This window comes from Rhinolophus sinicus, chromosome X (assembly GCF_036562045.2).
Source record: "Rhinolophus sinicus isolate RSC01 chromosome X, ASM3656204v1, whole genome shotgun sequence".
Classification (NCBI taxonomy): Eukaryota; Metazoa; Chordata; class Mammalia; order Chiroptera; family Rhinolophidae; genus Rhinolophus; species Rhinolophus sinicus.
Genome location: NC_133768.1, coordinates 97,747,982 through 97,892,160, shown reverse-complemented (window position 1 = coordinate 97,892,160; position 144,179 = coordinate 97,747,982). Strand labels below are relative to the sequence as shown.

Below are 144,179 nucleotides of genomic sequence, written 5' to 3'. Positions count from 1 at the left end.
CATAGAGAGTGTTCAATCAATATTTGATAAATGAATGGCTATGACTTTCTCCCCTATTAAAGCGTGCACTTACTGAAGACAGGGAAACTCATCTCTGTTCTCCTCGTGCCCTGCCCCAGGAGTTAACACAATGCCTGGCATGCAGTAAGTGCTAAGTGAATATTTGCTGAATAGAAAAAGAATATAGAGGAAAATATATTCATATGTAGGTGGATACATTAAGAAAATCTTCTAAATAAGTCAGACAGAAAAAGTAGAGAACCATATGATTTCACTGATATGTGGTATATAAAACTGAAAACAACAAAAGAACAAGACAAAAAAAATGAAGGAACAAAAACTCACAGACACAGACAATAGTTTAGGGGTTACCAGAGGGTAAGGGGGGAAGGGGATTGTAGAAGAGGGTAAACGGGGTCAAATATATGGTGATGGAAGGAGAACTGACTCTGGGTGGTGAACACACAATGGGATTTATAGATGATGTAATACAGACTTGTACACCTGAAATCTATGTAACTTTACTAATAATTGTCACTCCAATAAACTTTAATTTTTTAAAAAAAGGAAGATCTTCTGGAATGAGACCCTGGTGAGAATAGCTCATTTGAGAAAAAGAGACTGAGAGGTCTTGGATGGGAAGGAAACTTACTTTTCTCTGCATATGCTTTTGTACTGTTCGAATTTTAATTATCTGCATGTGTTACTTTTTCAAAGAAAAGCACTGTGTTTATTTTTTTAAATCCAATGTAGTACGAATAATTGGAAAATGAAACGTGCAGAAAAATGAAGAGGTTGGAATTCTGGTCAGGAAAAAATACCACCTGAAGAGTGAGGGCTTCAATGGGTATCTTCCATTCTCTGAAAGGTCATAAGGAGAATGTTGACCATCTGTTCTCCATATCTACAGAGTAATAGGAAATGGACTGAAATTGCAATGAGAGATGTGAGTTAAACATAAATAAGTCATTATTGACGATAGGAGCTGGTAAACACCAGAAAAGGCTATCACGGGATGTTATGAGCCATCCAGCCCTGGAAACTCAAAGGTCTAGATAGCCATATGGCTCTGCTGATTGATGTGTCCTCCCACAGAGAGAGAGGGGGCAGAACTTGTTGAGATTCTGTCCTGCTTTCTGACACTAGAAGAAACCCTTAACCTGGTGACAGTCCAGGTTATCACCGTTCCTTCTTCTCTTTCCTGGTGTGAGCATCCCACCAGGCCAAATGGGAGTCTGATGACTTCCACACAACATGGCCTCCAACTGCAAGCCCACTATTGAATGCAGAGATCAATGTGAATTCAGTGAAAGGATCTGATACTAGAGGGAAATTCATCTGTGTTGGTGACTTCCTAAGAGCTCTTCAAGGACAATTTTGATTATATTTGATTGCCACCCTAAACTCTACCAACCATCCAATTTCTTGCTGGTTGTCATTACCATGCATAATTTCATACCCTTGCTGCATATGTGGGCATCCCTTAACAATATTTTGTATAATAATACTACATGTTCTTAAATATCACACAAGTGTGCATGCTTTTAAATGTGATATAAAAGATATCATACTACAAGAGAGGCAGCACGGCATAGTAGCTAATAAGATAGACTCTGAAGCCAGACTGTTTGTGTTCCTTCATGGCTCAATGTCTCAGCTTCTTCATCTGCAAAATGGGCGTGATGATGATGATGATGACGATGATGATGATGATGATGATAAAGGTATCCACCTATAGTGCTGTTATGGTACAAATAAGATAATATATGTAAAGCGCTTAGAACATTGCATGGTGCATAATAAATGTATAAGTATTAGCTATTAATAGGTGTTCTTTTGCAACTTATTTAGTCAGAAATATTTGATAATTCTAAGATGCTGGGGATTCAGCAGTGAACAAAACAGATAACGCTCTCTCCTCATAAAGTTTATGTTCTGATGGAAGAAGACAAACAGCAAGCAAGAAAAATAAAACATATATTAGAAGGTGATAAATGCCATAGAGAAAAATGGAGTTGGAAAGGATTTCTGGAAGAAGGGTGGAGAAAGCAACTGCAAATAAGATGATCAAGGATGTCCTCACTGATAAAATAACTTTTTTTTTAAATACACTTGAATAGAACCTTCTCCAGATGAGACGTACAAGTGGTCAACAAGCACAGTAAGATGTTCCCCATCCTCAGTCCTGATGCAAATGAAAGGAAAACCACAGTGTGATCCCCCCTCACACACACTACCCTCACTATAAATCCAGAAAACTAAAACTAACAAGGGGAAGCAACAATGTAGAGAGATTGGAACCCTAAAGCATTGCTTGAAAAAAATTAAAATGGTGTGGCCTCTGCATACAATACTTTGAAATTTCCACCGCACCAAAAAAAAAAAGCACCCAATGTGGTGCAATAAATCCACTTCTAGGAATATGCCCCCCAGACACAGATTGAAAATGGGTGAAAAGCTAATTCCTGAATCTGCAGCAACGCTGTCCACAGCAGCAAAGACACGGAAACAATCCAGATGTCCATCTTAATCTGTAGTGAAAACTAAGCAAGCAATTGTGTGGTTACACCGGGGATTCTTTACATTGATATAATTATGACCATATTTAATAATTTCTAGAAATATATTTCCCCATAGCACACAAAAAAATTGAAATGCGGCAGAAGACATGTTTACTAATACACCCAAATGTATTTAGCTCCTCTACAATAGCAAAAAGTTGATAAATTTATGTTCAGTAATTAGTGTTTCATTATTCTCCTAGATAAAATAACATTTAAACAGAGACCTGAAGGAAACGAGAGAGTGAGCCAGGGGGACACCTGACGAAAGAACATTCCAGACAGGGAGAAATACCCAGAGTACTACAGACAGAGCACGTGAAACCTTTCTGGAAACAGTACTGACGTCAATGTGCCAGGAGCAGACTGAGCTAAGGAGAAGACAGTGAGAGAGGAGGTACGAGACTTCATGAAGGGCCAAATCACACGGGGTCTGGTGGACCATTTTAAGAAACATGGCATACTCTGGAGAAATGGGGAGCCATTGCAGGGTTTTAAAAAACTCTTTTAATTTTGAAATATCATCAAACTTACAGAAGAGTTATAAGAAAAGTCCAAAGAACTCTCACCACATCGGGACACACATGATGTCAGTTTGTCCCATTATTGCAAATGTTAACTTTGATTACTTGGTTAAGGTGAAGTCCACCAGAATTTTTCACTGTAAAGATACAATTTTTCCATTTGTAATTCATAAGTGATCTGTGGGAAAATAATTAAAGTCTGTGTAAATAACCTCTTCCTCCTTGTTTTAGTTCATTTGAGCTGCTATAACAAATTACCATAGACCTGGTGGCTTAAACAACAAACATTTATTTCTCACAGTTCTGGAGGCTGGACAGTCTAAGATCAAGGTACCGGGCAATTCGGTGTCTGGTGAGGACCAGCTTCCTGGTTTATGGCTGTCTTCTCTCCGTGTCCTCACATGACAGAAGCGGTGAGAAAGCTCTCCAAGGGCACTACTCCACTGATGAGGGCTCCATTCCCATGACATAAGCACCTCCCCAAAACCTCACCTCCAAATACCATCACATTGGAGACTAGGTTTCAACATATAAATTTTGCGTGTACACAAATATTCAGTGTATAGCACTCCTCAAACCTTGAACTAATAATAGTTTTAGTAGTCACTGCCAAACTTTGCCTGATGGTTAGTTATCTGTTTCTATCAGTTTTCCTACATTTATTAGTCAGCTTTCTACAAAAAAGAGTTTTCCCTTCTCCCACATTTGTTAGTTCATGCATTTTTGTCAGTATGGACATCTGGATTCTTATTTTATTCAGTGGGTTACAATCTATTATTATTATTACTTTTAAGCTCCAACTGTCTGAGATGTAACAAATTGTCCAACAGGAACCCTTTCAAGCTGGCTTTCGTGTCCTTTTGTCACATCCCCATGATTCTTTGAGTACTTCCTTACTTTCTTGCACAAGACAGCCCAGGTTTATCTTGAATTTTCCATTCCTCATACCTAGAATCCACTATTTCTCCTAGGACCCCTGGTTCTATTTAGTGGATAATGGTGTCTGGAAACCAAGATCTGGGTCATGACAGAGTTTTGAGCATAAGAATAACGTGATCTGACATGTTTTAAAAGGCTCACTCAGGCTGCCGTGCTAAAAATCGACTCTAAAAGGACTGAGGAGAAAGTAGGAAGATGCATCAGTGCTGACAGAGTTCTTTCTCTGCAAATCTAACCATGTGGTTCTTCCACCAAAACTTTTAAACAGATAGTGTCATTTATAGTTAAAACCCTGTTGCCTTGCAAAGAAAGCTCTTCCACGGCCTGGTCCCTGCAGACTTCTTTTTCATCCCCCACTGATCAAAATGTCCTTTGGTAGATGAATGAATAAAGAAATTGTGGTATATGTACACAATGGAATACTATTTGGCGGTAAGAAAAGATGAAATAGGAACATTTGTGACAATGTGGATGGATCTTGAGAGTATAATGCTAAGCGAAATAAGTCAGAAAGAAGAAGCAGGGAACCATATGATTTCACTGATATGTGGTATATAAACCAAAAACAACAAAAGAACAAGACAAACAAATGAGAAACAAAAACTCATAGACACAGACAATAGTTTAGTGGTTGTCAGAGGGTAATGGGGGAGAGGGAAGATAGATGAGGGTAAAGGGGATAAGTTTATGGTGATGGAAGGAGAACTGACTCTGGGTGGTGAACACACAATGGGATTTATAGATGATGTAATACAGAATTGTACACCTGAAATCTATGCAACTTTACTAACAGTTGTCACCCCAATAAACTAATTTTTTTTAAAAAATTCGTGAACTCAACCTAGAAAAAAAAAATCCTATATTTTGCCCATAGTGAACCATTTCAAGTTCCCAAAATGCACCATTCTGTTTCATCCTTCGGTGCTTTTGCAAATGTTCTTCCTTTTCCCTAAAATATTCTTTCCACAGACTGCCCCTCATCCCTTGACTATCTCACAATTTTCTACTCATCGTTCAAGACTCAACACAGCTACTTTTTTTTCCTCTGTGAAGACTTCCCTGAGCAATTCCTTCCACTTACATTCCATCCCAGGTATAAGTCATCATTCAAGCCATTGTAGGAAGATATCACCTCTCCTTCATCGTGGGAACATAATACCTCTCCTTCAGTCACCTTTCTGGATTCCTAAGAGCGATAAAATCACCTTTCAGTTTCCTTTTGTCCTAATGTGTCAAGGGTAATGATTGGCCCTGTTGGTATGAGGCCCTAGGAAGCTCAGGTTCCCTAAGGCCTGTCCCCATCACACAAGGAAGCCCCAAGGTTGAGGTACCAGAGTCCTTGAGACTAAACAGGGGTAGTAGAACTTCCGGGAGAGCAGAGGCCCCCAGACAACCCTGGGGATATGGGTAGGCCAGAATTCAAAGAACCTGGGGCAAGGGAAGAGAGAAGTAGGCTTGGCTAACTAGAAGACACAACTAAGTTGAATTTTGAGGCTTCTATAAGAATGTGCCCCTTCCCTTAGTGCCCTCCAAATCTTATTGAAGCCCACAATAATCTCTTTTTTCTTATCTGACAGTGAGCTAAGGTAGTCCAAGTAGGTCATACCCTTTAAGCTGGAAAATTGTATAAGATACCTTAACTTAGTCCTCCTGCAAAGGTCTAGCTTTCTGAAACATTTCCTTCAGGGTCTTGGAGATGAGTCTCATGAGCAACTCTTGGGTCCCATTGAAGTTCTCTAGTGTCAACACCCTCCAGTCAAAGAGCACCAGGAATACATTTATAGTTGAACAAGTTGAGTTTATTATTTGCTACAACAAAAGAGAACACACAGCATGGGAAACCATGAGGTATCTCAGAAAGAGGAAATTATTACTTATGACTGGATTTGGGCTTTGACTGGGTAATTTGGAGAGGGTTTAAGGAAGCAAGGGTTTGCTTTAGATTAGGTGCTGGCAAAAAGCAGGGCAATTTTATCATTGGGCATCTCAGTAAATCTTATCTATAGGGAGAACAGACTAGAAGGAGGATAAAGCTGTAACTGGTAAAAAAGCAGCAGTCACTCATATTAGCCAGGAGAGGGAGATGTTTGGCATTCTGTGGGCTGCACGATGACCTTGTATTTGTCTGCACTTAACAAAATTATGAAGTGACCTTGTTTTGCCTTACTTTATCATGGTCTTGGAGTAATCTTGTCTGACACTGGTGTTCTGTAACACTGTTTATGTCTAACAGGGACATAACATGATCTAGCTGTGAGTACCAAGCCAGCTTTTACCAACACTGAGACCTATCTGTGAGCATCAGACCACTTCCTGGATGTCAGGGCTGCTTCTTTTCAGTTTCTTTTGGCCAGGGACAGATAAAGTCAGACTGCAAGACATTACTCCATGATATTCAAGTTTCCCCATTGCTGTTTAGAAAACAGTCTGGGAGTGACCAGTTAGCTCACTTGGTTAGAGCGCGATGCTCGGAACACCAGGGTTGCCGGTTCGTTCCCCACATGGGCCACCGTGAGCTGCGCCCTCCTAAAAAAGAAGGAATCAGTTATCCCTTTCGGAAGTTCTCTTGAATAACCTGTGTTTACCTCATCTTGGAGGCTTCTCAAGGTATAAGGCTGATGTCCACATAAGAAATAGTACCCTTAGAGCACAGATTATGTTAGAAATATAACTATTATTTACTACAATAGCAGCGAGTTAATTTGTGTCTCTCAGGATGGACAAATCCCATTAGTGGAGTTCCTGTGAACAGTTCCTGTGAAGCAGGTTGAAGAGAACAAACAGACCATTGCAACCAGGATATCCCCAATATCAGTGTCTACTCCTGATTGACTCGGCCTTGCTGATAGTATTATAATGACTTCAGCAAAAGCATTTTGTTGATGTGAGGTCAAGGTCCAATTTTTACAAGACTAAAGGTTGAGGTTAACACTGTGAGGGAAACGAGTACCAGAAGGGACCTGTAAAAGGGAATCTGCCTCCTGAAGTGTTTAAACGAACAGCTATTAAATTTTTGTCAGCAAGATTAGGTAAGGGGTAACAGCTGCAGCAGTCAGTTAAATTCAAAGCAGTGGTTACACGAAAAACACATAAGAGAATTTTGCTTTTTCTTAAGTGGTAGAAGGAAACACAGGGAGACAAAAATAATTGGAAGGAGATATGGGATGTCACATTAGTATTCTAGAGGGCTTCAAAGTAGAAAAATAGGCAAGATTAGTGGAAGAGTAAAGGAACAGAAAAGAGTGTTGAACAATCAGAAAATTAATCTTGTTCTGTCGTCTTGGGCAGAAGTCATTCACTTTTGAGGTCAGTGGCTTTTTCTGTCACCTTGAGCAGAAGCTGTTCACCTCTGACATCAGCAGCCTCTGGAGGATTCCTAACAATCCGAAGTTTAAAGTCCCCAAAGATGTCAGTAATCAAGTGAAGTGGCATATATCTTTTGAGTTGGGAACTATGAATCCACGGATATGTACCTTGGCGCTATACTGCTCTGACAGTTATCAGTACCTGATACAGTCCTTTCCGTTGGGGCTCAAGAGCAGTTCTCTAGTGTCTTTCCAGAAGATAAAATCTCAAGAGTGCAGCATGCACAGGCTATTTAAGTAGATATTTTAGAAATGCGGCTGGTACCTGTTGATGATAAACCCGGAGATATTATATGAGTCTCTTGTATTAACTAATCATATCTGTTTGTGATAGGGTAGAATCTAAGGCTGAGGGTGAAATTCCCAACCACAAAAGAACACATAGGTTTATTTTGTCAACCCTTATTAATACATAAGATGACTTGTGTGTCCCAGAGGGGATTGATTTTACAGACATTAAAACTAATGGCAATCCTTTGGGCCATAGAAGTTTTAGGGTTTCTAGGAGCATTGGTAGTTTTACTTTTAGAATTCCATTAATTCTCTCTACTTTTTATGAAACCTCTGGATGATAAGGACAGTGGGATTTCTGGGTAAAAGGGAGAAGCTTCCAGAGCTTGTTAATAACAGTGCTGGTAAAGTGAGTTACCCTGTCAGTAGAGATATAAGTTGGAATTCCCAAGAAAGAGGGTAAAAAAAATCAAGATTTTATTTTTGCCAGAGTTAGCACCTATTATATGTTGAATTACGTACCCCCAAAATTCATATGTTGAAGTCCTAACCCCCAGTACCTCTTTTTTGGAGACAGGGTCTTTGCAGATGTAATTAGTTAAGTTAAAATGAGGTCATTAGAGTGATCCCTAATCCACTATGACTAGTGTCCTTATAAAAAGGAGAAATTTGGACACAGAAAGGGAAATTGATGTGAAGAAACACAGGAAGAAGATGGCCATCTACAAGCCAAGGAGAAAGGCCTTGAACAGATCCTTCCCTCACAACTTTCAGAAAAGAAGCAACCCTGCTCACACCTTGATTTTGGACTTCTAGCCTCCAGAACTGTGAGACAATCAATTTCTGTTGTTTAAGCCCCCTTGTTTGTGGTACTTTACTACAGCAATCCTAGCAAACAAATGCAGGGTTGTAGCCCTCTGACAGGAAAAGCTTTAACCCGCTCTGAAAACAAACAATAACCAGACATATTTATAGCTTATTGAGGAGACATTTGTACTGAAGAGTTTCAGAACAAGCCTCCCCAAGATGTGCCACTTTGGCACGTGAATTATTTTGAGCTGAAGGCAACTGAGACCTTGTGGGTTCATGAAAAACTGTCACCTCTCCCTTAAAGAATTTAAATTAGAGGTCTTGCCGACAAAAAGAGCTATCACCAGAAATAACTTTTTATGAGCTATCTATAGGGTAGGGCAAACCTCTAATTACTGAACATCTGCTCTTCTTATCATCCTGCAAATGACCTGTCTCTCCTCTGAAGCCTCGATGTGCCTTATCTCATCCTTAGCTCAGAATATTATATACACCTCATTTTCCCTCTCTGTCTCTGAACCTCTCTCATGTATGTGGGGTCTCTACTCTCTCATTACATGGGGTTCCCATACATATGTATGTAATTAAATTTGGTGATTTTGTCTTATTAATCTAATCTGTCTCATGTAGATATAATTATTAGACCAGCCGAAAGAACTGAGGTAAGTAGAAGAAAGTTTCTTCCTCCCCCACATTTTCAAGTCTATTTGGAGGTGTTCAAAGGGTCCTCCAGGCTTTGATTCTGTCCATGACCCATCTTGATAGTTTAACCAGGATTGTGTCATTAGCAGGTAAGCCAGGTTTTAGAAACATCTTTGACAATACTTCTAAAATTACTGCAATAATGTTAGTGTAATATCATAGCCAATTTATCTTCCCTGTTGTGGATAATATCATGAGGAATTCTTGCTAAAATCCATTTTAAAAGATTTGGCACTACCAATTAGCCATACTGAGAGTGCTAAATATTATTTTTATGCCTTCAAATTTTCCCCAGATATCTATTTTCCAAATTAGGGCCTTATCTCTGACAGTTAACAACAATCATGGACAGTTAATAACAGTCTTAGAAGAATCTATCAATTCCCCTGAGAGTTCTCCTTTCTGAGTGATTACAAGAGCAATTATCTTGGCGAAAGTTGCTTGTTCAACATAGTGGTCAGCTAAGGTTTTATCATGAGATTCTGGGTCCTTGTGCTTTGAATGATGCTCCAGCTTTATTATAGCTATTTCCTTAAGGTAAAAACATCTAAAAGTTCTTTAATTTATCCATTTTTACAAGTGTTTGAATCAAGGTCAGAAAGTCTCTTTGTTTCAAAGCACTTTGATTAAACTAAAGCTGTGTACTTACTATCAATATAAATATTTATTCTATCTTTTGTCAGTTGGTAAGCTCAGGCAAAGGCAATCAATTAAGTCATCTAAACTGATTTAATTTCTGTGAGTTTGTATTTTAAGAGTAAATTTAAATTTGTGATAGCATATCCTGTTTGTCAATTTTTGGTTTTACTTTTTATGTATGAACAATTAACAAGCATAAGCACAATTAAATTAGCATTACTCAAGGTAGTCTCTAGAAGGTCTGTGCAGTGTATGGATTTTTTAAAGAGGTAAGCAAATTATGGAGTTTTTCAGGCAAAAGAAAGAGGTTGGGTTTACAGTGTTGCAGCAATGGACGGTGATGTTCAAAAGAAAATACTTTATAGGAGGTAGTTAACAAGCTAACAAGTGATAAGCATTGTTTGTTAAATACAAGAGGTTTGACAGCATGAAGAACTGTTAACTTTAGTTACAACGAAACTAACTAAAGTTTTCACATGTTTTGTTACTGCTGTTATACAGCTCTTAAATAAAGGGGGTATGTTTTGGCTACTGGGTCTAATGAAAGACTGAAATAAGCAATAGGTCTCTGATGATTTTCACATAACTAAGGCAGGATTCCTAGTGCCTGTTCACACATTATGAACAAAAGGGGATGTGACCTTGTGAATCTAGAATTCTGGAAAAATTTTGTGGTAAACAGTTACTGTACCAGTCTTTGTACTTGTACATAAATATGTTTCTTCTACCTTGAATAGTCATCAATCATTGAAATATATTAATGCATAACCTAGTCCTAGTGCATTTATGTCATAATTCATGCCACATCATAGTAGGTTGATTAACACACAGTAGTGCAACTTGGGTGAGGCCAGGGTATAAATACAGAGGCACTCCCTGGAATAGCTCAGACACTGGAGAAGAACCTAGATAAAGACATCAGAAACCCACCTCCCGTGGCAAGGCTCACATCCAGAGAATTACCAACAGTCATCCACCCACCAGGTCAGTGCTTTCACCTGATATCAATCAAGTCCCATCAGAAGTAACAGGCTTGACTAAAAAGAGAAAAAGAACAAGGTAATGGGAGGTGCAGTGGATGGGGTACATAGAACAAGTAGTAGAGTGGCCACCAAGCTAGGGCTTAGAGGTGAAACTCTTTGAGAGAGACTATTTATTTATTTATTTGTTTGTTTGTTTATTTATTTAATTTTATTTGCTCCAACAAGAATTAGAGACAGTATATAAGGATCCACTCAATATAACAATCTAAACAAATTTTAAATAAAGTAAGAAATAGAGGGCAAAGGGATAAGAGTAGGTAATCTAATCCAGGAACAAGGTAAAGGTCCAGTTTTGATACAGGGTCCTAATTCAAACTAGCAACAAAGGGAAAGCATTAAGCTAGGAGGGAAAAGGATTCAAAGGAGAAAACGAACTGGGACTTTGAAAGATAAGTATGGGTGGGGGTGACAGATCACACATTTTGGCCAAGGGCGAGCATTCATGCCTATGCTAGGCCTGGGTAAAGTAGCTAGAGTGGAGACTATGGAGAGGAGCCATGGGAAATGGGTGGGAAGATGGGGGTCCTTTAAAATCATCCTTTGCAATCACCCTTCAGGTTTCAAAGGTTCTGGCATGTGAAAAACTTAAAATATATCTTAGAAACTATGTTGGGTAAAAAGACAAGTATTGTGATTCAGTGGAACTGTACATAAATCCCTATGTATGGGAATAACAAGGACGAGTGTCTTTAACAAGGGTTACCTGGTTACTGCAATGTAAGGAGGTGATGACACCACAAAATAGCAGCAGACAGACTGGGTGGAGATACAAGGGGACAAGGATGAGGAAATGGGATCAACAGAGACACCAGGGACCATCTAGCTAAAAACAGATTTCTGTATTTGCATTTCTGCCAAGGGGAGGAGTTCAGAGGGAAAGGAACATTCCGTGACATGGAAGGAAGGAGCCATGATGCTGCCATTGTGTGGTATTGTTGCCCTGGCAAATGAAGATCTTTCATTTCTGGGAGATGGCCAATGGCTGCCTCCTACTTAATGAAGACTTCTATATCAGCAGCCAATGGGCTTGTTTCCAATAGCAGCACCCCATTTCATAGTCAGGCCATTAGGAGCAATAGAGGTGACCTGGGAAGAAGATGGTTCCCATGACACATCCATTTCCATTTACTAGACCTTGTCTTAGAAGAAAGACCTGGGAGGGTAGAAATAGTCATCTTTGACATCACTATTCACATGTCAGAACAAGGTGCCCCATGAGTGGCTGAGGGACCAACAGGGTGGGGGTTTAATGGGAGAGGAGGAGAAAGGAGAGAGGAGCCATGATGCCTCCATTATGATGCGTTCATGGCCTGTGGCAAACTAAGGTCCCCCATTGGTGGGAGCTGGCCAATGGCTGCCTTTCTACTTAATCACATAATCTATCAGCTGCCAATGTGCTCATTTTCTACACAAGCACCCCAAATCATAGGATCTGACCATTAGGAGAAATAAGAGTAGCTTTGGAAGCAGGCAGCTCCCCATGACACATCCACTCCCATTCACTAGAATATGTCTTAGGAGAAAGACCTGAGAGGGTAGCAATAGTAATCTCTGAGATCACTATTCACATGTCAGCACAAGATGCTTCCTGAGTGTCTGAGGGACCCAAATGGTGGGTGTTTAAATGGGGAGTGAGAAGAAAGAAGCCCTGATGCCTCCATTGTGAGGCGTTCATGGTCTGGCCAACTAAGGTCTCCCATTGATGGGAGCTGGCCCAGTGGTGCATCCTACTTAATCAAGGCCTCTATATCAGTAGCCAGTGTGCTTGATTCCAATCTCAATACCTCATTTAATATGCCATTAGGAGCAATAGGGGTGACCTTGGAAGCTAGTATTCCCCCATGATATATCTAATTCCATTCAACAGACTTGTCCTAGGAAAAGGACCCGAGAGGGTAACATTAGTCATCCCTGACATCACTATTCACATGTCAGCACAAGGTGCCCCCTGAGTGGCTGAGGGACCCTCAGAGGGGCTTAAGGGGGGAGGAGGGAGAAGAGAGGAGCCATGATGCCTCCATTGTGAGGCGCTCATGGCCTGGCAAACCAAGGTCTCCCATTGGTGGGAGCTAGCCAATGGCTGCCTCCTACTTAATCACACCCTCTTTATCAGCATTCAACGTACTTCATTCACACCTCAGCATCCATATCATAAGATGTGGCAGTTAAGAGGAGTAGGGATGGCCCTAGAAGGTAGTGCTGGTCCCTATCACTTCTGTATTTGCATACTGCACCCTGACTTAGGGAAAGGAATAGAGGGAGGCATAAAACATCCCCTGACATCACTATTCACATGTCAGCATAAGGTGTTCTCTGAGTCACTGATGGACCCATGATTGGGTGATAAGAGAGAAAGGAGGAGCCATGACTCCTCCACTGTGAAGAGTTCACGGCCTGGCAAACTAAGGTCTCTCATTGGTGGGAACTGATCAGTGGCTGCCTCCCACTTAATCACATTCACAATATCAGAAGCCAAGGTGTTTGTTTACTACCACAGCACCCCAAATCATCAGATCTCACCATTAAAACAATTAGAGGTGGTGTTGAAAAGTAGTATTCCCCTATGACACCTCCACCTTGGGCAATCCACCCTGGGGAAGTGGTTCAGAGTATTCCAGAAGTCATCCCTGACATTACTATTCACATATCTGACCAAGGTGTTCTCTAATTGCCTGAAGTGGCCCATGGGCAGAAGAGCCATGATGCCTCCATTCTGAGGTATTAACTGTCCTCTGAAGCTCCATATTCCCATTGGTGGAAGCTGAGCCAATAGCTACCCTTCTACTTAATAATAGTCTTTCTCTGCCAACCACAGTGGGGGTTCGTGTTAGATCTAAAGGTGAAAAGGTCTCTTCCCCATTACCACTCTCTTGAGTATGTGAAAAGCATAAGCAAGTTTTAATGAAGGGATTATTATGTCTTGAGACATTAAGTGATAAATGTCGCTGAGAGTTTATGGAATAGGGTAGACAGTATTACACAAAGAAAGGAATTTTTAAATCTTTCTGAGTAATTGTATGTAAATATATACATGATCTATATAATGTACATACTATATAAAAATGGAATGTAAAAACATTGCCTATCAGAAAATGTATGGGCCTTTTCCTGACCCCAGTTGAATCTTTTTAAACTCATTTTAATTTGCTTTTGGGATATATATATGAATTGGGCCATGGTTGCTATGGAGATCTCAAAGCTCATCCTAACTTCTCTGTGGTTATGTCTGAAATGATGTCTTTGGGGAGATTTAAATTATGAGAATGAGGGCTGTGGGTGTCTGCCTCTCAAGATGCCACTTGCTATCAGCTACCATCATCTACTAAACTAGAAAGACTCATAGATTCCCAATCTTAATAGATGATTACATTTCATCGTAGATCTTTTATCCTGTCAACCTTCCTGAATAACACACCAAATTAATTTGGGGGCATAAATGGATGTGCTTTTTAGGAGAGTTTGACTCTATTTTCAGCTATGAATTATGCATTAGCAAGAATTATTTGGACAGCATTCATCATCATTTCCGAAGTTAATGAAATTCCATTACACTTCAGTGCATTTTCATTTCACCCAGTGGTAAATTAATTCTCCTTCATTCTTTCTGTCTCTGTCTCTCACTTCTCTTTTGCATCATATACAGTAGTTACAGAATGAGAACACGGAAAGGGTACATAACTAGAACAAGTAAAGTAAGGGCCAGGAAAAGCAAATGTTGCTGGTTCCCTCTGCAACGATGATGTGCTCTATAATTCAATAACAAGGTGAGAAGGGCTGCTTGTTTCTACAGCTCTCACTGCTTTTTTCTGCTGCTCAAGAACTCGGGGCAGGGTCCCAGTTCCGGGTTTAGCTGGGCTATACAAGAAGTCTGGCATGCATCTCATCTTAACACACAGCTCCCACTTGCGAGCTGCATGCAGCAGCAGCATATGCCACCCAGTCACATCGCTGAATAGATTGCTTGACCTGGGAAAGTTCCTTGGAAAAATGAGAGGGTCAATACCATTGCCAGGTCCAGCTTTGCTCCACTGAGGAGAAGCAAACCTGGAGCTCTCCTAGGTGCTGGATATTTCCCTTTATTATTGGCCTTGTCCTTCCCTGGTGCCACCCTTCTTACAATCCTAGTCACGACTCAAGCCAAATCCAGCTTCCACAGGTCCCCTGCCCAGTGGGCATGAGATCTCTCTCGCCTGTCTGGTTCTTTAGCAACTGACCAAAGTGCACCCTAGAAGCTACTTTGCCCCCCACTCACAAGAGATTCCGCATGTTTTCAGTCTCTTCATCCAGTAGTGGTTAAAAAGGAGTTCTGGCTCTGAATTCAGAAAGACCAGCATTAGACTGCCTTGGACTTCTGTGGGAACACTGCCAAATTCTGTGCCAACTTGAGTCCTAGTTTCCACAGCATGAAACAGAGATAATACCCCTCTCACCGACACATTATGAGGAAGACATGAGATAATATATGGGAAAGTATTGAGCACAGGGCCTGAAACTTGGTAAATGGAAGTTATTATGATTATTACTAGCTCATTATAATGATGCTCACTGACTGCTTTCCAATTTCCCTGCACCTTTTCCCTTCTATTTGCTGTTGTGCATAGCCTTCTTCCCATCCCCCATGAGGCTTAGAGGGATAATGATAGCACTAAAGTGTGACGGGTCCAGCCCCACTCATGCTAATACACCTGGCTTCCTAGTCTAGGCTAATCTAGGCCAGCCTAAGCATACTATTTGCTTCCTTCCCCATACCCCCATTCTCATAAATATGTCCATACACTTTTGTTTACATCGACTATTTTGATGTTGGTATTCTGCCTATAGAAAGTTTGGAAAGGGTAGGGCTTCTCAGCTTAGCATTGAGTCCCATCAGGCACTGTACTAGGCAAAGAACTATTCACTGAGAGCCTGTTCTAGTCCAGGCACCACACTAAATACTAAAGATTTAATAATGAGCAAAATTAGACATGGTCCCTGTTCTCATGGAACTTAGTCTACTAGGGGAGGAAGATATTAATAAAATAGATACATTAATTATTTCATTACTCAAAAAACTAAGATAGGTGCCCTGTAGAGAGAGTTTTACTATAAAGCTAAAGAAGCTAGTGAAGCTTCGGGTAAACCTCAGGGCCCCTCATTTGAACAGGCCCCTATAAATTCTGGAAGTTGTTGGGAGTCATAGAGTGTTCTTGATGGGGAATGAGATAGATATTAAAGTCACCCCCAAGATCATGCAGGACTTTAAAGGAAGATCATTTTCAGAGTGTTTAGTGATTTGATTATACAAATAACATGTGACATATTATAAACTTTCAGCTTTCAGGCAGATGTGTGTTTTATTTAAGGAAAAGAATGGAACTTTTGAATCGTTTATCAAGGGAAAGGGATCCAAATTCCCAAATATCAAAACCATACAAAAACAAGTCTGTTTCCACGGCTGAGAAAGTCCTCAATCAATTCTGTCAGAAAAATTAGAAATGACCACAGTCGGCTGGATTGTTTTCTGGTGGATGGTATTCAGTCTAACTAACCGGAATAAAATCAACCAGATGGCAGTCCCATTGATTATACAATCATCGGTCATTTTCTAGTCCAAAAAATGACCTCCACATGAGCAATTCCGGCATGTAATAACAACACGGACTCTTGCTTACACATAGTAGTCATCACTTTAGATTAGTCTGTAGGTTGATTTAGTTGCCTGTGTAACATGATGTATATTTATTCTAAATTATTTGATACTCTCTGTTTCAATTAACTCCAGACAGGTCCTCTCCAGAAGTAAAAGGCAAAGAGCAGAAGTTTATTTGCCTACATTAACCAAATTGGTGGGTAGTCTGGCAAACATAAACATAGCAATATCTGTCTGGTAAGCTGCCCAGAGCTCCCAAGCCAGGAGGGTGATTTGAGTCAGGTGGAGATAAGAGGGTAACCATGGTTGTAACTCATAATTGTCAGGGAAATGACAGAACTGGGGAGGTACACTACTCTTGCTGAAAGCAGAAGCCATTAATGAAGAAAAGTAATCAGTATCAATTGTGAAAGGTACAGTAAATCCTGTGAGCACATGCATCCCCTTATCAGATGTTCTGCAGGAGTCACCAATCCTGGGACTCTCAGGTTGCTAGGACTAATTTGGAACACAGCAAATCTGTACACAAACCTGAGGACTAAAAGGCAGCATGATGCAGTCATTAGCGGAAGTTCTGAATGAGACTGGGCTCCCAGAGGCCCAGGAGCTGGTCCTGCCCCCACCACAGTGTAACCTTAGGCAAGACCTTTCTCCTCTCCTCTGGGCCTCACTACTGTGTTTCCCCAAAAATAAGACAGGGTCTTATATTAAGTTTTGCTCCAAAAGGTGCATTAGGGCTTATGTTCAGAGGATGTCATCCTGGAAAAATCATGCTAGGACTTATTTTCTGGTTAGGTCTTATTTTCGGGGAAGCACAGTAGGTCCGTCTACGAAAGTTACACCACAAAATCACCAAAGATTCTCTCTCTCTCTCTCTCTCTCTCTCTCTCTCTCTCTCTCTCTCTCTCTCTCTCTCTCTCTCTCTCTCTCCAAACTCCTCTCTACTAGGAAAGATCTAGAGAGGTGATCAGTTTCTTAAAATTGAAAGATGTATATTCTCTCAGTGGTGGAAAGTAGGTTTCCAGAAGTATGTAATTTTAATAGAAAGAATGCCAAACAAACCCTCCTCTTTGGACCAGGCTTCCAGCTGAGATGAAGGTCTTAGCCTTTCTCCAGGGTTCTCCATTTTACTCTGGAGTGATTTAGTCACCATCTAACATGTGGTCACTACTGGTTTTAGCTACTGCCCCTGTCAGGACCTGCTTATAACAATACTTTATTTCAGTGCCTGACAAGAAAACTCCGTTCTAGACAAGAGACCAAATTATTACACATTTTCACCTTGCTTTCCTTGAAGAGTTCTCATTTCAGCAGCAATATGTGAGAGGTCCAAACACTCAGCATCTTTGCTAGCATTTGAAAGCATATGGTTTGGTTTGGTTTGGTTTGGTTTGGTTTGGTTTGGTTTGGTTTGGTTTGGTTTGGTTTGGTTTTTGGTTTGGTTTGGTTTGGTTTGGTTTGGTTTGGTTTTGGTTTTAGCCATCCTAATGGGTATGCAGGGGTGTCTCACTGTGGCTTTCATTTGCATTTCCCTAGCAACTAATGAAGTTGAGCATCTTTTCATGTGCATCTTTGCCTGACATATAACAACTGCTCCCTTCCAAGTTTTCAGGTGGTTTCTTCTCCCTTCTTCCCAAATATAACAAAGGACATTGAGACACAAAACCTTACCTCCCCTCTCAGAATTTTTTTTAACTTTTATTTATTTTAAGTGTGTTTTTCCAGGACCCATCAGCTCCAAGTCAAGTAGTTGTTTCAATCTAGTTGTGGAGGGTGCAGCTCACAGGGGCCCATGTGGGGATCGAACTGGCAACCTTGTTGTTAAGAGCACCGTGCTCTAACCAACTGAACTAACCGGCCGCCCCCCCTCCCAGGGATTTTAAGTAGCAGTCACACACTTGAGGTTAAAGGCACGGGGGTAGTGAGCTACACAGAAACAAAGGGGGTGTCTGTGGGAACTTCTCACACACCACAGCATGTAAGTGACCACAGACTTCTTTTTTTTTTTTTTTTTTTTTGTATTCGATTTGCTAGAATTTTATTTAGGATTTTTGCATCTGTATTCATCAGAGATATTGGTCTGCAGTTTTCTTTTTTTGTGCTGTCCTTACCAGGTTTTGGTATCAGGGTAATGTTGGCCTCATAGAATGAGTTAGGGAGTACTGTCTCTTCTTCAATTTTTTGGAAGAGTTTGTGCAGGATTGGTATTAGATCCTCTTTGAAGGTTTGGTAGAATTCACTAGTGAAGCCATCTGGTCCCGGACTTTTGCTTTTGGGAAGGTTTTGGATGACTGATTCAATTTCGTTACTGGTGATCGGTCTGTTTAGATTTTCCAGTTCTTCATGGTTCAGCCTTGGAAGGCTATATGTTTCTAAGAACTTGTCCATTTCTTCTAGGTTGTTGAATTTGGTGGCATATAGTCCTTCATAGTATTCTTGGATGATCCTTTGTATTTCTGTGGTGTCCGTGATAACTTCCCCTTTTACGTTTCTGATTTTGTTAATCAGTGTCTTCTCTCTTTTATCTTAGTAAGTCTAGCCAAGGGTTTGTCAATTTTGTTAATCTTTTCAAAGAACCAGCTCTTTGTCACATTAATTTTTTCTATTGTCTTTTTGTTCTCTATTTCATTTAGTTCTGCTCTAATTTTTGTTATTTCCTTTCTTCTGCTGACCTTGGGTTTTACTTGTTCTTCTTTTCTAGTTCTTTAAGGTGTAACATGAGGTTATTTATTTGGGAGTTTTCTTGTTTCTTGAGATAGGCCTGTAATGAGATAAATTTCCCTCTTAAAACTGCTTTCGCTGCATCCCAAAAATTTTGGTAGGATGTATTTTCATTGTCATTTGTTTCTATGTATCTTTTGATCTCTCCTCTAATTTCTTCTTTGACCCAGTCCTTCTTTAAAAGTATGTTGTTTAATCTCCATGTATTTGTGTTTTTTCCCGCTTTCTTTTTACAGTTGATAATCAATTTCAAAGCCTTGTGATCAGAGAATATGCATGGTATGATTTCAATCTTCTTAAATTTGTTGAGACTGATTTTATGTCCCAATATATGGTCTATCCTTGAGAATGTTCCATGTACACTAGAAAAGAATGTATAGTCTGATGTTTTAGGATGAAGTGCTCTATAAATGTCAATTATGTCCATTTCATCTAATGTGTCATTTAGGGCTACTATTTCGTTATTTATTTTCTGTTTGGATGATCTATCCATAGCTGTCAATGATGTATTTAAGTCCCCTAGTATAATTGTGTTTTGGTCAATTTCTCCCTTTAGTTCTGTTAGTAGTTGCTTGGTGTATTTCGGTGCTCCCTGATTGGGGGCATAAATATTGATGACTGTTATGTCTTCTTGTTGTACAGTCCCCTTCACCATTATGAAATGTCCATCTTTGTCTCTTGTTATCTTTTTCACCTTGAAGTCTCTTTCATCTGATATCATTATGGCTACACCTGATTTTCTCTGGGTACCATTTGCTTGGAGTGTCAATTTCCACCCTTTCACTTTGAGTCTATGCTTGTCCTTGTAGCTGAGATGTGTCTCTTGGAGACAGCATATGGTTGGGTTTAGTTTTTGATCCAATCTGCTACTCTGTGCCTTTTTATTGGTGAGTTCAGTCCATTTACATTTAGGGTGATTATTGATATGTGAGGATTTCCTGTCATTCTATCTTTAGTTTTCTGGTAAGGCTGTGTCTCCATTGTTTCTTTGCCTTTTTGTTGTTGTCTATTATTTCTGTGTGGTGGTATTCTATGATGTTTCCCTCTGTTTCTTCTTTTATTTCAGTATATATTTCAATTCTGGATTTATTTTGAGTGGTTACCCTTAAGTTTATGTAAAAGAAAGTTTGATATTTAGAGTATTCCATTTTCTTCAGCACGCTTACTTTCTCCATTCCCATATTGCGGTTCAGGCCTTTACTCTGCCCCTTTTTGAGTTTTGGTTGCCACAAATTGTCCCTGTTGATGGTGGTCGAATAGCCTCCTTTAGTATTTCTTGTAGTGCAGGTCGTGTATTAGAAAATTCCCTCAGCTTCTGTATGTCTGGAAAGGTCTTTATTCCTCCTTCATATCTAAAGGATATCTTTGCTGGATATATTATTCTTGGCTCATGGTTTCTCTCTTTCAATAGTTTGAATATTTGGTTCCACTCCCTCCTGGCTTGTAGAGTTTCTGCTGAAAAATCTGATGATAATCTAATGGGCTTTCCTTTGTAAGTTACCGTCTTCTTTTTCCTGGCTGCCTTGAGGATTCTTTCTTTGTCGTTGATTTTAGACAGCTTCAATACAATGTGCCTTGGAGAAGGCCTGTTGGGATTGAGGTAACTAGGTGTTCTATTTGCTTCTTGGATTCGAGGGTCCAGTTCTGTCCACAAATTTGGGAAGTTCTCATCGACAATTTGTTTGAATATATTCTCTGTTCCTTCTCTCTTTCTTCTCCTTCTGGTATGCCCATTATTCTTATATTGCTCTTTCTGATGGAGTCAGAAAGTTCTTGTAAGTTCTTTCATTTCTTTTAAGTCTCAAGTCTCTTTCTTCTTCTATTTGTGTCATTTCCAGGTTTCTATCTTCGATGTCACTGATTCTTTCCTCCATCTGGTCAACTCTACTACCTAAGCTGGTTATTTCATTCTTAATTTCTTCTATTGAGTTCTTAATCTCCAGAAATTCTATTTGGTTCTTTTTAAGATTTCAATCTCTTTCGTAAAATGCTCATGCTGTTCTTTGATTGAGTTTCTGAGTTCATTTAACTGCCTATCTGTGTTTTCTTGTATCTCGTTGAGTTTTTCAGAACTGCAATCTTGAATTCTCTGTCATTTAAGTCACATATTTCTGTATCTTTAAGTGCCTTCTCTGGAGATTTTTCACTTTCTTTCTGAGCTATCTTGTTGCCTTGGTTATTCATGGCGATTACTGGTTTACTATTTCTCTTCCTAGACATCTACAGGAGTGACTTCTGCAACAGGTTGATAGGGAGCGGTCTTTCTTTTGTTTTCCAGTACTTGTTGGTAGAATGTTTTATTTTTTCTCTGACTGCAGCCTATTTTTCTTCTCCCACACAGTAGTGCTGTGTTTTCTCTGGATTATCCCAGCTTCTCACACAATGGGGGGATTCCCTAGGAGCCAGGCTTCTCCTCTGTTAATAGTTCATCTAGGTCACAGGGCGCAGTGTCCCGGTGGGTATGCGGAGAGCTTTTGATGTTCCAAAGCTCTTCCAGCTCCTGATTCAGAGCCCGTATGTTTCAGCAGTTCTGTTTACTCCTGCAGGGATCCGCCCAGATAGGTGGGGTCAGGGGCGGGGTGAGTTGTGAGAGGTGGCCCAGAGCAATGGCGGCGACCACCACCACAGCCGGTCCTGCTTCCACAGCTCTCCCCTTTGCTGGAACTAGTTGGGCTGTGAATTTGTGTTTGCAGTCCACAATTCTCAAAACAGCAAATTTTCTGTTGTTTTGATCTGACACTGCTACTGTTTCGCTTCTAGCACCGGGCAGGTGGGGGCGGGGCGAGCTCTGGGAGGGGTGGGAGGGGGCGGCTAGTCTCAGTGCCTAAGGCTCCGTTCTCTGCTCGGCAGTGAGGGCTTAAACCACCGTTTTCAGCCTTTTTCCCTCAGTCTTTTCTCCGAGGTCTCTGCCGTGAGCGTTGGGTTCAGCCGTGTTATATGCTGTCCCCTCAGCCCTGTGGAGCCCTGGCGGAGCCCTAGCAGTCCGATCTCCCGCAGCTGCGGTGGTTCCGGGAAGCAGCAAGCTCGGCGCACTGAGCCAGGTCTGCGTCCTGCGCCCGGCGGCTCCGTCTCCGCGCGCTTCTCCCTTTCCTCCTCCCTCCACTCGCGCGAATCTCCCACCTGTAGGTGATTTCAGTCAGTAGTGGGCCTCTTCGTCTTGCCTGTCTGCTGTGCAGGGAGTCCTTTTTCAAAATTTCTTATGTTTTTATTTATTGTCACATCAGTGGGAGTGAAGAGTCTTCATAGTGTCCAGGCACCATCTCTCTTCCTGTTCAGATCCAGGGACGATTTTTTGTGTGTTCTTTTCCACAGACTTCTGATAGTAAGAATTGCCCTGATTCTAAAAATTCTTTTCAATACCAGCTTCTCTGGGTTACACACACACACACACACACACACACACACACACACGCACAGAGTTTACTTTTTTTGATTAAAAAATTGTTTCGGTAAATTGTACAGGAAAGGTAGACAGCTAGATTAGAAGGTGGCTGCACCAAGTCTCTGAAGAACTGCCTATATGTACTGCTGGTTGCATTATTACAGTTATGATTCATATAAAATGAGACGAGAACATTTACTATCTTTATAGTCTCCCCTTCACATTCTGAAATAGTTTCCATCGCCTCACATTTCTGTTGCTGTTTAACAACGACAAAAACAACAACAAAAGGCTTGATTCTTAAAGCCTGGAACCTGTTTACAACGTCCATTTGACTCACTAAATATTAAGTATCTAAAACATGGGGGGATTTAATGATATATAAGATAGAATCTCAAGCCATAGATTGAAACTTATGGTCTCCTGTGCCTTGGGATTATTTCGGGACACAGCTGAAAAAGCTGCCTATAGTCCAGACTTGGTGCCTGGAGTCTAGGCATGAGGTGAGGCTTTTTTTTCATTTTTTTTTATAAATAGGCCTTTTCCTTTTTGATGACTCTCGGAACAGAAAACTTCCTGTAGTCCCCGACTCACTTCCGCTTGTTTAGCAGCATTCTTGGCTTGTATTCAACTATTTCCTGTTCACATTTTCTAAATGTCCTTGTTTATTATTCTCTATCTTTAAAAAAAAACTATAAAGAGACAGCATAAAATTTTATATAAGCCTTACCATGTATTCTTAGGCTCAGAAACCAAAAGAAAAGTCAAAAGTGGAGAGGGTTGGGGCAAGAGTAAAATTACTGTTGTGTATATTCTGTTCCTATTACATAGATATATATGTAATAGATGCTAGGAGATAGATAGATAGATAGATAGATAGATAGATAGATAGATAGATATAGATTCTTGTTTAAGGAAGCTCTTCACTTAATTGATAATTTAATGGAAAGAAAAGGAGATCATATTTGACAACAAACACTGTTAAGAGGCTCATACCTTTCAGTGAATAATTCCGCACATGCTTGTTTATTACTGAAGAGAGTTTTGTGTGTGAGAGGAAACTTTGAATCACTTAACTACATAGTCAATTCTCAATTATCCATGTTAATAGAGAGAAGCAATTGCTCTGATAAGCTGAAACAGCACATAATCAACAATTCTTCCCCTTAATTAGTCACCTGTCCTCCTACAGTCTGTCTCCCCCTCCACCCCAGCCCAGCAAACAATTTATTGTAAATTAGGGAAAATGTTTTCCTGAGGTAATCTCTCCCCCTACAGGCAACAAGCCTACCAAGCTGGTAGATGAGTTCCCCAAGGAGAGGTGAGATTACTAGAATGCCTCTGTACCCATTAACAATGGGATCTGTGGTGACGAGGCAGAAATCCTTTCCTAGAGATAGAAATATACCTGTCCACTAGCAGGGGTGTACACACGCACCACCTGCTCCCCAATATTAGAATATTTGGGAGGCCAAGCTTTCAGGGAGGAGGTGGTACATGGTAGTGATTAAGGGCTGAGATAGTCGGGGGGAGCTGTGGGACTCTGGGTAAACTGATCTCCAAGCCTCAGCTGTAAAATGCCCTCATTTTACACAATCACAATAATGATTCCCTCATTGGGCTTTTGTCAGATGTAAATCAGATAATGAATGTAAAGCCCCTGACTCAATGGATGCCCTGGGTGATGTCAACCATTATTATTATAAAAGGTTGTTGACTTACAAAGAATCATTAAAGAATAAGTGGATCATCTCAACTACACGCTGTGAGTTTGCTGCAAGTGATTTATTGTAATACCGTGTTTCCCCGAAAATAAGACCGGGTCTTATACCAATTTTTGCTCCAAAGGACACATTAGGGCGTATTTTCAGGGGATGTCTTATTTTTTCATGTACAACAATCTACATTTATTCAAATACAGTCATGTCATCTTCTTCTGGAACATCGTCATAACATACTAAATGTGTCCGTCTGGCTGACCGTCTTAACTGGGGTTTATTTTCAGGGCAGGACTTATTTTCAGGGAAACACGGTAGTAAAAGCTTTTGATTTTTAAAAATACATTCTAGCAGATGCAAACTAGCCCGCAATAACCTTTGCTTTCACTCTCACTTCTGATATTCTTTCCTGCTGGTAGAGGAACATGTAAGATGACACCTGGTGCACTGGGAGCCCTGGACACTCCCCAGGGGTGGGCATGTCTTTCAGGAAGATTATGATTCCCTGGCTGGGGGCCTCCAGGAGCCCCTGTGAGTGAGCCCTTTCCTCATCCCACCACAGAGCGCCTTCTAGTGCTTACAGCTCCCAAGAGCAATTCCTCAAGGTTTCTGGACAGACCAGCCATTCCTTCCCCCACCGGAAAGACTAAGGTTTCCTTTAAATATGAAAATATCAGGGGCAGTTGGTTAGCTCAGTTGGTTAGAGCGCAGTGCTCTTAACAACAAGGTTGCTGGTTGGATCCCCACATGGGCCACTGTGAGCTGCGCCCTCCACAACTAGATTGAAACAACTACTTGACTTGGACCTGATGGGTCCTGGAAAAACACACTTAAATAAATAAAAGTTAAAACAACTTAAATATGGAAATATTGTTGATTACGGCTCCTTGGGCAGAAGCAAGGAGCTCTTATTTGCTTCTGAAGGTGATTTTGCAAAGCACTAATCTCATCCATTCTGGGTGAGCTTTCAGATTTCTGGGACCCATCTACTGTCACCCCTGCCCGTGTTAACTACCTGTGTGACGTTGGTCAAAAGACTTTTCCTCTGTACTGTGAAATGGGTTGCCCTAGAAATTCTCTGCGAATGGTATCTTCCTCCTCAGACCTTCTAGGGTTTGGGGATTCCAGCAGGGAGAGGGAGAGGACCATGGGAAAGGACATAGCACATACACATTTAGAGGAGGCCAAAGAGGGGTCAGGTCTACTTAGTAATAACACCCAGAGAAGCTCTTCTTGTCAGAGGGAAGGAAACTGGCTTGCAAAAAACACTATAAGATTTAACATATCTATGAAATCCCATAAATTATCTGGTCAAGAGGATGGTTTTTGATAGTTACTCCCTAAGCTGCCACAGAAGAATCAGATCTTGCATGGAAGCCATGCTCCTTTTCCTCACTAGGTGGCAGCAACACTTAGCTTTGCCAAGTAGAAAAATGACCTGTCTATTGTCATTTCTATGACCATCTCCATCATCTATTTGTTTGATTTGGGAGCACCTGAATCCTTTTTGTTTCTATTTTCCTGAACAACTGAACAAGTTTCACTCCAATTACAAGTAACCACAAATAATGGTACAGATTTCAGAAAAAAGCATAGAATGTAAAGTCAGGAAAGAACTAAAACAATAACTGAGTAGGACCCTTTAATTTGTAGAGAATGAAACAAAACTGGAGTGACTTGCCCAAGGTCATACACATAGCTAGTGGCAGAATGGGAACTAGAACTCAAGTCTCTTAACTCTCAATCTCAATCACTTCCCCTTTCCTTCTTTTGGGAGGTAATGTTCAATAGTTTCATTTACTAACTGTGTACCTTGGGGCAGATTACTTAGCCTCTCTGGACCTCAAGTTCCTCATCTGTAATATGGGCATAATAATAGTATCCACCTCATAGGGTTTTACTAGAATTAGAGGCCATGTATGTAAGGGACAGGAAGACACATCACACTCAGGGGGACGAGCCGTAGGCGAGCAGGTGCCTCACACGCAGGCATGCCTTAAGACATTTTGCTCCCCAATTTCCCATAATAGAGTCTAATACAACACACTACATGCACAGTTTTCCTTCTTTTTAACCCAAACAGGACAACATATGCATTTTTGAACAAAACAATAAAGCTATATTCAGGAAATAAGAAATGGGAGGTGTCAGTGTCCAATGAGAGAATATCTAAGGCCCCTTTCAATGCTACCAGTTTCCCAACATTCTTTGATTCAGTTATTGAGGTGAACTGTGTCTAACTCCAGGTTTCTCCCTTAGGAAAAGCAGTGAGAGGCAGTGAGAGACAGTAGCTTTTTCAGTTTTTATCCTCGCCTTCGTCACTCACCCACAACAATGAGACTGGAGGTAGAAGAGTTGGACTTGGCCCAAAGACATGCCTTCTGCGCACCATGCCCAGTCTAGTTCATTTGACTCCTTTTGAAACATGCGTAAGAACACCAACGTCATCACAGGTGAGTCTCATCTTTCTCTTTACGGCTCTATTGTGGGGAAGCACTGCATTTGCAAATATCATAGTGTAATTATTATCGAGGACCCCCTTCTCAGAAATCGTTTGTAGGATAGAAACTACTGAATCTCTCCGGAAAGCCTAGGGCTGGACCACATTTTGGGATTTTTTAATCTCATTTGATCCTTGAAACAACACTGGAGTCAGTGTGGCAGGTATGAGACGGAGTCACCATCTCATAAATGAGAGTAGAGAAGACAGGATAAGTTCAAGCATAAAGGACTTTGAATAAAACAGACCTGGCACTTCCTAGCTGTGTGACTCTGGGCAAGTGAAATAATCTTTCTAAGTCTCAGTTTCCTCATCTGTAAAATGGGCATGATATAATAGTGTCTACTCCAAGGGTTGTTTTGAGAATTAAATAAGATGATGCATGGAAAAAAAGGGCCTTAACACTCAAAAATATTACTTATTATTATTAAATCATTGACAATTTCTAAGTGACAGAAGTCAGAATAGGCAACCCAAGTCCAGTGGGCCAAATATTCAAATTCAAGCACATAGACATATAGACCCACAGTTACACTTTTCTTTCTGAAATGGCAGGCTTTTCTTATCAGATGCACTTGATGAAACACTTGGGATAGTCACACTTCCATGTGTTGCTTTTGTTAGATTTTGCCTCGTATTGATACAGACTTTTCATCCTGTTCTGTATTAGCGTGGTCACTTCTGCTCCAAGACTGAGCAGAAGGCGAAAGTTAGAAAAAGGCCGGGAAAGCACTAACACTGCCAAGGGTACAGGGGTGGGGTGAGCGGGGATGGGGGAGGAAGTTTCAGCCAAGAATCTCCAAGTTTCTTTTCTACACCTAGAGAGAAGAGTTAAACCACACTTTTCCCCAATGATATAGTCTCCCATCACTAGTGACACACAAACACAGTAAATGGGTGGTATTTCTCTGGAGAGCATTCTGGTTTGAAAGTTCTTTCTATGTTTCATTCCATTTTTGAGAACATATTCCAAAGAAACAACCCCAAAAGGAGCACAGGGGGTGGGAAGGTGGAAGGCTATGTAAGGCTGTTCCAAGCTCCCCTATTTATAACGGTGGAAAAAACTAGAAACAACCCAAATGTTCAATAATGGTAGAGTGTCTTTAAAAAGTAGAGCTTAAAGCCAGATAAAATGTTGTTTAGGCATTAAAATGGTAAGTACTCAGGCTGTGTTAAGTGATAAAAGGGGATCACAATGTGGTATGATGTCACCCTTTGTGAATGACCGGGGGTTAATTCCACACCGCGACAGTATAGACACAAATATTATAACTCTGTAAACCTAAAATACATGTGAACATGAATATAAAGAAAATGTGTAATGAATAGGACATTTTGATTTAGTTCTATTTAGCTACTGCCCATGCCACTTTACAGATGTTATCTCATTTAATCCTCATGACAACTAATCATTTTGTCAATTCCTACATGATAAAAGTGCCCCTGCTGGGATTGTAATTTGGATTGTGTATAACAGCATTCTGAAAATGGGACTTTAAAATATATGGCGCTGCCATTAGCTAGCTGTGTGACTTTGAACAAGTCACTCCCTCTAAGTTGCTTTCTTTGTAAAATGAAGAGGAAACTAAATTTTAAATCTCTAGCTCTCAAAATTGAGTGTCTTTGAGTTAAATAAGTCATAATTTGAATTTTTCCGTCTCTGGTGCTTCTGGGAACCCCTGCTTAGAATGCCTACTCTGAAGTGTCCTTAACATGTTGTTTTGAAAAGTATGGCGCAAAATGCCCCTGGGGAAAAATATAACCGACTTGCCTATTTTAAAACAATACGCGATTCAAAATATTACATTACTGTCATTCGTATTTCCATGAATTTTGGAGACCAGACTGAAAGTACTTCCTTTCTACCACACCCAGAGAACTGGCAGAGACGGCAGGGAGGGGGAAACCACTCAGAAAGAATTTGGAATCATGCACAGATAGTATAAGTGAAAAAATGTCGAAGTTTGTACTGTGGCATCCCCGAGGCCAAAAGAAAACTTGAATTCAGTTTGCAGTAAAATAACCTCAAGGAGGAGGCACTGTTTCCCCCGCAAGTGCAGCTGTCCTTCAGAGGTGGGTGGAGCAGTGATTTTGGCCACGTGACCTGGATTAACCCCCTCCTAGACCTGGTGCTCTTCAAAGCCCTTGAGCTTCTCTCTTTGCCTAAACTGCTGAGGCTGACTGTGGTCTTCTGGTCTGGATTCTTATTTGGTGGGGCTTCAGCTTCTGCCTTACTCCTCAGAGAGACATTCTCTTGCAAGATCTATCTTCCCATAAGCCCACTTCCATTTGTAAGAAATCAGAGTACAAGCATCGCAGTGGCGGCATCTATGGTATCAGTTCAGACCTTGTCTGCTCTTACCTTCTGGTTTCCCCACAGGCACAGATGTGCCTGGTGTTCGGGGTGGGTGGGTCGGTGCCTGCAGGACATGCTTTGCTGCCACCTAGAGGGAATAGACCCTACCTTTTCCCCTTCTGAAACAGGCCTTCTCCTCCCCCAGCAGCTGAAGGAAGTGGAGAAGGAAGGGGAGGAGGAATAGAAACACAAAGAGAAATGACACCGGGTGAAGCTCCATATTATGGTTTTAAAAGATTTCAAGTATGTGAACAACTCCTTGTGTTTCCCCCAAAACAAGCCTCTTTGTTAGATAGTTAGACACTATGATTATTCTTCACATGAAAACTTGGTCTCTTCTGTCTCTCTGTAAGCCCCGCTTCCAGCATTTGAGTTGCAAATGCTTGTTTTCTTGGACTCCTTGTCTTGATTCTCATATCACCTGGTGAAACTTCTCCAGCCCTATGGCCACAAATCTCGGCGTGGGGAAAGGTGTGGGAGCGAAATGAGGGAGAAAAAGCAGGCTTAAGAAGCTTGGAATTATCTATTCCAATCTGAGCTGTGTGGCATATTATTAATAGTATGAGGCGCTTTAGGAGGATAATTCTACTCACCTCGTAGCATTATTATAAGGACTAAGTGAGACAATGTAACAAAAGTGCATAACTCACTGTCTGGCTTATAGTGCGTGCCTCTGAAATGTTAGCTATTGTTATTACTGCTAACTTTTATATTGAGCTCATACTGCATATTGAGCAATGTACCTGACACTTCATATCAACGGATTCAAAGATCAATACAACAGTTTTAAGCTATTGTTATTAGCCCCATTTTACTGATGAGGACAGTGAGACTCAAGGGTCAAATAATCTTTCTTTTATTAGTTTCAGGTGTACAAAACAGCCTAGTGATTAGACATTTCTATACCTCACAAAGTGATCACCCCAGTAAGTCTATTACCCATCTGACACCATACATAGTTATTACAGTATTATTGACTATATTCCTTGTGCTGTACTTTATATCCCCATGACTATTTTTTTAATTATAGTTGACATTCAGTATTATTTTATATTTCAAATAGTGTTTAAGTGGCAGGACTGGGACCCAGGTCCACATGTATTGAACTCCAAAGCCCACTCTCTTTTCACCACACTGCAATAGGTAAAGGGCATGTTGGGGTCCTTCACAAGTTAGCCAATCTGTTACTCTCTAGCCAGTCAGTTACTAAATTCTGAATGTTTATATAATGACAGCATTTCTCCCTGAACGAATTTTCTCCAAATATCATTTCCTCCTTCTATAAACAGACCAAACACATCCCTGACTCACATTTGAACGAAGTCATTTCACATTTTGAATTTTCTTTCCCCTGCAGTCAGCCCAATGGCAATTCCACAGGCTCAGGGCCACATTCCAGCTCATAGTGGAGGATGTGTGAATACCGTAGGCTAAGAAAATAGCATGAGACCAACTGACAGCAGTCCCCAAAGTGCTATCTTACCCAGCTATTTCCCAGCAGGCTGTGGATTAAGATATAAATGAAACATATGGAGATGGGAAAAAGCATATGTCAGGCCTGCTGTGGCCCATGTTCCTGTCAAGTACACGCACCGGGTCATTTTTATCATGAAAACATCACCAAGCAGGCTCCCCAAATATTTCTACAGAACTAAAATTGAAATCAGTGCTTTATTTCTCACACCTTCCTTCTGAAGTCAGCCTCATTTGCTGTAGCCCAGTGTACACACATCCAGAAGGAACCAAAATTTGGTTCACTTTCTCCTCCTCCCAGAAAGAGAAAAGAACTGGTTAGTTCCAGAAGCCTGAACAGTTCCTCCTGGGTATGTTTCAAGTGAATAAATTATTCCTAGGCATAATAATAAATATTATCATCAACAAAAATACCTACTGATCATAAATCCTCTACAGAGTACTGTGTAGAGTTCTGAGGCTAACACAAGAATTTATATACCGTGTTTCCCTGAAAATAAGACCTAACTGGAAAATAAGCCCTAGCATGATTTTTCAGGATGACATCCCCTGAACATTAGCCCTAATGCATCTTTTGGAGCAAAAAATTAATATAAGACCCGGTGTTATTTTCAGGGGAACACGGTAACAACCATTTAAGAAGCCTGGTTTTAGGAGCTGCTTCTTCCATGAAGCTTCTCAGGCTTGCCAGTGCTTGGCCATCTCCCCTATTCCCACCCCACTCCCAGATTCAAATAGCAATTTGATTTTGCCACTCTTTTCCTGCGGCATAGGCTGCCAGGCACTGTTTCTAGCGAAACTCTCTGCTCTGGCTCCTCATACCTCTGGAAAGCTGGAGAACTCTGGAGTCAAATTCTCCTGAATTTGAATCATGCTTCTGTGAGGTGGGGGGAGAATAAAGATCAAGAAGTTGCGTGAGCCAAGGTGTTTGCCTGTTTTGTTGCTGCAGAAAAGTGTTCCTGGGAGGGAGTAGAACAAATTGAGGTTGGAGCAGCAGGTAGGGGCTAACTCATTGGACCCTTCACAAAAACATGTTGTTAAACATCCTTTAAGTGCACCGTTCCCAACTTAGTGGTATCTCCATCTATTTCCTTTCCATCTCCGCTTCAGTTTCATTGGGAGGATATAGGTCAAATTCCAGCTGGATTACATAATGGTTCCCAGCACTGGATCAGCAATTCTCTTTTTTTTTTCCTCCAAAAGATTGTTTGGACAGCCTTTCGTGTGTGTAGAGCAGGGGTGTCCAAGCTGTTTTCAACGTTTTTCACCAAGGGCCATATGCGGTAAAATACACAAACAGCCAGGCCACTCACTCGAGGTGAAGTACGTATTGCCTCACCTGGTTTATTTAAGTAAACTAAATATATTTTTGGAATTTGCTGTGGGCCAATAAAAAATGGATTGCGGGCCGCAGTTTTGACACCCTGGTGTAGAGGGAAGAGCATTCAATAGGGTGTTAGGAGACCTGGGTTCCAGCTGTGAGAACTTGAGTCAACACCCCTCTCTGAGCCTCAGGGGAAAATGAGAAGACGAAACTAAGTGGCCTTGACAGTCCTTCCTAGCTCTCACATTCCGTGATCTGTCCTCAACAGTACTATCTGGAAACAAAAGCAAAGTGAAAGGTATGCATCTCTCATGGGAACAGAGAAACATGGTCTATTTACCCATTGGCCTCAGGGAAATCCTGTCCTTTTTCTTTTCTCCTCCCCATCTACCCCAAGAGTCTTCTCTGAAAACTCTCCTTGGGGGCATGGAGGGGCTGGATTTGGGGCTAACCTGACCTTTAGAAGTTTTGCTCTGTGTTGCCGAGTCCTTCACCTCAGCTGCATGCAGACATGATGGGAACCCACTGGCAAAAACTGCTCTGGCCCTTGGCTGCCCGTATGTGCATTCCGATAGACCCACGTGCCCTGAAGAGTGTGCACACAGGTCCCTTTGTACTCTCAAGCCTTTTTTTCTCTCAAAATACACACTCTCTAAATAGATCTGGAGCTGGCCATGAAGAAACAATGAGGTTTACAGTACAGTTTTTGGACTACACAACCGTATTGCCCATTGACAAACAATTGAGTTTTTGCAAAGGGAAAGTCTCAAGAAGAGCCTGAGTAAGGACAGATTTTTTAGCCACTGGAAACAGTTTCAGCTTGAGTCTCAACGTCTTAAAGACCTACGACATTTTAGAATACCATATAGTCCCAGATAGAACTTGATTCATGAAGTGCAGTGTGTAAATATGGGTGAGATTCCTTCCATCTACACAGCTTTCAAACATCTTGATCCATACCCAAAGCAACCCTCTGAGGCATCTGAGTTTGCAGCAGGATAAACTGGGGGCTGGGTGCAGTGAGTGAAAGGACTCGGACTCAATCTGCCCTAAGTCTGACCAGAGTTCCCTCAGAAACGTCTCTCCTGGGGCGTGAGACGAGGGGTCTCTTATGCATTTCACTTCCTGTGTGTGAAGTGGATGCCTCTACTTTCCCCTCCTTCATCTAACTTGCTCCTTTTAAAAGGTGGGTGTGGATGTGCGGCGCTGTCCTGGGGGAGGTGGGCGAAGAGAAGGAAACCTCTGTTTATAGTGTGTTGTATCGGACTCTGTTGCAGGAAATTGTCCAGAATGCCCTTAGGCACCGTCCTGCACGTGAGGCTCCGCCCTCCATTGTGATGGCCCTCCTCTTGTGTGATGCTCACAGGCAAGGCGAAAGCGACACCTTCGCTTTCAATGCACATTAGGGCAAAGCATCTGCCTGTCCTTAGTGAAAAAAAAAAAAGTATCAGGATGTACACGACACTCCATCTGTATTAGGATTTTTAGTATTTATCATCAGTAAAATGTGATGATATTAAGTACTCAGTTGTAATTGGCTTCGCACTAGACATTATTTGGTACATTTCCTTAGAGGTATACGTTATACAGCCAATACCACTTAGAGAATCAGAAACTGGGAATGGGGCCCAGCAATCTGTGTTTTAACAAACCATCCTGACTCTTCTTCCATCTGGATTTTACCAATTTTTAGCTCTATTAGCAATTCCAAACTGTCTTTAAAGGGCAAGCCTTGATATTTTATGTTTTTTGGCACCCTCTGAAGTTTCCTTTATATTAAAAACCTGTATTTAGAATGAGAAGGCATAGCCTATGTTTGCTCTACTTTATTTTAAGTCAGGGGAACAAAATGAGGACATTTTCTTGCCCTTTAATAATTTTAAGTCTAGACCTTTTCAACACCCTGGTAGCCATTCAAAATATTTTCATTTCTTCTTCTTTCAGTACTGTGAAAGCTTTTAGTACTCTCTTTCATTCATTCAACAAATATTCATTGTAGAATAAACAGTGCAATAGCTATGGCACGTTTTCCTTTACACATGCCATTTGAAGTCAGTCCTTGAGTACTCAGCACTTATTGACTTTTCTGAGCCTTTCTAGAAGGAAGGCTACTTAAGAGGAGTCATACTCATCTCCACTGCAAAACATCCATTTTTAATGGTTTCTTACCAAATAGTTTGTCAATTCTATTAAAGGCTTAAGGGACAGCTATACTGATCCTTGGGTTAGGATATACAGTTGTAGGAAGACCTTACCAATTATAGATAGTACAACTTTGAAAAGGCTCAGTAGCCTGAGTGTGGGGACTGGATCAATGAAGAAGAGGAAGATATTAGTTAGGAATTAAGAGTGGACTAGGATTCATCATCTGATAATTGGAAGGCACAGTGGAAGGAGTACTAGATATACATGGGCTTGTGTGGGGTCAGAGCCAGGAGTGCAGTTTCCAGGCTCTCGGCATCAGTGGAAAGGTGCTGGCTCAAGTAGTAAATGGTCATCAACTGTGATTGGATGGCCATCAGCTGTGGCCAGTTGGCGTCAGCTGTAACCAGCGAGCCATTGGCCACTAATATAACTGCCGTGGCTACGCTAGCAAAAATGGGGGCTAGCAAGAAGATGGTGGCTGGGCTAGGAAGAGTGGATTGCAGTTAGCATGGTGGATTGCAGCTAGCAAGTGAGGTTGGTTGGCAGAGAGAAGTGGTTGCGGATAGTGTGGCTCCTGTCTCCTGTGTCTCCAACCCAGCCGCCAGCGAGACTATAGTGATATGACTCCTCTATCTATGACTCCGTGGGTGTTCCTTTTTGGCCTCGCCACGTCATGCATTCTTATGTGGGGAGCGGGACTAGAAACCTCAGAAGAGACCCCGCCTGACATGCCACATGACAGCTTGAATCCTGGCTCTGCCACTTCCTAGCTGTGCTAACCTGGGGCAGGTCAGTTAACCTCCCTGTGCCTGTTTCCTCATCTGTAAAATGAGAAAGTAGATGTTCTCATAAACTTGTGGTGAGGATTATATGAAATAATCCATGTAAAACCTTTAACACTGTGCCTGTCATTGGGTAGGCAAAGGACAAATGGCAGCTCTTACTACCGACCCATAAATACCCGTCTCAGGCACTGCTCCAAGCAGATCACCACTGCTGCTGCCACACCCTTCCTCTCTGAGGCTGGTCTGAATTTCCAGTTTGAAGAGCAGTTCCCTCCAAACTGGTGGTAGTAGCCTCTTCCTCTCCTCAGAAGCTCACTGCCCTGACCCTGGTGAATTTAGGTCATGAGAATCATCCCCCTACCCTACCCCAGGAAAGATCAGGGACTCCCTAAAAGGAGAGGGTACAGAGAGCAAGGTCACTCTGGTCCTTCATGCAAAGGGAAGGGAGAAGGAGGGAGGGAGGAACGGGAGGCAGGGAGGAGTGCTGAAGGGTCACTGGGGTGGGGGTGGGGTACATGGTGCTGCAGTGGGAATTCTGGAACTGGGAAGGCTGCCATTACCCAAGAGAGAAATGACCAGAACCTGAGGTAAATCTGTAACTTAGGAGAAAAGAAAAGTACAGATTTGGGAAAAGAAAGGAAAATGTGAGTAGCTTTGGCCAGTGATGAGTCCAGAATGAAACATCACTCTTCCCCCTGCATCACAGCCAACCAAGCTGCAACAGATTCAAGGTAAGAGTCAGAAATGACAGGAGAAGGAACACAAAACCAGAACCCTGCCTCCACTGTGGGCATGATGCATGAATCTAATAGGTAGTTCAGGATGGAGAGGAAGAGCCAGCTCATGGCTGTGAAGCTTGAAACATAGTACAGAGCTGTGGTGGTGGCAGTTTAAATACAAATTTGTTAGACTTGGTAAGTCTAAGTATTTATTACATGTGAATTCAATTTTTAAAAATTTCATCACTTAATAGGGAATAAAAAGACCTGACAATACCTAGACCTACCGTGTTTTCCCAAAAATAAGACCGGGTCTTATATTAAGTTTTGCTCCAAAGGACGCATTAGGGCTTTTGTTCAGGGGATGTCATCCTGAAAAATCATGCTAGGGCTTATTTTCCGGTTAAGTCTTATTTTCGGGAAAACACGGTATTATGACTGTGGTTTCTGAATATTTTTCCTGTTGGTCTCAGGTTTAAGTTGGGGGGGGGGAAGGCAGGGAGGAGCCAGCTAGGGAAAAAAAAGTGAGGATTCCAGCTCTTTTTACTTTTTCTTTTTCTCTTTTTTTTTTCTTTTTTTTCTTTTTTTTTTTTGCTCCCTGGGGAACATAGGCTTTCCAAATACTGGAGGAGAGGGGAGGGGCCGCCTGGGTTCTTTCCCAGCTTTGAGTCTCCGTTGGCTCCAGGATAGACACGCTCTCCTCAAGCTAGCAACCTTCAGTTCCAATATTTTTCTGAGAAATGTACAGTATCATGGGGGCGCCTTAGGGAGCGGCTCTGGCCCCAAGCAAACATCTAAAGGGTCCTGACGTCTAATCATTAGTTTAGAATTAATGGAGGGTAGGGCTTCTTCCTTGTCTCTGTCTCCCCCACCTGCCACGCACAGAGGAGGTGGTCAGTAAAAGTTTAATTGAATGACTTGAATGACTTACTGAATGAATGGATGGATGAGTGCTAAACTTCACAGTGATCTATCAGAGATGTTAGAAAGCAGGGTTTATCTATAGATTAAAAGACACTTAAAAAGCATATCAATTAATGCCACATGTGGACCTTGTTAGGATTTTTATTCAAACACAAAAAATGAGACAATTGGGAAACTTGAACATTGATTATTTGATCATCTTATTTGCCCTGCACCATGTTTTTCAAAACATTTTATGTTGTCATCATTTTAAAAACAAGAGATTTTACGTTAAAATCCAGATTTCCAGCTTATTTTGAAAAATGGGAAGATCTGACCACAGACAGGCCCATCTCTTTACTCAGCTATCATGGGCTGGAATTAAGGAGAGATTGCTTCTTTTGGGCATCAGGTCTAGAATAAGTGCCAACTCTTCCACGATGGCTTTTCTGATCACCCCAACAGGAGTAATTTCTCATTCTGCTGAGCCCTTGGAACACATTTTAATTTCTCACCCAGTTCCCAGCACATGCTGCCAGTATTTGTTTTGTTTGTTTGTTTGTTTGTTTATTTTTATTGTTTTTTGGGTTTTTTTTTGCAGACTGCTTATTGCCCTTGCTCCCCCACACCTAGGCGGGAGTAAGGCCTTTAGTGGCTCTAAATACTGAAAAGATTACGGAGGGTGCATTCCCACATGTAATTCCAAATCAAATTTTATTTTTCAAAGTGCTGTTATTTCCAAGTAAGCTGAAGACAAACTTTCTAGATTAAAAAATTTCTCCAACTTTTTGCCCCTTTTTTCTTTCCTTTTTGAAAATTAAAGTTTATTGGGATGACAGTGGTTAGTAACGTTACATAGGTTTCAAGAGTACAATTCTGTAATACATCATCTATATATCACATTGTGTGTTTTCCACCCACAGTTCTCCTTCCATCATCATACATTTGATCCCATTTACCCTCATCTACCACCCTCCTCCCCCTTCTCCAACTTCTTATTTTGAAAAATTTCAAACGCACAGAATAGTTTAAAGAGTAGTAAAATGAACATCTCTGTAACCATTTAGATTCACCAATTTTTAACATTTTGTGATATTTGCTGTTCCTTCCTCTGAACTATTCACCAGTATTTCAGACATTCTGATGCTTTACCCCTAAATTCTTCAGCATTTATTTCTTAAGAAAAATGATATTTTCCTACATGACCAAAATATCATTCTCACACCCAAGAAATTTGACCTTGATACAATAAAATAATCTAATATGCAGTTTGTATTCAAATTTCCCCAATTGTCCCAATAATGAATGCCCCCTATTTTTTTTAAAAAAATCTTGGTCTCTTTAACCTCCTCTGATCTGGAACGCTTCCCTGATGTTTGTTTTTAATCTTTCATGACGTTAACATTTTGAAGCATCCAGGCCCAGTTGTTTTGTAGAATATGCCACAGTCTGCATGTGTCTGAATGTTGCCACATTATTGGATGCATTCAACAACTAACAATAGCTTGAATATTTTCAATATTTTTGCAAGAAATTCCAAAAGTAATGTTGCATTTTTCTAGATTTTCTGTTTATGAAGTTCCAGATAAATTCATCAAAGTGGAATTCGTGTGTGTGTGTGTGTGCGTGTAGAGTATATGCTTTGCTAGCACCCTAATCACATGTGTGCCATATTAATAATCGTGGTTACCATCATATAGCTCATGCAAAGCATTGGTCTCTGTATATAGGAGCTGGGTTTGGGCGCACTAGAATGCCAAACTTTTTCCCCTACTAGTATTAATCTGCATCTTCACCAGAACTTACTGTCTACTCTTTAATATTTGCCAAATCTGTAGGTATAACATGATACCTTGTGGTTTTCCTTTGTATTCTTTTGACTGCTAAAGAGTTTGAGCCTCTTCTGTTTTCCTTTTTTTAGGTTCTTTTATTTATTAATTTTTGCCTTTTTTAAAAACATGTTTTAAAGATTTATAATTTTTTTTGACTTTTATATATTTTAAGTGTGTTTTTCCAGGACCCATTAGCTCCAAGTCAAGTAGTTGTTTCAATCTAGTTGTGGACAGTGGCCCATGTGGGGATCGAACTGGCAACCTTGTTGTTAAGAGCATCGCGCTCTAACCAACTGAGCTAACCAGTCACCCCCTTAATTTTTGCCTTTTAATTTAAAAAAATCATTTATTTTGTCAGTTACAGTTGACATTCAATATTATTTTATATTAATTTCAGGTGTACAGCATAGTGGTTAGACATTTACATAATTTATGCAGTGATTTCCCCCCCCCATTAGTCTGGGGCTCACCTGGCACCATATATAGTTGTTGCAACATTATTGACTACATTCTCTACGCTGTACTTTGCATCTCAGTGACTTGAGCATCTTTTCTTATGTCAATTGGCCATTTGTGTTTTCTCTCCTGTGAAATGCTTGTTTATGCCTTTTGCTCACTTTTTGGAGGTTAGCTCTTTCTTACATATTTTTAGATCTTTATGCATTCTGGATACTAATCACTTATTATGTAGTATATATCTCAACTCATTAGACAGTATCATAAAGCTAAAGCTAAATATATGGATACTGTTGTCAGATGTTTTGCATTCAAATTATAGTTCTGTTACTTATAACTGTGTGACTCTGGATAAATTATGTAACCTTGCTCTGCTTTATTTTTCTCATCTATAAAATGGGGGTGATAATGGCACCAACCTCATAGGATAATAGAGTGATTAAATGAGTTAATAAATGTAACGCAGTTAGAACAGTGCCTGACACATAGTTAGAGTCAATAAGTGTTTGCTGTTATTAGCTTTTACCATTTATAGCTCCCATGTAATTTTGAGACACAGTGGGCTCATCAAAGTGTTTATCCTACAAGTGGTCTCCTGCCCCATTCGGGGGTCTCCTGCACCATATCTACAGTCCCATCCATAAACTGCTCCCTATAGCCGTGCGCCAAACCAAACTAATAATGGGGGTGACTCCACGTTGCACAGACTAGCTTACACATTAAGTGATGCCTGCCCCTCAAAGGTGCATCCGGCCGGTGAAGTTTTTCCTGGTGAATGGGAAAAACATTCTGCAAACTCGAAGGGCCTCCTCCAAAATCTGGAGAGATTAATGCCAGTAAATCCTCTCCCTCACTTTACAGACCCACAAGCATCGTAAAAATAATTCACACAACTTTGAAACCTAACAGTGTCCTGATTTATTCTGCAACAATTTAAGAAAGAGATAGGACCCCTAGCATCTCAAAGGAACCTCTCTCCCAACCTGTCCCTGCGCCTCTTTCCCCAACTTGGGCCTTTCTTTGTGTAGTGTTTCAAAGACTAGCAAACTCGTGATATAAGCGCTCCCAGTAAAAGCTCCCTAAGTGAACGAATGAATGAAGGAAGGAATGTTACTACGTTGCCAGGTAGAAGTGATATGAGGTGAAAAGGAATGTTGCATGGCCAAGCTGCGTGATGATTGGCTGGCCCACAATAGGGTGCGGGGAGAGCGAGGAACGTAGAAGAGGGTTTCTTTAGACAAGGTGGTCTCTGCCCAACTAGTCACGACGTGGCGGGTGGAGAGCAGCGAGGCCCAGTTTGCGGGTCTCAGGTGGGCGGGGCGGCCCCTTCGGGCCCCGCCCTATCCCGCCCACCGGCGCCACGGCCAAGGCCTGAGCAGCGACCGCGCCAGAGCCTGCGCACTGTGGCCGCAGCGCTAGCTGCTCCTCCGGGCTCGTCTGCTCGGAAGATGGCGGAGCGTGCCGGCGCTGGCGGTAGCACATCCCTGAGGGGGCTGAGGGAACGCATGGGTGAGCGGGCGGAGGCTCCTGGGGCGGGGGCAGGGGAGCTCGGGCCGTGTGGGAGGCGGGATCCCCGTAGCCCCCCAAGACCGTTGGAGCGGCGCGACGGGCGGCAGAAAACTTTACTTCGGAGTCTCCTCGAGCCGTCCGTTCCTCCCCTCACCCTCGCTGGAGCCCCATGGGGATGGGGAGCCGTGTTGGGACAGGGACGCGAGGGGAAACGGCCGGCCAGTACCGCCAATGGCTGAAGTCTCGCAGCCAACGGCCCAACTGCCACCGCCAACGGCCGAACCCCCGCGGGCGGGGCGCGACGGAACTAACGGGCGCTGCTTGGGCGGGGGAGGCTGGAACCCCAGACCCAGCGGCCGGACCAGAGCCCAGCCTGCCGTTGGGGGGCGACCGGCGTCCGTGCAACCGCCAGAACAGACGCGCCGCTGCCCGGGATGTCCGGGCACCAGCTGGGACCCCGCGCTCCCTGACCGCCTCTCCCGGCCGGGGGGCAGCCCTTCCAGGCACCGGGTGGTTGGAGTTTTCCCTCTGCCGCGGGCGCTCGCGCTCTAATTCTTTCCCACGGTCGCAATCCTTGCCTCTCCCAGAGGCTTACCTCCGCACCCTCCTGGTCAGGGTGCAATGAGGAAGGAGCCGAAGTTGGGATGAAACTTGGCTCTCTGTTCCTCCACATACGCCTGCTGTAGCATTTGACTTCGCCAAGATGTCACCTTCCCTGGGACGTCTTGCAGACCGTATTGCTGAACTGATTCAGAGTGCTTCTCCTAAATTGGTCCCGTCGCCAAAAAGTCTCCCCTCCCCCCCAAAAAAATAGTTAATTTTGTAAAATTTGGCAGTACATTGCATAGCCCATGAGACTGCTCCAGTACTACGTGAGCAAGATAGTGTTTCTTGCTTGTGGGAGGTTGCTTTTAGCTAGTTCTGGCTAGTTTCCTCCTACATGAACTTAAATAAAACGATCTTACTGGTTTTTATTGAAATCCTTAGAGATTTTTTTCATTCGCAGTTGAAAATTAATTTAGATTGGCTGCGATTGGGAGGCTTTATGTTACTTCAGAATGCTTCGAATCACCTCCCCAAATAAAGTCAGAAGCAAATACACTTTCATCGTTCCTTTGGGAGAAAAGCTCAGTCTCTAGTTTATTTATGGTTCACCTAGAGAGTTTGCAAGAAATTCAGATTGTTTTATTGCTTATTGACACCTAAGTCTTTCTGACATTGGTTTATTTCAGTGATTTAAATTAACCAGCATTCCTGATAACCCCCCAAAACGTTTGTATATTGAACGTTGGAAAAGTATTTAAATTTTTAAAAATTTTATGTAGGATAGTTGCTTGAATTCACAGTATTTCAAACCAACTTGAAAAGCCATTCAAAAAGGCTTAACCCAGAACCATAGCTGACATCCTTGCTGCCCATATCATGTTAGAAATTGAAAACATCACATGCTAGCCCAGAACTGCCCTCATGGTCTCAGCCCTTCATGAAGGGGACAAGGGGACAAAGACTCCCCCTTTGTCCCCTTTGAAATGTTTTGCCACTTTGTGGCACTTGCTTCTTTTTATTCTGTTGTCCAAATAACAGTGAGTAGCACTAAATCTATTAATCTGTAACAATTAGTTTCATAGTATGGTTCTTCTCTGCCCACACAACCATAGCTCTTTTTATAACAATAATAAAACTGTTCAGTCATTTTTTGCAATCTATGCCGTTTCCTACTCATAGAAAATTCTGGTTTATGTGATCAAATATTTCTCATGAGTAGAGAAGAAAGGATCTTGGTGAAGAAAGGTCATGGATAGGTGGGGTTACAGATTTTATGTTGAATTCTGAATGTGATTTCAAGAGCAATATCAGTGGCAGACGATACAGAATTGCCGAATAAGTATGGGAATGAGTATTTATCATTGACATCTCATAAGATTAAGCATTTTAGTGTGATTGTGCTTTGGTGCAGCCGTAGGCAGATTATTACCATTCTTGAACTAGTTGTCATGGAGTGTTCTTTCTGTCTTGCATTTATTTTGTCCTAGTGGAGCAGAGTTCTAGTGACACATGTCGTGTGTGTGTTGAGGAACGGGGGTGGGGGACAGAGAGAAGCAGAGATTTTCCACTGTATTGAAGTCAGTAATGAGCTAAAGTGTTTTATGTCCAAAAGGGGCTTCAAAATTTCAATGACATCTTTTTAAAACCTATTAAGCGTAAAGTATGCCTATTTTTGGTTCATTTCATTCTGAGGCTTTTACTGGGCTGGGTAGGATTATTGATTGTAAGTTTTCCCCTCATAGGAGGAGAATGGTTTTCTTCTTGTAATGTCTTACACTTTTTCTTTAAATTTAGGCCTTTCTTAGCCACAGCATAATAGCACTTTGTTTAAAAAAAAGAATGGTAAATGCTTTATTTAAAAATCATTCCGTTGCTGTATTTTCAAAGTATATTTTAAACCAAAACCCATATATGTAATTTATTTATCGTTGAATCAACTTTGTACATTTGGATCTTAATTCCTTTTTTGTGATATTTTAAATAGAAATAACCTTAGAAAGTAGCTGAAGTGAGAATAATGAACTAACACATATAAAGGTTAAGTGGGTTATATATAGTCTGGTCCTTGATAATTATATAATATTTCAAAGTGTAGTTGCTTCTTAATCTACAATTCAGTCAAGTTCTGGCTTCACCATTACTACCTGTGTGATCCAGGAAAGTTACGTGTAGCTTCAGTCTTATCTGTAAAAAAAGAGAAAAAAAAAGTGGAAAACAATGATATCCAATTTGTAGGATTGTGACGAGAATTTAATGAGGTAATACAAATGAAAAGAACTTCATATATGGTAAAGTGATGTACATTATTTGTTATGGCAATTTTTAGGAAAGTACCATACATATAAATTAAGATTCATAATTCAGTTTTAGTAATAAACTACAAATTTTTGTATTTAATCTCCAAGCAAAGGTAACTTTTAACCTTACTTTGGGATTTAGAATTAGTATAAGAACTACAGAAATACTGTGGTATACTTCTTGCACCTTACTGTTGCTTTAAAATTAATGGTAAATAAATTCCCTCATTCTATGGAGTTGAATAAAACATTCACTCTCTTAAGTCCAGACATAAAGGCTTTCTTCCATTGCATGGATATTTTAAATAATTTTTAGAGCCTGCCCTTTTGGTGAATGTATTTTTTGCCAGTAGGAATTTTGATATAAAGGTCTAAAAATCAGATTTGATATTATATGACCACATTAACCTTTATATGATTTTATATTCCCACCACAGCTAATTCTAAGGTTTCTTCTGTTTAATAAGATCTTTAAATTTGGTAAATTGTACATTTTGAGACAAATTGTTGCCCTTATGGTCAGCTAAATTGTGCCAAAATATAGACTTTCCTTAGGACTTCTAAGCAAGAAAACCAAATGTGCAAAAACAGCTTGTTTGCTCACATAGAAATGTTGCGAGTGGGAGGGGGGATATATAGGAAGGCTTAATTAATTTATAGAGCATAGTTAAGAGTGTTTCTTAATACACTGGTATTCAAATTCAGAGGATTATTGTGGTCTACAAAATTGCCAGTAGTTGAATTATTAAGGAAGCTGGGAAGAGTCTAATCTTCAAATTTAGCTAGGTCATGGATTAGCTGAGCTGTTAGGTCTCTGGGGTAAAAAAAAAAAATCCTTTTTCCCTTTTGAAATGGTGATCCCTGTGGCGCCATTGTGATGTCACTTTCAAGGTTACTTTGTAAAATGACTCCCAGATATCATTCCTCAGCGGCAACTAACATCTCAGAGTCCTTTCATTCTATGAGTACAACGACAGCCCCTCTATTCCCTTAATTATTTTAACTGCCCATCATCAGCTGTTATATTTTCCTTGATATATAAAAACCAGAATTGTATACAGAACCCCCGGATCATATTTCTTGTGCTTTTATACCAGGGTAGAAGAGAGTTTTCAGTGTTATTCTCCAGATTCTTCCTGAAGATGACCATTATTGTGGGGCATTTTAGAAACAGCAATACATGGTATTAAAGGTTTCAGGGAAAACCCTATAATAATGTGTGTGTGTATCATCTAGAATTTTAGTTTTTCTTTCCCTCAAATTGTGCTGCCATTATATTTCACCTTTATTGAAGTTTATTTATTAAATGTAAGTAGTTGGTATACAATGTTAAATTAGTTTCAGGTGTACAGTATAGTAATTTGACATTTATATACCTTACAATGTGATCACCACACTAAGTCAAGTAATCATCTGTCACCATGTAAACTTATCACAATATTATTAACTATATTCCTCATCCCCCAACCCCCTATTGAAGTTTATTTACCACTCTTCTGCCTGCTTATACAAGACATATGTAAGTTCGTATTGTGTAATTTATATTTGCTTGACATTTTTCTACCTAGAACAATACCATCTAATAGGAAATTCCTTGAGTGGTCTTCCACCTTCACTGTGCATTAGAATAGAGCTTTTAGCATCTGCAAAGGCCTGGGCCCCACCACCGGAGAGTGGGGGCAGGGAGGGGCAGGCATTGCTAATTTTTTAAAAGCAATTTAGGAGACTAGTGTGCCACCGGGGTAGAAAGCCTCTGCTAGGTCATTTATAAATGAATGTACTCCTTAATATGGGGCCCTGTCTCTGAAGATCTCACTGTTGACACTTTGCTTCCAAATTAAGATCCATAAATTCCACATCTTTCCTAAATTCTCAATCTATGGCGAAACATTTTTTCCAGTTCCTTGCCAGCTCAGTTTTTCTAGTAGTAGGCGCAGTGTCTTGTCTGAGGCATTTTTGAAAGCTGTTAATCATTAGCACCTACTCATCCACAGACTTGTTCTGCTATTGCCTCTAACAAATCTCGCTGTGTCCACAGATATGCTGGCACATCCACAGCACACACTTTCAATTCTTTGTGAAATTATTGTTGAACATCATGAACTCAGTATGTCTTTTGTTGTGGACCCTGATTAACACCCCATGACTTGTCTTACAGAAGAGATGGTATCCTTTCTCATCAAAAACACAATTGGCTATGCTTTGCCACCCCCGTATTAGCTGTTTGTATTCTTAATATCTAATCCCTTTCCTTTATCTCCCTGTATGTTAGTTGCTGCCGCTCAGGCCATTGCTAAAGAAAGACGGAATCAGAGTGGCTCTAGCTCTCTTCCATCCCAATCCTCAAGTACAAGATCAGCATTTAAACCAGGTATAATTTCTGGAATGCTTTGAAAAATGTCAAAGTGTCATATCATTAACATTTGATACCCTATTAATCTCTGTTCTTTTTTTTTTTAGTAATAGATGGATCTGTGCTTAAAAATGACATAAAGCAAAAATTAGCAAAGGAGCGCAGGGAAGAAATGAGACGACAGCAAGATGGTATATTTTAGACTTTTTTAAGAAAATCAGAATGAATTTTATATTGAGGTTATATGTTTCCAAAGTGGTTTTACTTAATTTTCCCAATCTGTTTATATGATAGATTATACTTTTTATAATATGCATTACATGAGACTAAATGCTTCTACTAAATCAGATCAAGAAGGCCCATGATGTTTGACTAAATTGTTTCATTTTTGAAGTAGTAGTTTCTGTTAGCTTTAATTTTCTGAAAACTAAAGTACGAAAATTTCTTCAACATTTGTAGGAACAAGTAGAATGGGATTTCAGTAGAAATGATACTAAACATGAAAATGAAATTGCTAAGAATCCTAACAGATAAGGTATCTTTCACTGATTGGTATGCTTCTCTAGTGTAACTTTGTATCAATTAGGATGTAAAAGAGTAATCTTTCTACACCTTGAGAGAATGCTTTCTCAACTATGTATTTTTCTCCCCTGGTCTTGTAAATCCACTTACAATGCTAGTGCTTAACTTCATTCAAATGGAATATCAATTACCTTTGTTTTGGTGAGAAGCTGTTTCTTCCGAGCTCTTAGTAGGAGGGTATTTTACAATTGCATAGATGCTCTCCAGGCTTAAGCGAGGGGAAATTTGAATATAGGAAAACAAAGTGTGGTATGTGACTAAGTCCATGAACTGGCATGTTTAATTTGGTCTGTATAGATGAGCCCTTTGACAGAAGTTTCCTAGTAGAAGGAAAAAATATATATATATTCTGGCCATGTATTACTTTTAATTCTTATTTTAAGTATAGCATGTTAAGCTGGTGGGGTTTGACTTTTTAGCTCAAATCAGCAGAAACATCACATGAGCGAAACTATTCTTAATTTGGAAGTTTGGTTCAGACAGGATGAGAGTCATCTATCTAAGCTAATTTAGTTCTCTGGAGTTAAATGAACACCCAGTGAAAATGAGTGTTTAGTGACCATCTCTGTTCACTTATGTAATAAATCCTTAGATATTAGCACAGGTTATTTTTAAGAAAGAGAATGAGATATATTAAGTTTTTCCTTTTGTAATGTGGAAAGCTTAAATATTTTATTGGCTCTTACACACCTTGTATTTGGAATATTTCAGCTAATAAAGAAATACAGCTACTTGAAAAAGAAAGAAAGGCCAAGATCCAGTATGAAAAACAGATGGAAGAAAAACAACGAAAGCTCCGAGAACAAAAAGAAAAAGATGAACAGAGGAGAATATCCGCAGAAGAAAAAAGAAAACAAAAATTACAGGAAGAAAAGGTACATATTTTTCTAGCCTGTTAATCAGATGATACAGTGTGTTGCCTGGGTCTGGAATACTTTTTTTAAGCCCTTCTCTGCCTTTATTTGTCCAACCTGTGGAAAGGGAACCAATCCCATTTCTTCCTTTCTTCTTCCCTGAAACATTAGAGTCTCTTGCCCCTGTCTGGTCAGATCCCGGAAGTTTAGACCCACTGGCTGAGGTTAAAGGAACCTTGCAGATCCAGGAAGAGAGAGCCCTGTCCACCTTCAGGATGTGGCACGCGGGGTGCCTGAGGCGTGGGGTTTGCTCTGAGTGGCTCTCTCTCCTACGAAAAAGCTTTCAGTGTTGGCCCAATTCCTAATACTCACAGACCCACCGTCTGGTCCTCCTTGACAGTCCCCCATCTGACAGGCTCACTTCTCACAGCTCCTCTAATTGCGTGACTGAGTCCCAGACTTTGAGTCCCAGCCAAATGCGGGGCACTGCTCTCCCTTCCACATTCTCCTGGCCTCCTCTTGTGTGCACTCACTCTCTCCTCCCTCTTCCTCGCCCTCCTGTTCCTCACGTTCTCTTCTTTCTTGGTGTTGTTTTGTGGCCCACTGCTCTCTTTTCCTTTCCGGACTCTTTGTTGGTGTTTGGCACTCTCTTGGTATGAGTCGCTCCCTTTGTGATGCCCTCTCTTCGGTCCCTTCTGTCCCTCTTCAGTCAGTTTGCCTTTATTGCATCTGGCTACCTGTCTCATTCTGTATGATTCTGACACCAAATTTTTCACCTGTAGGTCATTCCACTACTTTACTCTGATTATCCTTGACTCTTTCTTCTGAATCCAGCACATTCTGTGTGACACAATTCTCTTTCTTGCTGGCATTCTCTAGACTCCAGTATCCCTAAATAAATTTTAGTTTGTGTTCTGGTTCTCTGACTCTGGTCTTTTTGTGCCTGAGGTGCCTCACTTTTCTTTTTGCTTTCTTTGTTTTATCTTCTTTCTTTTTCTCTCCCCATCTTTGAACTTTCTGCCTGTTCTCTCAGTACGTGTGTTTTTATCTTTCTCTCTTTTTTTTCTGTTGCTCTAATTTTTAAATTTCTTTTTCTCTCTTTTCTCTTTGGTTCCATTCCTCCCCACGAGACTTCTTCTCTGTGTTTTTCTCTGCTGCTCACTTTTCCTCCTGCCTGGTGCACACAGTTGCTCTGGCACATGCCTCAGCCCCAGCTCCTACCTCCATCTGTGGATCTTCCTTATTCTAGGACTGCCCTGTGACATTACCTCCCCATCCATTATCCAGTACCACTTTTTCTGTCCTTTTGAACCTTTTTCCTTTCTTTTTTAATTTTTTTAAATTGGAGAATATTGGGGAACAGTGTGTTTCTCCAGGGCCCATCAGCTCCAAGTCGTTGCCCTTCAATCTAGCTGTGGAGGGCGCAGCTCAGCTCCAAGTCCAGTTGCCATTTTCATTGTTCAGTTGCAGGGGCCACAGCGCACCATCCCATGAGGGAATTGAACCGGGAACCTTGTTGTTGAGTGCTCACCCTCTAACCAACTGAGCCATCCGGGTGCCACTCCGGCAGCTCACTGTCTTCAATTTAGTTGTGGAGGGCGCAGCCCATCATCCCATGTGGGAATCAAACCGGGAACCTTGTTGTTGAGAGCTTGCGCTCTAACCAACTGAGCCATCCGGCCACCGCCTGAACCTTTTTCTATGGTTGTTTATGTCTGTCTTTTTTCACAAGTTCAGTATTTGATGGACTCTCAGAATTTCTGTCACTCTCCATTTTCCTCTGTGAAACATCACCTTAATTTATGTTAAATAGAATGAGAGAGAGAGAGAGAGAAAGAGAGAGAGAACTAAGACAGAAAACCAAAGAAAGCAAAACAAAACTGTGTGTGCAAAGTGGGGGAGGGTCCCTGGAGCAGAGAGATACTCCTAGGGACTGAGAGAAAAAAATACCATCTTAGAGAAAGAGGAATCCGAGACACAGAATGCAGCAAAATGATACTGCAGACAGAAAGGAAGCCAGAGACGTGGCAGGAGAAGAAGCAGAAAGACAAAGAGAAAAGGCCTAGAGAGCTGGGAAGTCCCAGCAGAGCAGGGGCCATGGGACACTAAGGCTGGGGCAGGGAGGTGGGGGGCTACAGTGGGAGATACATCTGAGCCACAGATGCTGGAAGGAACCTCGGAGCACAGAGGGTCAGTGCATTTAAAAACAGCGGTATAGAATTCTTAGGAATCAGAAATATTTTATAATACAAAATTAATCTCTGTCTTTAGTCTTTCTAGGTTTCTAAGTAATTTAGAACAACTTTCTGTTAGAAAATATAATTTTTTAATTAAAGTTTATTGGGGTGACAATGTTAGTAAGGTTACATAGGTTTCAGGTGTACAATTCTGTAATACATCATCTATATATCACATTGTACATTCACCACCCAGAGTCAGTTCTCCTTCCAGAAAATACAATTTTAAAATATTACCTACTGTTAGATAAATTTTATTTTAAGAATTACAATTGCTATTCTCCGCAGAGGATATGGATGATTCCATTTTCCTGGTGTGTTTACCCTCATCGCCCTCAGAGAAACAGAGAACCGGTGGGGACATTGTAAGGATGATGTTGCTAAGAAACGGGCGTTGTCAAGGAAAAATAGAAAACCTTCTGGCCCTGAAGTTGATTTGCTTACCTGAGTATAGCCTATGGTATGCTACAGCACAGGGATGAAAAATATCTAAGAAAAGAAAACCACCTCATTTCTGGAAGTGGAGTTGTTTTGCCATAGTGTGACATTCACGTTTGTATAGCTGTTATCCTGAGCAGTTTAAATTGAAGTTGAGGTCAAGACAAACACATGGATTATTTTTTTAAAAACTGTATTAGTTAACACCAGAATTTAAGATGTTATAAGTGTGGGTATAATAGATGACCCTGGAATAGATTTCACTTCTATGTGTGTTAGTTGACTTTTTTCCTGCCTCATTCTAAAAAGAATTTCAGGTATATTTTAAAAAATACATACCATACCAGATGATAAATGCTTGAGGAAGTCAAGCAGAGGGGGACATTAAAGTAGGAAAGTAATAAAACTTAAGGTATTATTAGCAAACACAAAAGTGGACCACTCAGTCTTTATATAGTTGCTAGAAATAGGCTACAAATTTGGTTCTAAATATCCTAATGATATAAGCAGAGGGAGGTACGGTCAGTTCCTCGATTCTGATTCATAAGATTAAAACCTAGTTATTCAGGAGAAGCACTGATAACTGAAACATCTCTGTTTTTTTAAATTTTATTGGGGAATATTGGGGAACAGTGTGTCTCTCCAGGGTCCATCAGCTCCAAGTCGTCGTCCTTCAATCTAGTTGTGGATGGCACAGCTCAGCTCCCAGTCCAGTCGCCGTTTTCAATCTTTAGTTGCAGGGGGCGCAGCCCACCATCCCATGTGGGAGTTGAACCAGCAACCTTGTTGTTGAGAGCTCGCGCTCTAACAAACTGAGCCATCCGGCCGCCCCTCCAGAAGCTCAGCGACAGCTCGTTGTCTTCTATCTAGTTGTGGAGGGCGCAGCTCACTGACGCATGTGGGAATGGTACCGGCAACCCTGTTGTTCAGAGCTGGTGCTCTAACCAACTGAGCTATCAGGCTACCCCAACATGTATCTATTTTTTAACTTTTACCTGATACAAAAGATTTTTTGCCTGATGTAAAAATTTGATGATGGTGTTGTTTTGTAACCCACATATCAAAATTATACTAACCACTATAAGGAGTATCTAAAAATTGTTGGGAATATATTTTAAATAGGAAAGATTCAAAGCTGTTCTCTGTCGTACTTTGGAGCGGAGTAACACTGTTGATCAACGCCAAAAAAGATGGTCTTGGGAAGGCTCGATGACAGTGACCTCCGAAAGTAAAACTGGTAATTAATATAGCTATTAAAGTTCATTCATGCTCGTATTTAAATGCTGGTTATTAATATGAGGTTGTTTTTACAACAACGTTTTGAGTTTTGCATCTTAAATGAAAGTCCTGCCATGTATTCTTTGGTAGGTACAGTTTTTCACCCGTGTTATGAGATTGCAAAAGAAACAGGTGAAAATTTTAAAATTTTATTTTATCCAGTATATCCGAAATCTTACCATTTAAACTTATAATCAGTATAAAAATGATTAATAATAAGCTTTATAAATGCATATTTTAAAAATAAATTAAATCTGCCTTATTTACAATTGATGTGCTGTAAATTTTCCTGTATATGGATATATTTCTATACAATTTCATAAAACATAAGTTAAATATATATATAGCTTTTTAAGGAATGACTGACAGTGAACATTGTGTACCTAATTAATGCATGTTTATGCTCCATGGAACTACATCATGAACTCATGTTGTTTCAGCTAATGATGCTTTCTTAAAATATGAGTACAGTAAATGTTATCTTTTCTCAGTTAAGAAACGATCTGTATCTACTGAAAAACTCGAACAGGAGACTTCTGGTTTACACAAACAAACAACTGTGTCATCTGCAGGTCTTCAGAATTCTGTTGCCAAAAGTGAGTAGTTATATCACGTATTCCGCTGAATTTCAAATCAATGAAATTAGTTCTTTATATGTATTTTTATAGTATCACTTATTATTTTAGATTGTGGAACATTTAGATTTCTTTCAGAAGAGCACCACATTGTTTTACAGTGGGTGGAGTGGTCATTAACATTTCGTATTTTCAATATACCAATATAAATGTCAATATATGTATATACAGTGGTACCTTGGTTTTTGAATGTCTCCGTTGACGAACATTTTGGTTTATGAACACTGTAAACCCGGAAGTAAATGCTTCGGTTTTCGAACATGACTCAGAAGTCGAACATGTCACATGGCTTCCGCTGAGTGCAAGATCCTGAGGCCTAACTGTCGGCTGTTTTCCAACGTTTCAGAACTCATGCATTACGTTAGAAAACCGAGGTACCACTGTATATAAAATCAATATATAAGTATCAATATAAATCCTCATTTTGTGGTTTGTGTATTAATCATATCACATGGGTTTGTTGGGCTCAGGTAGCCCAAACCAAAACATATTTTGACCAAAAGATATTGCCATTAAATGGCACAATAATTTATTTTAAAATTAATTCATATTCTTTCTAACCTATGAATGAAATAGTTTTTTCTAGGGACTAGTTAAACTAGTTGTTCAATTTTCATTAAGTTTCTTGAATATTACCTCATTTAAGGAAAATAATAGCATATATGTAACAGTGGACATATTGATCTGCTTCACATATTTGTTATTCACAACCTTGCAAAATTGACAGGCAAGTATAATTACCTTTCTGGTTTTGTAGTTAAGATCCCAATGAAGTTACCTACTATGGATACTTCAAATACCTTTTGCTCTTGGTGTTTGCCCTTTTAATTAGTGTTCCTTATTTAAAAAAATTGTTAACTCAATGTGTGTCAGTAACCATTTCTGGCTTGTAACACATGGTGCTTCTCTCACTGATAATTGAAATGGATTAGGTAACCATACCCATCAATCAAAAAAAATCCTTTTTCTTTCTGGAGATGAAAATAGAACTGATCTTGGCAGGAAAAAGACATGGCCAACATTCCACAGCATTCCCTCAAACTTAGCTATTAAAAAGAAGAAATACAATTTTTGTGCTTTATGGACTGAGAAAAAAGGAATAATTATAGTTTGAATTTAAAAAGTGTATTTTTTTTTATTATTTTTTTTTTAGTATTAGGTGCCTTGACATTTTTTTGGAGCAATGCTGATTGCTATAAAATTCCAGTAGAGCAAAAGATTCTGGATCTCATTTAAATTATAATTAATTGTAGCAGTGGTTAACTTAGTGGGAAAGATTTCCATTTTTTTCTAAATATTATAGTTTCAATATGTTGAAATTATTTTTGTTTTGCTCATACTGCATTATGTTATTTGTGCTTTTAGGACTCATACAATTTCCAATGATGAGCTTGCAAGGTCTTTTGTCAGTCTGGGTGCATCACATTTTCTCTTGTAATGGTCTCATAAAAGTTGATCCACTTACCATTGTTGTCCTCAATATGATTTCCCAAAGCACTTTTATGTATAGCCCAGGTCCATTCATAGATTAATATAGGAAGATTTTCTCTAGCACCTTGCTTTTATCGTATAATAAAATTAATTTTTTTCCACCAACTCAGTCCTTTAGAAAAATTAGATAATATTTGTTGCAATGACATGTTTATATACTTTCATTTTAATATATCTTAATATTTTCACAAGTCTTGACTATGTTTTACTATCTAATTGCTTTGAGGAATTAGCAAAGATTTTTCCAGAGGGACAATACATTTTTTAATATAATGAGCAAACACTAGTATGATTGCATTAATGTCTACTCGCCATATTAATGATACTTGTAAAGAGACCGGACAGGTGATGACTTTCAAGGTAATGATTGGTTGTTGCACTAAAGGAGCAATTCCAAGTAACTCTTTAAATGATTTCTTTACTAGTTTTTAATACAAGAAGGTATGTGTCAAAGATACTTTGTGAAATAATTTGCTTAAAGGTACCGTATCTTGCACACCCAGACATGATAAATGTTGTAATTAATGATTTCAGGAAAAGTAAAATTAATATTGGCAGTGGCTTGCCTTTGTAAAATCCCTTCAAATTGAAATGAAACCTGTTCAACCTGGAGAGATGAGCATTTCAGACCCAAATGAAGTTCATAATTTAACCTGTAATATTTTTAAATAACCCTATTTTAAGTCTTAGCTGATTCAAATAGTCTATTTTTCTTCTCATTACTGACTCATAATAACTGTTTGTACCATTTTGTCATTTCTTGTAGTATGATCATAAAGGATGTGTGATTTAATCACCTGATTAAATCAATTACACCTCTGTAGTTCATGATGCTGGATTATATTATCAATTCAAGAATTTTCAAATGACGATAGATTGTCAATATGCACTTTAATTTGCAGGTCCCCAAAAAAGAAGTTATTCTTTAAAAAGACATTGTTTAATATTTTGAACCAGAATATTTCAAGTGAAATGGAGATGTATCTACACAAAACAGATTATTTCCCCTATTAATGGTTTGGGTTGCTAACACTGTACATCTATACCATATGTTAATGATCATCTTTGTTTAAAAAAATACTAGTTACAACTAAAGTGTAAGTTACTTTAATAATAGATGTCATTGATTGTGTCTAAAATAAAAGGTTGTATACGTCTAATTTGGGAACTTTGATGTTGTCAGGTAGTAACAGACATTTTCCCTCTTAATTTTTACCATTTTTCTAAATAATTTTCAGATAACTTAAAAGAGAAAACTAGTTTTAAGTTTGGGGATGTAGAATCTCTACATAATATTTGGAATTTAAAGACATTTTTACAAGTAAGTGCAGAGAAGATGGAGAATGTTTGAAAAAAGGAGTGGCTCGCTTCTGAAATAATATATTTAAACAGTTTGTAAAAAATAATATTCCTTTGCCCTTGATCTCCAGAAAAAACAGAAAAGAGGATAAACTCACCTTTGAATAGAAGAAATAGCAAACAGCATTCACCTACGGAAACAGAACCAGTGGAAAGAGAATCAGGTGGTTAGTTATTTCTAAGTACCAATCTTAACTAGTGGTTTAAAAGAGATATATATGTCAACATTCAGTTGCTTGAAAAGTCATTCCTAAAATTGAAAGCCAAAATATCCCTTATTTAACTAAAAGTGCTTTGGTGCCATGCTTATTTGGGTGAAGCCAGAAGAGTCTCTTTAAATGAAATAATTCTGCCATCATCTGAGCAAGTGGTCTTTAATGAAGCTGACAAACTAGATGACAGGTGTTGGAAGAGATAGATTTGTAACAGAGGACTTGATTCGCTTCAGTCATTTCATCGATTTGTATTTCGAAGTTCTAAATTACTGGCCACATTTGGAACTTCAAAGCTTTGCTCTGTTGCTTCATAGCATCACCCCACATCTGTCCTTTGTTCATGTTTTCCTTGCTGATGATTGCACACAGAATTTTGCAGTTTTTACTGAAGTACTTCACTTAAGGTAATTTCTTTCTGACACTTTTCCCACTAACTTTTCCCTGTCAGACATGATTGTTGCTTTGAACCATTCACTTACAGAAGACTCTCCACTTCATTGATTTGGGTCACATCCTATTACAACAAATGTCATTGTCACAGGGATCTTTATGACCATAAAAACTTATTGGAGCTAAATATTTACAACAAGATTTCACTTTTAGCAAAAGAATTATGTCAGTCCCTTAGAGCTTTTGGCAATGGACTTGACCAGTATGACCATCGGTGGCACATATCTGTAGGAATCCATGTCAAAGTTGTTATGTCATGTACAACTTCTTTTTCTATATGTGGGTTCCTCCATAGAGACTCCATCCATTGCATATGGTCTGTTAAATATATTACCTAGATTCCTTCATTGGGGTTATTGTGGTTTGTTGGGGCCTTTCCACCTTTATCCAGGTATTCTCTTCCCTAACAATACAGTCTGGTCAGGTGGCAGCATTCACTAGTTATGTATGTGTTATTCTCATTGCCTCTGTTTATTGGCTGAGAAAGTTATTTGCAGCAGCTCACATTGATCTTTATTTCCAATATTTTTGAGGCCTCAAATTGAATCCTTTTTGTCTGTTCTCATCATTTAGTTCAGCACCTGTACACCGATGTTTGGGAGAATGATTTAATCATGCGCCTGATCGCCCCAACAAAAGCATCAATAGCCAGGAGCAAAAGTGCTGCTTCATTGTCAGTCCCTGGAAAAGTATCTCCTGCAGGTAACAGGCATGGTAGAAAGCTGGAAAGTGTTAGTTTTTGCACTTAAAGAGTAGGTTGTATCACTTAATTCATTGCAGTAATGCATGAATATAATTTGAATCAATAGTTTTCCAAATGAGTGATTTTACCCAACATTTTATGTTGCATATTTATTTTATGACTTCTAGCATGGTAGAGCAGTTATCTAGGTAATATCATAGGTGATATACAGGATGAGATAGGCAATTTTGGTGGTTAAATTTTTAAGCTCTATGAGTTTCTTGACCTGTACTTAAATGTGTCACAGTACTGTAAAAAGTACTGGATTTTAAAAGTATAGAAAAACTTAATATCAAAGGAGAAAGTTTCCTACTCCACCTTCCTTTTTTCCCTAAAATATGGAAGAATAATATTGAGCTGTTCTTTAGCTTTTAATTAAGAACATATTGTTAGTAAAATAAAACAAATCTTCAGGGTTTTGTGGATTTTCTCATTTATAGTTTACATATAGTGTTAGACATGCCTGTAGGTACTTAGAAGTCCTCAGTAATGGAGAGCTCTAATGCACTCTTACCATCATTTGTTTTCCCTTTTTTTCTCTCCACTTTTTCCTTTCCAGAATATATCTCACTCCTTTGGATTTTTTTCTGTCAATATTCATATGATTAGTAAAATAAATCAAAATGCTCTCGTAGGCTTTCTGGTAGTGCAGTTTTACTTCTGTCGGTTTGAATCCCTGACTTTGTTTATGCCCAGTTATATGTATGTCAGACTATTTTCTGCCAGTCTCCCTGTAATCTATTGTAAGATATTTATAATTACTTTCATTTTAGTTTTTTTAATTCAAGTTTATTGGGGTGACAATTGTTAGTAAAGTTACATAGATTTCAGGTGTACAATTCTGTATTACATCACCTATAAATCACATTGTGTGTTCACCACCCAGAGTCAGTTCTCTTTCCATCACCATATGTTTGACATTTTAGTTTAATGTATTACTCCCATCAAAATACTTAATATTTTGTCTTAAATTTCTATAGTTAAAAGAAATCTAGTTATTATACTTACTATATTTTCTGTAGCACAAGCTGTCAGTGTTAAATAATGTAAATATTTAGGCACATACAGATATGTGAATAAAATGCTTTCTCCACCAAAGGTGAGGGACTAAAAAATAACAATTTAGTCAAATTTTTAAATTCTTAAGTAGTCAGTCTTTGGTAATTTGTTCTTTTTTATTATTTGATGAGATCGTCTAAAAATGTGCCACCCATATTTAAAGATAATATGACAAGTTTACCAAATCTTAAGAAGCCAGCACCAAATACCCTTTTTAAAATGTTTATTTTCTTTATTATATAAGCAATAAATATTTAGTGTAGAAAATTTTAAATATAATTTCCTATTATTACAATACCCACTGACCACTGATAAATGAATATTTTTCTTTTGTGTTCATATTTTTTTTTCATGAAATGGGATCATGTCCTGCTTTTCTTTAAACTTAATATATAATATTTTTTTGTACATAAGTTGCATATTATTACCCTTAATGACTGCCTTAGTGTAGTCCATATTTTCTGTTAAATACTTGGATTATATTTTCAATTGTTCCAGTATTATAAACAATGCTATAATAAGTAACTTGGCACATTTTCATTTATTTATCCGATTTTTTTTGCTAAGGATAAATCTGAAAGTTAAATTGCTGCAACAAAGAATATGTACTTTTTAAAATGGCTTTTGATAACATTATTGCCAAAATGCCCTCCGAGGAGGAGCATATGCAAATCCACACTCCCACCAGCAGTTTATAAAGTTGCCTGGTTCCCAACACTGGTACTAAGTATTATCATTTTTTTTCCATGTATTAGGCAAAAAACATTTAGATTGTTAAAGCTTTTGAGGAGATTGCGGAGATCCAGCCCATTGTGATTAATGTCTTATTACAGTTTTTTAAATTAAGTTTATTGGGGTGACATTGGTTAATAAGATTATTTCAAGTGTACATTTCTATAATACATCATCTGTATATTGCATTGTATTCTCATCACCCAAAGTTTAGTCTCTTTCTTTTACCATATACTTGGCCCCCTTTATTTACCCTTTTATACCCCTCTCCTCCGTTACCCTTTGGTAACCACCATACTGTTGCCTGTGTCAGTGAGTTTTTTTGTTTCTTTGTTACTTTCTCTTTTATATCCCACATATGAGTGAAATAATATGGTCCTTGACCTTTTCTGTTTGACTATTCCGCATAGCATGGTATTCTCCAGATCCATCCATGTTTCCGCAAATGTATAATTTTTAGTATGGGAGAGAAAATGCTCTGTTTTACATTATATTCTTAAACAATCATGTACAGAGTATCTTACATTATCACCAGTAATGGTAAGTTCTCTGGCCTTGGTGAAGTTGTTTAGATTACTTTTAAAAAGTGTTGAAGATCTTGTAATTTTCTGTGAAAATCATTCTTAACTATATATAGTGTGATTAAAATAGAAATGGCTTATTGCGAACATCAAATTTGGAGAAACATCTTAAGGATCATCTGCAGTGGATTATTGCTTTCCCAATGTCTCTATTGGTGGTGGTGTTTCTGAAATACCAATTTCGCTGTGCTTCTGTTCTGTGTCTGATTCATGGCACTAAACACATCTGTGTTGTATGTAATCCCTGTCGTGTCCTAATAAACACAGTCTCTCTCTCCTCTCTCTCTCTGTTTTTATGCTGTTTCATTGTGCATTTCTGTCTTGTCAGATTTCTAACTATGGAATTTCATTCTCTCTCATTCACCCACAGGCATCCACAACCCTATAATACGGTATATAAACATGCCCTTGCTTAGCCGTAATGGTGATGAATTGAAGAATACCCCAGTGCCTCGCAAGTCAACAGTAGCAGTGCCTCCCCAGGAGAAAGTAGAAACACCCCTCAAGGTGAGCCTAGAAGCATCCCCTGGGCCAAGCGTGGAAGGGTCCCCCGGGCCAAGTGTGGAAGGGCCCCCCAGGCCGAGCGTGGAAGGCACCCCCGGGCCGAGCGTGGAAGAGCCCCCCGGGCCAAGTGTGGAAGGGCTCCCTGGGCCGAGCATGGAAGCAGCCCTTGAGGTGAGCGTGGAAGCGCCCCCCAAGGTAAACGTGGAAGAAGCCCCTGGGCTGAGCGAGGAAACGCTCCCTGAGAGTGTGGAAACATCACCTGAGGGGAGCGATGATGTATCCCTCGTGAGTGTGGATCCATCCCCCGAGGTGAGCACGGACTCATCTCTCGACTCAAGCGTGGACCCATCCCCTGAGGTGAGCACGGACTCATCTGCCGAGGTGGGCATGGAAGTGTCATCATCTGAGGCAAATGTGGACGGGTTCCATGAGCCTAGCATGGAAGCGTTTTATGAGGCGAGCATGGAAACAATCCCTGAGGAGAGCACAGAAGTTTCCCCTAAGGAGAGTGTGGAAGCGTCCCCTGAGTCATCTCCCAAGTCATCCCCCGATGTGAGCGTGGAAACATCTTCTGAGGTGAAAGTGAGAAACATTCCACAGGTTTGTCAAATGCCTTTTATTGACCAACCTTCTATTAAAATCTGTATATTTAATTTTGTATAGCTTGTGTGGTAGGTCCCATTTCCAATACAAACAACTTATTCATAGCATTCTGCAATAAAAATAAAATAGGCTAAGTCATTTTAATGATTTAAAATTATCTGATACTCATTGTACCAGAATTTTCTCCAAAGCTGAGTTATTAATTTTTAGTAGAAGGGAGAAAATGTAGCAGTTTATATGAACTACGCTTCTAAACTCTGAAGAGAATTTTATTGAGAAATATTGCAAACCCTTCATTAGGATTTAGAAATAGAATTAGATTTTGAAGTAAAATATTTCTTTCAAATTAATTATTTCTTTGACCTGCTTAAATTGTGTATTATGAATTGTTAGCCTGGAAGAACGTATTTTTTGTACCTGAATTTCATGCATGAAAGGAAAATTGGGAGTTGAAGGAGCTATAATTGTGTATTATTCAGAACGTTTTCTCTTAAAAAGAAAAGCCAGCTTCAGTAAGGTAAATGCTAGTAATTTCTTATCTGATTGTATTGCTCTGTTCAGAGATCACAAATGGACATACAGGCCTCAAACCGTGTTACTGAGACGCAACCGTCATCACACTTACCGTGTTATAAATGGCCATCTTCTGCAAGTGGATGGCGTCCACCCTCTCCTGTCAGTGCTAAGTAAGTAGCTTATTTGCAGCTGTTCCTGATATGTGTTTTACCAGGATAAATTTTACATCAGTGTTTCATAATTGAAATAATGCAGTATGCATGGTAATGTAAATGTAAAGAAAAAACCTTTAATAGACAAAGGACTTACCTTTGTCTATTATAAAATATTATGGTCTCATATTTTATGAAATAGTGCACTAAAAATTAATTGGCACATATTTATTACAAAACCATATCAGACTTCCCCCATTAACTATTACTTCTTCTCAGCAGGCAAATCCAAAAGAATCGGTCCCCATCGCTTTCACCGGTCATGTCAAAACAATCAACACAATGTTCTCTTTCAAGTAAAATAATTCCTGATCAGGGTACTGAGTTTACACAAAGTGCATTAGGTATTATTGGAAAGAAAAAAGAGGCTGTTTCTAAAACCACTAAAAGCTCTGAGGCTGTGACCCGAAAGCATATGACCTATGATGGTAAGTTTCTTCACTGAGACGTTAATATTTTGGCAACACAGAAAATGTTAAGGTATGGGAATGGTCAACTTCTCTTTATTCCGTAATTCAGAGACTTTAGGGAACGAACTCTCTTTTAGGTAAAGAGAATTTAAACACTGGCATAGTGTTTACTTGTCATCATCAGAGCTTTTTACCCCCACTCCCTTGTTTTGAAAAATTCATTTTTGGAACTGATGTTAAAAGTACCAGTTGAATGGTATATCGGTTTAGGGGATCCCTACGGGCCCTTCCAGCAATGATAGTGGATGGTTCTATGAATGGCCCTAAGCTATTTTTCATCCTTGGAGAGAGCACATGTGGCCATTTGTGGCTGAGTGGGCTTCCATCAGGAGCTATATGTAGGTCAGATGCCGTACATAGGCCATAACGTGTGGCAGTATGTGGGTACCTGAAAGTACCATATTGGTATTTTGTCTGTCATATGTGTTCTTAGTAATATCCATGGACATTATATAATTTTAAATACTCTGGGGAATTTTGCTTTTGAAAGAATTCCACAATGAATTCTTTGTAACAGGAACAATATTTTAAATTATTCATTCCTGATGGCTTAAAATCCTCATTTTCATATGTGGTTTATTTAAAATAAAGAAATTAGTCACATGGACTAAAATATTATAATATGCCTTCATGTGATCATCTTATTTTGCTGATAGTCTTGGTTTCTTTGGTTATCTACAGTTAGCCATTTTATGATCAACCAAATATTGTAATACACTTATCAATGGTTAGCTAAACAAAAATTATTTACTAAAAATGCTGCACAAAATTTAAACTGTATGCTGGATATATTTTTGTTTAGTCGAGTATTTAAGATTTGTGCACTTCCTTTGTACCACATATAAGCTTGTTTTCCTCTATTTCAGTATAACTTAATCTTTTTCCCCATAAGATCAGTTTAGTCAGGCATCTCAAAACCACTAAACCAAAGTAGGAGGGAGGAGTACATTATTTCATTTTGGAAAAAGTAGTTGTTAAAAAGAAACAAACTACTTCTGTTGTTGAGGGGGGGACATTGTGGTTTTAAACAAAATCTGTTATATATAATCATTTATAGATTGCTTTTTATACATTTTAGACCATGTACATATTGTTTGTTTTTTATGTTGTTGGTTGTCTTACACCTCTTTGTTGAACTGAGAGGCACTAAGTTGCCTAAACTAACTGTTTCACATGTTAATTTAACCTAGAGTCTGGTAATAAAAGTACACAAGGGACTATGAATGCCAAGGAGGCAACAAAAATTTTGGCAGAAAAACGACGCCTTGCTCGTGAACAAAGAGAGAAGGAAGAAAGACTACAAAAAGAAATGGAGCAAAGGTTGGCACTAAATCATCCTTTCTATACTGAGAATCTTGATCGGGGCCCAAAGTTTGAAAGTCAGAACTTATCCTCAAATTAAATTTGTTATAAATTCTCAAAGAGTAGTTGACTTTCTTCAGAAATGAGTCACTCAGTGCCTTCTAAACAAATCTGGGAAGCATGTCAAACAGAAAAGACACTGGTATGTAGATGGGTATAGGTCCCTTTCGTGTTCATGTGTTATGTGCCCTGAAGGTATGCTATCAAGATGCATAAAGAGACCCTAACTCCTGTCAGGTTCCTGGCTCAGCGGTAGCACCTCCGTGATCACACAAGCCCTTTGCTGTTGGCATTCCCTGGTGTCAGCCCCTATCTTTATTCCAAAGGTCTTTTGTAACTTTAGAATTTGTAGAAGTAAAAAGTATACTTCCTCATGTTTTACTAAGGGTGCTTTCCAGTGACCTTTGGGATACCTGAATCTCTTCAGTTGTTGCTGGAAGGGTTTCCTGTGGGCAGCAAATCTCATGTACAGTTGTATGCATTCTAACTTGATCCAAAGGTTTCTTGATCCTCCATCTTTTTCTTTTTTCTGAAAAGGTTTTATTACACACAGAGGTGATAGGGCTTGGTCCTCCTTGACTGCTGCCTTCCTCATGGCTGCAAGGACATTGCTCAGCTCCTCTCTCTTCCTCTTGGCATGGATGTGTGTCTCCGCCCTTTTCTTAATGAACTTCAGGGCCACTTGTCCTTAGACACCTTGAGCAGCCCCATGGCATGCCACTCAGAGGGGCAAAGCCACACACACACACCTCTCGGATCATGTCCTGCATGAACTTGGTATGCTTGGTGAGGCGCCCGTGGCGGCGGCTATGTCTTGGCTTGCTCACGTGCCTGGTCATCTCGTGGCCCTTGTTGAGGCCCATGGCCATGGGGTAGTGCAGAGCCATGGCTGCTGCTCCTCAATGGCTGCTGTGGGTTATCTCTTGATTCTCCATCGTAAGGCCAATTTGAGTCGGGGCCCTATCATGTAAACCTCTGTCCACTGCCTGCAAACAATAACTGTAGTCTTCACTTTGATTTAACTATTAAGTGTTTTTTGAAATACAGTCACATGTTTTTCATATACTTTATATGAAACCTTTGGATCAAGTTTGGGAGAAAGGAGGAGAAGGGGATATTGTGAATAGCAAAAAACTATAATTTGAAGAATATGATTCTTTGCTTCATGTAAACAGAACTTATTTAGCATTTTAAAAGCCCTGAATTAAAAGCCCTGAATTTAAAAGGTCATTGTGGACTGGGCTTTCTCCTCTGGGTACTACCAGACCCTCCTCTAAATTATCCGTATCACACTCCCGTGTGAGATGGGGTGTGAGCATGTGTAAGTAAGGCTTTTTGGAGAGTCCCACATGTCTAAAATGGTTAAAAAGAAGTGATTCATTCTCTCTCTCTCTCTCTCTCTCTCTCTCTCTCTCTCTCTCTCTCTTTCTCTCTTTCTGTCTCTGTCTCTGTCTCTCTCTCATGTTTTAAAATGTACAGTAGCCCACCACACGATAGAAATCTTTTTCTACTCCCAAGTGCTAGTTTCCCCCATATAAAAAGGGTGAAAATGTGCAAATCTTGTATATTAATAACACAGAAAATGTAGTGAATCTGCTGTAAATATAAATTGTGCTTATTGCAAGCTACATATATATATATATATATATATGGTAGCGACCAAGACAAATACTAAGAGTTATTTAAATATTCTGTGTCATTAGGAAAGAGAAAGACATGGCAAAGAAAGCAGCTGACGACCAAGAAGAAGAGTTTTCAAAATTTGACGATAGGCAACAACTAAAGGAAATGGAAAAGAAGACAGAATGTCAGGATCAAGAAGACCAGAAAATGTTACAACAGGTTTGCTCGCTCTTTATCATGGGATGAGGACCAGGTTACAATATTCAGTTGAAACCCAAAGCAAAAATCTGTTTCTCCAATAAAGAAGATGAACAGATGCTGCCCTGTCCTCCCTGGGTGCATTTTTACATCACAGTCTAGCTAATACCCCACACCTCTGCAAGTCATGCTCGGCCACTCTTGGCAAATCCTACAATGTTTTCCAACTGAAACAAAAGCAGAAAACAGCAAATTTTAGATTAGCAGTCCTTTAGTTTGCCTACATAAACAACATTGCAGCTTGGTTTCAGGAAATCCAAACCGCTCACACAGATTAAACATCCTGTGTGAATTTTCCCAATCCCGCATTCTATGGTGACACAGCTGCACCCCACACATGTCCCAACAGATGAGATAAAAATTATGAATACCTCTAAAACTTTAAAGTCATCAAACGCACCAGTAAGAATGTCTCACCCACGTAAATTCAAATCACCAGGTAAATAAATCCCCAAACTGAGCTCAGACTGACTATACTCAGTTTAAATAGCCTAATTGATATTCCAGTTTTAGTGTATCATTCATCAAAATCAGTTATATGTTACATAAATAATTGTATGCATTTGCATTCCTGGAGAAGGTACCTTTAAGAATCCTCTCGGTGCTTTTGAGAGTTGTAAGACTTTTGGCTCTTGTTGCTATGTTAATGGATAGCTACACAATCACTTATATACTTTGAAACTGTAGTGGTCTGAGAACCACTATTAATGATAACCCTGAGGTCCTGGAGGGGACTAACATGATTTCTAAATCCTCAAGATAATCGTTAGCTTGGTTTTGTACATTTTAGCTAATACTTTGAAAACCGATAATCCTTATATGTTTTATATATAGGTACTCACAATCAAAATATTACATTCTTTATGTTGGATAACGTTTTACTGTTTAACTTTTTAAAGTGTTGTCTGATGTCATTCAGATATATTGAAATGAACCAATTTTGTACAAATTTCCTAGAAAGGGGATGCCAAAATGAAAGCTCAGGAAGAGGCCGAGAAACGCAAGAAGGAGCGGGAAAGAATTATGTTACAGAATTTACAAGAGAGGTTAGAAAGAAAAAAGGTACATTTCTCTCTCTGTTTTGGGGGTTTGGGTCTTTGTTTACAATAATGTTAGCCACATGATATCAAAACATGGTTTTGAAAATCACAAATAAATGATATGCTAGCCCCAGGTTGTTTTCCCACTCTACCCTCCTCTTACTTAGCCAGAGATCTGCCCTCTCCTACCTAGAAGGGTCTCTTTTATTGACCATACCTTTCCGTCATGGACCACTGGTGGCCATTACAGTGTTGCCTCAATATAGCAAAGCTCTGGGAACAAAGCTCCCTTGAACATAATTACTCAGGGCAGGGTAGGGATTGGTGGAAGTTTCTTGTAAACCGGGCTAGAAATTGCAGCCACTGAGTGGGAGGGAGCAGAAAGTGCAGTTCTCTCTGAAAGGTGCAGGCTGTTAGTAAGGTAGGACCTCACTTTGTGTAACACATGTGGCTTGTCTGGGATTAAGGAAGGGCCCCAGTCCTGGCTGAGGTGCTGCAAGGCCTCTGTCAGATCAGTCACCCGAGGAGGCCAGAGAGCTACAGCTCTCCACACTTTCAGGGAAAGAAGTGTATACCGGGAAAGGAATTTTTATCCCTCCTATGTGCGTGTTCTTTCTAGTAACAAAACCTCTGACACTGTTGCAACATTGGGGTACATTCTTTTCATTAATATTGACTTCAATCATGGTGTACTCAGACTAAAATTATGTGAATAAATTCTAACTGGTTTGCAATAATATGTGCTTAATCTACGTAATGAATTTCGAAGTCTGCAAAATTAAGAGCGAGAAATCGTTTGGATAACAAGTACAATAACAGGTACAACTGTCACCACTCAAGGCATTTTCTAGATAACTGTAAGACCGGGACTGGAAGAAGGAGCCCAGCTGCCACCTAAGGTCTTGTGTCGGTTAAGTCTGTGGCTTTGGAGCAGTCGCTGATATTGTTCCCTTCTGGAAAATGGAAATAGTCAACTTCTTCAGGACCACTGTTTTGTTTTTTATTTGTTTTCATGTTTGATATTTTGTTTTCTTTTAAATAGAGAATTGAGGAAATTATGAAGCGGACGAGAAAGACAGATTCGAATGCCTCAAAGGTAGTCTCCGTGCTCCTACCAACAGTGCATAAGAATTCCTGTTGCTTCACATTCTTGCCGACTTTCTAAGTTTTGCCAATATGGTGGTAATGAAATAAAGTATTACATTGCATTTCCCTGATTATTAAAAAGGTTGAGCATGTTTTCATATCTTTAGTTAGCTTTATTATTTTTGCTTGTGTAGGTCTTTTGTCCAGAACTTTGAGGCTGATTTGTCTTTTTCTTACTAATTTATAGTTCTTTAAAGGTTCTAGATACTGCTTCTTTCTTGGTTACGTGTGTTGCAGATAGCTTCTCCCATCTCATGGCTTTGTTTGTTCTGAAAGCTATCTTCTGCTGGATATTTTCACATTGTTGAATTTATCAGTATTTTTTAATGACTGATGGATTTGGGTGTGTTTTCATATGCTTTTTGGCCATTGGGAGATTTGGGTTGGGGAAGTGCCTTTTTAGATCCTTTGCCTGTGTTTCTATTGAGTCGCCTGCCTTTCTTTGGTTATGAGCCCTTTGGATTGCATTGCAGGTATCAGCCCCCAGACTGCAGTTTGTCTCACACTCTCATAATGTGATGGACAAGTTCATTTGAATGAACTCAAATTTAGTCATTTTTTCCCCTATGGCTACTGCTTTGGGGGTCTGTCTCATAAGTATTTGCTTACCTCAGTGTCCTGTCTTTTCAGGACACTCTTTCTCCAGATTCTGTGTTCTTTACCCTCTGTGCTACAAAACTGATATTTTGCCGGTTTACAATTGCCCAGTTGTGGTCATTCATATGATTATGAAAATTTAGAATAGAAATGTCAATTCTGAAAAGTTTTGGGAGTCACCATCTCAAAGATCATATAGCTCATTGGCCTATGAAGTTTTACTTCAAGTAGCAGCCAAGAAGTTTTTTAGCTATTCACCAATTGGCCCCACCTTCACTTAGTTAGGACTCCGAGTGGGCATATACCGTGTGGTGCCAACCCAAAATTCTTGTCCCCTGGCTCCCAATCAGGGAAGTCTTTCATTCTTGAGTGCCTTTCCCTAGGTGACAGACACCACTAGGACTTGTCCCCTGTAAATTCTTGGCGCCAAAGAGGTTAGATTTTTTTATTTTAATTGAAAGTTAGCCATCAATCCGTGAAATCTGTCTTTGGAATAACTAAGTCGGGATGATTGAATATTTAGATGGAACCATGATTTTCTTTTTTCATCATAGGCTGTGGAAACATCCACCAAGGACATATATGAGGAGGACGAGGCAGATGATGAGGACGAGTCAGAAAGTGACGACGAGGATTCCTTCGATGGCTTACATCCATCAGGTTTTCTTGTCATTTGCATTTTGTTAGTCACTATTTAAGAGCTAGACTTCCTAGGTTCATCCAGGGGCTCCTCCCCTTCTGAGCTGTGTGGCTTTTGGCAAGTTACTTAACCTCTCTGTATGCTCAGTTTTCCTGTCTGAAAAGGGGGAAGTTGTTGTGTCCTCCTAAGGTGGGCAAGAGATTTCAATGAGACAATCTGTGTAATGCTAAGAGAACAGTGCCTGACACATAGTAAACTTGCAGTAAATATTAGCTGCTAGTGCAGCTGTTATTTTATAGGTTGTGTTGAAAGACTGCAGATGGCAGCTCTTTCTCAGCTGAAGGTGAGGCTTACTAGCATTTCATAGTTCAGGGCCTCCTATGGCATCCATGATTGACCACAGATGGAATGCCACTTTCCACCGCATTGAGAAAAATTAAAATGATGATTATGAGTGTCCTCTAAAATACACTGTTGATTCCCTTATGAGTAGGGACCACTTTATGGCAGCAGTAATTGGCATCTGAGAAAACACTATTTGTCCACCCTTTGTCCCACAAGTCACGTGCTCTATTAGGTACTGGGATACAGAGATGAAGAGACGGGGCCCTCAGCCTTGAGGAACCATAGCCAGTGGGGAGGTAGACATATGAGTAAGCAGTGATATTGCCACAAGCTGGTTGCATTAAAAGAAGTTTGGCCAAGATGCAATGAGAACATAGCAGTAGGAGCAGGGTAGGTGTAGGGTCTGCCTCAGGGCACTGGAAAGGTTAAGGTCGAAGGTAGCATTGGAAACGAGACTGAAATAAGAGGCAGAATTGGCTAGGTGGGTAATTGGAAGGAAGGGTAAGAAGCATGGTGCAGTCCTGTGCTCGGCCTGGCATACTTTCCTGGCAAAGGAGTGAGGGCCAGTTCCTTAAAGGTGGCCCCTTTGTGCTTTGCAGGCAGGGCAGGAAGGCAGGCAGGTGTGCTAGACTGTGGCCTGGGCCATGGCTGTGGGAAGTACAGCAGCTTAGGGGCTGCCGGACCTGCCTCCCCAGAGTACTTCCTGTGACTTCCTGCCTTCAGACAGGTTTCCCTCCCCCACAGCCTGTGAAGATGACAGACTCTGCTCTTCTTTTCTTTGTTGTAGAAACTCCAGTTATAATTAATCTTGTTCCTTTTTTCCTCTAGCTTTTGTAAATGGCATGGATTCATCTACAGACTTCAAGACAAATTTTAGAAATGTGAAGAACACCCCCAAGCTGGTGTTTTTAGACCCCAGTTCTGGCCAAGTCCATAAGGAAACAAAAGCATCTTTTAAAAAAAGTGACATGAAAAGCTTCAGACAAAACGTGAAAGACCCTTTGGCTAAGGCCAAGGGTACCAGGTGAATCACTCGGCAAGCTTATCAGAATAAACTTGGTGGCATTATGATTGACATTTTTAGAGTGATACATGAAATTAATTGAGCTCTTAGTTTATACCAAACACTATGTCAGGCACTTGACTTACAGAAACAAACTAATCCCCACAACAGCCTTGCTAGGTAAGGATGAGCATCCCCATCTTTACAGATGAGGAAACTGAGGCATGGAGAAGCTATGGGCCATATTTGCCTAACATCCCACTATTAAAGGGCAGAGCCCAAATTCACTTCCAGATACATCTGACTCCAAACTCTGTTTTGTTTACACTAGTTAATGGTGTCTCATGAAATCAGGTCATTGATTGACTGCTGAATACCAGGCCATTTACGTTACCTCTTTTAGTTCTCATTGCACCTCTGAGTTCAGTATTAATGTCCTCGTTTGACATGTGGGGAAACAGAGTCACATTAGGTCAGAAGAGTAGGAAAAGCCTTAGAAAGGAAGACTCTTTGGGCGATTGCCTGAAAGACATTAACCTACAAGGTCCATGGAAACGCTCCACCGAGAGGCACAGTGATGGTGTGGAAAGAGCACTGGAGCTTGAAAACCCACGTTTGTCCTCTGTTTTGCTGGCCATGTCCCGGGGGCAGCCTGAAGTAGGGGACAGGGTCAGTGGAGCCTTCCTGCTTCACTGCTCCTAGCCCCTCAGCATGTCAGTGGAACCTAGGTCTCTGTAGGACACAATTTGAAAACCAGTGTGTTCTGTGATGTTCAGGGCACCTTCCCCCTTTCCCATTTTATGAAAGTTCATTTACTTCCAAGGTATTTTGTAGAAGTTAATTAAAGTATAAAGTTTCTTTCAGGACAAAGCTTTGGTTTTGGGATAATCAGGATTCTAAGCAAAACATCTCTTTCCAGACTGTCTACCGAAAGAATGACCAATCAAGCAGCAAAAACCAGAGAGACAATCGAAACCAGCAACACCATGGGACCTTCCAAGAGTGTATGTTCAAGGGTACAGGGATGGACCTATGACAAGATCCTAGATATTGAAAGTGAGAGCGAGCCACTTATGTCCAGTGTCCTTCCTGATAGCCAAAAACACCATCTGAAAGGTTCCACGACATTCCACCAAAGTCCCCAGACAACTTTAGATAGCCAGAAGAGAAACAAATCTGATTCTGCTCAGTCGGGTAAGGCTTCATCCCATCTTCACTTTGCTTGAAAGGCAGTTGGCCTTGAACCCTCTTGTGCTTCCTGCTGTTCCAGGGTCATCTTGGTACCATGTAACTTTGGAGGGGAGGGAGAAGACAGTGGGTCTAAAAGCTAGGTTAGTGTCAAAGAGTCTTCCATCAAGTTAGTTTTGAGAGAGTCAATGACTTGATTCTAAGTTTTACATCCTGCATTTCCTGCCATATAATACAAAGTAGGTTCTTTTCACACCTCAGATCCCTCAAATTCCTCTGAGCTGACCCACTGGCTGCTTTACAGCACGCCAGTTATCATTTGGGGCAGAAGGTTAGTGAAGTCGGAATTCGCCTCTCAACCTCTTTCCAAAACAAAAAGGCTTTTGTTTTTCTTGACTTGAGAAGCTCTCTTTGAAATTGAGAGGCAGCATGGGCTCATTTGGGGGTTTAGGGATGTGGGGAACATGACATACTGAGCACCAGTGTGTCAGCAACTCCAGGGGGGCTGCCGAGGGTCCGGGCCCGCCCTGAAGGAAAGGCGGCCAGGGCCCAGTTACTGTGAGACCAGCATCTTCTCTACTAATCTTTCTTTTCTTTATCTTTCTGGTCAGATACGTAAACTTCATGCAGCCTGGAAGAGAATTTATCCTCCACTCTGGGTTTCAACTTCCAGGCCCATCCCCAAATTTCTCCACCTCTGACTTGAGCCAGGCAAAGAAAATGACCATCAAAAAAGGGGGAAATATCAAAAAGTCATTTTAACAGATCTCAGAAGATGCTCGTATCATCTTGACTCTTGCCCACAAGCAAGGGTTCTGAGTAAAGTGTTTCGTTTTCCTGTAAAAATCTCCATTATCTCTCATTCTTGTGTTTTCCTGCCACATGCGTGAGTGTACATCAAGGGTGTCTTTATAAAATAGTAACTCTTGAGCTTTTAAAAGAATCTCTACTGAAAGAATAATTTTCTCTCAGTATATATTTGAAATATTAATGTTTATTTAATAATTACATCAACAGCAATTGAAAACTCACATTTGATCTTGTAGAAAACTCAGTGGGTTATGGAAGGGACTCAGCATTGTTCACAGGAGCTTTGTTGGATGGTTCCTAATATACCAATACCGAAGGGTGCAAAAAATGGTAAAGCACATTTACCGTTATGTATGTAAATATGTGTATGTTGACCTCTGCCGTAGCCTGCCAGCTGAGTGCACAAGTACTGATACCCCCAATGCTGTGATCCTAGAAAGCATGATCTTGGAACAGTTAGCATCTTTTGTGCTCTTGTCAGTATTTCCTTTTGAACTACATAATGGGGTTGGTCTACAAAAACTTATTATTTTTGTTGTGTACATAAGGCAGTATTTGGCCATTGTCTGGCGGGGTATGTTTAATTCCTTTAAATGTTTACTGTGTACAATCTTTCTATTTGTGCCCTCACAGTCCTGCCCTTCAATATACACTCCAGCTTGGGGCAGGGCATTGAATCCTGCTTAAAACCATGGACTAAAACTTGAATGCAGATTAGTTGTCCTAATGCTAGTGAGTTTTCTGATGAGTCACAAATAGTTTGAAGCAGGCCAACGTTCCTTTCTAATCACCATTCTTGGGTTAGTAAAAGGGAGTAATTATTCTTTCTGATCCCCTAGTTCTTTGCTATTCAGAGTACTGTACCTTTGTTACCGGTTAGAGCTTGGTGCCTTAGGTTTAAAAGTTATTTTTATACACTAGTTCTTTTATGTAGAAAGCAGAGACAATCATCCGAACACAGATATTTCTGATATTTTTCTGCACAAATGTCACATGTTGAAACACTATTACACCTCCATATAAATGTGTGCTCCACGAAATAAACTTTGCAGGTAAAGCCAAGTTTTCTTTTTATTATAATAACACAAAATGTACTGGTAGTAGTATAAAGGTGACACCAATTGTTAACCAGGCTATGAACACAGGCAACTGGCAAGTTCAAGAAATACAGAGGGTGCCAAAAAAAAGTATACACATTTTAAGAAAGGGAAACTATAAAATTGTAATCCTGAATATAACAAAAGATGAGTACAAGTCACGTGTGACTTCTGCAATTACAAGAGGTGTTCATAGTGGTTACCATTAGCACCCAGACACTTCTGATTAAGGGGAACTACTGCTTGAGCAACGTTGAACAAACTTAACATCTCTTAAAATGTGTAGATATTTTTTTTTGGGCACCCCCAGTAATAATCAGATACTCTGACGCACCTCTTCAGCTAGTAGTTGATTTGGCAGTTCCACGTGTGGGACAGTGAGATGTGAATTTTCAAACTGGTCGTCCTGCTTTTTATTCTTCCCCGTAATGGCTCCGGCTTATACCTGACACCAGTGATTAAAGTACCTTTGTTTTTACTGTGGTATAATTCACATAAGTCACCATTCAGTGGCATTTAGTACATTGTTCACTGTTGTGGAACCATCAATTCTACCTAGTTCAGAACTTTTTCATCACCCTACAAAGAAACCCTAGACCTTTTAAACCTCACATTGGGTGCTTGCCATAAATGAGGAAAACACATTTGCTTTTCTCCCCCTATTTATTCATTTCAGGTGTACAACACAATGTAATAGACATTTACACCCCTCACAAAGTGAAAAACCCCTTCCCCAATCTACTACCCTCTGACGTTTGCTTTTTAAAGTGTGAGTATGTGCTCAGGTGGTAATTGTGCTCCGTTACAGACACATCTCTTCATGACTTCACTCATTGTGCGTGGCAGAACACGTGTTCTGATCTCCCTGGAAATGTTTAGTTTCCAGTCTTGAGATGTGTTCTACTCCACCAGTTACTGGTTTTGATAAGGCAAGGTCCTGTTCATCCCGTCTTTGGAGTCTTGTGCTTACGAGAATGAAAGGTGGCAGCCATTCCCCACTTAGTATTCCATTCTGTTGGTCCTTTAGTTGGAGCGATTGAATAGGACATCCCCTGGCACGCACACCACCTGAAACTCGTCAAAGCACCCTGTTTATAGCTGCAAAGTGATGGGCACCGACCCTCCTGCCCTGGACTGGTACTCGTCGCCTCCAGTTTCCCTTCCTCCCTGGATAGGCTCTTGGTGTCCTCTCCCAAGAGGAACAGGGCCCTGGCCTTACCAGTAGATTCTGAGGACTGCACATTTCCTCCACCTGTGTCATGGATATTGTGTGGAATGAGGTCTTAAAGGCTCCAATCGCTGACCACCACAAAAGTGTACTGTGGGAGACTACAAGGGATGCTAGACAGGGATCTGAAGACCTGAGTCCTAGCTGAGGAGGCTGTGACTTTGAGGACATTATGACCCCTCTGAGTCCTCATATCCGGCAAGGGGGGCTTCACTACAATCTGTGAGGGCCCTTTAGTTCTGAGGACTAAGTTGTGGCAGGAGCCAGAGAGGATCAGGACTCGGGTATAAAACAGGAGGTGGTGCCAAGAAACAAGCCTGGAAGCAGACTCACACCGGGTCAATTAACCTGTGTCACGTTCAGTGCTTCCCCCCCCCCCCCCGCCCAGGCTTGGTGTGTTTCCATGGCAATGCAGTGATGGGATAGAGGTGTGCCTGGGATGGTGATTTGTTGCTTGCTAACTGTGACCTTAGGCAAACCTCTGAACTTCAGTTCTCATCTGGAAAATGGGGCGAGAGTGCCAGTGCATAGAAGGTGCTTCTCACCATGCTCACGTGTTAAGAGCAGGCAGCACGTGTTAATAGCTTGTTTTCCTGGGTGAGGAAGGTGGAGGAAGTCTGTTGGGAATGTGGAGGAAGCGCTGGAGCGGTGAGACAGGCTTGAGGGCCTGGCAGGAGTGCGTGCAGTGCTGGTGTAGTCGGTAATTGTGTGGCTTTTCCTGAGCAGAGTTCCTTGGCCCTGGTGTGGCCTGTGGTTTTGCAGGCCACGTGGACTAGGAAGGCAAAAAGGTAACAGTACTGAGTGGGGGATAAGAGTGGTCGAAGTGATACCGTGTTTCCCTGAAAATAAGACTGGGTCTTATATTAATTTTTTGCTCCAAAAGATGCATTAGGGCTTATGTTCAGGGGATGTCATCCTGAAAAATCATGCTGGGGCTTATTTTCCAATTAGGTCTTATTTTCGAGGAAATGCGGGAGGGCATAGAATCTAGAGCAGATAGGGAAGTAAGGCCAGGAAGGGGCTGAGAGAAGAAACTGGAGCAGCTGGTGGACTGGAGGGCGAAGATTGAGCTCAGCGAGGCTAGGAGGACCAGGAGCGGGAGGATGTGTGCTTAGGTGGACAGGTGAGTCTGGATGCTGCGAAGGTCCAGGCTTTGCTGAAGTGGAGCGAGCAGAGGTGCAGGGCAATAGAGATGCATCATGGTCTCTTCCTAAGGAGAGGAGCGTAAGCTGGTGTCCAAGACCTGAGTGAAGGGGGTAGTGCTCCCTCTCTATCCCAGGCGTGTTCCCTCTGGGCTCCATCTCTGGCTAGAGCCTCAGAAGCAGAAGGGTTCCATCTTAATTCCCCACCTGCCCCTGCTTCCTTGGGGTCCCAGATGACCAGATACTCTTTTTCAGTTTTAAGGGTTTTAACTGCTAATTTCTCTAGGGAAACACAGGGCATGTTCCCCATTCATAAAAATGCTTATGGTTTCTTGCTGACAGGTTCCAATTCCCTTCTAACACAGTAAACATTAGCACCCAAGGGGTTCTGCCCTTTGCTTTTAATACCCTGGGCCTGAGGCTCATCAGATTACCTACCAACCTCTCCTGACTCTGCCTTGAGCTGTAGTTTCACTAGGTGCCCTTATGGCCTGGTGACCCTTCCTTCGGAGAAGGCAGTGTTTCTGTTTCACTGGGCCTCCAGTGCCATCCTGCAACAACCATGTGGGGGTGGGGGGTGGGTTGAATGGCTCAAGAGCACAAATCTCAGGTGTGTGGCGATAATCTAGAAGCTGCAACCTCTGCCCACCCCATCCCTGCCACCCCTCACTGAAGTCAAACGAGCAGCCTCCCAAATAAGCACTGTCCACAAGGGGGTGGGAGGTTCTCCTGAGGGCCCCACCGTGGAGGGCGGCAGTTCATTGGGGCCAGCGGCTCCAGAGGGCACAGGGAAAGGGCAGCCAACAGACTGGGGACTGGGAGGATTTCTCAGCGACACACTTTAGCGTTAGTTCCCTTCCCAGCTTCACCCCACCTCCCGGCCAAAACCAAGCAATTTGCCCTTTTGAAGGGATGGAAACAACTAGGAAATGCTATTTTGGGTCAGAATGGGTTTTTGTTTTTGTTTTCAACTGGATCCAAGTGCTGTTACAGGTCTGTCTTGTTTGTAATTCCTGTGTCCTGTGCAATTGCACTTCACTGAGGATGTCCTGAAGGAAGGAAAAAAAACCATTCAGGTTTCTGGATCAGTAGTTATCGCCTTAACAGCAATTGTACCGGGCAGAATTAAAAGACAGGAGGCAAGTTATTTATATGCTGCTTTATTTCTGTAAGGATACACTGAAACATCAGATGATAATAGCTAATGACAAAATGTAGAAATGAGGCATCAGCTTCTGTAACCACGGCTACGAGAATGTTAATATGTATTGTCATTACATGTTCACTTTTGATATCGTCTCATTCTACTATGTAATATAACAACGGAGATAGAATACAGTAAGTAGGTGATCCTGCGTCTCAGCTAAACACTACATGGAAATCCGATGCTGCCTGTGAGCATGGTGGCCTCCCCACTCCCCCGGAGATCCAGCTAAGCTCTTGAGGAACGATCCTAAGAATCACAAGAGAAGGGACGTGGTGGGCCTCTTTAACACAAGGACAAAGAGCAGACAGCTATTATGTTACAAGGAATTCAACCTGTCACTGTTTGGAAATGTCACATCCGTGCCAATGACAGTCCTGGTGCCTGCTCAGCTACCCCTCTAGAGTTTTATGGTTACTTCTGTAGGATGATTTCAAAACTGCAGGAACGTTTGAGGGGGCTAAAACGTTTTCATGCAAGTCTCCAAACCCATAAACTATGTTGCTATTAATTAAAACAAAACTATTAATTAAAAAAAAAAAGGGACAGCTGAGTTAGTTTTGTTAAGCTTCCAGAAGTATTTGCTGTGACGATGTTCCTCTGAAACAGGCTCATTTTCTCAGATCTGCCTACTTTCCAAATCACCTGCATGTTCCATGCTTGACAGTAGGAACATTCAGAAAACATGCCACACTGGGAACTCAAACATTAGTACAGGGAAAAGGTCAGTTTAGAATCACAGCTAAGTTCAAAAATTATTTTTTCTGGAAATTCTTTTTACTCATTCAAAAGCACAAAAAGAACAGAAGGAAGGTTTTGATGAGAAAGTTAAACCATGCATTTCGGTAAGTTCTCCTTCAGCTCACAGAACAGGGTGAGCAGTGAGTTGGAGCAGCCGCTACAACTCGTGTGTCATGTGACGACACGATGGGTCCCAGCTGAGCCACGAAGGGCACGTCAGTAGGGGCTTTATCTCTTAGGCTTCTTGCTCATATTACTAAGCAGCTAAATGGTTAGCACTTTTCTGCTCTATGATAAACATGCAGAAGAGTCAATCTAAGTGTTTTTTTTTACTGTGGCCATTACGAAATTAATTTTGCCGCAGTTGGTTTTTGCTAAATCCTAATATGATCACTGTGTGCCCTTATTTGAGTAGTACTGTAAAATGGGAGAAAAGACAGAGGAGCAACTTCAAAGAGGTGAAAGGCCACTCTTTCCCTATAGTTGTTGCAGGGCAGAGGGCGAGGACACAAAGAACAAGACTCAATTCCATTTTACAGGACAGGAGCCCCTGTCACTTTACAGCTTTTTGGCACAGTCGGGGCAATACACTTGTTCCTGATGGAAAACAAAGCGCTTGTTGGCCAGGTTCACGGAGCATTTTTTGCAGTGGAAGCAGTAGTCGTGCCAGGATTGTCCTTCATAGGCCACCACACTGGAGCCTTTACCAAACCCTATGGAAAACACAAAAGAGAACAAAAAAGACAGCTGAGTGAATACAGGTGAAAGATACGCCAGCGCCTTGCCCGTTCCAAGAGCCAACAAGCACGCAGGGGCAGCATCTGCCCGGCTCCCAGGCCACCCCTCTCCATCGTGCACTGTCCCCCACGCCACGCCGCCGTGACCCTGCTACGGCTCTCAAGGACCTGAGAAGATGCCAGAGCTCAGCCAAGGGCTTCCCTGATTTAAAGAACCCACATGCCACCGCGATCGCCCTGTGACGCGCACCGACCTCCCAGCATAACCAGTTTCTTTCATTTAGGTCAGGGCCATGGCATCAAATTGGCCACCAGGAGGCAAACTTGGGCTGTTGGTGGGGTGTGCACTTACCGGGCCTCGAGGAGCTGCTAAGCTTCGATTTTTTCTATAAAGAACCACCACCCATGAGGGACAAGTCCTCTCTCCACCCGGATGCCTGCCCCGGAGGTTGGCGCTGGGAAACAGGGTGAGAGGCAAGCGTTTCCCGTGGCACACTGGGGGCTTCCTAGCTTTAGAGACTGGGTGGCTCACTCTTGACACAGTCCTTTTCCCTGAGGATGGCAAAAGTCTTCTCAAATGTACATTTCAAGGCTCCCCGGGGAGATGGGAAGAGTGGAGGTGGGGAAAGGGCCCAGGGCACGTGGATCGCGGCCGCGAGATGAGGAATGAAGTGATTAGCTTGGCTTCTGATCGCAATATAGGTGCCCACAGGCACCTCTGAGCTAGCCTTCCGCTATGGGGTGTTATGGCAGCCTATGGCTTTCCAGCCTCCGCTCCCCTCCCCCTTTCCTCTCCCCTCCGCTTCCCCACCCCTCCGCCCCAGAATCCCGCGCACACGCAGTGCCTGCCCGTGGCCGTGGGTCTCAGGCTCGTGAACTCCTCAGCACAGCATCATTAGTTAGTCAGCAGCAGTCAGGAAGTGTTCTGTATTGCAAAGGGCTAACCAGGCCTGGGGAAGAATCCAAACTATTTGGGGGCCTTCGGGACCACAATGGCAAGGGAAGAGGGCATTCTTTGGGGACCTTTGTGGATGAAACCGACGACGTAGGAAAATGAGAGATGGTTACCATGCGCAAAACCTAGCCTGGCCGACTTAGCAAGGACTCTTTAGCCTACCAGTGATGGGGTTCTTGCATCCAGCACACTTCTTGGCCACAAAGTTCTTGTAGCAATCCACGCAGTAATACTGGTCCTCCACAGCGGTGAAACGCTGCCCAGCCAGCTTCTTAGAGCAGGTAACACACACAAAGCACTCGGCATGCCAGGGCTGATCCTGGTAAGTGATTCCTCCAGATGTGATGGCCTAGACCAGGGAGTGTAGCACCGGATTCAGATTCAACAACCATTTTGTTGAATGCCTACTATGTGCCAGGCACTGTGCTGGGCGCTTTGGTCTACAGTATCTCATTTAATCGCCACAACGGCCATGGGAGGCAGGTGCTATTATTATGCCCGAGTTACAGATGAAGACACCGAGGCTCAGAGAAGGCGAGCCCCCATGCGAGGTTACACAGCGACTAGGTGGTGGAGACAGGCCTCTAGAGCCAGGGCCGCCCGTGCCTCCGGGGTGAGCGCCGTCAGACAGCCTGACTCGGCTGGGCACTGCTCTCTACTACCACAGTCTCCTCATCTGTCAAACGAGCATAATAATTCCCACGTCACAGGGCTGTCGTGGGGATGGAATGGGATAGTGTGTGTGCAAGTGCTCTGCCAACTGTCAAACGCTTCTAGAAACAACAGTTCACACAGAACTCCCTTGACAACCTACCTTGTTGCACTTCACGCAATGCTTGGCAAATTTGGTCTCGTGGCAAGTCGTGCAGTAGAAGTCCTCCCCTTTAGGGAAGAAGCTTCCAGTCCCGATCACTTGCTTGCAGTTGCTGCAGGTGAAACAGTCTTTGTGCCAGACGATCCCCTTGTACTCCACGTTCTGATCTCCTGCGGGGGGGAAGCAGTCGGATAGCCCCACTGACAGTGCTCTGCAGGGGGCTGCATCCACTCAGCTCCCAGCCTGGGCCCTCCAGACGTGAGGGAATGCAGGCCCTGCAGTTACTGGCCTCACACTTCACATGAACCTGCCCGTGGGGGGTTCTCAACAATTGCCTACTTGTGGGTGTGCCAACCCAGAGCTGTCAGGGAGGGGACCCCAGCTGTAGTGTTTGAGGAGTAAATGCCTGAGTCCCCACTCCCACTCCCATGCCCTTCATGGACTTAGAGATTCCCTAGGGGACTGGCTGACCCAGAGTTACACCCTAAGGAGGAAGCATGCTTCGATCACTTACTATACCCAAATGAGAAAGCGCTACATACTTTTCACTTCCTTCTCTTGCCACAGACAGTTCTCTCCAGTGGTCTTTAGTTTCCGAGTGTGTGCGTGTGTGCGAGCATATATGTGTACGCATGTATACATGTATATATATGCGTGCATATATACGCTAAAAGCTAAGAGCAGCTCACAGCAGCATTAGCCCCATCGTCATAAGTAACCCCCATCATCTCTGCCCTCAGGCCTCCTCCCTGGCCACCCCGGGGGTGAGTGTGGGCAGTACCTGGCACAATTGGCTTGAAGCAGCCCTTGCACTTGAGGGATTCCTCCCGCGTAGTGCACTTGTTGCACAGGATCTTGTTGTCCTTGGCCACAAAGGTCTCATTGGCCAAGGGGTGAAGGCACTTGGAGCAGCGAAAGCAGGTATCGTGCCAGTAGCGGTTCTTGTAGTGCACCTCCTGGAAACCAAGGAGAAGGGGACGGGCTGCTGTGTGTGATACCGGGGGGCGCAAGGGGCGGGGGACACCGCCCTTCACACCCCGGGGCTAGCCCCAGGTGAATGTCCTTGTGAGTAACATGAGGGACATGGAGGTGAGGATGGAAGACTCACAGCTCCTGAAACAAGGGTACGAGTACAACCAAAGAGCTGGCGTGGGCCTTGGCGCCAGCCAGTCCAAGTCCGGCATAGACAGCTTGGGGTGCTGTCAAGGCAATGAATGCTAGGCAAGGGTGGCCAGCTCCTGGGCTAGGGCCTCGGTTTCCTCATCTCCATGCCACTGCCTGCCCTGCCTTCCACACAGGTGACTGCGGTGATGAGGAGAACTCAGGAGAAGGTGGGCTTTTGTTGTCTCAGCTGCAGGAAAGCCACCCTGTCCCGTCCCCATGTGGGGACCACTTTACCTTGCTGTCCGCACTGATGGGCTTGCGGCAGTCCACGCAGGTGTTGGCGCAGAACTTGTCAAAGCACTTCAGGCAGGAGTGGTGGCCATCCTTCTCCACATACTTCTTCCCCTGCAGGGGGTCCCTGCAGTAGTGGCAGTCAAACTTCTCAGCCATGGTGCCCACCCTATACCTAGAGGGACCTGTGGAGGCAAGCAGATAGAACAAATGACCAATGGAAAGGCCAGCGCGCTCTGCTGCACAAGCTCACGGGGACAGCTGCATGATGTCGTGTGGGGCTTGCAGGCACCAAGTTAACAGATACTTCGCTATGACTCCTGGGAAGAAAGCACCCCAGAGGGTAGCTCCCTAGGGGCCAGAAGGCCAATGGCCAGTGAGTCCCTGGGGACTTGGGAGAAAACCCTGCTGGGATATCCCGTTGTGCTGCTTCCCAGAACCCTGAGAGGGACAAGTGGACCAGAGCTTGCGTTGGCCGGACAGGGACTCAGGGCTGTGTGGTGGCTGTTGGTAGTGATGTGAATAGTGCAGGAGTTGACGGAGCAGGCAAGAGAGGAGGACTTGTTTTACACAAAGCGACACACAGCTTTGGGTACCGTCTGCATGCAGCAGCTGCTTGGAGGAGACATGCTTGCTGGCTACGCCAGCTGCGGAAGAAGGAGGTGCCTAGACCCTCTGCTTTAAGGGCTGCGTTCTAGATAGTGAGCCAGAAACCTCTTTGCCAGCTTCCGGCTCCCCCTTTGGTACTTCTTGGTGTGTGTGTGTGTGTGTGTGTGTGTGTGTGTGTGTGTGTGTGTGTGTGGAGGGGGACAGCATCCTCCAGAGGCCTCACGTTCCTCTTGTCTGTAAAATTCAGTTCATCTGAACAAAAACTTACTGCTGACTCTAGACTACGCTAGGCATGCAAGCAATCCTTATTAGTTTGTGTAAAATGTCTGCATTTACTTTAAATCTGGCAGAACACTTTTTAATCCCTGAATGGATACTTAAGCAGTTTTGTCCAAGATAGTTTACTGACTTTTGAGATCTGAGCAATCAAGCAAGAGAGGATTTCGTAAAAGTGGCTTTCTCAATTGGTACCGGCAAGTTCTGCAACTGAATTACTTGTCACCGGGATGTACAATTCTGTGACATGCCAAAATCAAATCTCCCTCTTTGTTCAAGCAAGTGAGGGTCCATACAGTTAATGAAGTGTTACTAGTTAGGACATTTGCTGTTTTAAAAATTGCACTTTTAAAGTAAAATCGGGGGTGGGGTGATGGTGTCACTTTTAAAAGGTCTTAAGCTGATTATTCCAAGCACCCCTTCCATTACCTTCATATGAACAACTCCCCTTGTCCCCCTCCCCTACACCCCACCACCGGCACCCTAAACCACCAGCCGGCATCACAAGCTAAGGCACTCTGCTAATCCTGCCACCAAAAAGGTACCAAATGTGAGTATCTATTGACTCTCAACTTCTTTAAACATATATATAACTTGTTCCTCTCTCTCTGAAAAAGAAACTTACATGGGCAAATACACAGCAATTATTTAATTTGTGCGGAAACACAAGAATGGAGACTATTTTCTCCAACTACCCACAAACATGGTTATTGTGCTAGCAGACATTCCTCACGTAATTTAGAGAGAAAGAACGAGGGAAAAGCAAAGAGCAGTTGCTCGGTACTCACCGCAGCTCTTCCACTCACTGAACGGCCCCAAACTCCCACTTTGGGTCCCATTCCCAGTCTTTTTTTTTTTTTTTTTTTTACAGAAACACATGTCCAAGTTATTTGAATCCTGTTGCCACAGGCAACCAAATAGCAGAGTGTGAGCTAAGGAAACCACACCCTGTGTCTCAGACCCCGCCTTGGCGAAGGCCAGTGAACTGTCACTCAGAACTGGGTCAGTTTCTGAAGCCAGTCCCCAAACAGGGAATCGGACTACTGACAAGCATCATGTTCTGGACCAGCCCAGCTCCTGCCCCTGCTGGCACACAGACAGACCCCCTCCTCTCTAAAGAACTAATGACTGAAGCAAGTAACTGACATTCTTAGACAAGGACAACTGCTCGACACAGTAGTGTCACAGTTCAGAGCTTTATCGAGACCAGAGAATGGTTCTTACTGGCACTTTCCCCCAAAAGAAAAGCAGGATGTTCCCTTACATAATTGGGTTGGAAATGAAAAGTAGAGACATGGTGAAAGCAGGGTCTGTCTCCTTGAACTACACACTATTTACGTAAGGCAGCTTTTAAACTGCCTTTTGCCTCTGATAGAAAAAAAACAGTCTGTCACAGTGATAGTATGTTGGAAATCACTCTCCTTAATTCATCCTTGCTGGTCTTTCACATGTCACATAAAATCCTTGTCTTATTAGCTTTTCCACATTGAAACTGTGCACTCAACAAAGATTCACTTTGTTGTCAAGAGCTCAGTAGAGAAACCAAATAAATCTCCAGTAGCAGCAAATGCCAGGAAATTAAATTATCAGTGGCTCCTAAATGCCATTTGGCAGGAAATCAGAATCGATAAGAAGCACTGGCTTCCTGCATGGCTACTAACCTCAGCTGATTTAGCCCTTCAGAGACTATTTTCTTCGACCATATTTGAAAATCCCTCCTTCTCCCTTACCAAACTCTCTATTTAGAGTAGAACTTAGAACCCTACTTATTATTTTTTTAAAAGATTTTATTGGGGAAGAGGAACAGGACTTTATTGGGGAACAGTGTGTACTTCCAGGACTTTTTTCCAAGTCAAGTTGTTGTCCTTTCAGTCATAGTTGTGGAGGGAGCAGCTCGGTTCTAGGTCCAGTTGCCATTGCTAGTTGGAGGGGGCACAGCCCACCATCCCTTGCGGGAGTCGAACCGGCAACCTTGTGGTTGAGAGGACGCGCTCCAACCAACTGAGCCATCCGGGAGCTCAGTGGCAGCTCAGCTCAAGGTGCCGTGTTCAATCTTTAGTTGCAGGGGGCGCTGCCCACCATCCCTTGCGGGAGTCGAGGAATTGAGCTGGCAACCTTGTGGTTGAGAGCCCACTGGCCCATGTGGGAATCGAACCGGCAGCCTTCAGAGTTAGGAGCATGGAGCTCCAACCGCCTGAGTCACCGCACTGGCCCCTGAACCCTGCTCATTTGAATATCACTCTGTTTTGGTGTATTTCGAAGAAGAAATGGATTCCAAATATATCTATATTAAAGTACCATATGGAGTCCCCGCTAAGGGGAGTCCCATCTCATGCTATTTCTGAATCCTAGCTTTACGGTCAAAATACAGGTATAAGTGTCATACAAAAAAGAAACCACTGGAAAACACAGTGAATTCTATTTAGAGGTATTCAGAGGTTTTGGCTCACAGTACCAGAGAGATCTTACCTGCCATGCCTTTACCATTTTAAAACCATGTACATTCAAACCGTTAATGTTACCAAAGCCAAGTTCTTCATTGGTTACTTTCATATTTCTAGAACATGACTTGCTCAGGGTATCTAGGCATCCATATGAGGAAATAATTCATGGCTCAACAATGAACATGGAAGTACCAGAGTGTGTTGAATGTGGAGTCAGTCAATGGAGTTGCTCACCACTTTATCATTCCTATAGTGCAGGGTCTTAAACCAAGCAATAGGAAAATTAAATGAATCCAACGCAAGTTAATGGCACCACTATGGAGAGTCCAACCTCTTGGGGTTTGGGCATCCTGGCTGAAGGCATTATCATTTTTTTTCTTTCTGCAGTGTGAAAAATTCAGTCATCTTATATTCCCCACCACTGTACACTTAAACCCAAAGAGTCTGTGTCCGGGTGGAGAGACAGATTTCCAAGGGCATATCCGTTTAGAACTGATTTCCACCGTGGACTCAAATCTTTCTCATGTGTATGGAAACGCTTATTTGTCAAGACAAAATAGGCACTTCTAGGAATACTGGCTTTATTGCCTAATAAGTAAACAGGCTGGAAATACTGAAAGCATGTTAACAATGTCGATGACAAATTCATGAACTCTAGTACTCTTTTGCAATAAATCCAATTAAGTGGAACTTGGGGCAACCTGAATCAGCTTACCTCGTGTTTTTCTAACCTTATGATTATTTGATCCCAAACTATTCCGAACCGCCACACACTGTGCTAGGAGGAAGCTGGAGTAATACATTCCTGCTGACAAGATAGTTATCATGTCAAAACTTTGTATAAAATATGGACGATGTGTACAAGAGCAAAATATTTTGTTACTACTCATCTTCAGAGATGTTAACAATGCTAAGTTAACAGCTTATAAATGACAATGCTGAGGTTCCAAAGAGAACAGATACCCCGATGTGTGGGCTCCACCAAAATGAGCCATAGTTAAGCTCTGACTTCAAGAGGAGAGAAAAGCTTTGCACTTTCCTTTCTTTCCCATTGTTGGAAATAAGAGGTCAGAGAATGAAGATGGCATTTACCTCTTCTTTGGGACTTGCTTTAATCTTACTGAATGACATATACTTAGGTGTTTATCTCTTAGGGAATAATTTTTACTCTCTTAGCAATTTCTAAGTAGATGAAATCCGAAGCTTTTAACCTTCCAAAACTTCCAGATCTGTTTGCCTTGACCTATTGCTGTTATCTGGGAAAGGGCATGTCATCAATCATTAAGTGAAACCTGGATACATATAATTACAGTGCTGCTTCCCTTCCCGCCCATCACTGTCTAAGCCATGTTTTCCCTAAGGTAGCTCTTCGACTAATTTTAACCTCACAGTGTGGCCCTCATCTGTATGTAGTACAGAGGTTTCTCTGTCACAGAAAAGTTTGCCAATACACTAGGAGCCCCCGGGACCTAATCCAGGGCCTTGCATGCAGGAGTCACACAGTACATGCCTGTTGATTGACAGATGGAAGTAAGTCACCACCGGTAACCTTCTAAAACTTCTTTTATTAAAAGCCTTTTATAACAAAGATTCCTGTTTTAGAAAAGTAGGGGACATCTCCTGTGACCTTAAGGGGCTGACATCTAAACCAGCTGTCCTGAATAGACTTAGTAGGTTAGAATGCAATTGGAAATGTGACTGAGTGATCAAATTTTAGATATTTATTCCAAGATGGTAGCCTGACTTTCTTGCTATGCCTGTTTCAAAAGACACATCACTCTTCATTTAATAAAGAAGCTTCTTCTTTCAGAAAATCCCTGAACTACATCCAACATGCTATAAGGTGCCTACATAAACCTCAGTATCTCAATAAAAAGTTTTGGCTTTTCATTATGGAAGGCAGTGTGGAGGTTCCTCAAAAAATTACGAATAGAATTGCCATATGACCCAGCAATCCCTCTCCTGGGTATCTACCCAAAAAATCTGAAAACATTTAGAGATAAAGACACGTGTGCTCCAATGTTCATTGCAGCTTTGTTTACGATGGCCAAGACATGGAAACAACCAAAATGTCCTTCGATAGATGAATGGATAAAGAAGTTGTGGTATATATACACAATGGAATACTATTCGGCAGTAAGAAAAGATGATATAGGAACATTTGTGACAACATGGATGGATCTTGAGAGAGTAATGCTGAGCGAAACAAGTCAGACAGAAAAAGCAGAGAACCATGTGATTTCACTGATATGTGGTATATAAACAAAAAACAACAAAAGAACAAGACAAACAAATGAGAAACAGAAACTCATAGACACAGACAATAGTTTAGTGGTTGCCAGAGGGTAAGGGGGGTGGGGGTGGGGGGTGGGAGATGAGGGTAAGGGGGATCGAATATATGGTGATGGAAGGAGAACTGACTCTGGGTGATGAACACACAATGGGATTTATAGATGATGTAATACAGAATTGTACACCTGAAATCTATGTAATTTTACTAACAATTGTCACCCCAATAAATTTAATAAAATAAAATTAAAAAAAAAAAAGTTTTGGCTTTTGATTTAATCCTGTATATATATGAGTAATATAACATCGCAGCCCTTTTTTTTTTTTACGATCAACCTCTCATTAGAGAAGATTCAATTTGAATTTGATCATCTGGCTTGTATTTTTATGTGTATTTTCTCATGTATTTCTTGCTAATGTTCATTTTTCGCCTCATGCCTAAGGAAAAAGTGAGTCTTATGACTAGGTAGCATTTTTCTAACTATGTGCTTTCCCTGAATGGTATACATAACGTACATTGTAAACAATGAACAGCAACCCAAATGGAAAAAAAAATCAGGTTATTTCTGATCTGTTCATTGCTAAGTCCAACATGCCAGTCTGTTAGTCACTCCATGTATAAATATTGGCTTCTAAAGAAAGGGTATATTGCTTTCCTGCAATATACAACAAATGGAACATTCAACAAATAGAATGGAGCCTTAGCTGATGAATAGGACACTTGTGTAACAGTTATGCTCGTGCACCTGGAGGTGTCGTCAGACATTTGGGAATAAATACCTAAATAGTTGCCATGAGACGGAGTTCATGAGTCACGGCTGAAAAGTAGTCTTTCATTGAATTTCCTAGAAAATCAGAAAGTGTTTTTTTCCCTTAAAAATAGAACATGTACAGAATGATTCAATGTTATTAGCAACATCATTTGTACGCGGCATTTAGGGGAAAAAAACCATATATATCTCTTGTGGATCACTGATAGACAGGTAACACAGTTTACATTATACCTGGTATTAGGAGGGTTGGATAGAGATTATTAAAGAAAAAATTATGTGCCACTGAACTTCCACTGGGCCAGATTCTATTCTAGTGCTATTTTGTGCATAGTAAAAGCTTTTCATAATGTTGCACATATTATGTGCAGCACGTTCCATCTTCCATATAGGAAAACAGCGCTTCCAACCCGGCAGCAATAAAACCTGTGTTTTCAGTTTCTCTAGTTGTGGTGAAGTACCATAGTAGGTGGTCGTTTGGTGGTCATTAAAAGTACAAAAAACCTGAAACTAAAATTTAAAAAAGTACAAAACGTTCAGTTTCATCCTCCACCAAATCTTCTGACTACTATTTTTCAGTTATTTTAAAAAAGCCAATCCAGTTTGATTACGCCCTCTCACCCCACTGTTTCATTTTCCATGGCACCCGGAAAAAACTGTCGGGCGTGTGTAACCCACTGGGCAATGGCTGGTGAAGGGAATCAATGGCTGAATAACATGGCAAGTGATCTTCCCTCCCACCGCACCCCCACACCAGACCTCAACTTGAAAGAGAAAAAAACATATAAAGGGTAAAGGATTTGCGTACACACAATTTTGCAGACTGCAAGTGTTCAGTAACAAAAGTATAATTTCTTGTACTTGAAATGTCCTCTCAGTACATGGATAGTCACTAAAATTGGATTCTGATCCAATTCTGTCCATACAAAGGCAATTTGGGGGCAATGTGGATTTTCTTTCTGTGAGGAAAGAAAATTCTGTGAGGATTTTCTTTCTCTTTCATCTTCTTCCATGGATCTATGAACCTAATGCAATACAAAACAATAGTTCCCGATTTAAAAACTCATCTAAAAGGTGTCAATTAATTTGTCTAATTTAGTCACAGTTATAGCCTCCAGATTTATATTAATATAAGCAAGAATAACGTCAGGATTTGGTACAATTTAAAACCCAAGGTTGGGTATGCTGTAATTATGTCACCTTTTAAATATATCATTTTCCTATTCTGTCACTTAGTAAGTAAAATGGGGAGTTCCTTTACCAGTTAACATGCATTCAAGGTCCATTGGAACAACTAGTATAGCTGAATAGTTTGCCTCTGCCCAGAGAATGTGTATGTTGGCTGATTACCACAATCTCAGGCATGTGGTACCATGTTGGTAAAGTGGCTCCTGGGAAACAGAGACAGTGCTTGAACACTTGGGAAGAAGGAAGACATTGCATTGAGGCAGCGAATTCCATTGCAGCATACTTGTTTTAAAACACCCAAGGAGAACACTTCCAAAAGTATTCCCATTGTTTAAGTATCGGCAGGCAATTATAAGTTTCAAAAATAATTTTTCCAAAAGACTGCCACTAACAATTACTTTGTCCCTTAATCTAAAAGGTAGGCAGCAGGACCAAGTGCCCAGCTTCTAAGAAAGGGGACCGTTATTTAGGCAGAGGGCAAAGAGCAGCAGCAGCATTCCTGGCTTCGGAGGAGAGATTGGCAGCAGGCTGACTTGAGAGAACCGGGCTTTCCGGGGAGACTGCCTGACCTTCAGTCCTTTGACCCCTATTCCGCAGTGTCTTGTCCACAGCCAAAGGGCTTCCTTAATGTCAGTTTACAAAACAAGAGGAAGGCTCTTATGGTAATGACAGTCCAGAGATTCCGAAAATTTGCCCCTTTTCTTGATAAGAACAATTAACAACCCAAGTGTCATATCAAAAGGATCATAGTTGTTTTTTCAGGAAGACTGAAAAGATTATTCAGAAAAAGGGAAGATATGTGGTAAGTCATTATGGACTGTCTTAGTTATAAATATTCCTCCTTCCAGCTCCATATTTGATTGACCTTTTCTAAACACCTTAAGTTCAATTTAAAGCACTATCAAGAAAACATTTGTATCTTATAAATAACCAAAGAAAACCAGAAGTTTCTAACCAAAGAAAACCTCTTTCTTCACACAACCTCTTACAGTTTCATAAGCTGTCCTAAAAAATGTACAATATAGTAAAAGGCTTACATACATTTTAAAAATAAGCCACTCAAACTGCTAATTTTTCTTGAGTAAGAATAACCTTTTATCTTTGAAACAGCATTAAAGGGGCAGAATAGAGATGAGCTGTCTTATTACCTACTTAGACAAGACTAAAATCATTTCATCAAAAAGTATCTTTTAGGCAAATGATGGATTCAGTGCCCTAACAAACTTATGCTCAAATAGAAGATAAAGAATATGAAGCTTTTACCTGAGTGTCTATGGGAAGCCATGGCTCAGAGACCAAGTTCAGGAGCAGCACCTAGACCAGTCCTCCCTCGACCCCACCTGAGAAGGCTGTGGCTCATTTGTGAACATACATTTAAGGGGAAGCAGCTAACACAAAAATAACCGAGAGCAGATGGCCCACCCCTCCCCAGAGATCACAACCTTAATCCCACTAGAAAATTCTTAACCATTTTAGGTGATCCAAGGGAGAAGAATAGGACCCAGTAAAAATACCAAACACTACATATAAATACCTGTGGTGCTACTCAGCATCCAAATTAGCTCCAGAGCCAGAGAGGCCACATAGAAAGTTATCCCTGTACCGGAATAAAATTTGGACTCAGCTCTGGCATAGCTTAACGCTGAGCCACCCTTGTTAACTCACTTTATATGCCTAAGGAGCTTGCATTTGGCCCTATGAAGAATTCATTTTTGTGCCATTCATGATAAAACTAACTGTAAGAGAAAGCCTTATGTTACCAGTATAATCAAAAGGGATTAGACACTATGAATATAGAGATCAAGGGCATTATGTATGTCCTCCTTGGTATGTACCACAGAGCAGCAGAATTACTGAAAAGAGCAATTCTAGCCATATATCTCCTTAGTGCTGGACAGAGCAGGACAGGACACAGACATACATGCCTAAACCCACTATGTAGACAAGGAAGAGACTCTGTCCCACAAACAAAATCTCTTCTCACCGTCAGGGACGATAAAAATAAAAATATGGGGCGGCTGGCTTGCTCAGTGGTTAGAGCGCAGTGCTCATAACACCAGGGTTGCTGGTTCGATTCCCCCATGGGCCAGCAAGCTGCGCCCTCCACAACTAGACTGAAAACAACAACTTGACATGGAGCTAATGGGTTCTGGAGAAACACACTGTTCCCCCATATTCCCCAGTAAAAAAAAAAAAAAAGAAAGTAAAAATATGGACCAAAATGAAGATGGTCACGTATCATGCTGTAACAGCTCAACAGGCTGCCCAATGGCTGGAGACTGCTCATCAGGAAGAAGCTCTAGGAAAAGCCGAGGTCCTCAAGATGACCTCTAAACCCCCTGCCCTGTTCATTCTCTAGCCTCATCCCTGTCCCAATTGCCCTCGCTCCCTTCATCTCCAGCCTCACTGGCATCTGCACCCTTCAGACACACCCACCTCAGGGCCCCAACACCGATTCCCTCAGCACCGAGCCTCTTGATTGCGCCTCTACTTCCTTCAAGGCTTTACTCCAAGTCCCTTTTTCAGTGATGTCTTCTTTAACCACCCTATTTAAAATTGCAACTATGCTCCCCATGCCCCACACTCCCTAGCCCCTGCCCCAATTTGATCCCCACAGTAACTATTTGTTGAAAAACAATGAATTAAAAGAAGCAAAAAGGCTTAATCAAGCCTCATATAAAACCAAAACACAGTCCCACCTGGAACCCTAAAAGTGGCTTTGGCCACTGAACTTCAAGGAAGGCATCCGACTTTCACTCCGGGACAGGCGCTGGGCTCAGTACCTTATAGACGCTGCCTTGTCTAGTGCATGTCAGTGGTTTTGGCACTATTCACACATCTCCCCTACCAGGCTGAGGGCTGGGAACATGCTTTACTTGTTTTGCTATTCCCAACAGATAGTAGGTAAGCAATATATGCTTCATGGATAAATGAATGAATGAGTTTCACAACTTTTATGCTTTTCTAATGTTTAGAAAAGCTATTCTAAAAGATAGCTGAAATTGTAACTCCTAGTTTGCTGGGAAAATGATGTAACAATAAAAGCCAGGATGTTACAGGCTTATTACATGATAATGTCCAAAAAAATAAGCCTGAGGAAAAAGGGAAGTGACACTGTGCACTCCTGCACGCCTCTCTAGCCTTTCTTATCCAGCCTGATTACATTATGGCAGGGAGATTGGCCAGTCTGAACAATACTACACCCCTAAAATAAACTTAAACTTTCACCCCTAGGAAATGCTCCTAATTTATTCGATGATCAACCTTTATGAACCCCAAATTTTAGATTTCAGTGAGGTGTATTTTTAGGTAGAGCCAAGGCCTCTAAAACACCTCTTGTAGTGCTGTGAACAATAAACTTAGATTGCCAAGTGCTTTCCTCGAGGAAGTCAATTCTAGTTTCAAGCCATGTATCAGGAGGTGTTTTGTTTTTTAAATTAAAGTTTATTGGGGTGACAATGGTTAGCAAAGTTACCTAGGTTTCAAGTGTACAATTCTGTAATACATCATCTATATATCACATTGTGTGTTCACCACCCAGAATCAGTTCTCCCTCCATCACCATATATTTGATCCCATTCTTTTACCAAGTTCCATTAGCTATCTGATCATTTTGAAAAGCAACAATGGAATACAGACAGACTGATAGCCTTATGAAGTTAGCAAGTAAACATAAATCTATTTTGTCTGAAACACAAGAACAAGAGAATTACTCCTGACCATTAATTAATTAGTCGGCTACAAGCCAGCGTGAGCTGGGAGCTTGGCCCGACAACAGCATTTATTCCATCTGCAGTTTATTTCAACCAGGTTAACTCTGCCTTCCTATAAACTTCATGAAGCATGACCACTGCCTGCTCTGACATTTGTCCCCATGCCCATGTCAAGTCACAAAACCACAACTTTCACAAAACCCAAACAGAACGGGCTCTTTGTGAGGTGAAACACAATTTCTCAGTAAGAATCGCTGGTGATTTAATCCTGCCTTGGATCAGTGGTTCAGAAACCTTGACGGTTATTTAGCACACACCCAAACAATCAGTGGGTTCATTAGTGTCCGAGCCAACTTCATTACATATTAACAGTATGATGTTAATAATATCCTTAATAATCACTGTACTGTTTACAAAGCGCCTTTATATACTGTTTGTGGAGCTGGTTGGTGTTTGATTAACAAATCTCTTTAGTGTCTGAAGGCCACATTTCAGACCTTTTAGTCTTTCACACTCCAGTGTACATCAGGATGATTTTTCAGTGAGTTAGGCATCACAAGTCCTAAGCTCCCTCTTGCATGTGGTCCTCTGGGAGCCATTTACTTCAGAGGTTATCTACGGATTCTTATCTTCCACCTACTCAGCAGTTACATTTTAACCTACCCACTGGCCCCACTTGTAGATGATACCACCCCATCTATTCATTTATTGTGGAGGATGAATACTTATTAAACAGATGTCCTACTATGTGGTGTAGAATATTTTGCTGTTCATAAAGAGTGAGATACAGTCCTTCCTTCCAAGTGTATCAAGATCAATATACAAATGACTGTCACGCAAGGCATAGCATGGTGAGTACTACAAGAGATATAAAGTGGTATAGATTTATCATAGGCAGCGATCGTATCAGGTTTGGAGGGATCAGAGAAGACTTGATGAATGTGATACTATTTGACCTGGTCCCTGAAAAATGGGTAAGGCTTTAGCACAAGGAGAAGAGGAGAGGGAATTCCAAGAAAAGGCACATTATGAACAAAAAATACGAGAACACAGGGCCGCCTCCCAAAGCAGGATGCAGCCCAGTGGGGGCAGGAGCACAGGATACATCTGAAGTGGCACATCAAGCTAGAAAGAAAGGGAAAGCCAGAGCTCGGAGGGTCTTTTTGCAATTGGTGCAAGAGAAGGGTGAGATCAGGGAAATATGAGCAGTGATAAGAAGAGTCAGTCTTAGGGAATGGAGTCTGGAAGCAGGGAAAGTCTAGAAGGGTATTGCTGTTGTCCAGATGAGACATGAGGGGAAATTGAATGAGAGCAACAATGGCAACAGGCATGAAAGGGAAAGGAGATGGAAGGCACACCGTGGGGCAGGACTCAAAGGACTCGTTAGATGTGTCAGAGGAGAAGGAGCTGGCAATCCTTCTGATGTGGCGATTCTGGGTGATCAGGAAATAATGGGGAATTTGGGAGGCAGCACTGGTGTGGGGAAGAGTGGCACTTTATTTGGAGCTTTACAGTGAGGTTCTCCTGAGATGTCAATAACTAACCCCCTTTAATGGGATCCAGTTGTCAAGTCGAGAGAGAACTAGGGCTAACAGTGCAGTTAACATGGAATCACGTTTATGGGAATTCTCACCCTGCAATCTAATCCCAGACTCTACCTCAGAAACACCGCTGGGAGGATCAAACTTCCAAAGTTCAAAGTGGTGCAACCTAAGAGTCAAACACGGCAAATTCAGTGACCTAGTTGGCCTACACCTCGGGAGTTCCTGGTTCACAGCTTGGCTTGTGGTCGCCCTTTTCCCTTTACTATAGTTTTTCTTTTACTGAAGAAATTTCCAAATGGTTGAAAAGTTATTCAGACATTTATTGGCCATTAGTCTTGGCCAGAGGCAAGAGGCTTATGACAATCTGGAATGGAGCCTTTGTGGATTTATCAGAGGTCTGATCTTCTTTTTCTTTTTTTGATTCTTCTTTTCTCCACCTGCCTACTACTAATAAATTAACACACTGCAAGTTTTTTCTCAGTATAACTTTGTCAGGCTACTAGTCCCTCCGCCAACAATTTTACTGAGTGACTCCAACTGCAATCTTAAGGCATCCAGTCATGCACTGTGATATGATGGGATTCGATGTTGAGCTCTCCCGAGTATTTCTTGTCCTATGAGTTCCTGCCAGAAAAAGGACAGTACAGCTTCAGCCATCTCATGTTCCTGTCAATCGTTAGGGTGGGAAGAGTACTTTTCCTTACTGACAAGTCAAATCTTGCAAAGTCACTGCTTAAATGTCACACAATTCAGGGCATACCCATCTGAATAAAACAAGGGAGCCCCCGTCCCCAAAACCACCTGAGGGGCGATTTCAGCATCCAAGATCCAAATGGAAGCAAAGCTGGAATTCTTCCTCCCCAAAGGGTCTCTATGAGTTTCAGAGCAAACGAAAGGGAGGCTACGAAAGGGGAAGACCTGCTATAAATGAGGTAAGATGCATGAAACTGAGGACCCTGTAAATAGCAACGCACCTGGGAAATGCTAATTCCCTCCAGAGAAGACCTGTTCATTTCACAATTAACCAGGGCTTAGGTTTCCTTGCAATTTTCACTCAGAGATTAAGAATTTAAACACATGCCATGGCCTCTGCCATTTGATTTTTGGAAATGTCATCCCATGATTCATAACAGTTTTAAATGTCTCTTGTCCCCAAAGTCAGCCCCTTCTTACACTGCTACAAGACTCTCACCAAGATGTATGAACTATCCCAAACACGTCCTATAGATATTTTGATGGGCCTCTAACCAGAAATCACCATCAGGACAACAATGAACAGATGACTTTCACAGCAAGCCACTATGATGATCTCAGATTTTTAAAAAAAAATTGAAGTGGCATTTAAAAGAGAAAATAATTTCACACAGTGTGAGGGATATAAATGATAAACGTCTAAGTATTGCTGTGTCTTGTGCACCTGAAACTAATAAAATTTTAAAAAGAGAAAAAATGACAGAAGAATTAGAAAGAGTTTTAGAAGAAAATATATAATACAAACACAGAATCTCAGATCAAGGGAAAATGAATGCATCATGAAACTGAGAAGCTGGTAGGGATAAATCTTTGTCATATTTTAGGTGTTAAACTTCTCTTCCATTCTATTTCTACCACCTACTTGTGACATATCTGTTTTATTTCCATGTTGCCATGTGCCATGATTCAAAACACCCTTTCAATCATGTTAAGTCCTGGCAGTCACCAAGCCCAGCTGTTATGGACATTTCAAGCCTCTGATAGATGCTTGAGAGCTAAACATGCCATAACCCTAGTCTCTAATCTACTCAGCTGATTAATATCCATCACAGGGAAAACCCAGCAAATCAAATAAGCTATTTCTTTATTCTTAAAGCTGCTAATGGAGATTGACTGCCTTAACCAGAGATGTTATCACAATACCTCATGAGCCCTGCTTCTTGGTGTGAGATCTCAACTAGTTAATTTGTCATTTACCAAAGGACTGTAATTAGGACATTACCTTATTATGCATTGATGTTTTCAACTCCTCAATAGGGGATAGCCCTGGAATTCAGGGCGAAAGTTGGAAACACTCATGAGTGGTTCTGCGGGGCTTGGTCATGGTACACAGAGATGGGAGTGGGAGCACAAGAGGCGGAAAGGGATCAAGCAGTGATGGGGTGTCACTCAGAAAGTCTAGATTTGGTTAGGTAACAGGGTTGACTGATAGCAGGGGCAATCGGATTTCTAGAGGATTGAAATAGCCTAAGGTGCAACCTCATTTGGTCCCCACCTGCCACGTTTCCCCGAGGGTCATTATCTGTCTGCCTGAGCTGTGTCTCAGTCTGGATTCGAAGCAGATACTCACAGGAGGACCCAGGAGGGTAGTGATCCACAGTGCTTCATAGCTGAGAGAGCAAACACAAATAACTTTCTGTGAAAAGAGCTATTCTGTTTGCAAGGGCCAGAGGGAAGGCCAGAGTGATCTTGTGTGTGGCCTGACATGAGTTCACTGCCCCAAAGCGTAGCTTGTTTTCTCTCTGTCTGTGCATGGTCAGGACAGAGTATAACAGGCGGAGTCTCTGGGTGCTTCCAACTTTATAATGATTGCATAATGGTAGAGTTGGAAATGACCTTAGATACCGTGTAGTCCAACCACCTCATTTTACAAACGGGGAAACTAAGGCCCAGAGTGGAGATGACTTGCTTCACAACATTAACAGCAGCCCCAGGTCTAGAACCTGAGTGTGCAGACGCCCAAGGCGCTATTCCTGGCACCGTATCAAGCTGCTTCCAACCAGGGCTCTTTACTCATGACAACGCAAAACCTGGGAATGCGATTTATGGTAAATGGGGCTCATGGTCCCTTGGTTTTTGATAATCAGCAGCAGAGGCTAGGTGTCCGGGTTACAGATCTGGAGACTAAGGGACAGTTGTATGATTTGTAGATGACCACTTTGTACATTCTCTCATGCTACAGTAAGAGTGGGGTCAAAGAGACCATAAACTTCAGCTGAGGTAACTGGAAAGTGGCAGTTGATACAGAGCCATGAGAGATAAGGACCAGGTTGATGGAAGAACAGAGGGTCTGCCTATAGCAGCTGACACTCAAGGAGCACGAGTGAGTGGTCTCAAAGCTCTTGAAGTCAAGCAGTACGTTCACCATGCCAGAAGGGGAGTACATGAACAGAACTACAGGAACAAGAAGTTTGGCAAACAGAATGTGAAAAGGAGTCTGCAGCTAGAGTGGCAGGAGCCACCAAAGGTCATTCAATTGAAAAGATCACATCACATTTACCTCAAATCCCAACCCTTCTGGTTCACTTCCAAGCAGTGTGATACTCAAGAAAACAAACACATGAATATGTACCTGGTGTTATTTACCAGACTGCCTAAGGTATGGAAAACTAAACAAAGAGTGATGGTGATTGTTGCATCCAATGGAACTCAAATAAAATGGTTCCGACTGGATCATAGCTATTTTTGAAGATTTCCACGAAAGAAATTGAAGTCTAATTTTACATGAGACTGTTTGAACATCATTGTTCTAAGACAGATAATATGGAATTTGCCCTAAGTTTAACATGATTATATCTATTTTATAAAGTTTCAAGGGAATACAGTGCTGTGGCTAAGGGCATGGACTCTGGAGCCAGAATGTCTAAATTGAATCCTGCCTCCACCACTTACTAGTTGTGTGCAAGCAAGATCTACTTAACTTCTCTGTGACTCACTTTGCTCACCTGTAGAATGGGGATAACAATAATACCTATATTAATAGGGTTGTTGGGAAAAATAAAGTAGTAAATATTTGCAATATTTAGAACAGTGGCTGGCACAAAGGAAGCAAAACATATTATTTATGCAATTACACTCTAAAAATGTGGATGTCCCAAGTAGCACAGTCCTGCAAAAGAAGAATTTATCTTCAAGTTCACCAGTTCAAGGGGATATGTGGAAAAGAGATAAGAGCGCAGGATGTTGGCCAAGAGTTCAGCTGTAAGGATTATGGGCGTGAGAATGCTTGGGGCACCAGAGAGCAATTCTAAGTCCTAGGAACTCAGAGGAATCAGCCTCCGGCAGAGAGACAGCCCAGAGAGAGCTCTATACCCCACATGGATAAGGAGGGTTTAGGAGCAAATGATGGACACCTAGGAAGAACAAAACACTGCTCTTGATCCTCTCCTGCAAATAAAAGACCTGCTAGATCTAGGGCAGCTGCTCAGTCTTAGGGTGAGGAGGGCTCTTCCCTACATCCCTCCTGCCAAGTAAGGGCCCAGTACGCCCAGTGGATGATTAGATTTTCCAACACGATGAACAAGGGCTCGCTATGATGTGACTAATTAATGAGACAGGCCACCTGTGGTTCACACCTTTGATCTTACGTGGGCCTATGAAGATCAACAACGAAAAGCAGCTACGTAGACCATCAGAACAGCAGCTCCAGCCAGAACATCGGTTACTTTTGTATTGTGTGAGTTAATTCTGAACAAATGCCAAGGACGTGGATCTGAAAGACCCCGTCTTATTAGGTGAGGTAAGGCTGCTTGTGGGGAGACTTAGCTTCAGTGAGTACAGGAATAGTGCCTAAGGTCTCAGGGGTGGCAAACTGAAATATGCATCTTGTACCCCACTTCTGACCAAAGATCCATTGTGGTCATGCACACTCCAAGGTGAATTCAAGTTAAGACACCTGGAGTTGGTAAGACTGGTATCCAACCAACCCGTGGACAGGCCATGTGCTATGATGGCAATTGTTCTGCTAGACCAAAGCCGCAATGACCCAGCACCTATGAACAGTTAGTGACTATGGGAAGAGAAGCTGTATTGTCAGGTCCACCAATCTCACCACAGAACCCCGAAGCCAATCCCCTATCAGAAAGGACTCCTTAAACTCTGTGATTCAGCTCTACCCAGGAGAACACAGGGAAGGGAACAGTGGCGGCTGACCAGCCCAGGGAGGCAGGATAGGGGTAGGGGCATCTCTGGGATCAGCTGTGGCCAGAGAAAGGACATACTGGTCCAAAAGATTCTCGGAGGCTCCTTCAAAAACTCCGAGAGCCTTCTCTCCTAGTGGCAGGGTTTAGGGAAAGCCTGCAGCCACAACATCTCAATCCCATAGAATTCAAACTCCTTTATTTGCTTATGTTGCCCCAAATTCCATCAATCCGTGCTTCATTTGGGTTAACAATATTCCCCTAAAATGAAAAGATCACTACTGAGTGTTAGTGAAAGGAGCTAAAGGATCTGAAGTCCTCTGGCGCCATCAGAGAAGTATTTACAATGGAAATACTTCTTAGGTGGAAACTTAAGGTGTTCATTGCTTTGTATGTTCACAGCGATTCTTCAAGTGACCATGTTCGTGACTTCACCAAGTTGTTTTTATTTACAGAGATACAGTTTACACAACATAAAATCCACCCTTTTAAAGTACACACTTCAGTAGTTTTTGGTATATTCATAATGTTGGGTAACCATCACCCCTATCTAATTCCAGAACATTTTCATCACCAAAAAAGAAACCCTGGACCTCTCAGCTATCACTCTCTATCCCCCTTCCCCCAGCCCCTGGCAACCACTAATCTACTTTCTTTCTCTACAGATTTGCCTATTTCACACATTGCATGTAAATGGGATCATACAAGCTGTGACCTCTTGTGGTTGATTTCTTTAACTTAGCATGTTTTCAAGGCTCGTGCATGTTGTAGGTGCTCAGCACGTCATTCCTTTTTATAACTAAATAATATTTCATTGTATGGATACACCACATCCTGTTTACCTACTCATCAGTTAATGGATGGACATGAGTTGTTGCTACTTTTTAGCCATTATGAATAATGCTATGTGAACGTTCTTTTTTGGGGTGTGAATTGATTTCTTAAATATGTATTTTTGGAAAGGCACAAGAGTATACAGTGAAAAGTCTTCCTCCTCTGCCTGTGCCCAGACACCCACTTCCCTCTCTCCAACCAAGGATACCAGTGTCTTCTTATGTTCCCAGAGATACTGGGTATATGAAAAATAGGTAGATATATACATTTTTGTCTTTTTCCTTTTTTAAAAACCATAATAGTGATACACTATACATACTCTTCTGCACCTTGTCTTTTCTATTTAATGTATTGTAGAGAATTTTCCATGGTAGTATATAAAGAGTTTCTTCTTTTGTTAACATGTACATAGTATCCAACTGTATATATGCCACAATTCACTTAGTCAGTCCCTTACTGACAGAGTTAAGTTGCTTACAGTCTGTTATTATAAACAATGCTGCAAGAAATATACAAAGTTTAAAACGATGGAATGAACCAACTAAAAAAAGGAGTAAGTTAATCAGATTGCCTTCCTCCAACACCCAACAGGGGTCAGCTGCACTAAAAGAACAAGACTTGTGATTTACAAGGGAAGGAAGAGAGAAAAAGGAAAAACGATGAAAGGATTTCAAGTGGATCAGGTAGCACCCACCAAAGCTTACTGAAATGGCAGATTATTTCTGTTCATGCAGAGATGATGCCATCTGGAATTCCTATGCCAACTATGCTACGGTTACCCTCAGTTAATAAGCCACCCAGACAGGAAGTGGCTTTTGATTCTAAGGCTAGTGCTCTTTGCACTAAACCACAGTGCCTCACCAACGAATTACAAAACAATAAACTTAGTAATACACTCATCCTGACAAAGTACACATATGCTCATGCAGTGCTGGACCATGACAGATTAGTGGCAATGGAGGATTATCTCTCAAAACTAAAGAGGGACTTAGGGTTCATCAATTTTTAGGCTGAAAAGCTGTAAAGTATATATGGTATCTGACTTTCAAATATTCATGTTCTCCTCTTTATCTATTTTTTAAAAAATGAAAGGTAGCTTCTCAGCTGGGGATAATGGAGCAACCTGAGCTGGGCACAAGCCCTTTTGGATGATTAGAATGGCAACATGTCAACGATGCCTATCACCAACCAAGTACATGGCTCTGAGTTACAGTTCTGACCTTAAAACTGCCTGCTGGGAGAACAAAACACCATACTCGTTCGTTATAGAAACCTGTCAGGGATGTTTTTTCAACTCTATCTGGATCAGAGTTTTAAATTAACCCTGTAAGTGTTCCTTCTTTAAAGCAGAAGTGTAGCTCAATGTCTGTAATCTCAAAATCAGCCTTTTCTGAAATGTGCACTGTATTTTAAAGGTAGCAGCATAACTAACTGAAGCCAGATGACTCATGTTCTATTTGTCACTGATTTACCAACTTAGATTGTAACTCCCTGTTTATATGGACAAACAAGAAAAAGAAATGTCACCAGCACCCTCGCTCCAATTTCACAGCTAACATGTAAAAATATTAACTCTTTGGATTTCAGGAAAAGGGGTTGAGGTTTGTAAATTAGCTTAATATATGCAAATCATTTGAAAAGTATATCTACCAGCTATTTTTGTTAGGATCTTCAGTCACAGTGTTGTGGCAATTCAGTGTGGTGAACCAGGAGTATGATAAAAATCACAAAACTGAATCAATTTCCATTCGCTTCCAATGGTCTACTCATTTAATGTCACAAGTAAATGCTAAAGCCTATACAAATGATCATATTGAACAAGGAAGTGTACAGAGAAGAGACTAATTCAGGAGCTCTGAAACAGGACATTTAATTTTAAAACATTTTGAGCAAGTACAAAATCAATTACAACTTTGTAAAAATAGTTTCAGAAAACAGTATAAGAGGTAAATGAATTTTAAGTTTTTGTTTAATGAACAGTGAATGTTTGGTTGACTTCACTCTTTTGTAACTCAAGGAATGAGCAATAGACATGGAATCAAAAACCCCAGATGGAATCCTTGACTTTGGTGAGCTGCTCACTAGCCAAGTTAATTTTTCTTCCTCATTGATAAAACGGGAACATAAATACCTATCTTCCTTTCCCTATAGAATTGCTGTAGGAATGAAATTAAATAACATGTCCAAGTACTGTATGAACTGAAAAATATCAAAATATATTTGTAAAAGAAAAAATATATACATACAGTTGACCCTTAAACAATGCAGGGGTTAGGGATGCTGGCCCCCCACACAGTCAAAAATCCAAGTAGGACTTTTGACTCCCCCAAAACTTTACTATGAATAGCCTACTGTTGACCAGAAGCCTTACTGATAACATAAACAGTTGATTAGCACATGTTTTGTAGGCTATATGTACTATATACTTACAATATAAGATTATATTCTTACAATAAAGTAAGCTAGAGAAAAGAAAATGTTATTAAGAAAATCGTAAGAGAAAATATATTTACCGTTATTTATTGAAAAAAAAAAATCCACCTATAAATGGACCCATGCAGTTCAAACCCATGTTGTTTGAGAGTAAATGTATATAAATCAGGCTTTATACATAAGTAGGTAGTGTCTTCTAATTTTTCAAGTGGGTTTAATTTTTCACGTGACTCACACAATTTTCACAATAAACATACACCATTTATAATGCACCATAAAAATATAGTAGCAGATCATTGTGAAAAGACTGACAATCTCCATGATAGGGATTCTCTCTCAATTTAGCCCAAACTTTGAAGGATGTAGAATTGATAAAATAGTCATAGGGCTTTTTCAGCTTTACTCAGGATCTAGCTATTTAATCCTCTTGATAGTCAGTTAATACTTAATAGTTTACAGAGGCACAAGTAAGTAGCTGGGAACAAATGTATAATAAGCAAGTGCCACATAATCTTAGTTCTTTGCTTTGATCTAAAAATTAAAAGCATACTCCTCTCTACATATTTGTAGAGGGTGATTTTAGTTGCTTTAAGTAACTGGCATGGTTTATCCTTCATTCTTTACAAAGAGAGTAACTTGAAAAGCCCTCAACAAAAGAAAAAAAAATAAGGTTAGTCAGAAGAGTTTTATTCCAGAAAAATTAAGTAAAACAAGGAGTACTTTTTTATTTCTGTTGTCGAAAGGGCTGGCAATTTAGTAACAACTTGAAGAAGTGAGTTAATCCCTTTGTAACACATCCAAGACAGAGTTTATTTTCCTACTGTTATGATGGTAACTTAGAGCACACAGGACAACAATATCAAATATCAATTCCCTCCAGAGCTGTAACTTTCTAAATGTAGTAATTACTAATTTGTCAAGATTATCATTCAACATCCAAATAACCTCTACCTCGTAATTTGAACGTCCATGCCACTTTCTGCATCAAGCCCTCAAAAGCTATCAAACAAAAACCAGGGACTATTTTCATGAAATAAAACTATAGGTGTTATAGGTGGATAAACTGAGACATTGAAAGATTAAGTGTCTTGCCTCAAGAGAGGGGGGCAAGGTCAAACTAAGAATAGAAGCTCAAGCACTGTCACCTGTCCTAATCATAAATCTAGGACACTTTCCACCTTCCTGCTTAGCAATAAGTACAAAGTCTGATCAATTTCTACGTGTCTTAAACACATTTTCCAATAAGAAAATGTATCTTCCACAAAGTGATTTGTGGAAATATCATTTTAGTAAGGGTGGTACCACGTAGATAAACTACAGAATATAAAGTATTCATACACAAAACAACTTTTTCAAATAATATTAAATTGATAAATGTTAATATCTAAAAATTTAATGACATAATGCCAAAAACTCGAGGCCTAATAGCAAATAGATACAGTCTTAAACTTCTCTATTATACTATATGCACTAAATCAGTTTTATTATCGGTGCTTATGAAACCATCACAGAACAAGTCAGTTACATTCCGAGATCAAAGAGTAAGTCAGTGGTAGAGGAATCAAACTTTAGCGACCTCATAGTCCCTTCCAAGACCAAAATACATATTATTCCATGGTGTCAAGGACTTCTTATGGGTTTTAAATGACAGTGTGTCTGTCTGAGGGGGTTGGTAATTTTTTTACAACTCCCTATATGTAATTTTTTAAAAATCATGTTCTACTGACACATTTAAAATATATCTAATCACCAAGTTCTCCACCCATATCCCCCACCTAACCCCTGCCCCCAAAGATTTTTCTGTTCTAACTTTTTGTGGTTACACGTTAAATTTTCTTGGAAGGTCCAGAGATTGGGAACATAGTGGAGAACTGTTTTGACCCAAGCAACGGCAGCTGACATTGAAGTGGAAATTGCAAGATTAGCCCCTATAGGGGGTGGGAAACACTGCTTGGAAATGCTTTTAAAGGATCTCCTGCCAGCTAACTCAAGAGTGCAAGTGAAGACTTCCAGAAGGAAATATACCCAGCCAACCCCCTGGGCCAAGGGACAGTGTTAGGACATGACTCCAGGGATTGAGAATAAAGAGAAGAACAACATAGCTTTGCAAGAACGTAGGGAGTGCTTTCCACAAAAATAGGGGCAAAAGCCATACACTAATATCTTTCATCTCCATCCCGGTCTCACTGTTCCAATGGTAATGAGAGTGTTTTTTAATAAATTGCACTTAACACCCTGACACCAGGGTTTGGGATCGGATCCAGCATAGACCAATTTAGTCCTCAGTTAACTGCTCCTCTGCTTTCCAAATGCAATAGATTTTGCTGGAGTGACCAACACTTGATGTTTATAACACTTTTAAAGATCCTGTCTCTCTAGAAGAACTGGAAGTTATTTGGCTCCTGTCTCAATGATGAAAACAAAATTTACAAGTATACCCCCCTTTTTATTAGGGGTCAGCAATGTCTGAGTCACAAAAAAGTTCAGATTTAAAAATAAGCCAGTATTCTTCTCCAACTTCATGCCAGAATTCCAGAAAAATCTGTTACTTTTAAAATAAGTTTCCTAAATTTTTCCCCCCAGTAAAACAGGTATTTATTTTACAATTTTCACAGGACTCTATAACAAGTTAGGCACATTTGTGTAATGTTTGAACAGCCAGAGTCAAAGTATGTAAAATATATGAAGTTAACTGGTGAAATCTACTACATTTACTTTGAAATGAATCCGAAAATAATGTGGATTGAGGGAGAGTGAGAGATGGATAGATATGTGATTAAACACATAGAGTAAATGCTTTGAATGGCAGGCTCTTAATGATGGGTGTGTTCACTGCAAAATCATATCAACTTTGAAAATACTCGTAATAAAATGTTAGGGGGAAAATAAAATATAGATGAGCATACACACACACACACACACACACACGTGTGTGTGTGTGTGTGTGTGTATGTTTTGTTTTGTTTTTTAAATCAACTGCAGTTACACACAAACAGGTACCAGCTTCCAAGAGGCATTTCAGACTATGGGCACAGAATGTGGTATGATCTGCAATGAAGGAACCAAAGTGAGCACCACAGACTCCAAGTGAAAAAAATCTGCCAAAAAGCCATTTGTAAGGCTTTCCAGGCATAATCAAAGAAACCCTGAAAATGTCATAATGAACTGCAATATCACACACATACATTTTCAGATTTACGTTGAGCAGTTAGAGCTATCGGCTAAGAGAAAGACCTTTTTGGAGCTTCCCTAATCCATTCACACAGCCCCATCTGAGGGATGACACTGGAGCCAGCCTCTGGCCTCTTAACTACCTTTCCCCTTTTATGGTCCTTTCAAGTTGAAAGCATATACTCATCTGTTTCCAGATTTCTAAAGGTACTAGAAAAAAATATCTAAATATAACAGATGGATAAGTGCTCATGGTAATCGGAAACCAAAATGTAATATCAGCTTTTGCAGGCCAGTGTCTTAACACCATGGCTTTTGTGTAATGGTCTCACTGAAGACCTTTTGTCTTTATTCACACAACAGAAATATTATCCTGGCTTTGATGGAAGATAGATACGTGTTATTCAACATTTTATTTTAAGTTGACATTAATAACCTTTACTTATTTTAAAGTCAACCAGTAAGTGTTCTCCAGTATGTTAAAATTTACTACAAAACACTTAACGGCCCGAGGTGACTATGTATGTCATTTTTCAAAGTTTTTAAAAACAGTTCAATACACTTTAAAAGTCTAATTCAAACGTTGGTGAAACTTCAGAAACACTCTATGAATTCTAGTGTTCTATGGAATGTAATGTGAAAACCACTAGACTAGAAGGACCCTCTATTTGTATGGTTAGTGTTTACTAAATCTGTCACCCTCAGGTAATATAAACAGCCACTAAACCCCCTCTAGACTTACATGTATAAGTAACTGGTATCCCGCCAGTAAATTATTGATTCTGAATCTCTATCCCCCTCCCCTATAGTACCCACTCCCCCACTAGGCTCAACTCTAATTCTCATATAAACAAGATCCTCAACTCTATTTCCTAGGCTGGCCTTCCAAGTTTCAACCATACAAACAATGTGACCGTGTAATGTGGGGGGAAAGGGGCAGCGATAGATATGTGTTTGTGCACTTGCTGGTAATCAGAAACAAAAACTCCCCGAGTCTGAAAACAGAGCTTATTTCACATTCAACTTACCATCTCGTCTAAGCCACCAGAAAAGTCAGTGTCAGAATCTTAGCAAATCTGACAGCAGGCATGCTGAAGTGTTTAGAGGTGAAATGTATGGCAGCCTGCAGCTTACTTTGAAATGCGTCCAAAAAATTTAAATGGACCAATGGATGGATGGATACGTGATCAAGCAAATACAGCAAACTGTTTAATTGTAGAATCTAGGTGGTGGGAATGTGAATGTTCACTATATAACTTAAACTTTTTTGTCTGTTTGAGGGACTGTTCCATTCAAGAATATGCTCCAGTGATGTCAGGAATACTGATATTAGGGAAACAGGAGTCAAACAAAGACACTAAGATTGCCCTGAGTGATGCTATGGTTTGTAATTTATAAAATGCCTTTCACTCAATTAATTATATCTCTAGTAAATGCCTACTAAGCCTGTGGCACTAAATAATAAATGATATGAAGGACACCAGAGAAGACATCAGAAGACATTCTTGCTCCCAAGGAGCTTCCAGTTTCCCGGAGAAAGCTGGGTATGACTTAAAACAGTGACCCCAACCAAATCCTTGACTCTCTTTGTGTCTTAGATTGTCCCTGTGATAAAAATGGACAATACCCAGGAGAGGACCAAACAGATTGGGTCAAGATCCTATGTAAAGTCTATGAGAACTGACAATACAGAGGATATGGCTGGGAACATAAGGATGAGCTAAAATATAATGGAACATATTGTAGTGTTTCCAGGTTCAAACCCATCATGTGAGCCCAACGACAAGGGTGGAACTCATCTTCTCCAATTTGTCAGCATTTGAATCACTTTGGTGAGCAAAAGACACTATGGATTATGAACCCCCTAGCCCATGTATACTGACAACTATGTAGGCAAACTCTCATAGAATCCATAGAAAATGCTCCACTGGTTCTGGGAAAGAAACACTTGGAAGATCTTCAGAAAATTATTAATTTGCAATCCTGAATAATGCATAAAAATGGCCCTATAACATGGTTTAAGAGATATCGACAGGCTCGCAAATACCACAAGTTCTCACCAAACTACCTAAGGACCACACCACTGCTTTACTACTTAGGTGAAGAACTGTTAAAGAAACTAACTGTTCATCCAATAAATGGATATCCTTCATTGAGAGATACTGTACAAAGTATGAACAGGAGAATGAGGTGACTATTCTAAACACATTTTTATATATTGCATCCTTTTTTATTTAAATTGATTTGCTCCTTAGAGCTGTTTAAACAAAATCAAAACATTAACAATTAAAGAAATAGTAAAATAAATTATAACTACCATTATTACCACAGTTTTCCATACTGGGCTTTTAACACATGAGGTTGATAAGAAAATAATCATGATGATGATAAATGTGCTACTCTTTCTCAAGCATTATTAAGGGCTTTGGGCCTTAATATTTTAATTTCTGTAAGTTCTGACCTCAGCTATGCTTATTGTACTGGCCATAATAAAATTTGTATGATTTAGCTATGACTGTGACCTAATATATTTTCTAAGTTCACAGTTATAAGACACATCAGGCAAAGTTTCAGACCCAGAACTTAATGAGTATCCAACATTCATCTTACAAGTATGGATCTTCTCTGCAAGTGAGCATCTGCTGTTGGCTTCTCAACACTTCGTTCTATTAATAGAAGAGCTGACGATGGAGAAAATCTTACAACAACTTCCATATCCATTGAGTTTTATGATGTTAAAAAATCTGAATAAAAACATTAAGTATTCACAAGTTCCTATTAGACTTGAACTGAATTTGATGGAAGATCTGAACTCTAATATTTTATTGGGGAATAAGGATGTAGGGGCACTTACGTTGCTTCCCTTGTCTCAGCCTTTGTGTAGTCCTTATCATTTACTGACTCCTTGTTCTGATTTTAAAGAAAATTCACATATGTGAGTTTGCTCCTAGAGAAGATAAAAGGACTTGCAAATAAATAAATTATCCATGAGTAAACTAACAAAGTACCCACTAATCTTAAATAAAGCACTCGACTCAATTTTGGATAAATTATTAGTGGTTACCAGAGGGTAAGGGGGGTGGGGGGTGGGAGGAGAGGGTAAGGGGGATCAAATATATGGTGATGGAAGGAAGACTGACTCTGGGTGATGAACACACAATGGGATTTATAGATGATGTAATACAGAATTGTACACCTGAAATCTATGTAACTTTACTAACAATTGTCACCCCAATAAATTAAAAAAAAATGTCCTAAAACTGATGTATCCTGGTAAATCTCAAAGGATCATGTGGGAGAGGATAACAAAGTTTTAAAGGGTCATTTGAACCAACTGAAGTCCAAGATGGTTTGACTCTGGCTACCTTAGAGGTCAGATATCCGTGTCTTCATTTCACATCAATTGGGTATAGATAGAACACTAGATTTGAATTTCACTGTCCAGATCTGACTTCTTCCATGGGAATCCTAGTCAAACCCAACCTTTATTGTGGACTTCCATGGCAGTTTAATACACTTGAACTCTAAAATATGGTTTAAACATCTATATGCAAGCAAATTCACAATCTTGTAATGGATAAAGGAGATACTTTCAAAAATTAAAAAAAATGTAATATCAATGTTCCCATTGATTTAATATTCTTATACAAGGTTCTCTTATAAAAACTTCTCATATATAGCTCATTCACATTAACTAAATATGTTATTTGACTGATAAGAAAATTATTTCCTAGGGCCATTAGCAATGTTGTATGTATGTGTGTGTTTACCTAAAAGACCTAGTTTTCTTTAACAGTGCTATATGAACTCTGATCGAAGATGGCATAAGAATTGAAGACCCTGGAGATTCCACTTTTCAAGAGTCCAGTTAGGACCCTTTCCCTAAGTGGGGCAGTTTCTCTCCTAAAGTGAAAATGAATTCCTTCTGTATCAGAGGCTGGGAAAGTTAGGAAATGTACAAGAGGTCAAAATTAAGTCCATTAAATCCCAGCCCTGGATTTAGTCACCATAGAGACAGGGGAGATAAATAAACCAGTAACCTTAACAAATGTGCTGCACCTTTGCCAGACATATCTCTGACTTACCATTATTTTTACTTAAGTATCTTTCAGTCCAAACAAAATTGATGATGAAGACTACAAACCAAACAGAACTAGGCCCAAAAGAAACAGGAACGCTCAAGCAGGCAAAGAGCAGGCAAAGAGTCAAGAGCTACCCCCTTCGTAATGTGCTCTCTGTTCCCCTTGAAAAACGATTGCAACATGAAGCTCCAGAGGCAATGACATATGGGGAAAATATGTGGTGCTAAAGCCAGAGGAAACCATGTCAAAAAAGAAAAACAGACATGAAGTAACTGACCTAATTAAAGGAGAAAAGTATACTTACAGCAGGGAAACAAGTATATCTGACTGAAACAGGGAGGGGATGCTAAAAGAAGGCAGCTCATGACACAAAAGTGAATTTTTGTTACTTACCTAATGAAACCAGAAGATGAAATAGGCATTGCCCTTGAATTACAGCCCTGTTAAGGTTCTACTTCAGTGTACACTGAGCCTTTAGACGTAAGAGTCACTCTCTGGCACCTCTGTACATTAATGAAAAGCTCTGAGACAAATATTTATACTTTCTCATGTGGGACACCCACATGCCTCTGTACCAACCACAGGAAACAGAAGAAAGAAAAATGGGAGCTCAGGATGGTGGAACAAAGCAGCAAGTAGGAACTGTACCACTGGAACTCCACGTTTAGGCTCTGGGCAGCAGTCCTCATCGTGTTTCATAGTTATTTACTAAACACCTACTGTGTGACCAGTAGGAATACTGCTGCTTGTGATGATGATATGGAGTTGATTTAAGTAGGTGAAAAAAAAAAAAGCTGAAGGTCCTCAACCTCTAAGTGACCATATACTTAACAGTGAAATGTACAAACAATAGGAGAAAATATAAATAAAACCTCAAATAAGGTATTACTTACATTTGTCCATGTGCCTTCTAGTTCTTGTCCATATGTACATATCTCTTTAGAAGGTTATAATCACAGCACATATGCAATTTTGCGTCCTGCATTTTTTAGTAGGGCTATATTATATAAATTCTTTCACATTGCTCTGATGCTTGCAGATAATTTTGAACATATTCATGGAATTCCACTGCATAGAGGTATCACAATTACTTAATCCAAAAGGTTTGTTGAATAAATGAACCATTACTCTATTGTTGGATGTTTATGTCCTTACAAATAACACTGTGATGAACACCCATAACGTATAGCTTTTTTCTTCTTTTCTTAGAACAGTTTCTTAGAACACATTTCCCAAAACAGGATTACTGGATCAAGGGGTACCAATCTTTGGGACTTTTGCTATATATTGCCAAATAATATTCCAAAGGCATTTTACCAACTTACCATGATACCAGCAATGAGTCAGTGTTTATCAATTTCAAGGTAACCATATTAGGATAGGATTTTCTTTTTGTTTTTGCTGATTTAATAGTTGAAAAATGTACTTTGTTGCCATTTGAATATGCTTGTTTTTGCACACCAGAGTGGCTGAATAGTTCTTCCATGCATTTGTTTACTTTGTGATATAACTCGTCTTTTGCCTATCTACCTACTGCAGAATTCATTTAGCCAACAGTTATGGCACATCTACCTCATGCCAGGCCTGTGTCAGGCCTTACAATCTATATGAGCTCTATGCATAATGTGGGAATTAATTATCTTGTCAAATTCACCAAACATTTCCTAGTGTGTTTTCCTTTTCTTTAGTTGTTTTTTTCCATCGTTGTTGAGGTATAATTCACAAAAATTGTACATATTTAAGGTGTACAATGTGATGATGACATACATATACATAGTGAAATGATCATCACAATCAATTTAATTAACACCTCCATCACCTCAGAGTTACCATTTGTGTGCGTGTGTTTGTGTGTGTGTGTGTGTGTGGTGAGAACAGTTAAGATCCACTCAGCAAATTTTTATATATTTGAATCTGTTGATCTTTCCTGGACTTCTATCATTTTACCTTCTAACCTTACAATATTATCATATATCCAGAGATTTGATAATTATCCAATTTTCTGTGGTCTTATTTGTAAGTTTTTTAAGAGTCTCATAAATATATTCTCCTATAATTATAAAATGAAAATCTCTAATCCCTATTTCATGATTCTTGAGATTTAACATATCTAGCTTTTTTTTTTTTACTAGCAGCACTTAAAACAAGTTTTAAAATAAAAGTTTGGGTTATTGTTTACATAGGCCATGCTGTATTACAAATAATTGATTTTTTTAACTTACCCTGCTGCAACTAGAAGGGAATACAGGTTTATCTACGAAAGATTCAACCACAAATAGCCTGGGTAAAATCTCCTTCTCGTTCTCAGGCCAAAGAAAAAGATATTTAGAACCATCACTACATGACTTCCTTTTCTTAGAATTGCTTTAGAGTAGAGTCCCCTTGCCACTCAAAGAGAGATAGGTCCGCAGACCAGTGCTTGTTGTAATAGCAGAATCTCACACCCTACCCCAGACGTGCTTCATCAGAATCTATACATTACAGTCTGACAAGCACTGGGGTAGACCCCAGGAATCCTCCAAACTCTGTTAATGCTCCTTCTCTTAATCAGGCACCACCAGAAGGCATCCCTCCCCTCAAATGTTTACCCTCAACCCTTTCAATGCATTCCCTTAAAATGAACATCACCTAACACCACGTGCCTGAAAAGTAACAAGCTGATATTTTGAGGAAAGGATGGATCTAAGTTTGCAGCCTCAATTTCATCTAGACCTGGGGCAAAAACACACGTAAGAGCCAAGCAGGTCTTATAAATGACCACAACATTCAGATAATGGCAACTGCCCTTGTCCTTAGTGTCAAGGAGATAATAAAGTGGTGGAGACTCTAGCAAATTTCAGAGTTCATGTTCCATCTAAAGATACAGCAGCTATTTGGCTCCTGCTTAGTGTCACCACACAGGAATGCAGCCTCAATGTTGCCAGATCTTCTGATATTTCAAGAGAAGCTAAAAATCTGGATTTTTTTTAAAACGTGAAATCTCTCGATTTTTAAATGCTGGCAATTCACTTAAACATTTAAAAGAACACCGCTGCATGCCAGATCCAGCCCACCAGTTTGAGACCTTGGCTCTAGACTGATGATTTCCAAACTCTTTAAGTTTGTGTAACCCATCTGTGCTGATTTTCACGCTTACTGCTAGTGCACCAAGGAGAGAGGTCACATCAATATAAATGATACAAGTCAAACCACTCTGACTCTCCTATAGTTTAAAATTTTGTGTTTTGTGATGATCAAAAACTGCCACATCAATAATGAAATCACTGACCATATGTCAGTGATAACAAATATTTCCTAGATGTGAAATACATGTTTAATTAACAATATTGTCCCTCCGACAGAAGCAAATACATAGATCACCAAGCTCACATATGCATTAAGAATTATGTTTTGTTCAAGTTTTTGTTCCAAATAATTCCATAACTGAAAGGTGGCCAAACGTAAGAATTTCAAGTTCTTGAATTATAAAAACTACCTGTGATAAATGCTATGTTAAACACAAAATGGGATATATTATCACTTAAACACACACACACACACACACACACACACACACACAGAATATCCTCCTGTGAAAACTGCAAAGTCCATTTTCCTAAACTGTTCGATTATTCCAAACAAACTTTTAGAGTGTGAAATACACAGTTTACATTTGTTTTCATTTTGGGGGCATTTGGTCCCAGGCACAGCTGCATCCCCAGCAATTCCTGCATACTTTATTATTTGCACATGCACCTACAGAGGTGGCATACATCACAGGCTCAAAGAGCAGACGAGATACAGGGATTCTGAACTACATCCCTGAACTCCAACTGGTCTCCTCAATACTGGGCAATTTTATTTAAAAAGGCAAACCAATTTTCAGTTTCCTCATCTGCAAAAGGGAAAATAATCTAGGGGTGTCCCACATTTGAAGAATATATCAGACCAAAATGTATTATTCTTTTTGTTTTGCTCACTCCTACACTCCTGGCCTGGTACATCGTAGGGCTGAATGAATGAAAGAAAGGAAGAAAGATCACAAGGTACAACTAACTACAGTATGACTGTTGAACTGTTTTACATCAATCCTATATATTTCTGTCATGGTGAAACAGAATTTAACAGATGCTATTTAATAACTCACCTGAGAAACTCAGTGCTCTAAAAGAAAACTCAAGTTCTGATCAAATTAAAGATGTCATTGGGGTATTCTTAATATCACAAACCACTTCGTATATGTGTTCGAAAAGCTTCAATTAAAAGGTTCCGTTTTAAGAACACGGTCTTGTACACAGAGTTTCTATCGAAGTTTGATAATGATGAAGCTTGTCGGAGTGGCAGATTGCTGTCGAATGACTGAGGACAAACACTGCATGTGAATGGCCAAGTTTCACCCGGCCAGCATTTCCAACTAAGTTGATGAGAGGACCCTTTACTCCTATGTATAGCTCCTTAAACAATCTAGTCTCTGTTCCTGCAGGAAAATAAAAATAAGAGCCAAGAAAGGGCTCAGAGCTAAAAATCTCTGTTCTTTAGACATAGCCCCGTGCTTTCCAACTGCCCTAGGAATGGCTCCTCAGAGGAGGGAGAGAGAGAGTCACAGCCTGCTACTTGAGCCAAAGCAATTCTGCTTTGGTGTTCTCTATTGGGGTTAGACTTAAGATTTTATTTGAAAACCGGTTTCTATCATTAAAAAAAAAAGTTTGAAAACACCTGTTTTAGGTAAAGCCCAAGGATGATAGCTATTCCAGGGCTTAGACTCAAAGATGGAAGAACCCATCTCTGGCAGCTGAGAGAAACTGTTGGAGCTTCTGTCATCACACCAGTGTGAAGCCCCAGGCCCTGGGAAGGACTCCTGACCTCCACCATAATTGATGAAATTGATCAAATTCAGATGAAACACTTCTAAAAAGTCTGTCCTACTTTTATTAACCCTTTAAGGTTCAACATGTTTAGGTATTTAAGTACATATATTTTTTTAAGTAAAGTTTATTGGGATGACAATTGTTAGTAAAGTTACATAGGTTCCAGGTATACAACTCTGTAATACATTTTTAAATCTGTGAATTATTCTGCCGCAGGTAGGTGTAACAAAGGCAACTATCGCCACCTAGCGAGCGTCTACCCTAACTGAAATGAAAGGACCTCCACTGAATGTGGGACTTGTGCATGGAGGCGGGGCAGGGCGGCAGGGGAAGACAAAAACCTGTTGATGGAGGAAACTGGAAATCCTGGCTGGTCCCATGAAGGCAAATGTTACATGCCCTCTTGTAAATGCATGGAGACTGGGGCACAGAAAACAGAAAGACTGGGGCCCCTTCCGTTGTGCCTTGATGAATCATCTTTGAGATCCCTCCTTTCATTATTTTCAAAGGTGAATGCCCACCCAATCTCTCAAAGAGATAAATGGGTAACCCTGGAGTAGACATAAGCCACTGTGGCTAAAGGAACAGGACAGAGGATGCCTAGCCAATGTGTGTTAAACGACAGGGCTGGGCAATCAAGCTCTCACAGCAGTGCAGCAGTGCTCTGAACTTTAGCACTAAACAGACAAAAATCGGCTGGCCCACGTCAGTGCAACCCAGTGGAAGCGTCTTTTGGCGTTCCTATCACCAGATTAACAGCGGCACCCTGTACCTCGGCTCCTTGGCTCACAGTTGACTGGTTCAGTCCTACCTCCTCCGAGTTGTCAGCAAGCGTCTCCGCCCTCGACCCCAGGATTTGCTCCATGCAGCTTTCCTGCTCCCTACTGTTCATGCTGTGACATGAACAGATCTTTATTTGCAAGCAGACCTTCTAGCAGTTCTGTTGTGCTTGGCACATTCACTTTTCATGCCCCCAAATTAAAAGCAAATGATACTTTTTTCCCCTCAAAAAGGCATTCCCCACAAAGCTAATATTTAGGGTAAGCAGTCATAATGGTTGAGTCAATTAAAATGAACCCTCTGAAATCTACTGTACAAATAAAGCTCTTTGTACAATGTCGACCCTAACACCACAAATTGGAAGGCTGGAGATCAGTGTATTAATTTGTGGCAATTAGTAAAACTTACCTCACACTGGATGTGTGGAGAACGGATGTGTTCAGCAAGGGCTGGATATGGTTGTCAACTTCCAATGTGCCTAAGTTAGGAAAAAATGAGAATCAAGAGGCAAAGTTACCCTTTCAGAAGAAAAGTTGGAAAATCTTAAAAAAAAAAAAAAAAAAAGGCAACTTCCTTTGAAATGGCTCCTGATAACCCATTCTACTTTGTATTTACAACCCTTTAAAGTTAAAGGAAAACTGCCAAAATGTTCTGCATATTTCCCCAAATGTCTGTTTATCATATAACATTCTCACCGGCAGTGGATCTGGCCGCCTCATTATCAAGCTGTATTAGCTCAAACACTCAGCATTGTTAGTAGAGTGAGCTCATGGCCTATTTCGGTTTTAAATTAACATTTGGCAATCACCCGGGTAATCAAAACAAATGACTCAGTCGTTTAGAATAGATTTATTAGTCGAGACTTCTCGCCCCACCCCCCCGTTCTAACATCTTTAGAATATTTTGCCACAGGAGGCTCTGAGATCCAGACAAAATGTGGAGCACAAGTCACCAGAGGAATATTTAGAGGTGTTGCCATGGAGATGAGGTGCCTGTGACCACTGAAGTTATCTCCAATCAACAGCAGGATTAGGATGTAGGCTGGTGGGCTGGCTCATCCAGGTGAGGATGGTTCCACATCGCTAGGAAACAGGTGTGCCCTGTGCTTTTCTCATCACCACGGGGACAGTACACCCTGACCCGCTGTCCTCCCCACAGGCATAGCTCACACCCATTATTACCCGCACCCCTCCTCCCCCAACCCCCGTTATTCAGAAAGGACTGGCTGGGGCTAAGGAGAAAGGAAGTGTGATCACTGTATTATCCACAATGTGTGAAATCCTGAAACTCATACCAGAAAGCACTTTTATATCAACTGTGAAATGTACACGAGCAAATAAAACCTGAGAGAAAGACAGCTCCCTGAGAGGAGGCCCCGTCTGTTCTGTTCACTGCTCTAGCCCCATGCCCAAAACAGCACCTGGCACACAGGAGGCTCTCCTCAAGTATCTACCAAATGAAACAGGGGAAACATAAACCAAGGATTATAACCAGGCTCTTAATTGCCCCCCTGCCCACCACCAACCGTTTCCAGGCTGACCATCAAACAAGCAGTGGTTAGAGATTTAAGAAATGTTAACCTACTGGAAAATAAATAGCCGGTCCAGTTAGCTCAATAGGTTAATGGGATCATCTGCTTAGAGAGTTTAATGACAGCTACCATAATTGAAGATAACTCTTCCGGACTCAAAATGGACAAGTCTACATAGATGGGGTTTTTGTCTGTCAAGTCAAAAGCCCAGAGGCAAGTGAATTTGTGCCAGTGGTGAAGAGCTAACTTTCAAAAGTGAATGTTTGAAAAGTGACGGACTTCAAAGGAACCTCTTCTAGTCCTCTTCCCACTGATACTTAAAGAGAGATAATATTTTCATTTCCTATCATATGAATATGTATGACTTGTTTTCTGTTATGTTTCATTTGTCCTACAGGACTTCATGTTTCTTGGTGGCAGGGACAGAAATCCCCTATTTCTCTTCTATCTTCAAGTACTTAACATGGTAGTTATACACAAAAGTCTTTGCTCAGTCTCATCGCTCATCACCCACACCCCACTCATATGGAACTCACTGTTTCCTGAAGGTGGTACCACACCCTTTCCTGCAGGTGCGGTGAGAATGCAGCATGGTACAGCTGTTCACAGAAAAGGCTCCACACTGCCTGGGTTCAAATAGTGGTCCCACCTCATATGAGCTGTATAGCCTCTCTTTGCCTCATACTGGTCACCTATCTCACAAAGAGGCTGTAAGGCTGTAAGGTGGCAAGAGGGCAGTGCGTGTAACAGCACTTAACAGTACTCACACATAAAAGGTACTTACTGAATATCAGATATATAATTAGCACTGTAATTATAACAGGTGCAGAGTAAAAATGTTATCAAATTTGGATAACTATTTCCTATGCTGCCACAAATGCTTCGCCTAAATATACCCCTCTTTAGATTCAACCCAACTTAAACTTCAAACGTGAATCCATCACACTGTAGCCTTAATATACTATTTCACTTTACTCACCCTTCTGGAATCGATTTTTCCTGGAGATGGATTTGATACATCTTGGGCTCTACTTGAAGGAAATCTGGTTTTCTGCTTAAAGAACCAGAATACCTTCCTCCCTAAGACCCCAACCCTGCCAGTACCTTCCCTGCCTTATCACTGTCTGCTTCCCACTTCTGCAAGTTCAGGCTTTGAGCACCCCTACCCCACCCTGCCCGGCCCAGGCGGGGTGGCAGAGAACTTGTCTTCCAAGACTGACTCTCCCTTTCAGAGGAAGTCCTTGCATGTCATGCTCCGTGACACCCTCCAGAGGGCAGAAGAGGGAAAGGCCCAAAGGCTGAGCAAGCAGAGCTCTCACATTGGGGTCCAACTTGGGCTCCTGCCAGGGGAGTCTTTGGTTCCATAGTTCGTGATTTCACCATCAAGAACTAGACCACAAAGAACGATAACAATGCATAGTGAGATTTTAACAGCTTCTGTAGCTCTGTTCCACTTTATTGTCTGTGCTAGTGTGTCTCACTTAACATTTAGTTGGAGTGAGGAGGAGGAAGTCACTCATGGCAGGTAGGGTTGTATATACTTTTGAATCTGCAGTGTATAACTGTGCCTCTGACCAGACATAATACAAAGTGTGTTGATGATATTGCACAAGTCAAAGAAAAGGAAAAAAAAAAAAAACAGAACAGCAGCCAAACACACTGGGTGCAATGTGATGACAGTGAAGTAATCCAAAATAAAACCCAAACACTGTAGGGTCAGTCATGCTTTAAAATAAATCATGTTAATCTCATCCCACCCTGACAGAATTACTAAGTAAAAATTAGACAAACCATTTGTGTGATTCCAGAAGAAGCCAGTAGCTATGTTCTTGTGACATTTAACATACACAATCATTCTCCTTCAGATTTAACAATAGTATTGTGGTCACAGACACTGGCGACCCCATCACTACTGTCAGCCAAGCTTAAATGATCCCCAAATCACCAATCAATTGGGTGAATTGTGTGGAAAACTAAAATCCAGAGACAGCAGCCATCTGAATGAGCCTAAAAGAACGGTTGAATCAATCAAAATGGATGAGCCCCACAGATTCATTGTCTCCTTTAAATTCTTTGAATGTGATTGTCATGGTAACCATTCCTTAATCATGTTGTTCAGAATATTCTCTCCTACCTAAGAAACCAACGAGCGGTGAACCCCAAATATCTTCTTAATTAGGTACCCTTGTAATGGTAACAGGCAGCTGCAGCATAGACTTCTCATTTATCCTCTTTTATTCAAATGCTTACACTGCTATGGTAGCCAGAAACGTTGGCATAGACACCATTCAAAACACATTTTAAATGTTACCATAAAATGCAGTAATAAATACAAATGAGATGCCACTGGCTCATTTCTTTTAGCAGAAGAACTGATAAACTGGCTCTCATTCAGCAAAATAATTTATTGGTATAAATAAATGGGTTAGATGAAAGATGCCTCATTTAAAATAATTTCAACATAATCAAGGTCTGGAAAATAATCAAATCTTTAACAATATCTTAAATTAATAAACAAAAACCAACAGGATATTACATTATAGAAATAAACTAAAATATAATTCTGTGTCATTCTATCTGGTGATGTGTATCTGGTGATATACTCTATACTATGTCTAGAAGATCATTTACTCTGCACAAGTTTCTACATTTATTTTATATGATATAATCATAATATTCTTCACAATTTGGAAGAGAAAGGTTTACCCTTATTTGATTTGGGAAAGATAGGTTATATATTTTAAAGGTATCTACTAGATATACTACATGTTTAAAAAGTTGTGATCAGGGGTGGCCAGGTAGCTCAGTTAGTTAGTGTGGTGCTGGTAGCCACCCATCCCCGCATGGGCCACTGTGAGCTGTGCCCTCCTTAAAAAGAAAAGAAAAAGTTGTGATCAGTCTAGATTTCCCCCTAGATTTTTACAGTTCCTTCAGAAACTAAAAAGTGCACAGCTTTACCAAAGTTAGAGAATGGTAAGCCATTCTAAAACCTTGCACCTGAATATAGGTAACTCTTTAAAATATTGAATTTGCTTTTATGGGTTCCCAAATTAGTAAATAAAATGTCTTTCCTCCTGAATATGGCACAACCTATAAACTCATTAAAGGTAGGTGGAAAGATGAGCAGTGCCCCTACCATGCCTCAACTAAACACTATGGAGCACTTTTTATGGGCCATTTCTGGATGCGAATTTAAAGAATTTTTGTCATAAGGGGGGGATAAGAAATAAAAATATACTTATTTTTGACTGGAGTATGAAAACATTGAGAATACTTTTGCAACAAAAGCAAAAATAAATAAGTGGCTTCTGTACAGCAAAGGAAACCATCAACAAAATGAAAAAGCAACCTACTGGATGGGAGAAAATATTTGCAAATCATGTATCTGATAAAGTGCTAATATCCAAAATATATGAAGAACTCATATGACTCAGTGGCAAAAAAAGGAGGGGGGGACTAATCTGATTTTAAACAATGGGTTAAAGGTCTAAACAGACATTTTTTCAAAAAGACATACAAATGGCCAACAGGTACATCAAAAGATGCTCAACATCACTCATCATCAATGAAATGCAAATGAAAACCACAATGACATCACCTCACCCCAGTTAGAATGGCTATCATCAACAAGACAAATAATAACAAGTGTTGGAGAGGCTGTGGAGAAAAAGGAACCCTCATACACTGTTGGTGGGAATGCAGACTGGTGCAGCCGCTATGGAAAATGGTACAGAGGTTGCTCAAAAAATTAAAAATAGAACTACCATATGACCTAGCTATTGCACTTATTTATCAAAAGAAAATGAAAATGCTAACTTGAAAAGATACATGTACCTCTATGTTCACTGAAGCATTATTTACAATAGCCAAGATACAGAAATAACCTAAGTATCCATCAAGGGATAAATGGATAAAGAAGAGGTGGTACACACACACACACACACACACACACACACACACACACACACACACACACAATGTTATTCAGCCACAAAAATGGATGAAATCTTGCCATTTTCGACATCATAGATGGACTATGAGGGCATTATGCTAAGTGAAATTCATCATAAAGACAAATACCATATGATCTTTCTTATATGTGGAATCTAAAACAAAACAACAACAAAATCCAAACTCAGCTGAGCCGCCAGTGGGCAGCCAGTTGCTCCGTGGTTAGAGCGCAGTGCTCATAACACTAAAGTTGCTGGTAGGATTCCCACATGGGCCAGTGAGCTGCACCCTCCACAACTAGATTGAAAACAACATGACTTGCAGCTGAGCTGCGCCCCCCACAACTAGGTTGAAAACAATGACTTGACATGGAGCTGATGAGTCCTGGAAAAGCACACTGTTCCCCAATATTCCCCAACGGAAAAAAAAAATCCAAGCTCATAGATACAGAGAACAGATTTGTACTTGCCAGAGGCAGGGGATAGGAGAAATGGGTGGAGGGGGTGAATGGTTTATAAAAAAGACTATAGCTATTTTCTGTGTATATTGTTGCATAATTGTTGGCTAATGAGCTTTATGAGAACAAAGAAAAGAAAGTAAAAACTAATAAAATGTTAAGAATACTTAATAAAAAAAGCCATCAACAACAGAACAGAGGAAGCTAAAATTATCAGGCATTAGGAACAAATGGGAAAAATGCAAAAAAAAAAAAAATCGAATGGCAAACTCCAGCAAGAAAAATGCAGCAGCAAATATTTGCTAAAGTCAAAAGGTAAAACCTTGAAATTCTTGTCCTTTGCCCTAATGTTCAATGGTATTTTTGTTTTGTTTTAAAAACACAGAGATTGATGTCCTTTCAATGACAGTTTACAACAGCTCCCAAATAAAACAAATGATAAAATAAAAATTCACTTAATTGACGGATAGGCTTGAATTAGTCATTGCCAAGTTTACAACTTTCCCACAACTCCAAGCATTCTTTCATTAAGAGAAACAGGGTTTTTCCCCTGCCATGATGACCATGAGTAGCTTTCTGGGTGACTACAATTCTGCATTTTTATACACTCACCGGGGAATACCTGTTCCCCCAATTAGAACTCCTAAATCAAAGCAAGGGGGGACTAAAAATGAGTACAGATCCATAAAATGTGAGAATTCTGACAGATGCATCGAGAGTGTACATGCTGTCTCAGAAGTCTGAGAGGAACTCCTGAGCCAAAGACATTCTAACACTGTCCCTCAGTCCCACAACCACCACAAACCTTTCCATGTATCCTGCAAAAGAGCTTTCATACTTTTTCTTCCATATAATCTCATTTCTACAATTGTAATTTGGCCCATTACCACTTCACACCTAGACTACTTCATCAGACTCAACTATGGACATGCACCCTCCCTTCTTCACGTAGCTGTCAGAATAACCTTTCAAACGTTATCATTCCCTTTCCCTTAGATAGGCCAAATTTCTAGCATGAAATTCATGGCCTTCCAATCAGATCCGAATCCACTTTTCACTTTCCCCATACTCAACTCTGGCTTTGGTTGACTCCATGCCTCTGAGGTTTGTCACCACTGGAGAATAACAGGTGCTGTGGCTGATGCCACCCTTCCCTAAACCAGTGATTCCCAAATTGGCTGTACCTGGGGAGCCAGAACAACTAGTGATGTCTGGGTGCCCCCCAAGTTCTCCCAGATGAATCTAATGTGCAGCCAAGTTTGAGAATCACTGCCCCAAATTCCTATAGCCTGTAGTTGTCAAAGTCTAGTGGGCATCAGAATCTCCTGCGAGCAAGGAGGTTGTTAAAACAGATTGCTGGGCAGTACCCCTAGGGTTTCTGATTCAGTAGGTCTGAGGTGGGCCCATGAATTGGCATTTCTAACAGCTCCCAGGTGGTGCCCAAGGACCCTACTTTGAGAACTGGTGGTCTATAGTCGTAATTAGTATAACTATATAGTATAAACATATGTACCACATACAGCAGGTTCTCGAATAATGTCATTCTTTCAGCGTTGTTTCCTTATAACATTGATGAGATGCTGTAGGAACCTAACTCTTGTTTCTATCAATTAGCCTATGGCAAAATTGGTTTCGCTATTATGTTATTTCTCTTAAAGTCACAGAACCTATTGACAACATTAATTGAGGACTTACTGCACCATTTGGCAAGAGGGAATGTACGATCTTCTGGAATCTCTTCTATTATTGCCTTGTACTGTTACTTTAGCTTTTTAACACATTTGTTTATGAACCAATCCTCAGAATGTTTTAGAGATTATGTAGTCCAATTCCCTTTTTATAAACCGAGACCCCAGAGAGAAGTGATTTTCCCAAGGGATCAGATGCTTATTGGCAGAACTTGGGCTAGGATTCAAAACTCCCAACTCTCTCCACCTCCCTCTCAGTTCAATATTCTTTCCACCACATCTTTAATGTATCTCTAACAGCTTCTCCAATTAGAATGGACATTCGTTGCTTGAAGAGATCACTTTTGATTTTAATATTCCCCACAGCAGCTAGCAAGCCTAGCAAAGTGCCTTGCACATAGAGTCAGCACTCAATAAACATTTGCAGATTTCATTTTATGAAGTACTCAGCCTCATACTTTATAAGCTGGGTTTAGCACAGTGCTGGCAATTGGGCAGCTCTGCTCCAATCAATTAGCCACAGAGTAAATCCTTCACATCATCACACACATTGCCCGTATCTGCTATAGGGTCAGTAATAAACACATAAAGACAAATTATAGGGGTTTTAAAAGTGGAAGGAATGATAAGTTTATAAGGTGACACAATTCAACTTTCAAGTTATGGGTCAGAAGACACTTACAAAGTACTCTAAGTTCCGTGTTACACCTAACAAAGCAGTGCAGCAGTGAAAATATGACAGGGAAGTCTAAAGTACACTGCTCTTAGGCCAACAGTCCCCAGCTTCTTTGTGGTGAGGCCCTCCCTGTTCCTTAACAGAAAATCCACAAGTAACTGAATTACAGGTAAAGAGGAGCTAGAGAGGGAGGGAGACCAAGAGGAGCCAGAGGGCTGTGAGAGGAAGCTGGGTGAGCAGCAAGGGGTAAGACGATGTTGTCACACATCCTGCCTTGCATGCCATTGCTACTACACCTCCCCAGACCTTCCAGCAGCTTCACTGGGAGGAGCATGACCATGCTAGGCCTCATGACTGACTAAGACTGTCTATACCGTACAATTTGATCACTGATGCTTTTGCCATCTCTACAATGGACAAGAATTGCTGTACAATCAAGCCAGCTGCAGCACTTGTTATTAATTGTGAAGGTGACCACAGGAATGTATTGGCTGTGCCACCATTTGGTTCACCACTGGCACAGAGTAACCTGGGATCTTGGCAACAGAACTGGAATCCCCAGCTTCCGTCATAGATTGTGACTCGAGGAAGAGTTACTCCTGTCCCCGCTCTTCCCCCTTCCCCCTGATAAAATCTGCTGCTTCCAACAGAGGTAGGACCACATGCACAGGATAGTCAATCAGGCAAGCAATGAAGCCAATAAAAATACGTAAACATTTGTGCAATAACAGGTGTAACAATGAGTATACATAAGTCATATGTAAAAATTACTTCTGATATACAAAATAAATTTTAATAGGTTAAATAAGTGAACTCTATAACCAACTGCCCCTTTTATTAGTATGTTTTTCAGGTAACTGTAGAAGTTTTCCATCCTGGGTCTAATCCCAGAATTGATAGACACATTCAGTGAACCAAGACATCTCGTATTCCTTGAGTGATCACTCTCACCTATGTTCTAATCCTTGATATTTTGTCAGTTTTTTCTCTTCCAGTGACTTTAACGTCAGCACGTTTGCTTGTCTCCCTCACATCTCAATGTCCCTCTCAGACCCAATCTCCCCGACCCTGCACTGACTGCTGCCTACCATAAAATGTTCGGTTTCACAGCCAACTCAAGAAAGCAACACATAACTTGTTGTTGCTCATAATAATTACCCAGTTCCAATTTATAGAAACCATTTACAATAAGACCTAAAAATCGAATCTTTTCACACAGTTTTACTGGCGACACACTGAGTGTTAGGTCAATGCTTCGACAAGCCATGCAACAGCCTTTGGCCCAAAGCAATCAAACTCTGACCTGGATATTGGCTCAGAGTTGGCATGAGTTTACCAAATGTCACTGTTGCTAGTGACACCACAAAGGTCAAAAAAGGACTCAGTGGGTTATAGGGCAGGGAACTTGACAAGTCTGGGGCTCCACTACATCTCAAAGATGGCACAATGCCCCAGTGGTGGCAAAGCCCCAACCCAATACTAAACACTAACCAGTCCAGTAACTACTGTGCAACCAGATGGTGGTTAGCAGTTCTGGGGAGCTCTTTGGGAAGCTCATGCTTTCACTTTTCAGGGGACCCAAGACACAAGTTATGTCACTCATGGAGAAGCACTTCTTTTATACTACTAATACTTAAAAACAAACAAAGCACTTTCATCTACAAGTTAATAATAAAAAGTACCTGATGTATTCTTTGTATTTCTGAACCCCAAATGTACAAAGTTTTCTTTTTTTTTTTAAATTTATAGTTGTTTATTTTTAGGAGTTTTAGATTACAGAAAAATTGAGAGGAAAGTACAGATTCCATATACCTCAAAGACCCCTCCCAGTTTCCTCTATTATTAATATCTTGTATTACTGTGGCATATTTGTCACAACTGATGAGCCAATACTGATACATTATTATTAACTAAAGTCCATAGTTTACATTAGGGTTCACTCTTTGTGTTGTGCATTCTATAGATTTTGACAAATGTTGAAGATTTTTTTATTAAATCCTTACAGTGTATTCTGAGGAGCAATAAATCACCTTACCTCAAGACAATTTTAATTGCTTTTGCTTTGGAAAAGGAAGTTTCACAGGGTTATAATGTAAATCACTCATTTCTTTTTAATGATTCATAGTTTCAAAAACTGTCTATAACATAACCCTGCAAACATATTTGACTCTGATTATCTGAAAACCGAATGTTCACAACTCTCAAACCTCCAGCATGGCTCCAAACTTGAAAGGAGTCTGAAGAAATTATTGGATCACAAAACAAAGAGTAAGACAACAGCCTGCAAGATGATATCTGACATGGGGGAATTAGTCAGTCTATTGATGACTCGGTCTGGAGATGTTTATACAAAAACAGCTGTATCACGAGAAAGCAGAGCAGTGTAAGGGGTAGCATCAGAAGACAGAAAAGAGGAGGAAGAAAATCGGGGAAGGAAGACAGTAGAAATCAGAAGTGCAGATACAGACTGGATGCAAGACAGAGCGAAAGCAATGGAACAGAGAGCCAGCTAGACATAAAGCACAGTGACATGAAGTTTTTTGAGGGGATGAGTGAGGAAGGGGCAAACTGCATCTCAATACTGTGGCCCTTAAACTGCCTAATAACTGTTCAATTGAATATGCCAATGGGAAAGTAACATTTAGCATATTAAAAGTTCGCTTCGCATTTAAGTACGTAAAGATGATACACCTATGCACAGAAAATTCTCTCTGAAATCTGTTTCAAAATTTTTGGAAAGCTCAAGGGATAGGGTAATTCCTGCATAAGTATATACATACGAGTACATTAGCTGGAGGTGTGTGTGTGTGTAATATTTATTCTCATTTTTTATTTTTACTTTACAAATAAACATGAAGTAAAATTCAAATTTTTTATCTGTCCTGTTCTTGAGGAATTTCACATCTCACTATAACTACTTCAGAAGAACAAATACTGCTTTTCTGTTTTATCAGAACTGTTTCTGTCTTGGCTGTAATTTCCCTTCAATCCAAGTATGTAATGAGACTATTTAATAAGGATGCTATAGTTTACTTGCATGCAAAATTCTTAAGTACTCATCTTTAGGCAATCTGGATAGTATTATCTTAAACACGAAGAAGAAAATTGTGTTTTGGATATAAATCTGGTCTGGCTAGAGAAGGGTCCACAAATTTTCAAACCTAAGTTTAGAAAGTGGCCCTCACACAAAAGCACCTCAGTGGTTGCCTGGGGACATGGACACAGAGAAGAACGTACTGTAAAAGGGGCCTAAAGAAACTTTTGCGGGAGTGATAAAAATATTCTACATCCTGATTTTGGCAGTGGTTTCATGGTTTCATACATCTGCCCAAACTCATCAAATTATATGCCTTAAGGGGATACAGTTTACTGTATGTAAACAATATTCAATAACCTTGATATTAAATTATCTTGATAATCATTCCACAATGTATATGTATATCAAATCATATTGTACCCTTTAAATATATAGTTATATTTGTTAATTATTCTTTAATAAAGTGGAGAAAAAAAGTTGATGTTAAAAAAGTGGCTCTAACAAAGGATGACTGCTTCATCTATAGACGCAAACTTTCGCCTCTGATTGGTTTGGCCACTTGGTTTCTTAGTGTGGTTAGATGTGCTTAACTACATTGGAAAATTCCTTCCCAGTTCCTTCCTTAAAGAGGCAGAGCTTCTTGTGGACTAGAAGGGAACAGTCCTAGGATCTGAAAACCTGAATTGACCCTGGCATCTGGAGATGGTAGAATCTTTGCCAAAGGACTTAACAGTGGTCTCCTTAGCTTCCAGAAGCTACCTGGCTGAGGACTTCATCATTTCAAGTCCTTGAAACTACAATTATTTACAGGGTATTTCTTAGAAACTGCTGAAAAAATTTTGTTAATTCAAATGTCTAAATCCACTACTACGGCTTGGTGATATGAAATGAACACCTGTCACTTCAGTTCACCTGGCCACCTGAGAGTCCAGATAATTATGTTTATAGGCAGACAAGACACAAGTAATCAGTTTCACAGGCAAGAATGATGTATACAGCTAGACCTTGAGAGAATCACTGAAAAAAACAATCCTTAATGTCTTCCGCATAAATCACACATTTTAAGTTTGACAGGAGTCAAGCAGCCTTATCCACACTCTAAAACTTGAAGTAAATGACAAAAGTTATTAGTTAATGGAGCATAGAAATTTAGTTTTGTACCATCCTTGTCAAAACAACCTTGATGATAAAACCTCTGTACTCTCAGCTATCATTTTCTTATTATTGAAAAGTAAACGTAAAGCCTTGTGGATATTACAAATTTTTGTAATTAGAGTAGCGATGGACCATTTTATGTCTTAGAATATATATAAAATCCAGAGAGTTTTTATGTGGGTAAATCAAATATAAATTTTATAAGCAGTAAAGTCCTGACCAAAAAGACTTATTTTGAATTTTTTTTAACGTTTCACTGCATTAAAAAAAAAAAAGTACACACATATCTTCTATCTGTGCATTTTATACCTACAGTAGTTCAAAAATGAAGTATGAGCAAATCTCATTGGTTTAATTAAATACAGGGGAAAATCCATTTTCTAAGAGGCATACAGTGTGCTACAGGAAGCTGGAAGAGCTAGTTGCTCAATGACAATGCACACACTCATTAGCAGGCAATAATAAGGAATAGGCTCAAAAACTACTTAAGAACACACCCCTAGGCAAGGGTACAATTTGCTCATTTGTTCAAATAGTAGGTCCTTGGCAATGAATATCCATATTCATTATTTCATGTAGCGTTAGCCTTTGCTGGGGCCCTAGCTGCAGAGAAGGAATGATTTCGTGTTCACAGGTTTACGTGTATATGCAGCCTATTAAACTCTGGTAGAGTTTTAATTCTATTCTATCAATGACATTTCTGTATCTAGTGACTCCAGCTCTTCTCAGCCCACACCTGCACCAAAGAGCAGCTTCCCTGCCCATCCTAGGCTGAAAAATGGACCTCAACCAGTCCAGGATGGGGTAACTACTGGCAAATGGGGTGAGGGGGAGACACAGCGGCAGGTGAACTTGAGGATGTGGATACACTGAAAGTCCTGAAAAAGGAAAGTGAGCAGAGTCTGCTGAACTGAAAAAAGAGTCACCCTAAGAATGAAAATACACACACAGGCAAAGGAGACACAAAGAGAGAGTGAACCACACAGCTACAAATAGAAATGAAGAGGGCAGGGAAAGAGAGGGAGGAAAGCTGAAGAACTCATTTTTTAAAAGTGCCAGATTAAAACGTGTGTGTGTGTGTGTGTGTGTGTGTGTGTGTGTGTGTGTAACACCATACTGCCAGCATTTGTTACAATTTGTTAACTTCCTACCTAAGTTTGGAAGCAGATGCAATCTTTAAAATTTCTTTCCCACAATTTTAACTGGTATCTCATTTTATAAAGGAAAAAAATAATTTTGTGCAGCAATAGCTCTAATTGTGGTCTTCCAGGCTACTAGGTATAAAGACTCATACAAAGTTATTTTTCATTTCTGTGACTACAGGCATGTTTGATATGCCTTGGTACTTGGTACTTGCCCCATAGGCCAGGGGAAAATAAACTGAGTGCCAGATGTACAAAAGAGGTTCCCCATCACTAATCTTCAATTTCAATAAAGCAAATAATATGAAAAATTCCTGTACTGCTCACAACTATTTTCATCATTTTCTGAAGTTAGGAAATACTTGGTCTTTGCGGGAAGTTAATATACTTCCACCATAAAAGCTTGTTCTTTTGAGGGACAGGCCAACAAAAAGTTCTTGACTGTGAGAAGTTCATACTTAGGAAATAAAAACTTACCTACTATGGAGGACCTAAAACGTCAAACTGGACCTCCGACATGAACATATTATATGACCTTGGGTCAGGTGTTTGACCTCTTTGAGCCTCCGTTTCCTCATCTGTAAAATGAAGGGGAGTGGGTACCAACAACTTTTTCTAGCACTAAGATTCTATCACTGAAGCTTGAGGAGGAGAAATGTTAAGGGGACCATGAAGAGGAAGCCACAGGATAGTCTTCCAACTCCCTGGCAAGGTTCTCATTTCACTCCTTATGACCATGATTTCTACCTAGAGACGCAACAATAATTCAGAAAATCTTCCGGTAAAGTTTTTAAAAAATAACTTAGACTACATTTATAGATTGGAGATTCTGCAATGGACTTGAGTCCACCAGTTAAAAAAATTGCTGTATTTTAAAAAGAAATATAAGATGTCACAATTTCTGGGTGGATCATAACTGATTTTTAATTTCTTCTTTAGGCATCTCTGTATTTTCTGAATTTCTCTATAATGAAAAAGTACCACTATTATCATTAAAAAATTAGATTTTCAAAAGGATTAGTGTATTTTTACAAATTTGATCAGATCTCTGAAGTCTACTCTGAAATCATTGTGGGGAGGGGGTACAAAATCAGGCAGTATCACAATCCGTGCCCATATACACTGGCTAATTACCCAAGTGGCTGATTGCTGTAGGCAGAATCATGACATTATGATTACAATCAGAATCTGCACCTCACCGTCCTATGTAGAAATCAAAATGTGCATTTTTATCTAAATAACATTTATCCCCCCCCCAGCATCCTGGCCCTTGAGAATCATGGTTAAAATTCCGTTCCAATTTAAAATAAGTGAAATGAAACATGAGGTCCTTGTTCTACCCACAAAAAAGGTTTTCCAGACAAAATATGATTGCTAATGGGCTGTTTCTTATTTTTCCTTTTTATGCTCTAAAATACATCGAAAGTTAAAATAAATATTTAGCTGTCAAAACAAAACACCCCCCCATATGGAAAACACATATGAATTTGATGACTTTTTTTATAAAACAACTTCCATAGCAAAAACAAATGTTTAAATTGTATAAAAAGACAACAAAACCAAATGCTGCCATTACTAAGTTCTATACAACAGTCCTAGGGAAGGTAGAAGGTGAGCTGCAGAAAGGATCTAAACACAATTTGGTAACTTCCACTTTAATGATTATTGAATAAGTGTTTTAAAAAATTCAAGTAAGATAGAAAATGAAGTTTTCCAAAATGACAATGACAGGCTCAGTATGGGTGGATCTCCAGAACAAAGTCCATGTTGAACTTCGTTCTCATCAGTTGAGGAAGGTACAGTAATTCACCTTTCCATTCTCTACCTGAATATAATCCATTGTCTACAACACGTTATCTGTGAAATTACTGTATATAGGACCACTTACTCACCTCTCTGCAGCTGGCTCCCTCAACTGATCCCCTTCATTAATCCCAAGCTTTAGAGCAAGGAGCAGGGGACAATGGCTTAGTCATGGGAACTAAGTTGACATCCCAACTCTGCCACTTATTAGTTGTACAATCTTAGACAAGTTACTTAACTAACCTTGGTGAGATGTGCACCATAACTACTTTTCAGTGTTGCTGTGAGGATCAAATTACATATGGGTATAAATTCAACTCGAGCATTGTCTAGAATTATAGGTCTTCAAATAATGTTGGTTCCCTTTCTCCCCCTACTTCTGGGTCACTTACTCCAAACATGATCACACTTAACATTTGTGGTTTTAATTACTTTCAAGCAAGCTCAGTGGTATATAGGACATGTAGTAATTTTAATTTTGTTAAGTAATATTTTGAATGGAGCATGCCACAAGGGAGACAGTATGGCATTGTGTTTAAAACCATGAACTTCTGCAGAGTAAGGCGATCTTAATTTTGATGTCTACTTCCAACCTTGACTAGCTGTGAGACCTAAGGCAAGTTACTTTACCTTTCTGAGCTTAGCTCCTCACTTATAAAATGAAGAAAATATACCACCCATACAAGTGCCTGGCACAGAGTAATTACCATAAATGGTAGCTGTTATTGGTCTTTTAATTATTCAGGTCCATGTATGGGAACTAGTCACTTTTAAGACTAGTAAAGTGAGCTCAGCCAACTACTCAAGTCACATCAAGACACTGTCATTGTTCTCTATTCTCCTGAAGTTATGTTTTATTGCATTTTGTAGAGGAAATTACATCAGCCTCAGAACTATTAACTTTTCAGGTCAGGTCATTCTTTGTTGTGGGGATTGCCCGATGTGCTGTTGAATGTTAAAGCAGCATCCCTGGCCTCTCAGTGGCATGCCGGTGCCCCAAGGTGTGACAGCCAAAAATGTCTCTGGACACTGTTCAATGTCCCCTGGGGGCAAAACTGCCCCAGTTAAAAACCACTGGTCTAGCAACATCCACAAACGGGAATTCTCAAAGATCCCAGGAGGTAGCCCTGCAGGAGGATGAAGGTTTACTCTAGCTACTGTTTAATATTATCCGTCCTCCGGGCCTCCACCATTCCTTATTATCCGTAATTCAAAACTTACCACAGAAAAAGACTGTTTTGCGGGGGCGGGGGGGGGGGGGCAATTAACTGTCAGAAGATTCTTTAAGTCACAGGAAGGAATGCTGGTCTGGCTGTCTTCTCACTATACAGTGATACAAAACGCTGAACTTAAATATCAAGAAATCTGCTACGTTCACTTTATTTTATATAAAGCTTATCTTTTTTTTTTCTTTCTTTTTTTTTTTTGAAGGAGGGCGTAGCTCACAGTGGCCCATGCGGGGATCGAACAGGCAACCTTGGCGCTACCAGCACCATGCTCTAACCAACTGAGCTAACCGGCCACCCCCATAAGGCTTATCTTTTTTTAAAAAAAGGCCACGGACCTTAAGACGACTGATGAACCACATTTTTACTCCAAATGAAAAGTATGTCTTACTTGGGGAGGTGAGATAAAATTTATGCAGTGAATAACTCCCTGGAAACCAATGACTCCACTGTTTGCATGGCTGAAGCATGGTTAATGTATATAAAGTGCTATGTTACTGTCCAAAGGAGACCAGACAACTCTTGATTATTCACAGCAAATTCATTGTCTATCTTTCATTTAATAATTGCACCACAAGAGAGGAGTCATTTCTTATCCACTGTGTACCCCTGCACCTAGCACAGAGCCTCCGACAGAGGTGGTCGGTAACTCAGTAAAATGTTTGTTGAATAAATGTATGGTTGTATATTGTGCTTAATTAAGTACTCCATTGACAAAACAAGAAAAGAGAAACTTTCTTTGCTCTGGTCCAACAGTAGCTGAAAGAAAAGATCTTTTAAGAGAAAATAATTACAGCCTACTCCCTTTTACCCCAAATCCAAACAACTGGGAAGTTGAATTAACCAAAAACAATTTTGTAGGCAAGTTGGGGAAAGCAGCCAAATAGATAAGGCTTCAAGTTCAAGCCAGTGCCAACATTTGTTCAACTCCCACAAGGTTATAAAAGCCAATGTTGCTGGCACCGGAGGGGAAAAAGGGAGGGGTGTGGGGAAGCAGGGAACCGGGAAGTGGAGGGCTGGAAAACAGGGATCAGTCTCAAAAGGTTAACTTCCATTCCTTCACCAAACTGATTTTTTTAATGTCAAAACTTTAAGGGTGAGGGTCAATTTCTTACACAAAAGTCTTGATTTACAAATTACTTTAGAAATGGATGCTAGCAAAATCTTTAAGGGTACTTAGAAAGATATTTGATCATATATTAATTTCTGAAATGTCTTCATCTTTTTTTCCCCTCCAGTCCCGCAAGGGCAAACAAAAGGTTCTCAAAAAGCTGGGTGAAAGACACTCCATTTACTCTTTTGTCTACAGAAACTTGAGGCCCACCACCTATCAACATGCTTCTCTTCTCAAAAGATTTTACTTCTCTCAGCGTTCTACTCATAAGAGAAAAAAAAATTAGACTTACATTATATTTTTAAATGTACAGTTGACCTTTGAACAACCCACGGATCATGAGTGCTGAGCTCTGTGCAGTCAGAAACTCCACATGTAACTTCTGACTCCCTAAAGACTTAAATTGTTCCTGGGTATGGGGGAATTGATTCCAGCACCCCCACAAATACCCAAATCCGCAGAAGCTCAAGGCTCCTATATAAGATAACATAGATCAATGCATACAGTCGGCCCTCCACATCTGCAGACTCCCAATGGCAGATGGGCAGATGGAAAACAGTGCAGGTATTTATTGAAAAAACCAATCCACGTATTTAAGTAGAACCCCTGCAGTTCAAACCTGTGTTGTTCCAGGGTCAACTGCACTAATTTTAGATTGTTGCATATGCATAGAACGTATATCACATTAACATTAGAAATGGTGCATATAATGGTGTTTATTTAAATGTGTTTTCATCAATCTTTGAGACCAAAACCTCTATTTCCACTTAACATTTCCAGTGTAGCATTTCCAGGAAACAAAGTAATTATCTTAGTTAAGTGGTCCATTAGTTTGATACTTATTAAGTTAGCTCCAATATACTGGGTATGATACAAAAGGAATTTTACCAACTGAAATCTTATACAGTGTTTTTTAATGTTTCACTCAAAAATCTAGACTTGGTTGGGAAAAAACCCGCTTTCCTTCTCCAAAAATTCAATGTGGGAATGGTAAATTAGAATTTCAAAAACCAGATATGGCTACAGAACCTATATGGTAGTATTAGACTATATACTTATTGGGAGGTGGTTTGTACAAATCATGGCCTATCTGACCAATTTCCTGTTGCATAAAGATTTTATTTGCTCTTAAAAATGTTAAATAAACATTTTTAAAGACTGAAGGTAAAGACTAGATTGGAACCTTATGTAACCAGAATGGGAAAGCACGTACCGTGCCTCACCACATTAAAGGCCTATTGGCTCTTTAATATGTATTCTTCCTAAACAAATAAGAGCATGAGTTTCCAAAGGCAAAGCTACCATCCCAGAAGCCCTTGCTTCTTCAGTGTAAAAAATGGGGAGGGCTCTGTTCCGGGAGAACAGAAGCTGGGTGGGAAAGGCTTTGCAAAATTCCAAGGGGCCCATAATTTAAACTTATGCTATTCTACAAATGTTCACATTTCCAAGGAACAACATAAAACTTACATTAAAACTGTCTTAATCAAGATAACAGAAAAAAATTATTCCTGCTGCTCTATAAGCTTGCCATAGATTTGATAACCCAGAGAAGAATTACAGGCAATTACAAAATGATGGCTCCAATTAGGAAAACTGGATCTATTCCAAATTCAAATCAAAGGGGGCTCAGATAATCCCGACAGAATAATTTAAATGAATATAGGGGACTTCCAGCAAAGACATACGTTTATTCTATTTCTACCTCTTTTAAAAGGCAGGCAAAATGCTACAACGACGGATCTCTTGCCCTCCAGAAAATTAATTAAAAAAAGAAAAAAGAAAAACCAAACCTGGAGTCCCCTTAATAAACCTTGTTCTCTTCTGTTCCCAAGGGGTCTCCCTGGTACAGGGTTTTCATTGTAAAGGGCAATCAAAACAACCCCGAGAAACTCGCACAGTCCCAAATGCAGAAAATAATATAGCACTGAACCCGAAACACAGTCTTGCCTTGCTAATTTCCAAATGTCTAACTAGTCCTGGACGACAGGAAGCCGCGAGGAATGGGAGAGAAACTTCGAAAGCAGAAAGCGCTCTCCCAGAGCCTAGAACAGACGGCACCTTGTAGAGATTTCACGCTTTTTGAGACGGAAGGTCACACCCTGCAGTTTTGAAAATCCACCTTCTAAGGCTCAACCCGTGTGATAGAACGTTCCTCTTGCTTTTCAAGGTTCCACGCTGGAGCTGAAATCCCCCACTCCCCCACCCTCATTTGCCAATACCCCCCCTCGCGCCATCCCATTAGGGAGCAGCACACTGGGCTCTTCACCCTCTTCATTCTCCCTCTGCACCCCCCACTCCTCCAGCATCCCCCGTGAAAAAAATCCAGGCGAGCCCCTCACCTCCACTCCCTCGCATCCCCACCCCCGCCACCCTCGTTGGGCAAACCAAGGCAGGTCCCCCCTCTTTACCTCCCCAACCCCCTCCATCCTTGAGAAAAGCAAAGAGAGGCGCCCGCTTCATCTTCACCCGCTCCCCACAACCCTGCTAGCTATCTTTGTGGAGAAAACCAAGAGGGGCCCCCACCTCGCCCCACCCCCACTGCCCGCCATCCTGGGTGAGAAAACCAAGGACCCCCCCTTCCCTCCCTCCTCCCTCCCCACCATTCTGCTGAAGCAAACATGGAGAGACCCTCTTTCGCTCCCGCTCCCTCCCCAGTAGCTCGCCATCCCCAATGCCCGCCACCCCCTTAGCGAAAGCCCAGGGAGACCGAGGCACGCACCAGAGGGGACCCCCCAGTCGGCGTCCCGCAGCCCGGTGCGGCCCCAGTCCCCACCCCTGGCCAGCGGCCGAGGCCCGAGGCCGCAGGTAGCCGGCAGCAGAAGGCCAGATAGCCCCGACTGGCGGTGGCGGCGGTGGCGGCAGGGCAGGAGGGCAGCGGATCCCGGGGGATCCCGCTGGCGGGAGGCATACACGGACGCACACGCGGAGAGAAAGCGGGCTTACTGCCTGGGGATGCTCGGCAGCGCAGCTGTCCTGGCGGCGGCCGCTGCCTGCACCGACACCGAGACGCGGCGGTGGCGGTGGCGACAGCGGTGGCGGCGGCAGTGGCGGACTGAGCCCCCTCGGCCGGGCGCAAGATGTAGGGCGCGGGAGGGGCGTGAGAGGAGGGGCGCGCGCGGGGGGCGGGGAGGGGAGAGAGCGCGCGCGGGGGCGGGCGCGGGCGCGGCTGGCCCGGGGCGGGGCGGGGCGGGGCGGGCGCGCGCCAGGCGGGGCTCTGCCCGCGGGGCTGCGATGTGGGGCGCGCGCACGGGGGCCGGTGTGGCAGGGAGCTAGGGGAGGGAGCGCCACGCACCCTGCGCTCCCATGTGCCCCCGTCTCGGGAGCGGCGGCGCTGCCTGCAAGGCGCGGGCGCGCGGTGAAGGTGGCTGCGGGGAGGCGGTGGCGAGCGCTTCTCCAGAGGGCCTGGAGAGGTGGGCGGGCTGGGGGCGCCGGGGGCCCTCATCCCTCGCGCCGCAGCCTTCGAGCCCGGCGGGGAGTCACGAGTCACTGCAGGCGGTCTCGCCCTGGGCAGGGGAAATGGGAGTGACAAAGGAGTAGCGCGAAGGTGGCCTCACCAGGGGCCTCCACTAACCTGCGTACTGCATGCAAAGCGGCCCGGAACCGAAACGCACCCCTTTTAGCCCTGGACTGCGCAATCCCGTGGTTCGGAGGGCGCCAAAGGACCCACTGGCGACCTTTCCCTTGGTAACAAGCAGGAGAGAACGGAGTCCCATCCATAAACCCACTGCCACTCCATAGGGCTTTATATCACTCAGAAAAGCACTGATGGCAGCGGCACCTGGCTACTCATTCACTCGACATTCAGTTTACTGAACACTTACCATGTGCCAAGCACTGTGCCAGGCGCTGGGGAGACAGCGCAGTCATACAGAACACTATCCACCCTGCCCTGGGAGCTCGCAATCTAGTCGGCGAGACAGATGATAAAGAAGTGAGAAAATAATCAAATCTGGGATAAGACCTGTGCTGGGAAAAGAAGAGGGTGCAAATTGTGTGGTTAGGAAGTAGGAGGTGGCATTTAAGCTGAGCCCTGAAAGTTATGAAAGAATCAACCATAAGAAGAGCCGGAGAAAAGCCTTCTAGAAAGAGGGAGTCGATGTAGGAAAGCCAGAAGGAGGGGGCGAATCTTGATGTCTTAGAACTAAGGTGGTGATAGTGATGGGCACCAAAAGAGCTGGGGAAAGGAGTATAAGGCTGGACATGTTGACGGGGAGCAGATGGTGGGCTGCATCCTAGTCAATGGAAAGAGCGTTTTATTCCAAAATAAATGGGAGGCCTTTGAATGAATGGCTTTACCCTGGGGCACGACATGATTTGATTTATATTTCTTTTTTCTTTTGGGGTGACTGTAGATTCACATGCATTTGTAAGAAATAAAGCAGAGATCCTATGTACCCCTTATCCATTTGTCTCCAATGCAAACTATGATAGAAGATCACCACCAGAATACTGACAGTAGTACAATCTACCAATCTTACTCACATTTCCCTGGATTCATTTGCATTCCATACAATTTTATCACATGTGTAAACTCGTGTATCCACCACCACAGTCAAGATATAAAATAATTCCATCATTACAAGGATTCATCCTGTTGCTCTTTTATAACCACAGCTATCTCCCGAGTCCCCCAATCCCTCACCATTGGTGACCATTAAATTGTCCTCTATTTCTACAATTTTGTCATTTCAAGAATGTTATGTAAATGAATCATACAGTATGTAACCTTTGAGGATTGGCTATTTTCACTCAGCTTCTTTTTTTATTACTGAGTAGTCTTCTAGGTCTGACATATTTTTAAAAGACCACCTTGACTGCAGTGTAGAGAAACGTTCAGAGGAGACTGAGAATTGAAACACAAGGACAGGTTAGGAGGATTTCTCAATAGTCCCTGTCAAAACTGATGGTGGTTTAGATGAAGATGGTGGCTGTGGAGGGAAGTGGAAGGGTTTGATGAAACAGATTTGAAGAGGGAATTGGAATTGAAGTAGAGACCGCATAGTGTAGACAATTGTTTTGAGACCTTTCACTGTTAGGGGGAACAGAAGTAGAGTGAAACAGGAGGGACAAGTAAGGACAAAAGGTTTCTTTCTCCCTTTTTTAATTTGAGAGATGAGAGTGTGTTTAGCAATAATCAGTAGGGAGGGATTGCTGATGAGAGAAAAGGGCTTACTAAAGGAGTCAAGTCCTTGCCTAGGCAAGATGAAGAGAGAGCTGGATTCCACGTGGAGGATGGGCCCTCCACCTGCTGAAAGGCCTTCCCCATTGTAAAGACCGTGGAAGTATATGCTGATCGGGGGTGGGCTAGGGGACAGCCAGCTATATGTAGAGATCAAGCAAATCCAGTCTGATGACTCCTATTCCCCACCCCCACCCCACCGAGGTGTACAAACTGGGTGCCGGCCCCCCTTAGAAGAGAGCATAAACCCTTGCAAAGTTCCCTTCTCTCTTCCTGGCACCAGGGGCTTCGGCTATCCCTTTTCCCATTCCAAGCCCTCAGAAGCACTGACGTTTGGTCTTTCTGGGTAGTCAGAAAGGCTCTAGCTTCACACTTGCTAGGAAAAGAAGGAGCTGGTCTGCCCCACCCTGATCCCAAGAACAATCAGCTCCGGAGCAGGCAACTCCTCAAATATAATATCAGCCCAGCACCCAGCCCCCAAATAGCCAAGAGGCACCCAAGCTGGACAGCTCTGGATGGAAGGCCCTCTCCTAAGGAAGCTTCTGGCTATCCTTCGGCCCTCGATCAGTGTTAGTTGTGGTTCATTCCTCACAAGACCCCTTTCTTCCTCCCCGCTTCCTTTCTCCATCTTACCTTCCCCTCCTTTCTGCCCCCAACTTTCTTGCCCACCTCACCCACTTCTTTCCTTCCTTCCTCCCTTCTGCCGATATTCGTGATGTGCTCCTATTAGGTGCAAGGAACGGATCTCTCACATTGCCCGGTTTGGTCTGCACCCAACGTCAGTACTGCCTGCCTCTTAACACTTCATCAACTTGGATTTGAACTCAACTTTTGTGGGTCATGGGAACACATTATTCCACTTAAAAGAGGTGGGGGACGGTGTTGCAGAATAAGCAAAATGGACAAAAGGAAAGTGGCTGCCCAAATTGTGAACATGTATGCTACAGTCAGGTAATGTTTCCAGTAACAAGAAGCAAAAATAAATTGTTTAAATTTTTGTTTTTAGGATGACTAGATTCAGATGGTATGATCTCAGATCTGATCTTTTCCATTTCTGTTTGAGTAAGGAAATAGGCATGTGGAGAAGGGTCTTAGATTTCAAAAGAATTTAAAGCACTCTTGGAAGGAAACATGAAGCATTTATCAGCATATACAAAGTAATGAAGTCCTTTGCCTTCTCTTCAAAAAGTACCATTATGACTAGTGATTCTAAGTTACTGAAAGTGTAATACATACCAGACAGTTTACGTGTATCATTTTATTTACTCTTCACATTAGATACTATTATCCCCACTGTTACAGATACCATTATCCCCATTGTAAGAAGCTCAAATGGGTTAAGCAACTTTGGAACCAAGTTTTGAAACCAAGCAGTGTGTCTCAGGAGCCCACAATCTAAACCAGTATACTATACTTCCGAAACAATGACAGAAGAGAGTTAATCGCTCTTACTATGGTCATCCAAAGTGGCCGCTTCTTTCCGGTTAGTGACACTGCCCCCCCCCCCAAAGTGATGCTGAGTCCTTCATCTCCATGACTTTTCCCTATTAATGGAAACCACAGAGTTCAAGTGTCTCCTTCTACAAGAGGCCTCAAGCCTCCAGACAACTGCTCCACTCCATGATCATTACACATCATGGCAATGGTGGAGCCTGCCCCAATTCCCAATGAGCACTTCTACCTCTCCGGACAGCTTTACCTCCCACCTCTTCCCTCTTGGTCCCTGTGTGTCACCAGCCTAGGGTCTAGAAGGATCTTGAAACACATCCTGTGCATTCCTCTCTGGAAGCCTTTGTTACTGTGGTTCCTTCTGCCTAGAACACAGTTTCAATGACTTTCTGGACATCTCTACATTTAACAGGTATCTCCCTTCTGCCTGCCCCCACCCTGACCTATTTCTCTTCCTGTATTCCCTGTCTCTGTTAATGGCATGCTACCCACCCCAACCCCCTACAGGTGCCCAAGATGAAAGCTGCCTTCCTTACTTTTGACTCCTTCATGTCCAATAGGTCGCCAAGCCCTATAAATTCTATGTGTGAAATAGTCAAATCTCACCTCTTCTTCCAAGGCATCCCAGGCAAACTTGGGCAGAATCAGTTACTGTCACGGTACTTGGTTTATACTGTCAGTACAGCATGTGACTGTTTTCAACCCTGATGGTTTCAGGGGTCTACTTCCCCCACCGGATGATAGACATCTTGAGGGCAGACAATATGTCTTTCCTGTTTATACCTCCAGTTTCTTGGAACATGGTAAGCATTAAGTTAATATTTCTTTTTAAAAATATTTCATTTTGGTAAAATATAAACATATGCAAGATAGAGAATGTAGTATAATGAACTTACATGTACCCAACACCCAGCTTCAGCAATTATCAACACACCCAATCTTGTTTCGATTACATTCACCCACCCATTCCCTCAACACACACACACTGGACTACTTTTTTTTAGATTTTATTGGGGAAGGGGAACAGGACTTTATTGGGGAACAGTGTGTACTTCCAGGACTTTTTTCCAAGTCAAGTTGTTGTCCTTTCGATCTTAGTTGTGGAGGGTGCCGTTCAGCTTCAAGTTGTTGTCCTTTCAGTCTTAGTTGTGGAGGGCACAGCTCAGCTCCAGGTCCACACACTGGACTATTTTAAAGCAGATGCAACACATCCTATCAGTCGAGCCAGGAACACTTCAGTACATATTGCTAAAAAATAAAGACTCTTCTTTCTTGAACGTAAGTGTAATGTCAATATCACACCCCAAAGCAACGAACTAAAATTCCTTAATATCAACAAACACCCAGTCAGGATTCAGAATTCCCCAATGTCTCCCAAATGTTTTCTACAGTTTGTTTATTCCAACTTTTAAAGGCTCGTTTACTATATTTTGTTGCTATGTCTCCAGTTAATGATTCTTGGATGGATGGATGGATGGATGGATGGATGGATCCTCCCCACCTTCTCTCACCCACTGTCTCCCGTAGTCCAAAATCTGCCCATTTACATCTCTATCTGATGCTAGCACCTGCTTGAGCTCCTCCAATACCCTAGCTAAAAGTAACCTCTCCCTTTTCTCATAGCATTTTTCAAGATGTCTCTTGCTATTATTACATTTAATCTTATATAAAGATTTTGTGAAGACAGTCTATCTATCGCTCCTATAAAGTTTTCAGCTCCTTAAAGTAAGTAAAATGCCTTAATCACTATTGTGTACGTAATGGCACCGAGCAGAGGGCCTTGTTCATATTGGGCAACCAAATAAATTTGTTAAAATTGAATGGAGTTTAATCAAGACCAACATTCATAGACTCCTTTGTCTCCCTTGGGTATAGTCAAAGGACCACAAGCTTTGGAATCTTGCAGACCTGGGTTGAAGTTCGAGCTTGGTCACTTATTTATTGTGTGGCCCACGGCAAATTATAAACTCAGGTGCCTTCAAACTTTTTTGCTGGTGACTGTTGTGAAGGAGGGAGGGGAGATTTAAAAATATATGGTGACAGAAGGAGAATTTGGGTGGTGAACACAATGCAATACACAGAAGGTGTATTATAGACTTGTACACTTAAAACCTGTATAATCTTGTTAACCAATGTTACCTAATAAATTTAATACAATTTTTTTAAAAAAGTTTTAAAAAGATTAAAAACAAAAAAAGTGCTTGCTCGCATGCTCCCTAAGATAATTTTGAAAACCTGTTTATCCCCTTACATATTGTAGGTTGATATCTAAAGGTTTTCATCCCATGCTTTAATAGTTACACAGGAAGTTATTTTTGTTATATAGTGAATATTGACATTCTAAAATAAAGTGGTTACATTCCTTTTTTGAGTCTGTTCAATTGAATATGAATACAATAACCATTTCATGCCCAACACCAGCTATTTATAAAATGCATGTTTAATATATATTTAACCACTGGAATTTTTACATTGTTCCTTTTTCTTCCTTAAACTCGTATCTCCATTCTACTTTACCCACAGAATTTTGTCCTAATGTAATATATTTTATGCTTGTAAATTTGTTTTTGATCACTCTATATACTTTTGTGCAACAAAAATATGAACATAAATCAAATTTTTTTTCTTTTTTCCTTTTGACCCCTTCACCCATTTCTCCCATCCTCCACCCCGTGCTACTGGCAACCACCAAACTGTTCTCTGTATCTATCAGCTTGGTTTTTATCTATCTCTCTCTATCTATCTATCTATCTATCTATCTATCTATCTATCTATCTATCTATCTTAGATTCCACATATAAGAGAGACCATATTTGTCTTTCTTGGTCTGATTTACTTCACTTAGCTTAACATCTTCTAGGTCCATCCATCGTTGTCCCGAATGGTAGCATTTCATTCTTTTTTTTATGGCTGAAAAATATTTCATTGTTTTGTGTGTGTGTGTGTGTGTGTGTGTGTGTGTGTGTGTGTGTGTGTGTTTGTGACATCTTCTTTATCCATTCATCTGGGGATGGACAGTCACGTTGTTTCTATATCTTGGCTATTGTAAATAATGCTGCAACTAATATGCAGGTACAAATATCTTTTCGAATTAGTGTTTTTGTTTATTTCGGATAAATACCCAGAAGTAGAATTACTAAATCATAAGGTAGTTCTATTTTTAATTTTTTGAGGCACGTCCACACTGTTTTCCATAGTGGCTGTACCAATTTACAATCCCACCAATAGCCATAGCAATTAAAATTAATTTTTAAAATTTCTTATCACCATAACGCTGTATGTGTTTAAGAAAAACGTTTTCTAAATGGAATTATCCTTAGTACACAAATGATGAAAAACTCTTAAATATTCTATAAAACTTGAAATATAATTTAAATGGACAATGTAAAACACATTTTGGAAATGTAGCTCTTAAAGATGAACGAGGTGTTCTCAATTAGTTCATGCATTTGTGAATAAATATTCCTATTGCTTAAATGAGACAGGTTTAGGTATTGATTTTATTTTGATTCTCTTTTTACTTTTTAAATATGTAAATGCTGAGAAGGTTTGTTCACAGAAATAAGTAGAAGGAGAAGGAAATGAAAACAATTTTCTCACAGCATTGCCACACAATTCTTTGTATTTCTTTGGAGTTATGTATCAAAAATCCGACTGTGATCTATCATCAAAAATTAATTTTAATGATTTATTAGCTGACAATTTCATTAGATCCTTCAACAATTTTCTTGAAAGCAAAGCAAAAGGTCTTCAATTTTCTTGAAAGCAAAGCAGTGATTAGGGTCATTCATTTTTCCACACCAACACTCTTCTTTTGGCTGGTCCCTTTGTTTGGTACCAGCAGGTTTTTCACCCACCCCCAGCCCCCACTCCCCTACAATGCACCAAAGTCAGATTAGGGAAGGTGGGGTAGAGGATTGTCTTTCTTTTGTAAAATGAAAGAAGGGCTGTTGAGAAAGAGGAGATGGGGAAGGAGAACCCACCTACCGGAGACTCAGTGTTATCAAGAGATCAATTTTAGGAAGTTGAGAGTCTAGAAACTGATTTCTTTACAATTGAATGTGACCACATACTCCTAGCAATTCTTCACGTATCCCTAGTGATATTCATAAACTAGGTTGACTTAATTTATCTCATCCCAGTTTCCACATCTGTAATTTGGAACTGGCATTTTCTAAATCACAGGATTAATATGCAGATGGAATTAAATTGCATGCTACATGTAAAGTACCTAGCACAATGTCAGACATATAGTAGGTATTCAGCAAATATTATGTTCCCTCCCCAACTTTCCACCTTGACATGCCCATTTTTACAAAAGTATGATTGGTAATGTTTTTTTTAAGTGTAAAAAGCATGATAAATAAAGGTTTTGACTTGGCCAGGATTACACATGAAATCAATAAAAGTGGGTTGAAAATCTAATTCAGGACCTTTCCCTGTGTTTTTTTTAAAAAGAAAAGTACAAAGAATAATATAACAAAGACATGCTTTCACCACTCAGAATTAACAGCTGTTAACAGTTAATATTTAAGTCTCTTTGGGATGATAAAAATAAAAAACAAATATTACAGATAAATATTTAATATTGGCCACTTCCTTCAGTCCTACCCCCTCTCTCTGCTGAGTCAAAAACTATTATGAGTTGGTTTTGTTTTACGATTTTTAATGTACTTTAGTAGTACCATTAGTGTACATCATTTTCAACTTATTTTAGTTTATCTGTTTCATCATCATGGCTTTATTTATTCCCCTCCTTCTTTACACACCATAATCATTTTAGAAGTTTATTTTAGAAGTTTATAGATTCTATTTATGTCATTTACTCCAATGTAATGAATATCTCTATTCTTCTCCGAAACAATTTCTCCCACTCCACCCCCAACTCTGGTGTTTTTGTTGCTTGTGATTTTAGTTCCATTTTTTTGTTTTGTTTTTGTACATACTGATTTGATACATACATACATATATATATATATATATATATATATATATATATATATATATATATATATATAGCCATTGTAGTGTTAGCTAACATCCATTTGTTTTTTAATTGAGATATAATTTACCTACCATATAATTCACTCTTTTAAGGTGTATAATTCATTGGTTTTTAACTTATTTACAAAGTTGTGCAACCATCACCCCTATCCAGGATACTGTCATCATCCAAAAAGAAACCCCACCAGCAGAAATGACTGGGGGACAGTCATTTCCCATTCCCCCTCTCTCCAGCTCCTGGCAATCACTGATCTGCTTTCTTTCTCAATGCATTTGCCTATTCTGGAATTTCATATAAATGAAATTATACAATATGTGGCCTTTTGTGTCTGGCTTCTTTCACTTAGCATAATGTTTTCAAGGTTCACCCTTTATATTACTGAATAATAGGCCATTGTATGGATATTTTGTTTTTGTTCATTCCATTTTGTTTATCCATTCATCAATTGAAGGACATTTGTATTGTTTCCCCTTTGGGGCTGTTATGAACAATGCTGCTATGAATACGTGTGTACAAGTTTTTGTATGGACAAATGTTTTCAGTTCTCTTGGATATGTACCTAGGAGTAGAATTGCTAGGTCAAATGGTAACTCTATGTTTAAGCTTTTGGGAAACTGCCAAACTGTTTTCCAAAGTGGCCAGACCATTTTACACTCCCAACAGGAATGTATGAGGGTCTCAATTTCTCTACATTCTCATCAGTACTTGTTATTGTCTGTCTTTTTTAGTATAGCCATGCTGGTGTGAGGGAAGTGGTATCACATTGTTTTGATTTGCATTTTCCTGATGACTAATAACGTCAATTTCTGAAAACAAAACAAAACCAAAAAAAACCGCCGGCTGGTATTTTGATTGGGATTGCACTGAATTTGTGTATCAATTTGGAAAGTATTGTCATCCTCACAAATTAAATCTTCTAATCCATGAACAATGGATGTCTTTCACTTTATTTAGGCCTTGTTTAAACAATATTTTATAGTTTTCAGGAACATAGTTTTATACTTTTTTGTTAAATTTATTCCTGAGTATTTTATTCTTTTGATGCTGTCATAAATGGAATGATTTTCTTCATTTCGCCATTGGATTGTTCATTGCTAGTGTGTAGAATTATAACTGATTTTTTTTTTAATTGGGGAACAGTAGTGTGTT

General features: G+C 40.8%; 2 protein-coding genes across 22 annotated transcripts; one reads left to right on the top strand and one right to left on the bottom strand.

The window, feature by feature from the left end:
* Positions 1–40,077: 40,077 nt before the first annotated feature.
* On the top strand, positions 40,078–70,468 carry MAP7D3 (MAP7 domain containing 3). 8 transcript variants are annotated; one of them, XM_019714696.2, is made up of 19 exons: positions 40,108–40,266; positions 45,382–45,480; positions 45,570–45,653; positions 46,756–46,919; positions 50,696–50,810; positions 51,343–51,447; positions 54,408–54,500; positions 55,575–55,703; positions 58,486–59,219; positions 59,784–59,908; positions 60,170–60,378; positions 61,611–61,740; positions 63,486–63,624; positions 64,621–64,725; positions 65,746–65,799; positions 67,001–67,106; positions 68,260–68,455; positions 69,354–69,628; positions 70,234–70,468. In XM_019714696.2, exons 1-19 carry the CDS (start codon positions 40,206–40,208, stop codon positions 70,239–70,241), a joined length of 2,931 nt encoding a protein of 976 aa, XP_019570255.2. In that variant the 5' UTR covers positions 40,108–40,205; the 3' UTR covers positions 70,242–70,468. The 8 variants fall into 8 exon arrangements, with proteins under 8 accessions (XP_074180225.1, XP_019570259.2, XP_019570255.2 ...); XM_019714697.2 differs by having other exon boundaries at positions 54,408–54,503; positions 60,173–60,378; XM_019714694.2 differs by having other exon boundaries at positions 54,408–54,503.
* Positions 70,469–75,043: 4,575 nt separating this feature from the next.
* Positions 75,044–134,575, bottom strand: FHL1 (four and a half LIM domains 1). 14 transcript variants are annotated; one of them, XM_019714673.2, is made up of 8 exons: positions 134,341–134,480; positions 114,026–114,095; positions 79,749–79,930; positions 79,132–79,306; positions 78,351–78,520; positions 77,699–77,885; positions 76,934–77,133; positions 75,044–76,557 (listed from the first exon to the last, which is right to left on the bottom strand). In XM_019714673.2, exons 3-8 carry the CDS (start codon positions 79,902–79,904, stop codon positions 76,474–76,476), a joined length of 972 nt encoding a protein of 323 aa, XP_019570232.1. In that variant the 5' UTR covers positions 79,905–79,930; positions 114,026–114,095; positions 134,341–134,480; the 3' UTR covers positions 75,044–76,473. The 14 variants fall into 14 exon arrangements, with proteins under 14 accessions (XP_019570232.1, XP_074180226.1, XP_019570235.1 ...); XM_074324125.1 differs by lacking the exon at positions 134,341–134,480 and adding an exon at positions 134,117–134,260; XM_019714676.2 differs by lacking the exon at positions 76,934–77,133 and having other exon boundaries at positions 134,341–134,575.
* Positions 134,576–144,179: the final 9,604 nt, after the last annotated feature.

What these genes read in the sequence shown, in the direction of transcription:
- MAP7D3 (XM_019714694.2), top strand. Translation starts at nt 40,206, where the DNA reads ATGGCGGAGCGTGCCGGCGCTGGCGGTAGCACATCCCTGAGGGGGCTG. An exon ending in GGGGCTGAGGGAACGCATGG is followed by an intron (nt 40,267 to 45,381) that starts GTGAGCGGGCGG and finishes CCTGTATGTTAG; the next exon opens with TTGCTGCCGCTCAGGCCATT. An exon ending in AGTGGAAAGAGAATCAGGTG is followed by an intron (nt 54,504 to 55,574) that starts GTTAGTTATTTC and finishes CTCATCATTTAG; the next exon opens with TTCAGCACCTGTACACCGAT.
- FHL1 (XM_019714671.2), bottom strand. Translation starts at nt 81,509, where the DNA reads ATGTGTTTCTGTAAAAAAAAAAAAAAAAAAAAGACTGGGAATGGGACC. An exon ending in CCATCAGTGCGGACAGCAAG is followed by an intron (nt 79,307 to 79,748) that starts GTAAAGTGGTCC and finishes CTTGGTTTCCAG; the next exon opens with GAGGTGCACTACAAGAACCG. An exon ending in CTTCAAGCCAATTGTGCCAG is followed by an intron (nt 78,521 to 79,131) that starts GTACTGCCCACA and finishes TCCCCCCCGCAG; the next exon opens with GAGATCAGAACGTGGAGTAC.